Consider the following 144,179-nt stretch of genomic DNA (forward strand, 5'->3'; position numbering starts at 1 on the left):
CCAAACAACAAAGTTTCAATGATTACGTTAGCAGATAATTGGAAATGAATGCTCGTATGCTTAGTCATTTAAGTGCTTGTGTGGACAGAAACGTCAATGATCTCAAACTTCTGAGTAAACATGCCTCTATGGTTACTACTCAGGTAGAACAAGTACTTAAGGCTCAGAATGACTTGCTCAATGAGTTGAATGACAATTCTGTTAGAGTCATCACTAGAGGCGGTAGAATGACCCAGGAACCTTTGTATCCCGTGGGTCATCCTAAGAGAATTGAACAAGATTCTCAAGGAGTTAGCACTGATGCACCTAGTCATCCTAGAAACAAGAAGAAAGATGATAGGAACCTGCACGCTAGCAACCTAGATGCTGTTACACCTGAGAGTCCAAATGATGTCTCTGCCTCTAAAGCCGAGACACAATCTGGTGATGAACATGAGCCTAATGATAATATCAATAGTGATGTTCATGAAGATGCTCAACCTAGCAATGCTAATGATGTGGAGATTAAACCTGTTGATCTTGATAACCCACAACCTAAGAATAGAAGATACGATAAGAATGACTTCACTGCTAGGAAGCATGGTAAAGAAAGGGAACAATGGGTTCAGAAACCCATGCCCTTTGCTCCCAAACCATCCAAGAAAAAGGATGATGAGGATTTCGAGCGATTTGTTGAAATGATTAGACCTGTCTTTCTGCAAATGCGTTTGACAGATATGCTCAAAATGTCTCTGTATGCTAAGTACATGAAGGATATTGTGACTAATAAGAGGAGGATTCCTGAGGTTGAGATTCCCACCATGCTTGCTGACTATACCTTCAAGGGTGGAACTCCTGAGAAACGAGGTGATCCCGGTGTGCCCACTATACCTTGCTCCATTAAAGGAAACTACATTAGAACTGCTTTATGCGATCTTGGAACCGGTGTTAGTGTTATGCCTCTCTCTCTTTATCATAAACTTGAATTGGATAAGTTGACACCCACTAAAATCTCTCTACAAATGGCCGACAAATCAACTGCTTTCCCTATCGTCATTTGCGAGGATGTGCGTGTTGTGGTTGCTAACGTCACTACCTTAACAGACTTTGTTATCCTGGATATTCCCGAGGATGATGCCATGGCGGTCATCCTTGGAAGACCCTTTTTAAACACTGCAGGGGCTGTTATATATTGCAACAAAGGTAATGTCACTTTCCATGGCAATGGTAATGAGCATACGGTGCACTTTCCAAAGAAACAATATCGAGTACATTGCATCAATGCTATCGAAAAAACTTCATCGATTCTTATTGGGAGCTTTGAATGCCCTATGCCTCCTGTTAAGATAAAGTACGATTTGCTTGTTGGGGAGATACCCATCCCCATTGAGGTAACCTAGTGACTATTCGAAAATTCTCCGTTCTCTTTTGCGATTCGAAAAAGTTTGTCAAGGAGACTTGATCAACCTCACTGACGGATTTCTTTCGATGACCATGAGATGGATGAATCGAGGAGTCACAAACCTCCGTTCCAAGCTTTCACCTTCGGTTGCTTAGAAGAAAAATGATAGGTTTAGTTTAGTTTTCCCTATTTTCTGTTTTAGCGTCCCGCAGAAAAGTACCCCGAAAATGAAAGTTCTCCGAACGTCCTGAAAATCAAGTATGATTTTTTCTGTATTTTTTGGAAAATACTGAGACGAAGAGCTAGTGTGGGGGATGCACTAGTGGGCCACAAGCCCTGGAGGCGCGGGCACCCCCCTGGCCGCGCCTACCAGGCTTGTGGGGCGCACGTGCACCTCCTCCACTCATTCTAGCTACAATCTGCTTCTCCTACCTCCAGAAAAAATTGTTTCGTAGCTCAAACCCGTGTTCTTGCTCTTCTTGCTAGGATTTTCGATCTCCTTGTGCAAAGCACCATTTACCGAACTGTTTTGGGAAGATTACTCCTTGGTAAGTGACTCCTCCATTGGTCCAATTAGTTTTTGCTCTCATGCCTTATACTTCGCGTATTTTTGTTGCCTTGGTGACCCTGTTCTTAAGCTTTGCATGCTAATTTTAGCTGGTCCCAAGTAGTTTTGATGCATAATATGGCCTCTAGGCACTTGTGAGAGTAGTTGCTAAGGATTTCGTTGGGCCTTGTTCACTTTTCCTTAGAGTCACTGAAAATTTCAGAAAAGGAAGATGTTCAGGAGAAACTATCATGGTGGTTCCTCGAGCAAGAGAGGTCCCCGTCTCGCGATTAGGGAGCCCAATCCTTACCAACCAAGGAACGCACAGGTACAACCATGTGAATGGCCTTCTGATGAATTCATGATTGAGGCATGTTTCAAGGACGAGTTTGATGCACCTGTTCACAACGTCGGACTCGAAGAATTCATCTTCGATAAATGTGAACAATATGTTGCTCTCACTGCCTCTTTTGTTCGTAGATTCAAATTTTCAGTTGGCCGTGATACATTTGTACTATTTGATCTCTATGACAAATCGTATACCATGGATTTAGTGGATTTCAATAGAATTTGCAAGATACCTATTTGTGGTAGTCTCAATGATCCTCCTAAATCTTCGGATAGAGATTTTTTCTCTCGTATAACTGTTGGAGAAACTAGAGATATTACACAGGCTACCATGGGGAGCATTCATTTTCCTGCCTTGCATTATTTTGCCCTCTTCGTAGGCAGATGCATTAATGACAAGATTGAGCATTGTCACCTCTGCGCACCCGACCTTAGTATTCTTAAGAGCACAGTTACGGGTGATAGAAGTTTCAACATGGGAGCTATAATAGCAAGGAGGCTGAATAATAATGCTAATGAAGGGGATTTCTTTGGTGGGATCTATGCCACTCGCATAGAAAATTTTCTTGGAGTACCCATCCGCGAAGGAGATCCCCCGCTCCATACAACTTTCCTTGACCGCGTCGCTTTGACACGCAACCAGTTCCTTGAGAGGGATGATGAATCCCTCCTATACTGTCTAATATTTAACCGGCAACGTGTTTTCCATATTACCCTTCCTGCTCCTGCCTTCTTTGACTTTCAGGTAAAACGGAGATATTACATAACCAGAGGAGAGGCAGAGGAGTATGAGAGGGAGGCAAAGGCTGCTCGTCTCCGTGAGGCCGCTATTCAGGCAGTGGCTACAGCGCTCCCGTATAACCCCCATTATGATTTTGGGTATCGCCCGGACCATCCTTGGGAGTAGACCAACTTAGGCCAAAAGCCTAAGCTTGGGGGAGTACGTGTTTCTCACCGACTTCATATTCTTGCTTATGCTTTCACTTTGTTAGTCGGTGTTCACACTTTGCCACTGTATCATCCATGCTAGTTTATTTCTTTTTCTCATTTTTCTTTTCGTGTGTTTGTCTAGTTTGAGAAAACCCAAAAATATTTTCTTGTTCTTCTTTTGCTTGTTGGGAGATTTCCCGTGTAAATAGTTTTCTTTTTCTTTGGGTAAATGTAGAAGAACATGGTTACAATGTTTTGTGGCTCTCGCATGCATATCTGTTTATCTGTTAAAGAGCCATATTACTTTGTCTTCTCCTTTGTGTTTGCTTGCAGATTCCATCTTAGTCCAATGCACGAGCACTCTTATTATTGTTCACATCGTTCGGTCGTGCAAGTGAAAGGCAATAATGACAATATATGATGAAGTGACTGAGCCTGGAAAAGCTGGTATACACTCTATCTATTTTGTTTTTGTAAATATGGCTAGCTCATCATTCCCGATTCAGCTTTGTTGTGAGAGAAACATGTTTGCAATGACAACTTAGAGATCATAGTTTTTGATGCCATGCTTAATTAGCTAGGAGCTTATAATGGTTTGCCTTGGATGCCAACATGAATTTTGAGATGACTATGATGTAGTATGATAGGATGGTGTCCTCCTTTGATTGATTCAAGTGGCTTGACTTGGCGCATGTTCACGCATGTAGTTGAAACAAAATCAACATAGCCTCTATGATATTCATGTTCATGGTGATTTATGTCCTACTCATGCTTGCAGTCAATGTTAGTTAATCTCAATGCATTTTGATGACTGTTGTCGCTCTCTAGTTGGTCGCTTCCCAGTCTTTTGCTAGCCTTCACTTGTACTAAGCGGGAACACTGCTTGTGCATCCACTTCCATAAACCCAAAGTTGTTCCATATGAGTCCACCATACCTTCCTATATGCGGTACATACCTGCCGTTCCAAGTAAAATTGCATGTGGCACTCCCTAAGCCTTCAAGAAATAATCTGTTTTCTATGCCCGAACCGCTCATGTGGTGACAGGGGGCTATCAGTATCTTCCATGCTAGGCGTGTTATCCTCGATATGTGTTTAGTCAGTATCATTCACGCGAAAGGGGCCGGTAATTGGAATGCCCAGTTCCATTCTCAAATCGAATAGATAATTACAAACAAAACTCCCCCCTGATTGATGTTGGTATGGATTCGCCTAGTCGTGGAGTGTGATTGATTGGTGGTGGGGGAGTCGAAACTTTACTTTTCTGTTTGGGAACCGCCTATAGCATGTGTAGCGTGGAAGATGGTGAGAACTCTTGGTCATTGCGTTGACAATGAAAGCATGCCACCCAAAATTATTATCTCTGTTTTCAAAAGCTTGAGCTCTGGCACCTATGCAAATCAATGCTTCCCTCTGCGAAGGGCTGTCTATTTATGTTCCTGTTGAGTCATCCTCTTCTTATAAAAGTACCAATTAGAAAGCACCTGTGTCATTTTTATGATTTGCTTATAACTGTTATTGAGTATGACTATGACTGGATCTTCTTTGCCATGAATTACAATGTTTAGTCAGCCCTTGGTCTTTCAAGGTGCTCTGCATTTATGTTTTGCGGTCTCAGAAAGAGCTTGCGAGATACCATCTGTTCGTACTGCTTCTTGATTGTTTTGATTGAAGTGTTGACGTTTGAGACTTATTATTATTTGCTTGCTAGTTGATTATGCCATTGATATGAGTTTACCGTGAGACCTAGATGTCATTTGCTTATGTGGTTAGCTTGTGATCTTGCTGAAATTCTGGTTATGAGTTAGATATAGTCGCAACAAAAAGATCAAACAAAGTTCGTAAAAGTTTTTCTTTTGTCTCTTTCAGTTTGTCAACTGAATTGCTTGAGGACAAGCAATGTTTTAAGCTTGGGGGAGTTGATACGTGTCCATCGTATCTACTTTTCCAAACTCTTTTGCCCATGTTTTGGACTCTAATTTGCATGATTTGAATGGAACTAAGCCGGACTAACGTTGTTTTCTGTAGAATTGCCATGGTGTTGTTTTTGTGCAGAAATAAAAGTTCTCGGAATGACCTGAAAATTTACGGAGAATTTTTGTGGAATTCACGAAAAATACTGGCGCAAGAATCAGCGGAGGAAGTGGAGCGTAGAGCCCACAATCCCACCACGTGCGCCCCCTGGCCGCGCTTGGCAGGCTTGTGGGGCCCACAAAGCTCCACCGCATCCAATCTCAGCTCTATTTAGTCCCTTTCGTCTGAAAAAAATCAGGGAGAAGAGTTCATCGCGTTTTACGATACGGAGACGCCGCCACCTCCTGTTCTTCCTATGGAGGGCAGATCTGGAGTCCGTTCTAGGCTCCGGAGAGGGGAGATCGTCGTCATCGTCATTAGCAACCTTCCTTCATTGCCAATTCCATGATGCTCTTCACCGTTCGTGAGTAATCTCATCGTAGGCTTGCTGGACGGTGATGGGTTGGATGAGATCTATCATGTAATCGAGTTAGTTTTGACGGGGATTGATCCCTAGGATCCACTATGTTCTGAGATTCATGTTGCTACTACTTTGCCATGCTTAATGCTTGTCACTAGGGCCCGAGTGCCATGATTTCAGATCTGAACCTATTATGTTCTTGCCAATATATGTGTGTTCTTGATCCTATCTTGCAAGTTGTAGTCACCTACTATGTGTTATCACCCGAGAACCCCGGAGTGACAATAGCCGGAACCACTTCCGGAGATGACCATAGTATGAGGAGTTCATATATTCACCAAGTGTTAATGTGTTGGTCCGGTTCTTTATTAAAAGGAGAACCTTAATATCCCATAGTTTCCATTAGGACCCCGCTTCCACGGGAGGGATGGACAATAGATGTCATGCAAGTTCTTTTCCCTATGCACGTATGACTACATACGGAATACATGCCTACATTACAATGATGAACTGGAGCTAGTTACATATCTCTCCGTGTTATAACTGTTGCATGATGAATAGCATCCGACATAATCATCCATCACAGATCCAATGCCTACGAGTTTTTCCTACTGGTCCTTGCTACGTTACTTTGCCGCTACTGCTGTCACTGCTGCTACTGTTATTCTGTTGCTACTGCTGTTACTTTGCTGCTACTGCTGTCACTTTGCCGCTACTGGTTACCGTTGCTACTGTTGCTATCACTCTACTTTGCTACTGATACTTTGCTGCAGATACTAAATCTTTCAGGTGTGGTTGAATTGACAACTCAACTGCTAATACTTGAGAATATTCTTTGGCTTCCCCTTGAGTCGAATCAATAAATTTGGGTTGAATACTCTATCCTCGAAAACTGTTGCGGTCCCCTATACTTGTGTGTTATCAGCCTCCTGTCTAAATGGCTATGGAGGAACCCCTCTGGCGAGGGAGGTCTGTGGTTAGATATTATTCTGGTAAAATACCTTCATGGACAGCCACTCGCATTCGCCCCTAGATCTTGGGGATCACAATTCTGGCAGTCCATTGTTCAACTCATGCCAGTTCTTCGGCTAGACTCTTGTATCAAAGCGGGACAGTGCAATTCCACTTTATTTTGGCTTGACCGGTGGCTCGGCCCCAGGCCTTCGCCACTCGCTTCCAGCCTCTTTTCTGCATTTGCGCCCAACAATTCATCTGTGTAGCAGGTGCTTTACCCGACCTAGCGGGTATCTCCTTCAGGAGGTCGTTCGGCCCTGCTGAGCAGGACATGTGGGATGAGTTGGTTCAGTGTGTGGCTCTACAGTCTCCAACCCTAGATGAGGATGTAATCCACTGGCAGCTCAAGCCTAATGACGGTTCTCTACCAAATCTCTATACCAAGCGATTTTGCCAACTCCGGGACCAACCGAATTGAATATCCCGTGGGAATTCAAGTTGCTGTTGAAGATTAGAATATTCCTATGGCAAGTGGTGCGCGGCCGGGTCCCATCCGGGACGGAGGTGCTAAAATGACACGACCCGTCCGATGGGTTGTGTCCTTTGTGTAGGATTCAGAGGATTGCAACCATATATTTTTCATTTGCCCGGCCGCTACGTTCATGTGGAGCTCTTTACGGGAGGCGGTTGGGGGAAGTTGGTGCCAAGACAACCTCCCCGAGATGTTTGCCGAGGTGCTTAGTTCACATAATGCCGCTGTGAGACCGACCCTGTGGTTTACCATCGGTGCCCTCCTGTGGACTCTATGCAATATTTGTAATAAGCTTGTGATATAGCATGTTATTCATCTTCGTGCGACTGATGCAGTAATCAAATTGTGTGGCTTTCTCCAGCTATGGCGGCCGCTTAGCTGGTGCAACGACCGGGACTCCATTGACACAACTGTCGCAACATTGAGAGCTGTCGCTGCCCGCATGACCTCCCCACCAACACCACTGCCTCCTCCCCCATTGGAGCCGGATTAGCTTAGCTGTCATTAGCCTCTTCTTTGGGGATTATTGTGCTGCTCCCCCAGCAAGACTTCATGTTTTGGGTTGTACTATGGCCCTGGATATTTGCCAACTGACATGTGTTTGTGCGTGTGTGCATTGAACCTTGTGGTATCTTGCATACTTTGGTTGAGGCTTTATAATATAAAGCGAGGGAAACCCTATTTCGTCAATGCCCCCTATAAAATGGTCTATGGAAAAGCTTATCATTTACCTCTTGAGTTAGAACATAATGCTTATTGGGCAATTAAACAACTCAACTATGATTTTAAACTTGCTGGTGAAAAGAGGCTATTTGATATTAGTTCATTAGGTGAATGGAGGACACAAGCTTATGAAAATGCCAAGTTGTTTAAGGAAAAAGTTAAAAGATGGCATGACAAGAGAACCCCAAAAAGGTAATTGAGCATAGGAGACCTAGTTCTTTTGTACAATTCACTTTTCAGATTTTTTGCAAGTAAGATTCTCCAAATAGTAAGGCCCTTATGTCTTTGAGGAGGTCTATCCCTCCGGTGTTATAAGGATTAACTATTTTTGTATCAACTCGATCCCAATGGATCGAAGTCTCTATGCTTAAGTGTCATCCTTGGATCGGTATGCTGACACACACAGTACCCGAGGAATTATAATAGAGTTCAATCACACACTTTATTACATCAAGGTCCTCGAAAGAGTATTTATTATAATAAATATGGCTGAAGGCGATCTAAATAAAATAATCGCGGAAGCTTCGGAGGTAAATGAGTCCATCAACTCCACTCGCAAAACTAAGTGCAGAACAACGACCTATTGCACCTTAACCCTCGTCGGAAAACTCTGCAACATGAGGCGTTGCAGCCGTGTAGGTTAGCACATGGAATATGGTCGCAATTTCACTATAGAGTAATGATGAAAAAATATCTCTATATGCAGATTTAGCTGGTGGAGGCTATAAGTTTAATTTTGCATAAAGCTAATTTTTCCCCTACAAAAAAGGAATTAATTTTATTTACTACCAAGTTTATGCCATTATCGAGAAGGTTCCTCCAACTCAATTCCCAAAAGTCCCAAGTTATTAGTAACCCAATTCATTAGTTACATAGAGTGATGAGATCAATCAATAATCGACTTCTAGATACTCATATTTGTCCATAACCGGGGACACAACTAATCATGATTACTTTATACACTCTCGAGAGGTTTGCACACTTTTGCCCACAAGACTCGACCACCTCCATGATCGGAACATCGAGACATAGTCTTTTCTGAATGTGTTCCCCTTAACCATTGATAGGTTGGTACACCTGCTTTCACCTAGATCTGCTAGCCTAACCAAAAAGTCTCACACAAACTTACTCAACTATGCGAGATCCCATAATCTCTTGTGGCTGCACACGAAAGTTTCTAGGCATGAAATATCATATGATCCCCTTGAGCCTGGGTGGCATTCCGTAGGGTCATCACACAAATCCTCCAGGATCCCCTAGGGCAAGCACTGGATTCTCCAGGTGCCCCAACCATTCCACCCACAGTTGTGTTAATATTGCCACCTTAATGTTAACCCAAAATTATTATTTCTCTCTCAACTTAGATGAATCACACATACCAATCCCCGTCTACGAGCATGGATAGAAATATATAAACATAACAAATATTCCCGGGGTGATCAAGGGTCGTAAGTTCATACTCACAACTACATAGCAATACCATGATTTCCCAATTCTACTCATGCAAATTTGTAAGGGTGAAACTAATGCATAGTAAAAACCGGGTATAGGAAAGTATGATCAAAGTGTGAACTTGCGTGGCCGACGTTTGTTAAACTCTAAGGATTGGTAGTACTCGACTTAGCACCCCAAACAATCTAGCGTAAGCAAGCAATAACATACATAAGCATACAAGCAAAGATCCAAAAACAAAATGAGGAAAACACTTATGAAAACTCCAAAAAGAACCAAATAAAGCTTCTGTATAGAACATAATTTTAACATTAGGGAAACTTTCTTATTTTTGTTTTAACAGAAATTACACATCACAAGCTTCATTTTGCAAATAGCATCACCCAAAACGGAGTTTCGAAACTCAAGGTATGACCTAATGAAGTTCGAATACAAATCTATCCAAATTCAAATTTTAAAACTTCCAAATTTTTTTTTCATTGGGTTCTCCGAATAGGCGGTATTTTTTATGAAATCGTAGGAAATAAGAATCAACTGAATCGGGGTTGTAGAATTAAAGATACAAAGAAAAAAATTTAGATCCAATCAAAAAACGGGATTTTTTTTGGAAAACGTAAAATTTCAGGCAGACGCCACGTGGCGATCTCTAGATGGCTTGAAGCATTTGTTGCAGGTCTAAGAAGTGGATGGCCTATACTTAAAACTTTCAGCATGGGTGGCTAATAAAACTGAACCGAACAGTTGACTAGATCTAAACCGAAAAGAAAAATAACCGATCTAATCTGAACATTTTTTCAATAAAGCAAACACGCAATCGGGAGCGCTTACACAAAAGACTCGGCCTAGCAGAGAAGAGACGAGCGGGGGCGGAAGCTCCGGCGTCCGTTGGCAGATGCGGTGATGTCCAGCGGATGTGAGAAGTTGGGGGCAACCGATTTTTGTTGAAGGTGGAGGTTGGTGATGACGGAAACGAACAGCGCATCAAGGTGAACATCATGAACTCCGTTGGCGTTGCGAGGTTGGCGTCGCATCTGTGGATGAAGAGGGGATGCAAGACCTTGTAAAAACCAATCTAGAGATCTTGTTCACTGGCGTAGATCTTGTTCACGCACCTAGGTGGCTTCTTCCTCGGTATGGTGACTCCACTAAATTGTGCAAAACTTGATGATCTTGCCACGAGTAACTCTGTTCGCAGTCTCGAGAATCTTGATGGATTTCTCCTTGTAAGTCAGATCACTATCCAACTGTATTGTCTCTAGGGGCATTGTGTCTCTGAGAGGAATATTGGCCATCTGTGCATGTCACTTCTTCAACTTGGAAACATGAAACACATCATGAACTCATGATAAAGCTTCGGGTAATTCTAACTTGTAGGCAACTTCATCCATGTGTTCTAAAACTTTGCATGACCCCAGAAATCATGGTGCTAACTTACCTTCGAGTCCAAACATCATAACTCCTTGAAGTAGAGATACATGAAGATATGCTATGTCTCCTACTTCATAGGTCACCTCCCTGCGTTTAGTGTCGGCATAAATCTTCTGCCTAGACTGGTCTATCTTGAGTCTGTCGCGAATTAGCTTCACCTTCTCTTTTGAGTTTGTGATTAAATCTGGTCTGAACAGTTTACAGTCTCCAACACCATCCCACATCAATGGTGCTCTACACCTCCTTCCGTATAATGCTTCGATAGGGGCCATCTTCAAACTAGTGTCGTAGCTATTGTTGTATGAGAATTCTGCGTATGGTAAATTATCATCCCAACTGGACCCATAGTCTAGCGCGCAAGCTCTCAACATGTCCTCAGAAATTGATTGGATCTCTCTGTCTGCCCATCCGTCTGCGGATGAAAAGTTGTGTTGAACTCCATCCTGGTACCCAAAGTTTTGTGTGGCTGCTGCCAAAACTTTTAGGTAGCTGTGTTCCTCTATCTAATAGGATGGCCCTCGAAACTCCATGCACACATACGATCCTGGTCATATACATCTTTGCCAGCTTAGCACTTGTATAGGTTGTTTTCATGGGGATGAAGTGAGCTACCTTTGTCAAGCGGTCAACTATAACCCAGATGGTATCATAACCTGAGAAAGCCCTCGAAAATCCTGTAATAAAGCCCATGCCAAGTTTATCCCATTTCCAATCAGGTATTGACAAAGGTTGGAGTAATCGTGTTTGTTTCTGGTGCTCTGCCTTGACTCTCTGACGTAAGTCGCATATTGCTACATACTCTGCAATATCCTTCTTCATACATGCCACCAAAAACTTTCCTTCAAGTCCAAATACATCTTGGTGTTACCTAGATGTATCAAGTAAGGCGAGTCATGAGCCTCCTAAATAATTAACTTCCCGAACTATGGATCATTGCGTATGTAAATACGTTGTTCAAACCATAAGGTTAGGCGTTCATCCTCACGAAATTCTTCTGGTTTTCCATGGTCCATTCTTTCCTTTATCTCTACAATTCCTTTCTCCGTCTTCTTGACTTCTCATACCCTTCCCTACAGAGTGGAATGAATTTTCATAGCTACAACAAAACTTCTCGAAACTATGTCCAATCCGGGACCTGTGAGATCGTCGGCTAAGTCGTGAGGTAATCCTCGTGTTGTGAGAGTATTGACATAACTCTTATGGCTCAAAGCATCATCCACTATGTTGGTCTTCCCTAGGAGATAATGCAATCTCATGTCATAATCCTTTATGATCTCCAACCATCTCCTTTGCGTAAGGTTCAACTCCTTTTGTGTGAACATGTAGTTCAAACTCTTGTGACCCATGTAGACGTCACAACTATTTTCGATAAGGAAGTGTCTCCAGGTCTTGAGGCATGCACTAGAGCTGCTAACTCCAAATAATGCATGGCATATTTCAACTCATGAGGTCGAAGCTGACGTAACTTATATGATACAACATTTCCTTCTTGCATAAGAACACCTCCAAGTCCTTGAAGTGAAGCGTTGCAAGATACCTGGAAATCCCTGCTTATATTCGGCTAAACTAGCACTGGAGTTGTCACCAAATGTTTCTTCACCTTATGAAAAATGGCCTCACAATCCTCGGTCCAATTAGACTTGGTGTATTTCTTCAATAAATTCGGTCATGGGCTTCGCGATCTTGGAGTATTCTGAGTAAACATCCGATAATATCTTGCGAGTCCAAGGAAACTGGTTATCTCTCCGACTGAGGTGGGTGCCTTCCAATCGGTGACGGCTTCAACGGGTCTACTGCTATTCCTTCTCCTAATACAACATGTCCAAGAAATCTGACTTCCTTCAACCAAAACTCACATTTGTTGAACTTGGCATATAGCTGATGTTTCCTGAGGTTCTTGAGAACCAAGCGCACACGTTCTTGTGTTATTCTTCATTCTTCGAGTAAATCAACATGTTATCGGTGAATACCACAACAAACTTATCCAAGAACTCCATGAATACCTTATTCATCATGCTCATAAAATAGGCAGGGGCATTAGTCAAACCAAAATACATGACCATATACTCATAAAGCACATACCTTGTGGTAAAAGCTGTCTTGGGTATATGATCCTCCTAGATTTTCAGCTCGTGATATCCTGATCGAAGATCGATCTTGGAGAATACACCAGCTCCAACTAGCTGGTCAAACAAATCATTGATCATCGACAACAGATATTTGTTCTTAATCATCACCTTGTTCAAGGCACGATAATCTGCAACCATTCTCAGGGTTCCATCCTTCTTTTCCACTAAAAGTACTCATGCTCCGCAAGGTGACGAACTTGGGAGAATATAACCTTTCTCCAAAAATTCCTCAATCTGCTTCTTAATTTCCTCAGATCATTTGCGGGCATTCGGTGCGGTCTCTTAGATATTGGTCCTATGCCTAGCAACAACTCGATTAATAACTCTATGTCTCGGTCTGGTGGATGCGTGGTAATTCCAAGAGGAATAAATCGGGATAATCCTTTAAAATGGGCACTTCCTCCTAAACAACTCCAGAAAGAGAATTCATCTGTGTTCTCCTTGACATATGCCTCGGCACATACTTGATCCGTTTTCCATGTGGGGTGGTGAGAAGGATCAATTTACTAGCACAATCTACGTTTCACTTGTACTTGGATAACCAATCCATGCTTAGGATCACGTCCAAAACTTGTGATTCTAGGATGATGAGGTGCGTGCGAAAAACACGAATCCCTATGGTGAATGGCATCTGAAAACATCCCCGACAAGCCATAGTCACCGCTCGTGGGAAAATTACTAACATAGGCGACTTAAGGGCTATGGTCGACAACTTAAACTTTTACACAAATCCCCTCGATATAAATTAATGTGATGCACGAGTGTCAAAAAGAACAAGGGCTTTAAATGCATTAATCAAAAACTTACCAACAACTGTGTAAGGCTGCTCATCAATTTCATCCACATTGACGTGATTTACGTGGCCTATTGTGAAAGGTTTGAGCTTCTTTCCAGAGCTTGCATTGCCATTCCCATTCTTTGCCTCGAGACATTCGGTGGCGTAGTGTTCGGTCTTCCCGCACTTAAAACACGTGATGTGGCTTAGATCCATCTTCGCTGGTGTATTGGGGTTGGAACTCTCATGGTTTCTGTTGCCTACTTTACGATTGCCATTCCTATGACCATTATGATTGTGTCCATTGCCAATAGACTGCGAATGACCTATACTACTTCTTGAGCTTGCGTTGGTTTTCCCTCGAAGAGGGAAGGGTGATGCAGCAAAGTAGATAAGTATTTCCCTCAGATTGTTGAGAACCAAGGTATCAATCCAGTAGGAGGAACAAGCGAGGCCCCAATCTTAGCACCTACACAAACAATCAAACACTTGCACCCAACTCAACAAAGGGGTTGTCAATCCCTTCACTGTTATTGTAAGTGCATCTAGTGCCCCTTAGTGATTTCGGTGGGCTGAAGACTTATAGGTTAAGAGGCTAATATGTTTGTGAGTGTACACATGCTCTATATGTCGCTGAGGAGTTTGAGCTATTTGATGAATACCGACCCCTAAAAATGAATGTCTTCGGTTGAAGAAATTGGTTATTCTTTGAAGACTTTGTTCACGAAGAAATTGCGAAGAAATTGATATTCCTCAGGAAGATATTGAAGATGAGGAATTCAGTGTGTCCTAAAGAAACTGATGTGAAGACTTTGAAGCTTGAAGATTTACTCTTTGTGTTTCATTTTCTTCTTTCTTGAGTCATAGGAACACCGTACTATTAAAGGGGGTCGAGGTAAAACTACCGAATGAAATTCCTCATGATGCTCAACTTATACCTACACCTAACAGATCCTCCTGTGAGGAATATGAGAGACATGAGAACTTTCACAGTTAAAAGTTCCGATTGTTGCCGCGCCGTGCGCCAACTGTCCCAAATCTTATCCACCCAACGGTCATATCATTAAGGGCATTTATGTCAAATCACGTCGAGATGCTCCCAGGCTATAAATAGACACCCCCACAATCACTAGCTGGTTGGCTTCTCTGAGAGAAACCGACACATGTCATTTAGAGCAACCCAAATTCCTCAAGGTTTGTGAGTGAAAATCATCTAGTGAGGAAAAACCCCAAACCCCAAAACCAAACCCAAAACCCAAGTGATTGAGCATCAGTGAAGAATTTGTTCCTGTGTGGAACCAAGGCCTATTACCTTTGAGGACTGTGCATCCTCCAGACGGTTAGGCGTCATGGTATAGAGAATCTAGCAGTGAATTGTGGATCGCCTGGTGACCGAGTTTGTGAGGGTTTGGAAGTCTGCCCTGAAAACTTACCACGAGTGTTGGGCGAGGACTGTGTGTCCTTAGCTCAAGGAGAATACGGTAGGGACTGTGTGTCCCAGGACTGTGTCTCCTTAGGTTTAAATACCTAGCCGCTCGAAACTAGACGTACAACTGTCACAACAGTTGGAACTGGGTCATCGAACGCTCTCTTCATCGAGCTACTCGTTCTATTTCCTCACCCTTTCCATTTCATCAAATTGCATGTTGAAGACTTTCACCTGTACCGTTTGAAGAATTTGATTGAAGACTTTGATCAATTTCCTCACCTCAAATTCTTCACTTGTGTTAGTTATCACCTATTTGTTCAATACTCATAGCCTGTGCAAACCGAACTACTTTATCAACGTTGAGTACTTTGCTGTAACCTGTTCTTCACTTATGTCTTAGTACTATTTCCGCTGCACGTCATTCATTACTGAGAACTTTTCTACCTGGGAATTTCCTCAGTGATGAATTTCTAAAAATCGCCTATTCACCCCCCTCTAGTCGACTTAATGCACTTTTCAATTGGTATCAGAGCAAGGTACTCCCTTGTTCTGTGTGATTTTGGTTTAACAACCTGGAGTTTTAGTTATGTCGACCGCAGGTATGATCAAGGTGGCCGCAGGATGTCCTACCTACGAAGGAAAGGACTTCCTCTACTCGAAGACCAAGATGCAAATGCATCTCCAAGCAATTGACAACGACCTCTAGTACATTGTGGAAAATGGTGTTCCTCAAGTTTCCGCAACAATCTCTCCTCCTAATGTGAAGAAGTTCAAGCAACTTGACTCGCAAGAAAAGAACATCATCTGTGGGCACCTGAGCAAACGTCAGTATGGTAGAGTAAGTGCTTTGGGCTATGTGAAGCTTATCTAGGACAGTATGTCCAAAGTCAATGAAGGAGTCTCAACACAACGTTACTCTCGAGTTGATGTTCTTCGCAATCTCTTCAACCGCTTCAAGAGGCTTGACAATGAAAGATGTTAAGATACATTTGATCGCCTCACAGACATCTCAAATGAACTACAAGCTCTAGGAACTAGAGACATCACAGACCATGAAGTGGTGAAGAAACTGCTACGATCACTTGACCCATCTTTTGATATACTCGCGATGATTCAAGAGAGAAGAGACTACAAGATGCTTGATCCTGCTGATACTCTAGAGACACTCAATACTCATGAATTCCAACAAGAAGAAAAGAGAGAGTTGTATGGACCAAATTTCTCAAGATCTCATGCATTGAAGGCAAGAGCTGTTTCCTCATCTGAAGAAGAAGAGTCTGACTGCAGTCTTGGTGATCCTGAAGATCTTGTTCAGGAACTTGCTATGCTTGTGAGGAAATTCTAGAAGTTCACAAAGCGTGGGCAATTCGGAAAGTCTTCTAGAAGAGATATGACGAAATCAGAATCTGCATCGGAAGACTACAAGAAGAGAACTTGCCATAAATGCAAGAAATTTGGTCACTACATTGTTGATTGTCCTCGCTGGGTGAAGGAATCGAAGAAGAAGAAATACAAGGAAAAAAGTTCTGACGACGCAAAGAAAAAGAAGAAATCCTCAAAGTCTTCGTCTTCAAAGTCCTCATCACACAAGAAGACTAGCTTCAGAAAGGCTCGGGCACTTACCGGCAAGGAAATGGACTCTGAAGAAGAATCTGAGGAATGTGAGGAAGAGGAAGGTTTTGAAGTGGAGTCTGAATCTGGTGTGGCAAGTCTTGCACTAGCTACCACATTATTCAACAAGTCCATCTTCAACACTGAAGAAAATGACAACATCAACAACACCGATGACTGCAATGATGACTATGCTCCCGCCTATTGCTTCAAGGCAAAAGGTTCTAAGGTACCAAGCCACTCATCCTTATCTGATTCTACTGATCGTGAACCTAATGAAATTCAAAAACCCAGTTACTTCAAACTTGCCAACATTGCTACTAAACAAAAAAGTGCCATTGAAAAGCTTCAGAAACTGGTAGACAATAGCGATGACCTGTTGAATGATGAAATGAATCATACTCAAATCCTCACTAAAGATGTCAAAACTATTCAGTCTAGGTAAGATTGTCTTCAAGATCGTCATGTTACACTCATAGCTGATCATTATAAGCTATCCTATGATTTTCTTCAAAGGAAGCTGGATCTTGAGAAGTTGAGGATGTCATATGATGATTTTCGAATGGAAAATGGTTCATTACTTGGTCAATACATCAGTTCTGGTCAGGTTGACTTCATTCCACTATGCGTGAAATGCATCGAACGCGAAACTGCTAATGCTTCACCTGAATCATCAAATGCTTCTATCGCTACACATTCTTCAACTATTCATGTGGTATCAAATTCTTCACTTGAAGAAACCACAAATTCTACTGAAGAAAATGCAGGATTGAAGAAATTGTATGTGACAGGCGTATACAAAAGTCTCAAAGGGCATCAAACCCTTTGCTATGTGTTGAAAAAGTAGATAATGAACAGGAACCCGAGGAAAGAGGGCATCGCCTTCGAGAGGAAATTGAACGTTGATGGATCATACTGGAAACTTGAGCAGTACCCCAAAACCTCATGGGTTGTTGCAAAAGGACCTCCTGTTGATCCATCCACTCTAACAGGCTTTGCGTGTGATACATCATATTCCTCAGATGAGTCATTTGACTCTAACTATAAACTTTTCAAAAATCAAGCAGCTGAAGTATTTGCTCGATTTGTTGGAACTAACTGCAGGAATGGACCTCCTTTGAGGAAAATCTGGGTTCCCAAGAGTTATCTAGAAAGTCTTCAAGTGAATGTCATCATGACACCACCCATGAAGAATAGGAACCCCATATAAAATTACTCAGATGGACCAAAGTCTTGACGAGGATCAAATTCCTCAAATGGTCAAAACTATGCTCGAACTCGTACTAATGCTTCTGATATGCATGAAAATTACATGGGATCTGAATATGTGCATTATTCTTCAAATCATTATGTTCACAAGTCCTCAAAGAATTTATCTACTTATTCATATGAGTACCCTAACCCCCTACTGTGAAAAGAAATGCATTAGCATCAATCCTTCCATTCTCTTATGGTGCACGTAGGATGATGGACTATTTACCACCCCTTCATATGTGGGTGGTGCAGAAATCGAACTAATCACTCCTGCAGGTCAGGTCTCCCGATGAAAGTCATCATCTGAATAATTTGCTGGAGACCTGAGGAAATTGCTTGACTGGACACAAGCTAAATCATGCTGAAATGATAAATCATTTCACACTTCCTTGTTTTATCCTCAAATTTATTTTGTGATGAAAATCAAATCTGATGAAATTGATATCATATTCCTCAATCTGAAGCATATGAGATGGTATGTCGTACTAATTCTTCTGTAGGATGATCAGCCGAGCACTGAGTGGGTTCTCGACAACGGGTGTACAAATCACATGACTGGTGATAAAAGCTTACTGATGAACACCGCGCTGACACCAACAACATTGAAGCACATCACCTACGCTGACAAAGGTAGAAGCAAGGTATTGAGACTTGGCACATTGGCTATCTCTAAGGATCGGCACATGGACAAAGTCATGCTTGTCGAATCCCTTGGGTTTAACCTTATGTCTGTCTCAATGCTTTGTGATCTTGATGTGATTGTCATCTTTGGAAAACGTAGATGTGTAGTCATCATGGAATCTGACAAATCCAAAGTCTTCGAAGGATTTAGGAGAGGAGACTTGTACACTGTTAATTTCTCTACAGGTCCTCAACTAGCCATGTGTCTTCTAGCAAAAACCTCAGAAGGCTGGCTATGGCATCGATGACTTGGTCACGCAGGCATGAAGAATGTGCACACACTGGTGAAAAAGAATCACATCATTGACATCGAATCAGTCAAATTCCTCAAGAACCATCTCTGCGGTGCTTGTGAGTCTGGAAAGATTACCAGATCCAAACACCCCTCGAAGACCATCATGAGTACTACTCGTCCTTTTGAATTACTTCATATGGATCTGTAAGTGCATCTAGTGCCCCTTAGTGATTTTGGTGGATTGAAGACTTATAGGTTAAGATACTATTATGTTTGTGAGTGTACACAGGCTCTATAAGTCGCTGAGGAGTTTGAGTTATCCGATGAATATCGACCCCTAAAAATGTATATCTTCGGGTGAAGACTTTGGTCTTTTCTTGAAGACATTGATCGTGAAGAAATTGCGTAGAAATTGATATTCCTCATGAAGATATTGAAGATGGGGAATTCGGTGTGTCTTTAAGAAAACAGTCTGAAGACTTTGAAGCATGAAGATTTACTCGTTGTTTCAGTTTCTTTACTCTTGACTGATAGGAACACCGTACTCTTAAAGGGGGTTGAGGTGAAACTACGAAATGATCCTCACGATGCTCAACCCAAGCCTAAATATACCAAAGCCTCAAAGTGAGGAATATGAGAGACATGAGGACTTTCACAGTTGAAAGTTCCAACCATTGCCGCGCCACGAGCCACCTCAGTGATCTTATCCATCCAACGGTCACATTATTTAAGGGCATTTATGTCAAATCACGTCAGGATGCTCCCACGCTATAAATCGCCGCCCCCCACAACCACTAGCTGGTTGGGTGCTCCGAGAGAAACTGGCACTTGTCTCTAGAGCAACCCAAATTCCTCAGAGTCTTCGAGAGAAAATCATCAAGTGAGGATATACCCCAAAGACCAAATCCCAAACCAAAAACCAAGTGATTGAGCATCACTTAAGAAGTTGTTCTTATGTGGAACTGAAGCCTATTACCTTTGAGGACTGTGCATCATCCATACGGTTAGGCGTCATAGTCTAGCGCATCCAGCAGTCAATTGTGGATCACCGGGTGACCGAGTTTGTGAGGGTTTGGAAGTCTGCCCTAAATACTTATCACGAGTGTTGGGCGAGGACAGTGTGTCCTTAGCTCAAGGAGAATACGGTAGGGACTGTGTCTCCCGGGACTGTGTGTCCTTTTGATTTCAATACCAAGCCGCTCTGAACCAAACATACAGCTGTCACATCAGTTGGAACTGGGTCATCAACAACTATCTCCATCGAGCTATGGGTTCTACTTCTTCAACCCTTTCATTTCCTCATTGTATGTTGAAGACTTTCATCTGTACTGTTTGAAGAATTTGTCTGAAGACTTTCTTTGAATTTACTCAACCTCGAATTCTTCACTTGAGTTAATCTTCACCTGTTTATTGTGTACTTGCGAACTGTGCAAACCGAATCTCATAAACTTCATCGAGTACTCTACTGTTGTAGTTTTGCACTCATGATCCTGCGCCATTTCCGCTGCACTAATATCATAATTGAGGACTTTCCTCACAAGGAATTTCCTCAGCGATGAAATTCTAAAAATCACCTATTCACCCCCTCTAGTAGATATAACACACTTTCAATTGGTATCAGAGCGAGGTACTCCCTTGTTCTGTGTGATTTTGGTTTAACCACCTGGAGTTTTAGTTATGTCGACAGCAGGTATGATCAAGGTTACTGCAGGATGTCCTACCTTTGAAGGAAAGGACTGTCCCTACTAGAAGACCAAGATGCAGATGCATCTTCAGGCTATTGACAATGATCTCCGGTATATTGAGGAAAATGGTATTCCCTCCATCACTATTACTATCTCTTTCGCTGATGTGAAGAAGTTCAAGCAACTTGACTCACAAGCGAAGAATATCATGTGTGCCATCTGAGCAAAGGTCAGTATGGCAGAGTGGATGCTTTGGGCACAACTAAGCTTATGTGGGATAGCTTGTCCAAAGTCAATGAGGGAGTCTCAACACAGTGTGACTCTTGTGTTGATGTTCTTCGCAATCGCTTCAAGAGGCTTGACAATGACGGCTGCCAAGATACCTTTGATTGCCTCACTGACATCTCAAATAAACTGCAAGCACTCGGAGCGAGAGACATCACTGACCATGAAGTTGTGAAGAAACTGCTAAGATCTCTTGATCCATCATTTGACACACTGGTTCTGATGATTCAAGAAGGATGAGACTACAAAATGCTTGATCCTGCTGATATACGAGAGAGACTCAATATTCATGAATTCCAACAAGAAGAAAAGAGAGATCTGTATGGACCAAGCTACACAAGACCTCGTGCACTGAAGGCTACGGCCATTTCCTCATCTGAAGAAGAAGACTCAGATTGCAGCATTGGTGACCCTGAAGAACTGGGAAAGGAACTTGCTATGCTCGTGAAAAAATTCCAGAAGTTCACAAAGTGTGGTCAGTTCGGTAAATCTTCAAGAAGAGATATGAGAAAATTAGAATCTGTATCTAAGGATTACAAGAAAAGAACCTGCCACAAATGCAAGAAATTTGTTCACTACATTGCTGACTGTCCTCGCTGGGTGAAGGAATAAAGTAAGAAGAAATACAAGGATGAAAGTTTTGATGACTTGAAGAAAAAGAAGAAATCTTCAAAGTCCTCATCCTCAAAGTCCTCATCGCACAAGAAGACCATTTTCAGAAAGGCTCGGGCACTCATTAGCAAGGAAATGGATTCTGAAAAAGAATCTGAGGAATGTGATGAAGAGGAAGGTTCTAAAGAGGATTCAGAGTTTGGTGTGGCAAGTCTTGCACTAGCTACCACATTCGTCAACAAGTCAATCTTCAACCTTGAAGAAAATGACAACGCTATCTACACTAATGAAAATGTTGATGACTTTGCTCCAACCTATTGCTTCATGGCAAACGGTTCAAAGGTACCAAACCATACTTCCTCCTCTGATTTTAGTGATTGTGAACCTGATAATTATCAAAAACCCAGTTACTATAAACTTGCCAACATTGCCACTAAGAAACAAAGTGCCATTGAAAAGCTTCAAAAACTACTAGACAGAAGCGATGATTTGTTGAATGATGAAATGAATCATACTCAAGTCCTCACTGAAGATGTAAAAAGTCTTTAGTCTAGATTTGATAGTCTTCAACATTGTTATGGCACACTCTAGGGTGATCATGAGAAACTTTCCTATGAATTTCTTCAAAGGATGCTTGATCTTGAGAAGTTAAGAATGTCTCATGATGATCTTCGAATAGAACATGATTCATTGCTTGCTCAATAGATCAGTACCACTCAGGTTGAATTCGTTCCACCATGTTTGAAATGCATCGAGCGTGAAACTGCTAATTCTTCACCAGAATCATCAAATGCTTCTATTACTACAAATTCTTCAATTGTCTCTCTCGTATCAAATTATTCACTTGAAGAAACCACAAATGCCACTCACGAAAATGCAGGGTTGAAGGAATTGTATGTGACATCCATGTGCAAAAGTCTCAAAGGGCAGCAAACCCTTTGCGATGTGCTCAAAAAACAGATTCTGAACAGGAACCCGAGGAAAGAAGGAATTGCCTTTGAGAGGAAATTGAATGCTGATGGATCATACTAGAAACCTGAGCAGTACCCCAAAACCTCATGGGTTATTGCTGTTGGGGAACGTTACACGGGAAACAAAAAATTTCCTACGCACACGAAAACCTATCATGGTGATGTTCATCTACGAGAGGGAGATTTCATCCACATACCCTTGTAGATCGCTCAGCGGGAAGCGTTAAGAAACGCGGTTGATGTAGTGGTACAGCTTCGTGATTCAAATCACCGTCATCCCATGATCCATCCCACGATCCGTTCCGATCTAGCGCCGAACGGACGGCACCTCCGTGTTCAGTACACGTACAGCTCGATGACGATCTCGTCCTTCTTGATCCAGCAAGAGATACAGAGAAGTAGATGAGTTCTCCGGCAGCGTGACGGTGCGCCGGTGTTGGTGATGATCTATTCCTGCAGTGCTTCGCCCGACCTCCGCAGAAACCTAATCTAGAGGAAGAACTACGAGGTGTAGGTTTCAGTTGCACGTGGCAAAGTTATGTCTCAAACAACCCTAAACCTCTAGTATATATAGGAGGAGCCAAGGGGTGGGGCAAAGCCCTAGGGCGCCGGCCAAAGGAGGCCTTCCTTGGGTGGGCCGAAGTGGGAGGGAGGATTCCTTCTCCAATCTCACTTGGATTAGGACTCCTTCCTAATTTTCCCACCTCTTTTGGTTTTTCCACATTTTCCTCATGGGCTTTCCTTGGATGACTTTGTCACCCCATTATACCTTATTGTACATCCAATAAACCCATGTGGACCCCTTGGGGCATGGTGGGCCCAAATAGTAGGCCCCCAGAACCCATTTGTCATTCCCGGTACACTGCCAGCAATGCCCGAAAACTTTTCAGAATCCCAACGCCAACTTCCTATATACGAATCTTCGTTTCCGAACCATTCCGGAAACCCTCATGACGTCCGTGATCTCATACAGGACTCCGAACAACCTTCGGTAACCAACACATATAACTCAACTAAACTAAAACATCACCGAACCTTAAGTGTGCAGACCCTGCGGGTTCGAGAACTATGTAGACATGACCCGAGACACTCCTCGGTCAATATCCAATAGCGGGACCTGGATGCCCATATTGGATCCTACAAATTCTACGAACATCTTATCGGTTGAACATCTGTGCCAAGGATTCATATAATCCTGTATGTCATTCCCTTTGTCCTTCGGTATGTTACTTGCTCGAAATTTGATCATCGGCATCCGTATACCTATTTCAATCTCGTTACTGGCAAGTCTCTTTACTCGTTCTGTAATAAAAGATCCCGTGACTTACACTTAGTCACATTGCTTGCAAGGCTTGTTTGTGATGTTGTATTACCAAGTGGGCCCTGAGATACCTCTCCATCACACGGAGTGACAAATCCCAGTCTTGATCCATACTAACTGAACGGACACCTTCGGAGATACATGTAGAGCACCTTTATAGTCACCCAGTTACGTTGTGACGTTTGATACACACAAGGTATTCCTCCGGTGCCAGTGAGTTATATGATCTCATGGTCATAGGAATGAATACTTGACACGCAGAAAACAATAGCAACAAAATGACACGATCACATGCTATCTTTATAATTTGGGTCTTGTCCATCACATGATTATGCTAATGATGTGATCCCGTTATCAAGTGACAACACTTGCCTATGGCCAGGAAACCTTGACCATCTTTGATCAACGAACTAGTCAACTAGAGGCTCACTAGGGATAGTGTGTTGTCTATATATCCACACATGTATTTAAGTTTCCAATCAATACAATTGTAGCATGGATAATAAACGATTATTATGAACAAGGAAATATAATAATAACTAATTTTTGATCACGTCTTGCTCTGGGCTTTGATCACTTCTTGCTTGTGAGAGAGGTTTTAGTCAACGATTCTAAACCTTTCAGATCCGTGTGAGATTTACAAATCTTTATGTCATCTTAAAGATGCTGCTACTACGTGCTATTTGGAAATATTCCAAATATCTACACAACTATACGAATCCATTTTACTACTCAGAGTTATTCGGATTAGTGTCAAAGCTTGCATCGACGTAACCCTTTATGACGAACTCTTTAACCACCTGCATAATCGAGATTTTTTTAGTACATTAGTTACTAAGCATAACTTTGACCGCTGTTTAGTGATTCAATCCTGGATCACTCTCTCTACGTCTTAACAAACTTGTGGCAAGGCACACATGAGGTACGGTACACATCATGGCATACTTTAGAGTCTATGGCTAAGGCATAGGGGGCGACCTTCGTCCTTTCTCTTTCTTCTGTCGTGGTCGGGTTTTGAGTCTTACTCAAATTCACACCTTACAACACAGCCAAGAACTCCTTATTTGCTGATCTATTTTGAACTCCTTCAAAAACCTGTCAAGACATGCATTTCATCGAAAGTTCGATTTAGTGTTTTGATCTATCTCTATAGATCTTGATGCTCAATGTTGAAGTAGCTCTATCTAGTACTTCCTTTGAAAAACCCCTTTCAAACAACCCTTTATGCTTTACAGAAATTCTACATTACTTCTGATCAACAATATGTCAACTACGTATACTTATCAGAAATTCTATAGTGCTCCCACTCACTTGTTTGGCAATACAAGTTTCTCATAAACCTTGTATAAACCAAAAAGCTTTGATCATATCATCAAAGCATATATTCCAACTCCGAGATGCTTGCACCAGTCCGTAGAAGGATCACTGGAGCTTGCATACTTGTTAGTACCCTTAGGATCGACAAAACCCTCTAATTGTATCACATACAACCTTTCCTCAAGGAAATCGTCGAGGAAACAATGTTTTGCCATCCTATGTGCATTATTTCATAATTAATACAACAACTGCTAACATAATTCCAACAAACTTTTAGCATCGCTACGAGTGACAAAGTCTCATCATAGTCAACTCTTTGATCTTGTCGGAAACATCCTTGTGACAAGTTGAGCTTTTCTTAATGGTGACTTTTCACCATCATCGTCTGCCTTCTCTTTAAAGATCCATCTTTACTTTAATAGTCCTACGACCATCAAGCCGTTCTTCCAAAGTCTAGACTTTGTTTTCACACATGCATCCTCTCTCGGATTTCATGGCCTCCAGCCATTTGTCTGATCTGGGCCCACCATCGCTTCTCAAGCCATTTGTAGGAATCATGGCCTCCAACCATTTGTCAGAAACTGTTGCTCCCACTCTGTAGTAGTACGCGACCTTGTCAACCTACGAGGTTTGTAGTAACTTGATCCAAAGCTCAATGATCACCATCATTAGTTTCCACTTAAATTGGTGTAGGCGCCACATGAGCATCTTCCTGCGCCCTGCTACACACTGGTTGAAGTGACGGTTCATTAACCTCATCAAGTTCCACCACCCTCCCACTCAACTCTTTCGGGAGAAACCTTTCGTCGAGAAAGGACCCGTTTCTAGAAACAAACACTTTGCTTTCGGATCTAAGATAGGAGATGTACCCAACTGTTTTGGATATCCTATGAAGATGCATTTATCCACTTTGGGTTCGAGCTTATGAGACTGAAACTTTTTCACATAAGCGTCGCAGCCCCAAACTTTCAAGAAACGACAGCTTAGGTTTCTCCAAACCATAGTCTATACTGTGTCATCTCAACGGAAATACGCGGTGCCCTATATAAAGTACATGCGGTTGTCTCTAATGCACAATCCATAAACGGTAGTGGCAATTCGATAAGAGACATCATAGTATGCACCATATCAAATAGGGCGCGGCTATGACGTTTAGACACACCATCACACTATGGTGTTCTAGGTGGCATGAATTGTGAAACAATTTCCACATTGTCTTAACTGTGTACCAAAAATTCGCAACTTAGATATTCATCTCTATGATCATATCATAGACAGTTTATCCTATTGTCACGACAATTTTCACTTTGAAATAGCTTTGAACTTTTCAACATTTCAGACTTGTGATTCATCAATTTAATACTCCTCTATCTACTCAAATCATCAGTGAAGTAAGAACATAACGATATCCACTGCGTGCCTCAACACTCATTGGACTGTACACATAAAAATGTATTACTTCCAACAAGTTACTCTCTTGTTTCATGTGGTATGATTTACATGTCTCAAGTGATTCAAAATCAAGTGAGTCCAAACGATCCATCTGCATGGAGTTTCTTCATGGGTTTATACCAATAGGTATGGTTTGCATGTCTCAAACGTTTCAAAAATGAGTGAGTAGAAAGATCCATCAGCATGGAGCTTCTTCATGCATTTTACACCAACATGACTCAAGTGGCAGTGCCACAAGTAAGTGGTACTATCATTATTACTTTGTATCTTTTGGCACCAATATTATGAACATGTGTAACACTACGATCGAGATTCAATAAACCATTAAGGATAATTATTGAAGCAAATAGAATAACTATTATTCTCTTTAAATGAATAATCGTATTGCAATAAACACGATCCAATCATGTTCATGCTCAACAGAAACACCAAATAACAATTATTTAGGTTTAATACCAATCCCGATTATAGAGGGAGCGTGCGATGTTTTGATCACATAAACCTTGGAAACTCTTCCAACACGTATCATCACCTCGCCTTTAGCTAGTCTTCGTTTATTCCGTAGCTTTTATTTCGAGTTATTAATCACTTACCAACCGAATTGGTATATAATACCCTCTTGCTACTAGGAGTACTAGTAAAGTACACATCAATATCATGTATATCAAATATACTTCTGTCGACTTTGCCAGCCTTCTTATCTACCAATCATCTAGGGTAGCTCCGCCTCAGTGACCGTTCCCCTCATAACAGAAGTACTTAGTCTCGGGTTTGTGTTCAATCTTGAGTTTCTTCATTTGAGCAGCAACTGGTTTTCCGTTTCGTGAAGTATCCCTTCTAGCGCTTGCCCTTCTTCAAACTAGTGGTTTTACTAGCCATCAACAATTGATGCTCCTTCTTGATTTCTACTTTCGTAGTGTCAAACATTGCGAATTGCTCAAGGATCCTCGTATTTGTCCTTGATATGTTATAGTTCACCACGAAGCTCTAGCAGCTTAGTGGCAGTGACTTTCGGGAACCATCACTATCTCATCTGGAAGATTAACTCCCACTTGATCCGAGCGATTTTTGTACTCAGACAATCTGAGCACATGCTCAACAATTGAGCTTTTTTCTTTTATTTTGTAGACAAAGAATCTTGTCGGAGGTCTCATACCACTCAACAAGGGCACGAGCATGAAATCTCAAGTTCATCTCTTAGAACATCTCTTATGTTCCACGTTTCAAAACGTCTTCGGCGCCTTGCTTCTAAGCCATTAAGTATTACGCACTGAACTATCATGTAGTCATCACAAACGTGTATGTCAGATGTTCACAACATCCACAAATGACGCTCAAGGTGCAGCACACCGAGTGGTGCATTAAGGACATAAGCCTTCTGCACATCAATGAGGACAATCCTCAGTTTTACGGACTCAGTCCGCAAAGTTGCTACTATCATCTTTCAACTAAATTTTCTCTAGGAACATATATATTAAAACAGTAGAGCTATAGCACAAGCTACATCATAATTTGCAAAGACCTTTTGACTATGTTCATGATAATTGGAGTTTAATTAATCAAATTACTAATAAAATCCCACTCAAAAAGTACATCTCTCTAGTCATTTTAGTGGTACATGATCCAAATTCACTAACTCAAGTCCGATCATCACGTGAGTTGAGAATAGTTTCAAGGTAAGCATCACTATGCTAATCATATCAACTATACGATTCATGCTTGACCTTTCAATCTCATGTGTTCTGGAGCCATGTCTGCACATTCTAGGCACGTCAAGTTTAACCCGAGTGTTCCGCGTGTGCAACTGTTTTGCACCCGTTGTATGTGAACATTGAGTCTATCACACCCGATCATCACGTTGTGTCTCAAAACGACGAACTATCGCAACGGTGCACAGTCGGGGAGAACACAATTTCATCTTGAAATTTTAGTGAGACATCACCTTATAATGCTACCGTCGTTCTAAGCAAAATAAGGTGCATAAAAGGATTAACATCACATGCAATTCATAAGTGACATGATATGGCCATCATCTTGTGCTTCTTGATCTCCATCACTTAAGCACCGGCATTATCTTCTTGTCACCAGCGCCACACCATGATCTCCATCAACGTGTCGCCATCGAGGTTGTCGTTCTATCTATGCTATTACTACTAAAGCTACGACCTAGCAACATAGTAAACACATCTGCAAACACAAACATTAGTTTAAAGACAACCCTATGGCTCCTGCCGGTTGCCGTAGCATTGTCGTCCAAGTCGATATTAACTATTACAACATGATCATCTCATACATCCAATATATCACATCACGTCATTGGCAATATCATATCACAAGCATACCCTGCAAAAACAAGTTAGACGTCCTCTAATTTGTTGTTGCATGCTTTACGTGGCTGTTATGGGTATATAGTATGATCGCATCTTACTTACGCAAAAACCACAACGGAGATGTGCAAATTTCTATTTAACCTCTCTCCAAGGACCGCCTCGGTCAAAACCAATTCAACTAAAGTTGAAGAAACCGACACCCGCCAATCATCTTTATGCAACGAGGTTGCGTGTCAGTCGATGAAACCAGTCTCTCGTAAGCGTACGAGTTATGTCGGTCTGGGCCGCTTCAATCCAACAACACAACCAAATCGAGAAAAGACTAAGGAGGGCAGAAAATCGGACATCACCGTCCACAAAACCTTTTGTGTTCTACTCGAGATAACATCTACGCATGAACCTAGCTCATGATAACACTGTTGGGGAACGTTGGATGGGAAACAAAAAATTTCCTACGCACACGAAAACCTATCATGGCGATGTTCATCTACGAAAGGGAGATTTGATCCACATACCCTTGTAGATTGCTCAGCGTAAAGCGTTAAGAAACGTGGTTGATGTAGTGGTGAAGCTTCGTGATTCAAATCACCGCCATCCCACGATCCGTCCCACGAGTCGTTCCGATCTAGTGCCGAATGGAGGGCACCTCCGCGTTCAGCACACGTACATCATGATGAAGATCTCGGCCTTCTTGATCCAGCAAGAGAGACGGAGAAGTAGATGAGTTCTCCGGCAGTGTGACGACGCGCCGGTGTTGGTGATGATCTATTCCTGCAAGGCTCCACCCGAGCTCCGCAGAAATCTAATCTAGAGGAAGAACTACGAGGTGTAGGTTTGAGTTGCACGTGGCAAACTTATGTCTCAAGCAGCCCTAAACCTCTAGTATATATAGGAGGATCCAAGGGGTGGGGCAAATCCCTAGGGTGCCGGCCAAAGGAGGCCTTCCTTGGGTCGGCCGAAGTGGGAGGGAGGAGTCCTTCTCCAATCTCACTTGGATTAGGACTCCTTCCTTATTTTCCCACCTCTTTTGGTTTTTCCACTTTTTCCTCATGGGCTTTCCTTAGATGACTTTGTCGGCCCATTATACCTTATTTTACATCCAATAAACCCATGTGGACCCCTTGGGGCGTGGTGGGCCCACCTAGTGGGCCCCCGGAACCCATTCGTCGCTCCTGGTACACTGCCGACAATGCCCAAAACCTTTCCGGAATCCAAACACCAACTTCCTATATATAAATCTTCGTTTTCGGACCATTCCGGAAACCATCGTGACGTCCATGATCTCATCTTGGACTCCGAACAACCTTCGGTCACCAACACATATAACTCAACTAAACTAAAACGTCACCAAACCTTAAGTGTGCAGACCCCGCGGGTTCGAGAACTGTGTACACATGACCCAAGACACTCCTCGATCAATATCCAATAGCGGGACCTTTATGCCCATATTGGATCCTACATATTCTACGAAGATCTTATCGGTTGAACCTCTGTGCCAAGGTTTCATATAATCCCGTATGTCACTCCCTTTGTCCTTCGATATGTTACTTGCCCGAGATTTCATCGTCGGCATCCGTATACCTATTTCAATCTCGTTACCGACAAGTCTCTTTACTCGTGCCTAATACAAGTTCCCGTGACTTACACTTAGTCACATTGCTTGCAAGGCTTGTTTGTGATGTTGTATTACCGAGTGGGCCCCGAGATACCTCTCCATCACACGGAGTGACAAATCCCAGTCTTGATCCATACTAACTCAACGAACACGTTCAGAGATACCTGTAGAGCACCTTTATAGTCACCCAGTTACGTTGTGACGTTTGATACGCACAAGGTATTCCTCCGGTGCGAGTGAGTTATATGATCTCATGGTCATAGGAATGAATACTTGATACGCAGAAAACAATAGCAACAAATTGACACGATCACATGCTACGTTTATAATTTGGGTCTTGTCCATCACATGATTCTCCTAATGATGTGATCCCCTTATCAAGTGACAACACTCGCCTATGGCCAGGAAACCTTGACCATCTTTGATCAACGAACTAGTCAACTACAAGCTCACTAGGGACAATGTGTTGTCTATATATCCACACATGTATATGAGTTTCCAATCAATACAATTCTAGGATGGATAATAAAAAATTATTATGAACAAGGAAATATAATAATAACTAATTTATTATTGCCTCTAGGGCATATTTCCAATAGTTGCTGAAGGTCATCCCGCCGATCCATCCACTCTAACAGTCTTTGCATGTGAATTATCCTATTCCTCACATGAGTCATTTGACTCCAACTATAAACTGTTTAAAAATCAATATGGTGAAGTATTTTCTCGATATGTTTGAACTAACTGCAGGAATGGACCACCCCTGAGGAAAATCTGGGTCCCCAAAAGTTGCTTGGAAAAACTTCACATGAATGTCCTCATGACACTACCTGTGAAGAACAAGAAACCGAGATCAATTTCCTCAGGTGGACCAAAGTCTTCACGAGGACCAAAATCCTCAAATGGTCAATACTATGCTCATACTCGTGCTAATGCTTATGATATGCAGGGAAATTACAGGGGACATGAATATGGGCGGTATTCCTCAAATCATTATGTTCATAAGTCCTCAAAGAATTTATGTGCCTATTCATTTGAGTACTCTAACCCCCCTACTGTGAAAAGAAGTGCATTAGCTTCAATGCCCCCTTTCTCATATGGTGCTCGTAGGATGATGAACTCTTTGCCACCCCTTCAGATGTGGGTGCTGAAGAAATTGAACTAACCACTTCTGCAGGTCAGGTCTCTAGATAAAAGTCATCATCTGAAGAATTTGCTGGAGACCTGAGGAAATTGCTTGTTTGGACGCAACGTAAAATTGATGAAATGATAACATTTCACATGTCCTCAAATTTACTGTTTATTATGAAATTCTTATGTGATGAAATTTATATCATATTCTTCAAGTCTGAATCATATGAGATGGTAAGCTGTACTAATTCATCTGCAGGATGACAAAACCAAGAATATAGAGTGGGTTCTCGATAGTGGTTGCACAAATCACATGACTGGTGATAAAATCTTGTTGATAAATATGCCACTGACTCCATCACCACTGAAGCAAATCACTTATGCTGATAAAGGTAAAAGCAAGGTATTGGGACTTGGCAAAGTGGCTATCTCCAAGGACAGGCACATCGAAAAGGTCATGCTTGTCGAATCCCTTGGGTTTAACCTCACGTCATTCTCAATGCTTTGTGATCTTGATATGGTTGTTATCTTTGGAAAATACAAATGTGTAGTCATCATGGAATCTGACAAATACAAAGTCTTCGAAGGCTTTATGAGAGGAGATTTGTACATTGTTGATTTTTCCACATGTCCTCAACGAGCCACATGATTACTAGCAAAAACCTAAGAAGGTTGGTTGTGGCATCGACGTCTGGGTCATGCAGGCATGAGGATTTTCCGTACGCTGGCGAAGAAGAAGCATGCCATTGGCATCGAATCCATCAAATTCCTCAAGGACCATCTCTGCAGTGCTTGTGAATCTGGAAAAATAACCAGATCTAAACACCCCTCGAAGACTATCATGACTACTACTCGTCCGTTTGAATTGCTTCACATGGATCTGTTTGGACCTACTCATTATGCTACTCTAACCAATCCAACATCTTTATATGGCTTTGTCATCATTGATGACTATTCTCGCTATACTTGGGTACACATCATTCTGTATAAAACTGAAGTGTAGGAAGTCTTCAAACGATATTCCTCAAGGGCCTCGACGAACTTCGGCGTCAAGATCAAACACATCAGGAGTGATAATGGGACAGAATTGAAAAACACTGGTCTTGATGATTATCTTGATGAACTTGGTATTACTCACGAATTATCTGCTCCTTATACTCTTCAATAGAATGGCGTTGTTGAACGCAAGAAGTTGACTCTTGTTGAAATGGCACGGACTATGCTTGAAAATATCAGACTCCTCGTCGTTTCTGGCCTGAAGCAATCAACACTACTGGTCACATCATCAACAAGGTATAACTTCACAAATTCCTCAAGAAAACCTCATACGAACTCCTCACTGACAAGAACCCAATGTAAGTTATTTCAAAGCCTTCGATGCAAAATGCTGGATTAGAGATCCTCGCCATAGCTCAGAGTTTGCACCTAAACCACATGAGGGTTTTATGCTTGGTTATGGAAAGGACTCGCACACCTACAGAGTCTTCAACACCTATCAAAACAAGGTTGTTGAACTGTAGATGTGCGGTTCGATGAAACTAATGGCTCACAAAGAGTGCAACTTCCTCGTGTGCCAGATAAATTACCTCGTGAGGAAGCCATCAAGCTCAAGGCAACCGAAGACATCATTCCTACCGAGGAACAACCCCTTGTTGAAGAAGTCGTCCCCAACACTGAGGAAATTCAAACTGGTGCATTTGAGGAAAAAGCTACAGATCAAATTCCTCAGCCCAACCAAAGTCATCAACCAGCTCATCCGAGAATTGCAAATGAAGTAGAACTTGACAAAATCCTCGATGACATCAATGCACCAGGTCCTCTCACTTGCTCAAAAGCTTCGCATTTAGTTAACTTTTGTGTGCATTCCTCGTTTGTGTCTATCACAAAACCCTCAAAAGTTGCTGAAGCCTTCATGGAACCTGAGTGGATTCAAGCCATGCAAGATGAACTTCTTCAGTTCAAGCTAAATGACGCGTGGGAACACGTCAAACGACGAGATACTCGCAAGCACAATATCATCGGCACCAAGTGGATCTACCGAAAGAAGCGAGATGAGGATGGTTAGGTAGTGAGGAATAAGGCATGGCTTGTAGCCCAAGGCTAAACACAGGTTGAAGGAATTAACTTCGATGGAACTTCTGCACATGTTGCTAGACTTGAAGCTATTCGAATATTACTTGCTTATACAAATCATCACAATATTACTCTATATCAAATGGATGTGAAAAGTGCATTCCTCAATGTTAAGCTTGAGGAAGAAGTATATGTTGCTCAGCCCCCAGGTTGTGAAGATCCGGAGCATCCAGACAAAGTCCTCAGACTCAAAAAGGCACTCTCTGGCCTCAAGCAAGCCCCTCGGGCGTGGTATGATACATTGATGGAATTCCTCATGAAGAAAAGCTTCAAACTTGGTTCACTTCATCCTACTCTTTTCACAAAATCCTGTGACAATGAACTATTTGCGTGCCAAATACATGCCGACGACATTATTTTTGGTTCTACTAACAAATGTTACAGCGATGAATTTGCCTACATGTTGAGTGAACAATATCAAATGTCTATGATGGGGGAGCTGAAATTCTTCTTAGGTCTACAAATTCGTCAACAACGCAATGGCATCTTCATATCTCACGAGAAATACCTCAAGGACGTTGTGAGAAAATTCAACATGCATGAATGCAAAGGCGTCAAGATTCCTATGCCTACCAACGACCACCTGTGTACTAACGAAAATGGTAAAGATTTCGACTAGCAGGTATATCACTCTATGATTCCTATGCCTGCAACCATATGAAGACTGATGATCAACTAGCAGATATTTTCACAAAGTGCTTTTAACAGAGAAGGTTTTGCAAGTTGTAGTGTGAGCTAAATATCCTAGAATCTTGGAATGTCTTGTAAACTTGCACACATCCTAACACTTATGAAAAATTGATGACTTAGATGTGCAACACACAAAGTAACGATTTTCTACAACAAATGAAGAATATCACACTAAGTGTGAAGAAATCAATGAAGAATTTGGTTCTCAGGGCGCTACGACAATTGTACGCGGCGCCTGAAATCAGCATTGTTATACGGTGGGTCACGCCACCACCCAACTTTGAAATTCTTCAAATTCTTCAAAGTTGAAACTCTTCAATCTGAGACTGTGTCACAAAATCCTCAAATTTTTAAAATCTCCAAAATCTTCAGATCCTTCAAAATTTTTTGATGATCTTCATTTGAGTATATCTATATATATAATGAGCTTTCAATGTCCTCAACATCATTCATTTATCGCTCAGTCTTCAATTCGACATTTCCTCTAAGTGAATGTGATCGGACCCGATTCCCCTCTATGCTAAGCTCAACCCAGTCTATTCTCAATTCTTCATATGCGTTCTATTTGACACTTGTTCAAAATCCTCACTGAATCCTTGTCAGCTAAGGACTTTGTAACGAAATCCTCAAAATTCAATTTTTTTAATGTTACAACAGTAACCACACACACTACTCACGTTCGAATAACCACGATCTCCACTTCTTCAATCGTGGGCACCACATGTCACACGAAGATGAAGGGGCAAGGGCAGTTCGGTCCGAACAATTTTTCACCAGACCTATAAATAGCTCCTTACCCCCCTCATTCAAAATTCTTCTCTTCCTCTCGTCTTCTCCGCTCGAGCTCAAACACTAGCGTCGCCGCTAGCATCTTCTTCGCTGGTGAGGAAAAGCTTCACTACCTCGCCCTTGCTGTCGCCGGACTCATGCCGACTACAGAATATCTTCCTTCGCCGCCGCCGTAGCTGTCTTGAGTCGCCAAGTTAGTGCAGTGAAGATCTAAGCCGAAGAACTTCCTCTATTTACTGCCTCAGTTCATCCTATTCTTCGTACAGGGTAAATAAAATCCTATTTTACTGCCCCTGTTGATCTCTTAATTCTCTTTACATTCACAAAAACTGTTTTCCTCAGAAATTATCTCAGTTGTGCACTGATACGTCTCCAACGTATCTATAATTTTTGATGGTTCCATGCTATTATCTTGTCAAACTTTGGATGTTTTGCATGTCTTTTATATATTTTTTGGGACTAACTTATTAACTAAGTGACAAGTGCCAGTTCCTGTTTTTTTCCATGTTTTTTACCCCTTTTAGAGGAGATTTTGAAACGGAGTCCTAACGGAAGAAAATCCCCCAAAAATATTTTTTCCGGAACGGAAGAAGATCGGGAAGCTTGAGAGCCAAGACAGGGGAGCCTCAGGGGGTGACCTCACCCAGTGACACAAGGGGTATCGAGGCACGCATCATGTTGTTGGCATCAAGGGTAAAAAGATGGGGTTTTCACCATTGGTTTGAGATTATCCTTCTACATCATGTCATCTTACTTAAGGCGTTACTCTATTCGTCATGAACTCAATACACTAGATGCATGCTGGATAGCGTTGGATGTGTGGAGTAATAGTAGTAGATGGAGAAAGTATCGGTCTACTTGTCTCGGACATGATGCCTATATGTATGATCATTGCCTTACATATCGTCATGACTTTGCACGGTTCTATCAATTGCTCGACAGTAGCTTGTTCACCCACCATGATATTTGCTATGATGAGAGAAGCCTCTAGTGAACACTATGGCCCCCAGGGTTTACTCCACACCATATTTTCAGCCTTACACTTTTTACTTCGTTGCACTTTCCGCCTTCAAATCTCACTTTGCAAACAATCTTGAAGGGATTGACAACCCCTTTGAAGCGTTGGGTGCAAGCTTGTTTGTGTTTGCGCAGGTACTCTGGACTTGACGAGGCCATCCTTATCGATACCTTGGTTCTCAAACTGAGGGAAATACTTACTGCTCCTATGCTGCATCACCCTTTCCTCTTCAAGGGAAAACCGACGCAAACCAGAGAAGTAACAAGAAGAATTCCTAGCGCCATGGACGGACTTTTGTTGCCGCAGCATGCACATTCATGTCTAGAACACTTGATGAATTTCACTAAGTCACTAAAATTCTTCACGAGATTCCTCAATTGTCTAAATTTTCGAATCTGCACAACTCTGGAACCCAGGATCAGAATGCTTGGTCAATTTCCTCAAGTCGCTGGTCAAATTCCTCAACTTTTTTTTCAATTTCCTCAAATCTGAGAACGCATATGACCTTTCCAAATTCGTCGCATCTATACTCTATTCACAGATACAAAATGTTAGCTGGTGAATCTCTAGGTTCGCATCAACTTGACTCATTTGCGGCATTTCTCAAAGAAACCTTACCTATGTCTTCAAAATCATCAAGAATTCAAATTCCCCAACAAAAACCTCGGCTGAAGAAAATGGAAGAAGACCGGAAATAGAAAGGTGGAAAGAAGCTTGAACAGAATACAACCTTAAAAATAGCTGAAGAAATCTATGTTGATTATTGTACACCTAATGAGGAAATACATGGTAAAGAGACCATGGTGAAGTGCAAAATAAGGCTTCAAAAGATTGAGCGCCGGTGGGCAAAAGAGTGGAAAGAGTACAGATGCATAACTCCAAAATCTGCCAAGAAGTTTGGCCTCAAGCCACCCTGCAAAAGGCCGCCACAGGGAGATCAACAAGCAGTTCATCCCTCAAGTGTAGCCACTATTGAGGATTACCCTCATGCGAAAGACAAATACTTTTCGAAGTTGCAGAAAAAGGCAAAAGCTGTTGTGACGGAATTCTATGAGGACTCTGCTGATACGACTACTCTTGCCACTTCTTCAGCTGCTGAGGCCTCTGCTACTGCAATTCCTCACAAGAAGACTCTACTGAAGAAACGAGAAGCTTCAACTGCTGCGTCAAAAGAGCAATTTCCTTATAAAGTTTCAACGACTGCAAAATCCTCAACTGCAAAACAGTCTTCACCGCCTCCACAAAAGCAGCTCAGTAAGATTCAATATGAACAACCTAGTTCCTCTGTGCCATATGCTACTGGCTCTGCTTCAAAAACTTTCGCCAAGTCTCTTGAAGACTAAGATGATTGCTGGTAGAGGTACCAGACCCAGTCCTAGCAAAATCGTCAACATTCCTTCTACATCAGAAGGAAGTGAAGAATTTGATGATGAAACACTCCAAGCCATTATCAGAAACAAAAAAGAACGAGTTGCACAAGCCTGTGGCAGTTCCATTCCTCTTGCAATGGACCCGAAGGTATTGATGGACTTCATTGACCTTTGGTATGAAGATCCAAACACACCAATTGATGAGTTGAAGCTTCCCCCTGGTGTAAGCCATATGGTTGCTACTTTCATCAATGAAGCTAAATGGAAGGAACAACAAGCCAAGCAAGCCAGGGCTGCAAAAGTCAAAAATGAGATATTCCTGAAGTAGAATCTCCTCAACTTGTCACCTGAAATACTCGTTTCAACTCAGGCTGAACTCAAAACCCTCACTGACAAGTATACAAGTCTTCACGTTGATCGTAAAGGGGTCAAAGTGCAGTTTATCAAAGCTGCAACTGTTGCAGTTGATGGATATAATAGCAGAGCTTCCTCTCCAAAGCAGCAGAGAAACCCTCAGCCAAGCTATACTGCTCAACTGAATGAGGAAGATGAAACTTAGGAACCAGCTGCAGAAGAAATTCCTTAGAATATTCCAGCTAAAGAAACTGCCAGGCCTGACACTGATGAACCAGTGCCTGATGAAATTGCTCCTTCACCAAAATCCTCAAAGGTGAAGAAAATGACTCCGTCTGCATCAGACCTGAAGAAATCAAGCGGCTGAAAAAGAAGCTAAAAAGAGAAAAGCTTCAATGGCTTCAGAATCCTGAGAAGCCAAACGTCTGAAGATTATGCCTTCAGAATCTTCATCAGCCCGAGTGGATGCTACTCCTCTCAATGTAGCACCATCGTACATGATTGTTCCTTGCGGTGAGGACTATGTCATTCCCGAAGAGGATGAAGAAATGGAACACACTCGCTCTCGTGCATCCACATCGATGGATGAGGAAATACAAATTGATGATATTCCTCACATCAATACACCTACGATGACTACTGAAGAAAAGGAAGGTAATGAAGAAATTGGATGCAGCACACCTGTGATCAATGATGAGTTTTGGGATGAGACTCATCCAAACTCAACAAGGACAGCTCAAATCCCTCAAACTCCAACTACCACTGAGATTCTCACCGGCTCTGATGAAAATAGCATTCGTGAGGAATCAACACAAGAATCAGCTACATCAGCTAAAGAAAATATCAGAAACTAAAACTGCCTCCTCAAATAAGCAAGTTCCTCAAAATGAAGAAAATGCTCAAATTGAAGAAAATGCTCCTGCTCCAAATGATGAGACTGCAATTGTTGTGGTGAATCCAGAGACTGCAAATGTGGTGGCCTCTAATCCTCAAGAGCATAATCTTCAACCAAAGACTATCAGCCCTTCACCAAGAGGCCTAAGTTTCAGAAGGAAGCATTCTATGAGGAACGTCAGTACTTCGCAGGAGAGAATCCGTATGAGAAGCTTCGCATCAAACACAAGAAGTTCTGGACAAGAAATCAGCTCAACTACTATGCCTCTATGCTCTGTGGAAGAAAGAAGATATTTCTTCACACTGACATTCCTCACTGTGATATGGAGGAAATACCTTGCTTCACACCAGTCCTCCATGTTCTTCATGAAGCTGGGTTTCTCCCTTTTTGCACAGATATCAGTGATTGGAACACATACATAATTCTTCAATTATGTGCCACACTGCATATCTCAGCGACCCAAAATATATCACCACATGGGTATTGGATTGGATGACTTAGCACAAGCATTACAAAGCTGCAGCCACTGAGTTGCTCCGAGCTCTCCCAATATCAATTCCCTCAAAGGACACAGTCAAAATGTATGATGAACGAGAACTGCCGAACGAGCTCATGGAAGTCCTCATGAAGCCTTTGGCCAATGGCCAACCTCCAAGGACTCGATTTCTGGTGCAGGATTTGAGGTATGAGCCCAGAACCATGTATATGATCTTGTCCTATGCCATTGCACCTATCAAAGGGCGTGCCAATGAAGAAGATGTTGTAGGCATCTTGAAGAATATCTTGTTCAACATCATTCATGGCATCCCTATGAATCTTTATGATTCCTTCTTGAGTACTTTGGCTGACAATGCTTTGTCACCATATGAGTTGAAGAATTATGCGCCTTGGATCATGAGATTCATCAGGAACAGATCAAGCATCAACTATCAAGCTGAATTTCAGAATCACGTCGGATATCTGCCACCGATCAAAGTCATCAAGTCATCTTTTCAACCTATTGAAGGCAAAGGAAAGTCTGTGATCGATGAAGGAAATCGGCCCCTAGATGGTCAATTTCGCAAGGTTGATTCATATTCCTCATATGAGGACACTGCTACTCAAGATCCTCCAAGCCCAACTGCTCTAGCGGTGATGACTAACAGATAGCTTCATCTTAGTATTCACCAAAAACTCGATCGCAATCACAAGTGGGTGAAACGCCAGTTTGGTGCCATTGTTAAAACCCTCAATGAGACTCCAAATGCAGTGAAGAAAAATGACTATTATCTTCATGAGGTATTTGATTGCAGTTGGGCCACCTTGGCTCATGTGTAGACTCCCGATGAACTTGAGGAATTGGAATTTACTCAAGACTTTGAGTGGTCGCGGCCTCCAAAGAAAAAAATTCAAGCCTATTCCAATTCCTGACTTGGAGGACAGTTCATTTTCTTCATTTCGCACTGTAGAATCAAATGAAGAACGAGAGGACACTGCAACTGGTCCAAGAAAGAAGCCTGTCTCCAAGGATGCTCACGCCTCAACATCAACAAAGAAGTTAATTTCTTCAAAGGCGTTAGTCCTCAGTTTTGTCCCTTTTCATCACTTAATGACAAAGAGGGAGAAATCTGAGAGTTAGTCTTCAAGCGGAATACTTTATGGGCTTATAAACTTTATTAAGTTACAAACTCTTGGTTCTTCTGAAGTTTTTGATATAATGAGTTGTAACTTAAGCCCGATGGTGTTCTGACTCTTTTGAACGTTTTTCCTCGCATTCTTATTCCTCAAAGTTTATTGATGTAGGCATCCTGAAATTCGTGAGACACCATTTTTCATCATGCATATCTAATTCCTCATACTATATGTCAAATCAATGCATGAATTGCAAAATACAGGGGGGGATCTTTCTGATATAAATCAGCAATGTGCATCAACTGTTCAAAGCAAATTCCTCATAATATGCACATCTTCACGGGGAGTTTCTGTGTACCTTGATTTCAAATTCCTCAAACTCAGTACTTACATTTCATATTATTATCCCCATTGAAAACTTAACCTAATTTTCATCAACCACCAAAAAGGTGGAGATTGTAAGTGTATCTAGTGCCCCTTAGTGATATTTGTGGATTGAAGATTTATTGGTTAAGCGACTAATATGTTTGTGACTGTACACATGCTATATAAGTCGCTGAGGAGTTTGAGTTATCTGATGAATATCGACCCCTCAAAATGTATGTCTTCGGGTGAAGACTTTGGTCTTTTCTTGAAGACTTTGACTGCAAAGAAATTGCGAAGAAATTGATATTCCTCATGAAGATATTGAAGATGAAGAATTCGGTGTGTCCTGAAGAAAACAGCCTGAAGACTTTGAAGCGTGAAGATTTACTCTTTCTATTTCCTTTTGTTTACTCTTGAGTCATAGGAACACCGTACTGTTAAAGGGGGTCGAGGTAAAACTACGGAATGATTTTCCTCATGATGCTCAACCCAAGCCTAAATCTACCAAAGCCTCAAAGTGAGGAATATGAGAGACATGAGGACTTTCATAGTTGAAAGTTTTGATCGTTGCCGTGCCACAAGCCATGTCACTAATCTTATCCATCCAACGGTCACATTATTTAAGGGCATTTATGTCAAATCATGTACGGATGCTCCCAGGCTATAAATAGCCGCCCACCACAAGCACTAGCTGGTTGGCTGCTCTGAGAGAAACTGACACTTGTCATTTAGAGCAATCCAAATTCCCTAGAGTCTTCGAGAGAAAATTATCAAATGAGGAAATACCCCAAACAAAAAACCAAGTGATTGAGCATCACTGAAGAAGTTGTTCCTGTGTGGATCCGAAGCCTGTTACCTTTGAGGACTGTGCATCCTCCAGACGGTTAGGCGTCATGGTCTAGAGCATCAAGCAGCCAATTGTGGATCACCGGGTGATCGAGTTTGTGAGGGTTTGGAAGTCTGCAGTGAAGACTTACCAAGAGTGTTGGGCGAGGACTGTGTGTCCTTAGCTCAAGGAGAATACGGTAGGGACTGTGTGTCCTTTTGGTTTCAATACCAAGCCGCTTCGAAGCATACGTACAATGGTCACAACAGTTGGAACTGGGTCCCCAACAATTGTCTTCATCGAGCTATGGGTTCTATTTCTTCAACTCTTCCATTTACTCATTGCATGTTGAAGACTTTCATCTGTACTGTTTGAAGAATTTGTCTAAATACTTTCTTTGAGTTTCCTCAACCTCAAATTCTTTACTTGAGTTAATCTTCACCTGTTTACTCTGTACTTGCAAACTGTGCAAACCGAATCTCATAACTTCATCAAGTACTTTGTTGTAGTAGTTTTGCACTCTTGATCCTGCGCTATTTCCGTTGTACTAAGATTATCATTGAGGACTTTCCTCACAAGGAATTTCCTCAGTGATGAAATTCTAAAAATCTCCTATTCACCTCGCTCTAGTCGATATAACGCACTTTCAAGATCTCTTCGTACCTACTCATTATGCTACTCTAACCAGTGCAGCATCTCTATATGGCTTTGTCATTGTTGATGATTATTCTCGATATACTTGGGTGCATATCATTCTGTATAAAACTAAAGTGCAGGAAATCTTCAAATGATTTTTTTCAAGGGCCTCGACAAACTTTGGCGTCAAGATCAAACACATCAGGAGTGATAATGGGATCGAATTCAAGAATACTGGGCTTGATAATTATCTTGATGAACTTGGTATTACTCATGGATTATCTGCTCCTTATACTCCTCAACAGAATGGTGTCGTTGAGCGGAAGAATAGGACTCTGGTTGAAATGGCTCGAACCATGCTTGAAGAATATCAGACTCATCGACGCTTGTGGCCTGAAGCAATCAACACTACTTGTCAAATCATCAACATGGTATATCTTCACAAATTCCTCAAGAACACCTCATACGAACTCCTCACTAACAAGAAACCCAATGTAAGGTATTCCAAAGTATTTGGTGCAAGATGCTGGATTAGAGATCCTCACCATAGCTCAAAGTTTGCATGCTCGGTTATGGTAAGGACTCGCACACTTACACAGTCTTAAACACCTATCACAACAAGGTTGTTGAAACTGTGGATGTGCGGTTCGATGAAACTAGTGGCTCGCAAAGAGAGCAACCGCCTCCTGTGCCAGATAAACAGACTCCTGAGGAATCCATCAAGCACAAGGCTACTGAAGATATCATTCGTGTTGAGGAACCTCCTCTTGTTGAAGAAATCATCCCCAACAATGATGAAATACATGCGGGTGCTCCTAAGGAAAATGCTCCAGATCAAATTCCTCAGCTAGTTCAAAGTCATCAACCTACACATTCAAGGATTGCAAATGAAGTGGAAATTGACAAAATCATCGATGACATCGATGCGCTAGGTCCCCTCACTCGCTCAAAAGCATCACATTTAGCTAACATTTGTGGGCATTTCTCCTTTGTGTTTATCACAGATCCTTCAAAAGTTGATGAAGCCTTCATGGAACCTGAGTGGATTCAAGCCATGCAAGATGAACTTCTTCATTTCAAGCTAAATGACGTGTGGGAACTCGTCAAGCATCCTGACTCTCGGAAGCACAATATAATCGGCACAAAGTGGATCTTCCGAAACAAGCAAGATGAGTATGGTCGGGTAGTGAGGAACAAGGCATGACTTGTAGCCCAAGGCTACACACAGGTTGAAGGTGTTGGAAATATGCCCTAGAGGAAATAATAAATTCGTTATTATTATATTTCCTTGTTCATGATAATCTTTATTATCCATGCTAGAATGGTATTGATTGGAAACTCAAATACATGTGTGGATACATAGACAACACACTGTCCCTAGTGAGCCTCTAGTTGACTAGCTCGTTGATCAAAGATGGTCAAGGTTTCCTGACCATAGACAAGTGTTGTCACTTGATAAATGGGATCACATCATTGGGAGAATGATGTGATGGACAACACCCAAACTATAAAACGTAGCATATGATCGTGTAAGTTTATTGCTACTGTTTTTTTGCATGTCAATGTATCTGTTCCTATGACCATGAGATCTTGCAACTCCCAGACATTGGAGGAATACCTTGTGTGTATCAAACGTCGCAACTTAACTGGGTGACTATAAAGGTGCTCTACAGGTATCTCCAAAGGTGTCTGTTGGGTTAGCATGGATCAAGACTGGGATTTGTCACTCCGTGTGATGGAGAGGTATCTCGGGGCCCACTCGATAATACAACATCACAACAAGCCTTGCAAGAAATGTGACTAAGGAGTTAGTTACGAGATCTTGTATTACGAAATGAGTAAAGAGACTTTCCTGTAACGAGATTGAACTAGGTATGGAGATACCGGCGATCGAATCTCGGACAAGTAAGATACCGAAGGACAAAGGGAACAGCATACGGGATTAACTGAATCCTTGACATAGAGGTTCAACCGATAGATATCTTCGTAGAATATGTGGGAGGCAAAATCGAAATCCAGGTCCCGCTATTGGTTATTGACTGGAGAGTGTCTCAGATTATGTCTGCATAGTTCTCAAACCCGCAGGGTCTGCGCACTTAAGGTTCGGTGACTTTTGGGTATAGTTGAGTTATAGGTGTTGGTGACCGAAGGTTGTTCGGAGTCCCGGATGAGATCCCGGGCGTCACGAGGAGCTTCGGAATGGTCCGGAGGTAAAGATTGATATATAGGAAGTCTTGTTTTGATCACCGGAAAAGTTTCGGGCTCATCGGTAGTGTACCGGGAGTGCCGGGAGTGGTGCCGGGGACCATCTAGAGGGGTGTCACGCCCTAAGGGGCCTCATGGGCTGTGGGAAGAGATAAACCAGCCCCTGGTGGGCTGGAATAAGTTCCCACTAAGGCCCATAAGGTTTGAGAAAGAAAAAACACAAGGTGGACAGAGTTTCCAAGTGGGAAGGAGGAATCCTACTCCAAATAGGATTCGAGTGGGACTCCTCCTCTCTCCCTTGCGCAAGGGAAGATAAGGCAGCCCTAGGGCGCAGCCCTCTCCCTCCTCTCCTCCAATATATACTAAGAGTTTTGAGTGTTTTAGACACAGCAGAAAACAGCCACGTGCTGCCCTCCCTCGCTAGATCTGTTTCTCCTCTAGTTTCAGCGGTGCTTAGGCGAAGCCCTGCTAGAATAACACCACCACCACCACCACCACGCCGCCGTGCTGCTGAACTCATCTACCTCTCCGCCCCCTCTTGCTGTATCAAGAAGGTGGAGATCGTCATTGGGCTGTACGTGTGCGGAACGCGGAGGTGCCGTCCGTTCGGAACTTGATCGGGACGGATCATGGGACGGTTCGTGGGACAGATCGTGAAGACGTACCACTACATCAACTGCGCTTATTTACGCTTCCGCTTAGCGATCTACAAGGGTATGTGGATCCGATCTCCCTCTCGTAGATGATCATCACCATGATAGGTCTTCATGTGCGTAGGATTTTTTTTGTTTCCCATGCAACGTTCCCCGTGACTAAGTGTTAGTAACTCGAAATTATAGCAACGGATTAAAAGGATACTAGCAAGGGTGAGGTGACGATGTGTGTTGGAAGTAATTCTAAGGTTGATGTGATCAAACATCGCACACTCCCTCTACCGTCGGGATTGGTGTTAAACCTAAATAATTGTTATTTGTTGTTTGCGTTGAGCATGAACACGATTGGATCGTGTTTATTGCAATACGATTATTCATTTAAAGAGAATAATGGTTGTTCTATTTGCTTGAATAAATACCTTCAATGGTTTATTGAATCTCGATCATAGTGCTACACATGTTCAAAATATTGATGCCAAAAGATACAAAGTAGTAATGATAGTACCACTTACTTGTGGCAGTAGCGCTTGAGTCATGTTGGTGTAAAATGCATGAAGAAGATCCATGTTGATGGTTTTTGTACTCACTCATTTTTGAAACGTTTGAGACATGCAAACCATACCTATTGGTATAAACGCATGAAGAAACTCCATGCAGATGGATCATTTGGACTCACTTGATTTTGAATCACTTGAGACATGCAAATCATACCACATGGGAAAGATGACTGAAGGCCTCGTTTTTCCAGTGAGATGGAACAAGAAAGTAATACATTTTGTTGTGTGCAATCCAATGAGTGCTGAGGCACGCAATGGATATCGTTATGTTCTTACTTCACTGACGATTTGAGTAGATACAAGAGTATTTTCTTGATGAATCACAAGTTTGAGATATTGAAAGGTTCAAGCTATTTCAGTGTGAAGATCGTCGTGACAAGAGGATAAAAATGTCTACGATATGATCATAGAGATGAATATCTGAGTTGTGAGTTTGGTACACAGTGAAGACAATGTGGAAATTGTTTCGCAACTCATGCCACCTGGAGCACCATAGTATGATGGTGTGTCCGAACATCATAGCCGCGCCCTATTGGATATAGTGCATACTATGATGTCTCTTATCGAAATACCACTATTGTTTTTGGGTTAGGCATTAGAGACAACCGCATTCACTTTAAGTAGGGCACCACGTAATTCCATTGAGATGACACCGTATGAACTATGGTTTGGAGAAACCTAAGCTGTCGTTTCTTAAAAGTTTGGGGCCGCGACGCTTATGTGAAAAAGTTTCAGCATAATAAGCTCGAACCCAAAGCGGATAAATGAATCTTCATAGGACACCCAAAACAGTTGGGTATACCTTCTATCTCAGATCCGGAAGCAAAGTGTTTGTTTCTAGAAATGGGTCCTTTCTCGAGGAAAGGTTTCTCTCGAAAGAATTGAGTTGGAGGGTGGTGGAACTTAATGAGGTTATTGAACCGTCACTTCAACTAGTGTGTAGCTGGGCGCAGGAAGTTGTTCATGTTGCGCCTACGCCAATTGAAGTGGAAACTGATGATAGTGATCATTAAGCTTCGGATCAAGTTACTACAAACCTCGTAGGTAGACAAGGTCGCGTACTGCTATAGAGTGGTACGATAACCCTGTCTTGGAGGTCATGTTGTTGAACAACAATGAACCTACGAGCTATGTAGAAGCGATGTTAGGCCCGGATTTTGGCAAATGGCTGGAGGCTATGAAATTCGAGAGAGGATCCATGAATGAAAACAAAGTGTATACTTTGTAAGAACTACTTGATGGTCATAAGACTATTTAGTACAGATGGATCTTTAAAAGGAAGACAGACGATGATGGTGAAAATTCACCATTAAGCAAAACTCGACTTGTCGCAAAGATGTTTTCGACAAGTTCAAAGAGTTGACTATGATGAGACTTTCTCACTCATAGCGATGCTAAAAGTCTGTTGGAATTATGTTAGTAGTTGTTGCATTATTTATGAAATATTGCACATAGGATGTCAAAACATTGTTTCCTCGATGGTTTCCTTGAGGAAAGGTTGTATGTGATACAACTAGAAGCTTTTGTCAATCCCAAGGATGCAAACAAGTAAGCAAGCTCCAGCAACCCTTATGTGAACTGGGGCAAGCATCTCGGAGATGGAATATACACTTTGATGAGATGATCAAAGTTTTTGGGTTTATACAAGGTTTGTGAGAAACTTGTATTTCCAAAGAAGTGAGTGGGAGCACTATAGGGTTTCTGATAAGTGTATGTGGTAGACATATTGTTGATCGGAAATAATGTATAATTTCTGGAAAGCATAAATGGTTGTTTGAAAGGGGTTTCTCAAAGGAAAGCCTAGATTAAGCTACTTCAACATTGAGCATCAAGATCTATAGAGATAGATCAAAATGCTAAATAGAACTTTCAATGAAATGCATGCCTTGACATGTTTTTGAAGGAGTTCAAAATAGATCAGCAAAGAAGGAGTTCTTGGCTGTGTTGTAAGGTATGAATTTGAGTAAGACTCAAAGCCCGACCACGGCAGAACAAAGAGAAAGGACGAAGGTCGTCCCCTATGCCTTAGCCGTAGGCTCTAAAGTATGCCATGTTGTGTACTGCACCTGATGTGTGCCTTGCCATGAGTCTGTCAAGGGGTACAAAGAGTGATCCAGGATTGAATCACTGAACAACAGTCAAAGTTATCGTTAGTAACTAGTGGACTAAGGATTTTTTTCTCAATTATGGAGGTGATCAAAGAGTTCGTCGTAAAGAGTTACGTCGATGCAAGCTTTGACACTAATACGAATAACTATGAGTAGTAAACCGGATTCATATAATGGAGCAGTCATTTGGAATAGTTCCAAATGGTGCGTGGTAGAAGCATCTATAGTATGACAAAGAGATTTGTAAAGCACACACGGACTGAAAGGTTCAAACCCATTGACTAAAAACCTCTCTCACAAGCAAGATATGATCAAACCCCATAACTGTATGGGTATTAGGTTCATTGCAATCACATAGTGATCTGAACTAGAATATGGACTCTAGTGCAAGTGGGAGACTGTTGGAAATATGCCCTAGATGCAATAATAAATTGGTTGTTATTATATTTCCTTGTTCATGACAATCGTTTATTATCCATGCTAGAATTGTATTGATTGGAAACTCAAATACATATGTGGATACATAGACAACACAGTGTCCCTAGTGAGCCTCTAGTTGACTAGCTCGTTGATCAAAGATGGTCAAGGTTTCCTGACCATAGACAAGTGTTGTCACTAGATAATGGGATCACATCATTGGGAGAATGATGTGATGGACAAGACCCAAACTATAAAACGTAGCATATGATCGTGTCAGTTTATTGCTACTGTTTTTCTGCATGTCAATGTATCTGTTCCTATGACCATGAGATCATGCAACTCCCAGACATCGGAGGAATACCTTGTGTGTATCAAACGTCGCAACGTAAGTGGGTGAATATAATGGTGCTCTACAGGTATCTCCAAAGGTGTTTGTTTGGTTGGCATGGATCAAGACTGGGATTTGTCACTCCGTGTGACGGAGAGGTTTCTCGGGGCCCACTCGGTAATACAACTTCACAACAAGCCTTGCAAGAAATGTAACTAAGGAGTTAGTTACGAGATCTTGTATTACAGGACGAGTAAAGAAGCTTGCCGGTAATGAGATTGAACTAGGTATGGAGATACCGAGGATCGAATCTTGGGCAAGTAACATACCGAGGACAAAGGGAATAACATATGTGATTAACTGAATCCTTGACATAGAGGTTCAATCGACGGAGATCTTCATAGAATATGTGGGTGCCAATATGGACATCCAGGTCCCGCTATTGGGTATTGACTGGAGAGTGTCTCAGTTCATGTCTGCATAGTTCTCGAACCCGCAGGGTGTGCACATTTAAGGTTCGGTGACGTTTCGATATAGTTGAGTTATAGGTGTTGGTGATCGAAGGTTGTTCGGAGTCCCGGATGAGATCCCGGACATCACGAGGAGATACAATGGGTGCAAAACAGTTGCGCACGCAGAACACTTGGGTTAAGCTTGACGAGCCTAGCATGTGCAGACATGGCCTCGGAACACATGAGACCGAAAGGTCGATCATGAATCATATAAATGATATGATTAGCATGGGGATGCTTACCACTGAAACTATACTCAACTCACGTGATGATCGGACTTGAGCTAGTGTAAGTGGATCATGAACCACTCAAATGACTAGAGAGATGTACTTTATGTGTGGGAGTTTAGCGAGTAATTTGATTAAGTTAAACTCTAATTATCTTGAACATAGTCTAAGTCCACTTTGAATATATTTGTGTTGTGGATCATGGCTCATGCGACAGTCACCCTGGATTTTAATACGTTCCTAGAGAAAGCTAAGTTGAAAGATGATGGAAGCAACTTTGTAGACTGGGCTCGTAATCTTAAGCTAATCTTACAAGCTGGGAAGAAGGATTATGTCCTTAATGCTGCGCTAGGAGATGAACCACCCGCTACGGCTGATCAGGATGTTAAGAACGCTTGGTTAGCACGTAAGGAGGACTACTCAGTAGTTCAATGTGCAGTCTTGTATGGCTTAGAACCGGGACTTCAACGTCGCTTTGAGCATCTTGGAGCATTTGAGATGTTCCAAGAGTTGAAGTTTATCTTTCAGAAGAATGCTCGGATTGAGAGGTATGGGACCTCCGATAAATTCTATGCTTGCAAGATGGAGGAGAACTCGTCTGTCAGTGAAAATGTGCTCCAAATGTCTGGATACTCAAACCGTCTAGCTGAGCTGGGGATTGAACTCCCGCAAGAGGCTATCACGGACAGAATCCTTCAATCACTGCCGCCAAGCTATAAAGGCTTTGTGTTGAACTACAACATGCAAGGGATGAACAAGTCACCCGGCGAGTTGTTTGCGATGCTGAAAGTCGCAGAGTCTGAACTCCGTAAAGAACATCAAGTGTTGATGGTGAATAAGACCACTAGTTTCAAGAGAAACGGCAAAGGCAAGAAGGGTAAATCAAAGAAGATCGGCAAGCCTGTTGCCAATCCGACGAAGAAACCCAAAGCTGGACCTAAGCCTGAAACAGAGTGTTACTATTGCAAGGGTATGGGTCACTGGAAGCGCAATTGCCCCAAGTATCTGGCTGATAAGAAGGCGGCCAAAGAAAAATCAGGTATATTTGATATACATGTTATTGATGTGTACTTAACCGGCTCTCGTAGTAGTGCCTGGTATTCGATACCGGTTCTGTTGCTCATATTTGCAACTCGGAACAGGAACTGCGGAATAGACGAAGGCTGGCGAAAGATGAAGTGATGATGCGCGTAGGAAATGGTTCCAAGGTTGATGCAATCGCCGTCGGCACAGTTTCACTTCAGTTACCATCAGGATTAGTTATGAACTTGAATCATTAGGATTGTTCATATTGAATCTTGATAGCAATACACACATACATAACATTGAGACCAAAAGAGTTAGAGTTAACAATGATAGCGCCATATTTTTGTGGCACTGCCCCTTAGGTCATATTGGTGTAAAGCGCATGAAGAAACTCCATGCCGATGGACTTTTGGAGTCACTTGACTTTGATTCACTTGACACGTGCGAACCATGCCTCATGGGCAAGATGACTAAAACTCCGTTCTCCGGAACAATGGAGCGTGCAAGTGACTTGTTGGAAATCATACATACCGATGTGTGTGGTCCGATGAGCGTAGAGGAACGCGGCGGATATCGTTATTTTCTCACCTTCACTGACAATTTGAGTAGATATGGTTATGTCTACTTAATGAAGCACAAGTCTGAAATATTTGAAAAGTTCAAGCAATTTCAGAGTGAAGTTGAAAATCATCGTAACAAGAAGATCAAGTTCCTACGGTCTGTTCGTGGGGGTGAATATCTCAGTTTCGAGTTTGGTGCTCACTTAAGACAATGTGGAATTGTTTCACAGTTGACACCGCCTGGAACACCACAGCGTAATGGTGTGTCCGAACGTCGTAATCGTAGTTTATTAGAGATGGTGCGATCTATGATGTCTCTTACCGATTTGCCGTTATCATTTTGGGGTTATGAATTAGAAACAGCTGCATTCACTTTAAATAGGGCACCATCAAAATCCGTTAAGACGACACCATATGAACTGTGGTATGGCAAAAGGCCAAAGTTGTCGTTTCTTAAAGTTTGGGGATGTGATGCTTATGTCAAAAAGCTTCAGCCTGAAAAGCTGGAACCCAAAGCGGAAAAGTGCATCTTCATAGGTTACCCAAAAGAGACAGTTGGGTACACCTTCTATCTCAAATCCGAGGGCAAAGTGTTTGTTGCTAAAAATGGAGCTTTTCTCGAGAAGGAGTTTCTCTCGAGAGAATTGAGTGGGAGGAAGATAAAACTTGATGAGGTTGTCGAACCTCTCATCCCTCTGGATGGTGGCGCAGGGCAAGGGGAAACCTCTGTCATTGCGACGCCGGTTGAGGAGGAAGTTAATGATGATGATCATGAAACTCCGGTTCAAGTTTCTGTCGAACCACGCAGGTCGACGAGACCACGTGCTGCTCCAGAGTGGTACGGTAATCCCGTCTTATCAATCATGTTGTTCGACAACAATGAACCTGCAAATTATGAAGTAGCAATGGTCGGCCCAGATTCCAACAAATGGCTAGAAGCCATGAAGTCCGAGATAGGATCCACGTATGAGAAAAAAGTGTGGACTTTGGAAGTACTACCTGAGGGCCGTAAGGCTATTCAGAACAAATGGATCTTTAAGAGGAAGACGGACGCTGACGGCAATGTGACCGTTTATAAAGCTCGACTTGTGGCAAAGGGTTTTTCACAAGTTCAAGGAGTTGACTACGATGAGACATTCTCACCCGTAGCGATGCTTAAGTCCGTCAGAATCATGTTAGCAATAGCTGCATTTTTCGATTATGAAATCTGGCAGATGGATGTCAAAACGGCGTTCCTTAACGGTTTCCCTAAGGAAGAGTTGTATATGATGCAACCCGAAGGTTTTGTCGATCCTAAGAATGCTAACAAGGTGTGCAAGCTCCAGCGATCCATATATGGACTGGTGCAAGCATCTCGGAGTTGGAACAAATGCTTTGATGAGGTGATCAAAGCATTTGGGTTTATACAAGTGGTTGGAGAATCTTGTATTTACAAGAAAGTGAGTGGGAGCTCTGTGGCGTTTCTAATATTATATGTGGATGACATATTGCTGATTGGAAACAACGTAGAGTTTTTGGAGAGCATAAAGGATTACTTGAATAAAAGTTTCTCTATGAAGGACCTAGGAGAAGCTGCTTACATTCTAGGCATTAAGATCTACAGGGATAGGTCAAAACGCCTGATAGGACTTTCACAAAGCAGATACCTTGATAAAGTTTTGAAAAGGTTCAAAATGGAACAGTCCAAGAAAGGGTTCTTGCCAGTTTTACAAGGTACGAGATTGAGTAAGACTCAGTGCCCAGAAATTGATGAGGATAGAGAGCATATGAGCACCGTCCCCTATGCTTCAGCCATAGGTTCTGTCATGTATGCAATGCTGTGCACTAGACCGGACGTTAGCCTGGCCATAAGTATGGCAGGTAGGTTCCAGAGTAATCCAGGAGTGGATCACTGGACGGCGGTCAAGAATATCCTGAAGTACCTGAAAATGACTAAGGAGATGTTTCTCGTGTATGGAGGTGACGAAGAGCTCGGCGTAAAAGGTTACGTCGATGCAAGCTTCGACACAGATCCGGACGACTCTAAGTCGCAGACCGGATACGTATTTATTCTTAATGGGGGTGCGGTAAGCTGGTACAGTTCCAAGCAAAGCGTCGTAGCAGATTCTACATGTGAAGCGGAGTACATGGCTGCCTCGGAGGCAGCTAAGGAGAGTGTTTGGATGAAGCAGTTCATGACGGATCTTGGACTGGTGCCAAGTGCACTGAATCCAATAACCTTGTTCTGTGACAACACGGGTGCCATTGCCTTAGCAAAGGAACTACGGTTTCACAAGAAGTCCAGACACATCAAACGACGCTTCAACCTCATCCGCGACTACGTCGAAGGGGAGGACGTGAATATATGCAAAGTGCACACGGATCTGAATGTAGCAGACCCGCTCACTAAACCTCTTCCACGGGCAAAGCATGATCAACACCAGAACTGTATGGGTGTTAGATTTATTACAATGTAATTTGCATGATGATGTGAGGGCTAGATTATTGACTCTAGTGCAAGTGGGAGACTGTTGGAATTATGCCCTAGAGGCAATAATAATATAGTTATTATTATAATTCCTGTATCAAGATAATCGTTTATTATCCATGCTATAATCATATTGAATGAAGACTTATATACATGTGTGGATACATAGACAAAACACTGTCCCTAGCAAGCCTCTAGTTGGCTAGCCAGTTGATCAAAGATAGTCAGTGTCTTCTGATTATAAACAAGATGTTGTTGCTTGATAACTGGATCACGTCATTAGGAGAATCACTTGATGGACTAGACCCAAACTAATAGACGTAGCATGTTGATTGTGTCATTTTGTTGCTACTGTTTTCTGCGTGTCAAGTATTTGTTCCTATGACCATGAGATCATATAACTCACTGACACCGGAGGAATACTTTGTGTGTATCAAACGTCGCAACGTAACTGGGTGACTGTAAATCTGCTCTACAGGTATCTCCGAAGGTGTTCGTTGAGTTAGTATGGATCGAGACTGGGATTTGTCACTCCGTGTGACGGAGAGGTATCTCGGGGCCCACTCGGTAATACAACATCACACACAAGCCTTGCAAGCAATGTGACTTAGTGTAAGTTGCGGGATCTTGTATTACAGAACGAGTAAAGAGACTTGCCGGTAAACGAGATTGAAATAGGTATACGGATACTGACGATCGAATCTCGGGCAAGTAACATACCGAAGGACAAAGGGAATGACATACGGGATTATATGAATCCTTGGCACTGAGGTTCAAACGATAAGATCTTCGTAGAATATGTAGGACCCAATATGGGCATCCAGGTCCCGCTATTGGATATTGACCGAGGAGTCTCTCGGGTCATGTCTACATAGTTCTCGAACCCGCAGGGTATGCACACTTAAGGTTCGACGTTGTTTTATGCGTATTTGAGTTATATGGTTGGTTACCGAATGTTGTTCGGAGTCCCGGATGATATCACGGACGTCACGAGGGTTTCCGGAATGGTCCGGAAACGAAGATTGATATATAGGATGACCTCATTTGATTGCCGGAAGGTTTTCGGAGTTACTGGGAATGTACCGGGAATGACGAATTGGTTCCGGGAGTTCACCGGGGGGCAACCCACCCCGGGGAAGCCCATAGGCCTTGGGGGTGGCACACCAGCCCTTAGTGGGCTGGTGGGACAGCCCAAGAAAGCCCTATGCGCCATAGGAAGAAAATCAAAGAGAAAAAAAAGAGGAGGTGGGAAAAGGGGGAAGGACTCCTCTTTCCAAACCTAGTTGGACTCGGTTTGGAAGGGGAGGGCTGCCCCCCTTGGCTCGGCCGAAACCCTTAGGGGTCCTTGGACCCCAAGGCAAGGCTCCCCCTCTTCCCCCTATATATACGGAGGTTTTAGGGCTGATTTGAGACGACTTTTCCACGGCAGCCGACCACATACCTCCACGGTTTTTCCTCTAGATCGCGTTTCTACGGAGCTCGGGCGGAGCCCTGCTGAGATAAGATCACCACCAACCTCCGGAGCGCCGTCACGCTGCCGGAGAACTCTTCTACCTCTCCGTCTCTCTTGCTAGATCAAGAAGGCCGAGATCATCGTCGAGCTGTACGTGTGCTGAACGCGGAGGTGCCGTCCGTTCGGCACTAGATCGTGGGATTGATCGCGGGACGGTTCGCGGGGAGGATCGAGGGATGTGAGGATGTTCCACTACATCAACCGCGTTCACTAACGCTTCTGCTGTACGGTCTACAAGGGTACGTAGATCACACATCCCCTCTCGTAGATGGACATCACCATGATAGGTCTTCGTGTGCGTAAGAAAATTTTTGTTTCCCATGCGACCTTCCCCAACAGAGGATACCTCAGGTTGAGATTTCCACCATGCTTGCTAATTATACCTTCAAGGGTGGAACTTCTAAGAAACTAGGTGATCCCGGAGTGCCCACTATACCTTGCTCCATTAAAGGAAACTACGTTAGAACTGCTTTCTGCGATCTTGGAGCTGGTGTTAATGTTATGCATCTGTCTCTTTATCGTAGACTTGAACTGGATAAGTTGACACCCACTGAAATCTCTCTGCAAATGGCCGACAAATCAACTGCTTTCCCTATCGGCATTTGCGAGGATGTGCCTGTTGTCGTTGCTAACATCACTCTCTTGACAGACTTTGTTATTCTGGATATTCCCGAGGACGATGCCATGGCGGTCATCCTCGGAAGACCCTTTTTAAACACGGCATGGGCTATTATAGATTGCAACAAAGGCAATGTCACTTTCTATGTCAACGGTAATGAGCATACAATACACTTTCGAAAGAAACAATATCGAGTACATTGCATCAATGCTATCGAAAAAAAATCATCTATTCTTATTGGGAGCTTTGAATGCCCAATACCTCATGTTAAGACGAAGTATGATTTGCTTGTTGGGGAGATACACATCCCGATTGAGGTGACCTAGTGACTATTCGAAAATTCTCTGTTCTCTTTTGCGATTCGAAAAAGTTTGTCAAGGAGACTTGATCAACATCATTGACGGATTTCTTTCGATGACCATGAGATGGATGAATCGAGGAGTCACAAACCTGTGTTCCAAGCTTTCACCTTCGGTTGCTTAGAAGAAAAATGATAGATTTAGTTTAGTTTTCCCTGTTTTCTGTTTTTGTGTCCCGTAGAAAAGTACCCTGAAAATAAAAGTTCACCGAACGTCCTGAATATTAAGTATGATTTTTTTCTGGATTTTTTGAACAATACTGAGACGAAGAGCTAGTCCGGGGGCTGCACCAGTGGGCCACAAGCCCTGGAGGTGCGGGCACCCCTGGTCGCGCCTACGAGGCTTATGGGGCCCACGTGCACCCCCTCCACTCATTCTAGCTCCCATCTGCTTCTCCTACCTCCAGAAAAAATCGTTTCGCAGCTCAAACCCGTGTTCTTGCTCTTCTTGCTGGGATTTTCGATCTCCTTGTGCAAAGCACCATTCACCAAACTGTTTTGGGGAAATTACTCCTTGGAAGTGACTCCTCCATTGGTCCAATTAGTTTTTTCTCTAGTGTCTTATACTTTGCGTATTTCTGTTGCCTTGGTGACCCTATTCTTGAGCTTTGCATGCTAATTTTAGTTGGTCCCAAGTAGTTTTGATGCGTGATATGGCCTCTAGGCACTTGAGGGAGTAGTTGCTACGAGTTTAGTTGAGACTTGTTCACTTTTTCTTTGGGTCACTGAAAATTTCAGAAGAGGAAGATGTTGAGGAGAAACTATCATGGTGGCTCCTCAAGCAAGAGAGGTCTCCGTCTTGCGATTCAGGAGCCCGATCCTTACCAACCGAGGAATGCACAGGTACAACCATGTGAATGGCCTTCTGATGAATTCATGATTGAGGCAGGTTTCAAAGACGAGTTTGATACACTTGTTCACAACGTCGGACTCAAAGAATTCATCTCCGATAAATGTGAACAGTATGTTGCTCTAACTGCCTCTTTTGTTCGTAGATTCAAATTTTTAGTTGTCCATGATACATCCGTACTGTTTGATCTCTATGACAAATCGTATACCATGGATTTAGAGGATTTCAATAGAATTTGCAAGATAACTATTTGGGGTAGTCTCAATGATCCTCCTAAATCTTCGGTTAGAGATTTTTTCTCTGGTATAACTGTCGGAGAAACTAGAGATATTACACAGGCTACCATGGGGAGCATTCATTTTCCCGCCTTGTATTATTATGCCCTCTTCGTAGGCAGATGCATTAATGGCAAGATTGAGCATTGTCACCTCTGCGCACCCGACCTTAGTATCCTTAAGAGCGCAGTACCGGGTGATAGAAGTTTCAACATGGGAGCTATAATAGCAAGGAGGCTGAATAATAATGCTAATGAAGGGGATTTCTTTGGTGGGATCTATGCCACTCGCATAGCAAATTTTCTTGGATTACCCATCCGTGAAGGAGATCCCCCGCTCCATACAGCTTTCCTTGATCGCACCGCTTTGACACGCTACCAGTTCCTTGAGAGGGATGATGAATCCCTCCTATACCGTTTAATATTTAACCGGCAGCATGTTTTCCATATTACCCTTCCTGCTCCTGCCTTCCTTGACTTTCAGGTAAAACGGAGATATTACATAACCAGAGGAGAGGCAGAGGAGTATGAGAGGGAGGCAAAGGTTGCTCGTCTCCCTGAGGCAGCTATTCAGGCAGTGGCTGCAGCGCTCCCGTATAACCCCCATTATGATTTTGGGTATCGCCCGGACCATCCTTGGGAGTAGACCAACTTAGGCCAAAAGCCTAAGCTTGGGAGAATACGTGTTTCTCACCGACTTTATATTCTTGCTTACGCTTTCACTTTGATAGTCGGTGTTCACACTTTGCCACTGTATCATCCATGCTAGTTTATTTCTTTTTCTCGTTTTCTTTGCGTGTGTCTGTCTAGTTTGAGAAAACCCAAAAAGATTTTCTTGTTCTTCTTTTGCTTGTTCGGAGCTTTCCCGTGTAAAGAGTTTTCTTTTTCTTTGGGTCAAGGTAGAAGACCATGGTTACAATGTTTAGTGGCTCTCGCATGCATATCTGTTTATCTCTCAAAGAGCCATATTACTTTGTCTTCTCCTTTGTGTTTCCTTGCAGATTCCAGCTTAGTCCAATGCACGAGCACTCTTATTATTGTTCACATCATTCGATCATGCATGTGAAAGGCAATAATGACGATATATGATGAAGTGACTGAGCCTCGAAAAGCTGGTATGAACTCGATCTAATTTGTTTTTATAAATATGACTTGCTCATCGTTCCTGATTCAGCTTTGTTGTGAGAGAAACATGTTTGCAATGACAACTTAGAGATCATAGTTTCTTATGCCATGCTTAATTAGTTAGGAGCTTATAATGGTTTGTCTTGGATGCCAATATGAATTTTGAGATGACTATGATGTAGTATGATAGGATGGTATCCTCCTTTGAATGATTCAAGTGGCTTGACTTGGCACATGTTCATGCGTGTAGTTAAAACAAAATCAACATACCCTCTATGATATTCATGTTCATGGTGATTTATGTCCTACTCATGCTTGCACTCAATGTTAGTTAATCTCAATGCATTTTGATGACTGCTGTCGCTCTCTAGTTAGTCGCTTCCCAGTCTTTTGCTAGCCTTCACTTGTACTAAGCGGGAATACCGCTTGTGCATCCACTTCCCTAAACCCAAAGTTGTTCAATATGAGTCCACCATACCTACCTATATGCGGTATCTACATGCCGTTCCAAGTAAATTTGCATGTGCCACTCTCTAAATCTTCAAGAAATAATCTATTTTGCGTGCCCGAACCGCTCATGTGGTGAGAGGGGGCTATCAGTATCTTCCATGCTAGGCGTGTTATCCTCGATATGTGTTTATTCACTATCATTCACGAGAAAGAGGCCGGTAATTGAAATTCTCAGTTCCATGCTCAAATCAAAAACATAATTGCAAACAAAATTCCCCTCGGATTGATGTTGGTATGGACGGCACCCGAGGATTCGGCTAATCGTGGAGTGTGATTGATCGGTGGTGGGGGAGTCAAAACTTTACTTTTCTGTTTGGGAACCGCCTATAGCATGTGTAGAGTGGAAGATGATGAGAACTCTTAGTCATTGCATTGACAATGAAATCATGCCACCCAAAATTATTATCTCTGTTTTCAAAAGCTTGAGCTCTGGCACCTCTGCAAATCAATGCTTCCCTCCACGAAGGGCCTATCTATTTATGTTCCTGTTGAGTCATCCTCCTCTTATAAAAGCACCAATTAGAGAGCACCTCTGTCATTTTTATGCTTTGCTTTTAACTGTGTCGAGTATGACTGTGACTCGATCTTCCTTGCCATGAATTACAATGTTTAGTCAGCCCTTGGTCTTTGAAGGTGCTCTGAATTTATGTTTTGCAGTCTTAGAAAGAGCTAGCGAGATACCATCTGTTCGTACTGCTTCATGATTCTTTTGATTGAAGTGTTGACGTTTGAGAATTATTATTATTTTCTCGCTAGTTGATTATGCCATTGATATGAGTTTACCGTGAGACCTAGGTGTCATTTGCTTATGTGGTTTGCTTGTGATCTTGCTAAAATTCTGGATATGAGTTAGACATAGTTGCAACAACAAAATCAAACAGAGTTCGTAAATGTTTTTCTTTTGTCTCTTTCAGTTTGTCAACTGAATTGCTTGAGGACAACCAAGGTTTTAAGCTTGGGGGACTCGATACGTCTCCATTGTATCTACTTTTCCAAACTCTTTTCCCCTTGTTTTGGACTCTAATTTGCATGATTTGAATGGAACTAACCCGGACTAACGTTGTTTTCAGCAGAATTTCTATGGTGTTATTTTTGCACAGAAATAAAATTTCTCGGAATGACATGAAAATTTACGGAGATTTTTTGTGGAATATATGAAAAATACTGGCGCAAGAATCAGCGGAGGAAGTGGAGCGTGGAGCCCACAAGCCCACCAGGCGCAGCCCCCCTGGCTGCGCCTCGCAGCCTTGTGGGGCCCACAAAACTCCACTGCCTCCAATCTCATCTCTATTTAGCCTCTTTCGTTCAGAAAAAAATTGAGGAGAAGAGTTCATCGTGTTTTACGATACGGAGGCGCCGCCACCTCCTGTTCTTCCTCTAGAGGGCAGATCTGGAGTCCGTTCGAGGCGCCGGAGAGGGGAGAACGTCGCCATCGTCATCACGAACCTTCCTTCATCGCCAATTCCATGATGCTCTTCACCGTTCGTGAGTAATCTCATCGTAGGCTTGCTGGACGGTGATGGGTTGGATGAGATCTATCATGTAATCAAGTTAGTTTTGACGGGGATTGATCCCTAGTATCCACTATGTTGTGGGATTGATGTTGCTACTACTTTGCCATGCTTAATGCTTGGCACTAGGGCCCGAGTGCCATGATTTCAGATCTGAACCTATTATGATTTCGCCAATATATGTGTGTTCTTGATCCTATCTTGCAAGTTGTAGTCACCTACAATGTGTTATGACTCGGCAACCCCGGAGTGACAATAGCCGCAACCACTCCCGGAGATGACCATAGTATGAGGAGTTCATGTATTCACCAAGTGTTAATGCGTTGGTCCGGTTCTTTATTAAAAGGAGAACCTTAATATCCCGTAGTTTCCATTAGGACCCCGCTGCCACGGGAGGGATGGACAATAGATGTCATGCAAGTTCTTTTCCCTAAGCACGTATGATTACATATGGAATACATGCCTACATTACATTGACGAACTGGAGCTAGTTACATATCTCTTCGTGTTATAACTGTTGCATGATGAATAGCATCCTGCATAATCATCCATCACCGATCCAATGTCTACGAGTATTTCCTACTGGTCCTTGCTACATTACTTTGCTGCTACTGTTCTTACTGCTGCTACTGTTACTCTGTCGCTACTGTTGTCACTGCTGCTACTGCTACTCTGCTGCTACTGTTGTTACTTTGTTGCTACTGGTTACTGTTGCTACTGCTGCTATCATACTACCTTTCTACTAATACTTTGCTGCAGACACTAAATCTTTCAGGTGTGGTTGAATTGACAACTCAACTTCTAATACTTGAGAATATTATTTGGCTTCCCCTTGAGTCAAATCAATAAATTTGGGTTGAATACTCTACCCTCGAAAACTATTGTGATCCCCTATACTTGTGGGTTATCACGTATCACTCTCCACTTCTGAAGCTGAATACATTGCTGCTGGATCTTGTTGTGCAAAACTGCTTTGGATGAAAGAAACCCTCAAGGACTACGGCATCAACCTGAAGAATGTGACCCTCTACTACGACAACGAGAGTGCCATCAAGATCGCCTACAACCCTGTACAACACTCGAAGAACAAGCACATCCATATTCGTTATCATTTTCTTCGTGGCCATGTACTCAAGGGCAATATCATCATCGACCACGTGAAGACTGACGGCCAGCTAGCAGATATCTTCACTAAGCCCTTGGATGAGAAAAGGTTTTGCAAGTTGCGGTGTGAGCTAAATATCGTAAAATCTTCGAATGTCTTGTCAAAGGCGCACACATCCTAACACTTATGCAAAATTGATGACTTAGATGTGCAACACACGAAGTAATGTTTTTCTTCAAACAATGAAGAATAACACACAGAGTATGAAGAAATTAATGAAGAATTTGATTCTCAGGGTCCTACAACAATTGTACGCGTTGCCTGAAATCATCATTCTTATATGGTGGGTAATGCCATCACCAAAATTTTGAAATTCTACAAAAAGCTGAAATTCTTCTAAACTGAGGATTTTAACAAAGTCCTCAAGATTTTCAAAATCATCAAATCTTCAAATTCATCAGAATTATCAATGTCATCATAAATTTTTCAAAGTCATCAAGCTTTTCTGATTGTCTTAAGTGACTATACATATATTCTTCACCCCCTTTATTTTAACATCAATGCATCGCAATTTTACGTTCCGTAAATTTGGTCTTCTTTTATACGTAAAAATAGACCATAAAAAATATAACCAACGTGAAAATAAAATTGGGCAAAAAATACAATAAATTCAATTTTTCTGGTGTGGTGACCTATATTTTTGTTTTTCTTTTGTCAAATTTTACGTTGTAATTCACTATAAATGTAATTATTTGTATTTAAAATGTAATTTATTTGTAAATTGATCGTAAGATTATCTCGGGTGGAGAATAAACTATTTTGCACCCTCGGTGATGAATAGAGTTTCTTATCACCCTAGCCATTTCAGCGAGCCACATTTATTATCACATGCACAGCGTAATTTTTTAGCATGCATGATGCAAAATTACCCCACTTCTAATATAAAATTACCGAAATAACTTTTAGTGTTATATTGTCGCACCATATTTTTCCACACATGCAGAACGTAACTTTACATCAAGCATGTTGTAAAATTACTTCACATCTTTTCATACGGTGAAAGAGAAACTTCCTTCCTCAAGAGTGTAATATTACCTCAAGTCTAGTTTTTTCTTACGATTTCAAGTCATGGATGTAGAATTGGACAGGGGTGAGGAAGGAATAAGAATTGCTCACCCAGGGTGACAAATAGCACGACCCTATATATATATATATATATATATATATATAGACACACACACACACACACACACACACACACACACATACATACATACATATATTTGAGTTCTCAATGTCCTCAACAACAATCACTTATTGCTCTATTCCTCAAAGCTTCAGTTTCATCTAAGTGAATGTGACCGGACCCTACTCCGCTCTATTCTAAGCTCAATACAATCTATTCTCAATTCTTCATATGCGTTCTAATTGATTAACTCGTTCAAAGTCTTCACTGAATCCTTGTCAGCTGATGACTTTGAACAAAGTCCTCAAAATTCGAAAATTAATTTTTTTATCGTTACCACTGTAACAACACCCACTACTCATGATTGGATAATCACGATATCCACTATCTCCAGTACTTGGATCGTGGGTAGCACATGTCACGCGGAGAGGCACGGGCAGGGGAAATTCAGTCCAAGACCTCACATCGGACCGTTTTCACCTCAGCTATAAATAGCCCCTTACCCCCTCTGTTAAAAGCTTCCTCTTGCTCTCACTTCCCCCTCGCTCAAGTTCTACCCACGTGCGGCCGCTGGATTTCATCGTCGCTGGTGGGGAAGAGCTTCGCTGCCTCAACTTCGCCGTCGCTGGACTCACGCCGACACGGAACATGTTCTCCTGCTGCCACCATAGCTGTTTTTAGTCGCCAAGTTAGGGCACTGAAGATCTGGACTGACGAACTTCTACTCCTTCTTCCTCATTTCGTCGTGTTCTTCACACAGGGTAATTAAAATATAATATTACTGCCCCTGTTGATTCTTTTGATTTCTGTCAAATTGTGAAATCTGTTATTCCACAGAAATTTCTTCACACGAACACGCCCATGTCTAGAACACATGATGAATTTCGCTAAGCCACTAAATTCTTCATGAGATTCCTTGAAAGTGTGTTATATCGACTAGTGGGGGGTGAATAGGAGATTTTTAGAATTTCTTCACCGAGGAAATTCCTTTTGAGGAAATTCCTCACTGATGACTAACTTGTAGCGGAAACAACAAAGGATCAGGAGTGCAAAGTATCACTACAACAACTTTCAAGATGATGAATATGAAAAGCAATTTGCACAATATGCAGGCACAGAGAAAAACAGGTGAAGAATAACTCGCATGAAGAATTTGGGGTTGAGGAATTTCAGAGAAAGTCTTCAACAAATTCTTCAAATAGTGACAATGAAAATCTTCAACATACAATATGAGGAATTGAAAGAGTTGAAGAAATAGAACCCGTTTCACAGTGAAGACTGTGGTTGATGACCCAGTTCCAACTGCTGTGACAGTTGTACATCTGGTTTGGAGCGGCTTGGTATTGAAACCAAAAGACACACTGTCCCGGGACACACAGTCCCTACCGTATTCTCCTTGGGCTAAGAACACACAGTCCTCGCCCAATATTCGTGGTAAGTCTTCAGGGCAGACTTCCAAACCATCACAAACTTGGTCACCTGGCGATACACAATTGACGGCTGGATTGCTCTAGACCATGATGCCTAACCGTGTGGAGGATGCATAGTCCTCAAAGGTAAAAGGCTTCGGTCCCACACAGGAACAACTTCTTTAGTGAAGCTCAATCACTTGGTTTTGGTTTGTGCTTTGGTGTTTTGGGTATTTCCTCACTGATGAATTACTCTCGAAGACTCTGAGGAATTTGGGTTGCTCTTATGACAAGTGTGAGTTTCTAACAGAGCAGCCAACCAGCTAATGGTTATCGGGGGCGGCTATTTATAGCCTGGGAGCATACCGACATGATTTGACACTAATGCCCTTAAATAATATGACCGTTGGTGTGGGTAATATCAGTGATGTGGCGCGATTTGCGGTAATGGTCGGGACCCTCAACTATGAGAGTCCTCATGTCTCTCATATTCCTCACTTGAGGCTTTTGGTAGGATTGGGCTATGGTTGAGCATCATGAGGAAATTCATTCCAAAGTGTTACCTGGACCCCCTTTAACAGTACGGTGTTCCTATGACTCAAGAGTGAAGAAATAAAACAGAAACAATAAATCTTCATGCTTCAAAGTCTTCAGATTGATTTTCTACATGACACACCGAATTCCTCATCTTCGATATCTTCATGAGGAATATCAATTTCATCACAATTTCTTCGCGATTCAGTTCTTCAGCTTCAGACCAATTTCTTCAGCCGAAGATATACATTTTTAGGGGTCGATATTCATCGAATATTTCAAACTCCTCAGTGACTTATAGATCATGTGTACACTCATGAACACATTAGATACTTAACCTATAAGTCTTCAAACCACCAAAATCACTAAGGGGCACTAGATGCACTTACATTCCTCAATTGTGCTAATTTTCGAATCTGCACAACTCTGGAACCGAGGATGCTTAGTCAAATTCATCACAGCTATGTTGGTCAAATTCCTCAACTTCAGTCATTTTAAAATTACCTCAAATCTGAGAACGCATATGACCTCTCCAAATTCTTCGCACCTATACTCTGTTCACACACACGAAAATGTCAGTAGATGAATCACTAGGTTCTCATCAACTTAACTCATTTGCAGTGATATTTGAAGAAATCTTCAAGTGTCCTCAGATTCATCAAGAATTCAATTTCCTCAGCAAAAACCTCAGCTGAAGAAAATGGAAGAACAAAAGCAACAGAAAGGTGGCAAGAAGCTTGAATAAGACACTACTTTGTATATCCCTGATGACATCTATGCTGACTACTGCACACATGATGAGGAAATAAATGGCAAAGAGCCTGCCTTTAAGTGCAAGTTAAGGCTTCAGAAAATTGAGAGGAGATGGACTCCGGAGTAGAAAAACTACAGGTTTTTCACTCCAAAATATGCAAAGTAGTTTGCATTGAAGCCACCATGCACTAGTCCTCCTCTGAAACAACAACAACAACCAGCACATCCCGCAAGTATGCTAACAATTGAAGACTGACGGCCAACTAGCAGATATCTTCAGTAAGCCCTTGGATGAGAAAAGGTTTTGCAAGTTGCGGTGTGAGCTAAATATCCTAGAATCTTCGAATGTCTTGTGAAAGACGCACCCACCCTAACACTTATGCAAAATTGATGATTTAGGTGTGCTACACACGAAGTAATGTTTTTCTTCAAATAATGAAGAATAACACACAGAGTGTGAAGGAATTAATGAAGAATATGATTCTCAGGGCCCTATGACAATTGTACGCGGTGCCTGAAATCATCATTCTTATATGGTGGGTAACGCCACCACCAAAATTTGAAATTTTGCAAAAAGATGCAATGTCCTCAAGATTTTCAAAATCATCAAATCTTCAAATTCATCAGAAGTATCAATGTTATCATAAAATTTTCAAAGTCATCAAGCTTTTCTGATTGTCTTCAGTGACTATATATATATATATATATATATATATATATGTATATATATACATACATAGATACATACATACATACATATATTTGACTTCTCAATATTGTCAAGAGCATTCACTTATTGCTCTATTCCTCAAATCTTGAGTTTCATGTAAGTGAATGTGATCGGGCCCTACTCCCCTCTGTGCTAAGTTCAATCCAATAGATTCTCAATTCTTCATATGCGTTCTAATTGAAAAACTCGTTCAAAGTCTTCACTGAATCCTTGTGAGCTGATGACTTTGAACAAAGTCCTCACAAATTCGAATTTTTTTTCTTACCGTTACCACTGTAACAACACCCACTACTCACGATTGGATAATCACGATATCCACTATCTCAAGTGCTTGGATGGTGGGTAGCACGTGTCATGCGGAGAGGATCGGGCACGGGCAATTCGATCCGAACACCTCGCATCGGACCGTTATCACGTGAGTTATAAATAGCCCTTCCCCCCTCCTCTGTTAAAATCTTCATCTCGCTCTGACTTCCTCCTCGCTCAAGCTCTACCCACGCGTCGCTGCTGGATTTCCTCGTCGCCGGTGAAGAAGAGCTTCGCTGCCTCAACTTCGCCGTCGCCGGACTCACGCCGATGCGGAACATGTTCTACCATCGTCGTCGTAGCTGTTTTCAGTCGCCAAGTTAGGGCACTGAAGATCATGACTGACGAACTTCTACTCCTTCTTCCTCAGTTCTTCGTGTTCTTCACACAGGGTAATTAAAATCTAATTTTACTGCCCCTGTTGATTCTTTTGATTTCTGTCAAACTTCGAAATATATTATTCCATGGAAATTTCTTCACATGAACACACCCATGTCTAGAACACATGATGAATTCTCTAAGCCACTAAAGTCTTCACGAGATTCCTCAATTGTGCTAATTTTCGAATCTGCACAACTGGAACCCAGGATGCTTAGTCAAATTCCTCATAGCTATGTTTGTCAAATTCCTCAAACTGAGTCATTTTGAAATTACTTCAAGTCTGAGAACACATATGACCTCTCCAAATTCTTCGGACCTATACTTTGTTCATAGGTACAAAAATGTCAGCAAATGAATCACTAGGTTCTCATCAACTTAACTCATTTGCAGTGATTCTTGAAGAAAATCTTCAAGTGTCCTCAGATTCATCAAGAATTCAATTTCCTCAGCAAAAACCTCAGCTGAAGAAAATGGAAGAACAAAACCAACAGAAAGTTGGCAAGAAGCTAGAACAAGACACTACTTTGAATATCCCTGATGACATCTATGCTGACAAATGCACACCTGATGAGGAAATATATGACAAAGAGCCTGCCTTGAAGCGCAGGATAAGGCTTTAGAAAATTGAGAGGAGATGGACTGAGTAGAAAAACTAGAGGTTTGTCACTCCAAAATATGCAAAGAAGTTTGCATTGAAGCCACCATGCACTAGACCTCCTCTGAAACAACAACAATCAGCACATCCCTCAAGTATGCTAAAAATTGAAGACTAACGGTCAGCTAGCAAATATCTTCACTAAGCCCTTGGATGAAAAAAGGTTTTGCAAGTTTCGGTGTGAGCTAAATATCCAAGAATCTTCGAATGTCTTGTGAAAGACGCACACATCCTAACACTTATGCAAAATTGATGACTTAGATGTGCAACACTTGAAGTAATGTCTTCCTTCAAACAATGAAAAATAACACATAGAGTGTGAAGAAATTAATGAAGAATATGATTCTCAGGGCCCTACGACAATTGTACGCGGTGCCTGAAATCGTCATTCTTATAAGGTGGGTTACGCCACTGCCAAAATTTTGAAATTCTTCAAAAAGGTGCAAAGTCCTCAAGAATTTGAAAATCATCATTTTTAAAATCATCAAATCTTCAAACTCATCAGAATTATCAATGTCATCATAAATTTTTCAAAGTCATCAAGCTTTTCCGATTGTCTACAACGACTATACATACATATATATACATATATTTGAGTTCTCAATGTCCTCAACAACATTCACTTATTGCTCTATTTCTCGAAGCTTGAGTTTCATCTAAGTGAATGTGATTGGGCCCTACTCCCCTCTGTGCTAAGCTCAATCCAATCTATTCTCAATTCTTCATATGCATTCTAATTGAAAAACTCGTTCAAAGTCTTCACTGAATCCTTGTCAGCTCATGACTTTGAACAAAGTCCTCAAAAATTCGAAAATTATTTTTTTCTTACCCACTACTCATGATTGGATAATCACGATATCCGCTATCTCTAGTGCTTGGATCATGGGTAGCATGTGTCACGCGGAGAGGAACGGGCAGGGGCAATTCGGTTCGAACACCTCGCATCGGACCGTTTTCACCTGAGCTATAACGCCCCTTACCCCCCCTGTGTTAAAATCTTCCTCTCGCTCTCACTTCCCCCTCGCTCAAGCTCTACCCACGCGCCGCCATTGGATTTCCTCATTGCCATTGAAGAAGAGCTTCGCTGCCTCAACTTCGCCGCCGCCGGACTCACGCTGACGCGAAACATGTTCTCATGTCGCCGCCGTAGCTGTTTTCAGTCGCCAAGTTAGGGCACTTAAGATCTGGACTGGCGAACTTCTACCCCTTCTTCCTCAGTTCGTCGTGTTCTTCACATAGGGTAATTAAAATCTAATTTTACTTCCCCTGTTGATTCTTTTGATTTCTGACAAACTATGAAATCCGTTATTCCACAAAAACTTCTTCAGACGAACACACCCATGTCTAGAACACATGATGAATTTCTCTAAGACACTAAATTCTTCACGAGATTCCTCAATTCTGCTAATTTTTGAATCCGCACAACTCTGGAACTGAGGATGCTTAGTCAAGTTCATCACATCTATGTTGGTCAAATTCGTCAATTTGAGTAATTTTAAAATTACCTCAAATCTGAGAACACATATGACCTCTCCAAATTCTTCACACCTATACTCTGTTCAGAGGTACAAAAATGTCAATAGATGAATCACTAGGTTCTCATCAACTTAACTCATTTGCAGTGATTCTTGAAGAAAATCTTCATGTGTCCTCAGATTCATCAAGAATTCAATTTCCTCAGCAAAAACCTCAGCTGAAGAAAATGGAAGAACAAAAGCAACAGAAAGGTGGCAAGAAGCTAGAACAAGACACTACTTTGGATATCCCTGATGACATCTATGCTGACTACTGCACACCTGATGAAAAAATATATGGCAAAGAGCCTGCCTTGAAGCACAAGATAAAGCTTCAAAAAATTGAGAGGAGATGGACTCAGGAGTAGAAAAACTACAGGTTTGTCACTCCAAAATATGAAAGAAGTTTGCATTGAAGCCACCATGCACTAGACCTCCTCTGAAACAACAATAATTAGCACATCCCTCAAGTATGCTAACAATTGATGACTATCCTGATGAAAAAGCCAATTATTTGGGCAAACTGAAGAAAAAGGCTTCACGGACTGAATCTTCTGCAACAACTGTTGCTGCCTCCTCCTGTGCTGCTGAAGCATCGGCTACAGAACCTCCAGCCAAGAAGGCCTTGATGAAAAAGGCTGGCAACAAACCAAAATCCTCAACAGCATTGTCAAAGCATCAACATCCTCCAGCACAAACAACCATGGCTGCAAAGTCATTAGTTGCAGCAAAACCCTCAACCGCAGCAAAATCATCAGCAAGAGGGACATCAATTCCATCAAGCACTGCACCAAAATCCTCAAATGGGATTTTGAAGACAAAGGCCACTACAGGAAGGGGTACACGGCCAAGTCTAGATAAAGTCATCAATGTCCCCTCTGCATCTCATGATAGTGATGAATATGATCAAGAAACACTTGAAGCTATCATTAGAAACAAACAAGAACGAGTTTCTAAAGCTAAGGGCTCCACAATTCATGTGGCTGTTGATCCAAAAGTTATGCTGAATTTCATCGATCAGTGGTACGTCTATCCCAATACCCCAGTTGATAATTTACACCTTCCACCTGGCCTCAGTCACATGGTGATCTCATTCATAAATAAGGAAAAATGGAAAGCTCAACAAGTTGAGCAGGCTAAGAAGGCAAAGGCTCAGAAAGAAAAATACTTGCGCCAGAATATTCTGAATCTGACGCAAGACCAACTTGTTTCCTCACAAGCAGAGCTGAAAACACTCACTCACAAATGCACCAGTCTTCAAGGTGACAGCAAAAGCTTCAAGGTGAGATTCAACAAAGCAACAACAGATGTTGTTGATGCACACAACAAAGTGGTAGCTTCCTCTGCACCACCTTCAACTCATTAGGCCCAATACACTATCCAGCTGCCTCATGAACCAGAAGCTGAAGAAACTGCTGCTGAGGAAACTGCCCCTCCAAGTAACACTGGAGAAACTGGTGAAGACACTGCCAGGCCTGCACCCTCTTATGCAATGCATGAAGAAACTGCTCCTTCACTAAAGGCATCAAAGGTGAAGAAATACAACCTTCCTTTTGCATCAAAAGTGAAGAAAACTAAAGCGGCTAAAAAGGAAGCCAAGAAATGAAAAGCATCATCAACTCCAAAGTCATCAGAGGCAAAATGTGTGAAGACTTTGCCCATCGCAACAACACCAATGGACGTACCACCACTCAATTCAGCACCATCATACACACTTGTTCCATTTGGTGTTGACTATGCCATGCAAGATGAAGATGATGAAATGGAGGATAACAAGTCTGCTGCATCCACTCCAATATATGAGGAAATTCAACTTGACCAAATTCCTCACACCGCAACACGTCCTCCTCAGAAACCTGAGGAAACTGCTATAGAAAACGAGGATGATGTGGACATTGGCTGCAATACGCGAGAGATCCATGATGAATTCTGGGAACAGGCCCATCCAGACTCACCAGTGATGCCCCCAATTCCTCGCACTCCAGAATCACCATCAGTGAAAAGAATCTTGTCAAGCTCTGCCGACAAGTGCACTTCTACAAAGTCTGCATGTGCAACTGAAACAGCTGCACCAGTTGATGAGTTAACAACTGCTGAAAAGAATGTGCCTGATCAATCTGAACCAGCACAAAATGAAGATACTGCTGAGGAGCCACAAGGGACTAATCGTGAGACTGCAATTATGATGTCACAACCACGTCAGGCTGAGGCATTTCCTCCACGAAATCTTCAACCCACGCAGCACCAGCCATACTCCAAAAGGCCAAAGTTTGACAAGGGAATGTTCTATGATGAACATCATTTCTTCACTGATGAAAATCCCTACAACAAACTTCGCATCACACAGAAAGTTCTAGACGAGACCTCAACTGAACTACTATGCAGCAGTTCTGGTTGACAAGAGGAAAATCTTCCATCACACCCATATTCCTCATGCTGACATGGAAGATATTGACTGCTTCGTCCCTGTTCTGCAAGTTCTTCATGAAGCCGGTGTGCTCCCTTTCTGCACCTCTGTTTGTGACTGGAACTCTGAGCTCATCTTTTGGTTCTTTGAAACCTTGCATATGTCTGGTGAACCCACTGATACACACACTTGGGTCCTTGATTCGATGACTGAAGGCACCCACCTCAAAGCACCAGAAACTGAATTGCTTCTTACTGCCACTTCAGCTAACTGCAGACAATGCCATCTGTCTGTATGATGAAAAAGAGGTGCCAAATTACTTCATGGAAGTCCTCATGAAGCCTCTAGCACCAAATCAATCTCCAAGAACCAAATTCCTCGTCAAAAGAATTGAAGTATGTACCAAGAACTCTTTACAGAATCTTGTCATATGCAATTGCCCCTATCAAAGAACATGACTCTGAAAAAGATGTTGTGGGCATCATGAAGAATATGATCTTTCACATTGTCCATGGCAATTCCATCAACTTTGATGACTTCTTACTGAGGACTCTAGAAACAATGCTCTATCACCACATGAGCTGAAGATTTATGCGCCATGGCTTATGAATTTCATCAGGATGAGGTCAGGCATCAATTACCTTGCTGATTATCCAAACTATCTCTGCTATCTGCCTCCTCTCAAAGTCATCAAGAAGACATTTGAAGAAATAGAGGGCAAGTGCAAAGGAGTAATTGATGAAGGAACTCGCCCACTAGACGACCAATTCCGTGAGCCTGCTGCTTATTCATCATATGATGACATTGCCACACAATCTGATGAAAATGTCAAGCCACCATGCCCCACAAATCCTCGCGTGATGAATGATCGTGAGTTTCTCCTCAGTCTTCATCAGAAGGTGGATCAGAACCATAAATGGGTAAAACATCAGTTTGGTGCCATTGTCAAAACCCTCAAATCCACTCAGAATGCCTTGAAGAGAAACCGCTACTATCTTCATGAGGTATTTGACCGCACATGGGCCACTCTGTCCCATCTCAATATTCCCGAGGAACTGAAGGAAATGGAGTTTGTCCAAGATTTTGTGTCACACCCTTTTTTCACCCCAAGTTTTCTGTATTGCAAAAATCAGAGCTTGTTAAAACTTTTTCAAATAATGTTGTGAGTGCAATGTCAGCCCTTATTTGAGTGTATGCTTGCTTGTTTGATGACTCAAACCCATGAAAAACTTATTATTTTGCTCTCTTCAAAAACCCTTTTTCCTTTATATCAAGATCACCTTCATCATGTTGGGATACACTGCTAGCTCTTGAAGCCAAGTGGCACTTCCAACCAAAGTTGTTGATCTGATCCAAATATTATTTTCATTCATTAAAAACATTAATTGGTGATTTAAAATATTATTTTCCTATTTTATATCTATGTCTATTTCTAAGGCCAGTAATGATATTTCCACAAGGAAAATTACTTTCCTGCCTTAGAAAATTCTGAGTAAATTCATGGAAGCTCAAAAGGACATATATTTTCCATATAAAAGATTTTCAACCCTAATTTATATTAATATTATTTGAGTAAAACCCTGAAAACCATTTCTGTCTGTTTTAGCTTTTTGATATGTTTCCAAAGGAAATTATCTCAGTAAATTCCCATAAAATTGCAGGAGCCATCCCAAACCATATTAGGTGCTCACCTAAAATCTCACCTTGATCCAAGGTGGGGAAGTGCACTTAAAGAGCCCAAAACCCTCTCTGTCCAGAGTAGAGTTGGAACAACTCTACATTGCAAAGTTTCTCCAATGGAGCTGAAACTTTGCAGAGGTGTTTAACACCCCAAATAAGGACTCCACACCAAAGATTGGATTTGTGAGACTCTGTTTGGCCACACTTCCTTTGTAAAGGACAGTACTGGTCATTTTGAGACATTGTCAAGTTTGCAAAGCCAAACTTGTTCGATGGAGCTCAGATTTGGTGGAACCCCATGTTTTTACCCCCAAGACCAAACCTGTTAAGTTTTATTTACAATGGTGGAGTGGAAGCACCCCAAGTCACTGTCGAACACCTACTGACAGGAAGGTAAAAACCCTCCTAGCCACTGTTTTACCCAATGTCAAGGCCCCAAACTTGGTGGGTTAGAGCACCAGAACACCGTGAACACCCAGTCAATCAGCCCAACCCCAACTCCAAGCACAAGTGACAAGAACTCCAATTTGAGCTGCAGGGCAGTACTGGCAACACTAGTGTTCCTTGCTCCCTTGACCAGCTCGAGCTCCCACTAAACCTCAACGGCTAGGCACACTCCCAGAAACACTCAGGACATGGAGGACACGGCCCAATTGCCCCAGAGCGAGCCAGCATGCCGTGGCATGCCAAAACTGCGCTCTGGGCGCGCTGCAGAGAGCCACCCGCAAGGGGCCGACGCTCTGGCCGGTCCCAGCCTCCCCAGTTATGTCCAAGCACTCCCCCGACAACAATTCAGTGCAAAGCTACCCCAGGGACCCTCTCCCCCTCGCGCAAGAGCTCAGGCGACGCGTGCCCGTGCACGCCCGATGCGGCCGAGCATGCACGATCGCTGCAGCTCGTCCCCACTCGCTTTCCCTCTGCGGCCGTTGCACCAGGAGGCCCTAAACCATGTCCCGAACTCGTGGTTTCGCGGCCAGCACCTCACTGTGCTTGCACGCGTGCCACGGTGAGTCACCGGCGCGCCCGAATCGGGTCACCGTCGTTGGCCTATAAATAGGTCCCCCCGGCACTCCAGCACCCTCCAAGCAGCTTCAGCACAACCAGTAGACACTCCCTAGCTGCCCAATCGAGCTCGTAGAGCCCCGGTGCTCGAGATCGACCGAGGCCCCTCCGCCTCGGAGCTCCGGTCGATCTCCGGCTACACGTCGGCTCCTGTGCTGCCCGACCTCTCATTACACTCCCCTTGACACCAGGAACGTTTCCCCTAACTCTCCCGAGCGAATCCATACCCCTAGCCCCTAGTTCAACACCAACCCGAAACCCTTCTGCCACGAGCACCTCATCACAGGCGACCCAGACCACCTCCGGTGACATCCCGACCACGAGTAGGTAGGCGGAGGCACGAGGAACCCGTTCCCGTTCCTAGCTAGGCCTGAGGACAACGGCAGCCTCGCCGGCGTCCATCTCCACCTCTCTGGCTGGAGGTAGGAGAAGGTCCCGACAGGTGGAGCCAGCGCGCGCAGCCAGCGCGCGCAGCTGCTCACGCTGACCCCAAGGGCCCGCAGGTCAGGTTTGAACCTGGCCCGCGCGCGCCTGGTGGCCAGGCCTGCTGGCTGGGCCGACTGGATCCAACCCCCTGGCCTTTTCTTTTATTTTAATCCAGCAAACTAAATGATTTTTATAAAAAGATTTAGCTAGTAGAAAAATATAATTCTTCCACCAGTAATTTTCTAAAAATGAGTAGTATTTGATTCTGTAATAGTTGACATTTATCAAAAACAGAAACTATTTTGGTATAATAAAATGATATTAAATGCACTTGTTTGCTTCTGTTTGCTTTTAAATAAATATGCTTAGCTAATAAAACAATAGGAAACATTTTTCAAAATAATATCCTGAATTTATTCAAGCCTTGCAACATTTTTAAAAGCACTTTGTGATCTGTTTTAGTGAGAGCTAGTATTTATTTATTCCTTTCTCGACAGTAGAGTTACCGAGTGACGGAGGATCCGGAGCGGAAGTCCTCGAAGACCCCGGATACCTAGCTGACCAAGGCAAGCAGCCCTTTTGCCATGACTTAAGTATATAAAATGATGCATGCTAGAATAGCAAGTATTTTTCCGTTGCATGTGATCACGATGCCGGTTCATCATTGATGTGATGGTACCGAAGGCTTCTTCGAAGCACTTGCATTGATAGTAATGATATTCACATGGCTCCTCGGAGCACAAACATGATGAGCTGACCCTACCATCTACGAGGATCATGCTACTGTCATGTTGACTAGTAGAGTAGAATCACTGCATTGAACTTGACCCTACCCCGTGAGGGTCATGATATTATCATGTTGACAAGTAATGTTAAGGCATATTATCTCAAGCATAATGATGAGTTAAATAAAGATTTTATGAAAACCCCGTTGGGTGCCACTAATGCCCGAGGGTGATGATGAGTTGGTGATCACTTTTGGTGAAGTGATGCACCGGTGATTTTGGTGTGAGTATGGTTTCGGAAATGGATTAGATTTATGATGTGTCGACCGTCCCAACCTTACCAGTACGACCATGATACCCCTTTATGGGACGGGGCTTTGTTGATTACTCTGGTCGGTACTAGCAAAGAGCCACATTACTAGTGGTGGGAGTGATCGGTGGCACTCTCGTGATGGGGTCGTGCCAGGTAGGACGACTATGCCATTATTATGAGTTCCAGGCACACCGTTGGTCCCTGCATGGTTGTTACAGTCCAGAGTCGGTGCTCGTAAGACGTACAACATGTGGGCTGGGTACCAATCGAGTGGACCTCTTTGTCTAGTATCATCAGGGGAAAGATGATGATCCGGTACTTACCTCGGGTATATGTGATATACCGCAAGTCGTGGATGACACGGAAGTTTCCCGTTTCTCGTGGGTCCAACGTACTACCTCTGCAGAGTGTAAACTATTCGAATAGCCGTGTCCACGGTCAAGGACAGTTGGGTGGTGCTGCTTAAAATACGTCCTGAGTTTCCGCATAAACCAAGTGTGTGTGCGTGGTGTTAAAAAGGTGTTGTTATGATAATCACAATAATATGATCAAGTTTGGTGACTTGACATATAGGGTAAACCCGGATGGTTTAGCCCTCGTTAATACATTGAGGTTATGACAAGTCCGATGACTTGGCATATAGGGTGAACCCAGTGTGTTCAACCCTTGTCAGATATGTTGATATCAGTAACCTGTTCTTAAAAAGTAATTCTTTAACTTGTTGCACATACTTGATCATACCACCATATTGCATTCCACTAAAGATAACTGTTACAGTTATTCCTTACCATCTAGTTGGTTCTTTGAAGGACCACAGATGGGAGAGCTGATGTTGGCAGTGGAGACGGCTGCACGAGAGGCGCTCGTGCAACTCCGCAGCATCCTCCCTGAGATGGCTAATGAGCCTGTCACTCATCATCTACCTTTCATTAAGGAAGGAGTGGATGGGAGTTGGACACTCACCCCAGCCACGGAGGATGGGATGCCACTAAGGTTTCAGACCTACTTCAGTCTCTCGTCAAACACCCTGACACACTTCCTGGTTAAGGAATCAGTCAAGCTTCGCCAAGAGCTGCACCTAGTCAAAGGCCTACTCCACACTGAGAAGATGCAGAACCGCAAAGTAAAGAAGGCAGGCGCACCTGAAGGGAGGACAACTGTTGCCACTAGGGGTGGTGTGTTACCCATCCAGGCAGTCCCTCTTCGGAGTCGGCGCCTGACAGCGGAAGAGTACACTGAGATCTTCGCCGCCTCGCCCAAGAGACGCCGAGATGTGCGGATTCTTTCCTCCACTCCTATAAAGGAAGAGGATGTTGATGAAGATGAGGATCCTGTTGAGTCCGCCTTTGAGACCGAGCAGTCCGCCGCGTCGGTTTTAGCGTAGGCAATTCGGAGTACCCCGAGTATAGGGTATCCATGTATCCGTTTTTAATTTGCGTATGTGTGCTTGATGTAAGTCACCTATTGCCTTGGACAGCCTGTAAGTGACTACATCACCTAGTTGTCATGAATGCAATTTCCAGTTTGTCAAAAACTTTGGTTTTAAAGGCTTGGCACATGCACGTATTGGACCCCCTCTTACTAGGAGCAAATCCTTGTACTCCTGAGCAAGGTGGCATTTTGACCTGTCTGTTTCTATGACAGGATGCTGAACGCAACCCGCAACAGCACCTTCGGCAACCCCGGCGCCGGCTCCTCAGGGACGCCGCAGGGAACCGAAGGAGAAGCTCACGCTGGAGGTCACGACGAGCAGCCTAGAGACCTTCCGCCACCACCTCCTCCTGAGAACTTGACGATGGCTCAGTTCCTTCAAGCTCTTCGGGAGGAGCGTCAAGCCAGCAACGCCGCTATCCAGCAGCTGACTCAAGTCCTGGTGGACAACCCGTCGCGGAATGAGTATGGCGGTGGTCGCTCTACTCTTTCTGAGTTCATGCAGACTACGACCCCCGTATTCACGGAGTCGACTGAACCCCTGGACACCGATGACTGGATTCGCGCCATTGAAGACCTCCTTGCGCTGGTCAAGTGCACCGATGATCATGAGAAGGTCCTTTATGCTTCTCACTGTCTCGGAGGCACCGCCAGGGCATGGTCGGATGGATTCCAGATCATGCGGGCAGGGCAAGTCATCACGTCGGAGAGGTTCAAGGAAGGATTTCGCGCGTCTCACATTCCACCTGGACTGATGACCATTAAGAAGCGGGAATTCTGAGCCTTGAGGCAGGGCAGTGGAACTGTTAAGGAGTACCTGCAAAAGTTTAATCTCTTGTCGAGGTACGCGCCTGAAGATGTTAACACTGAGGCCGCTAAGGTGGAACGCTTCATGGAAGGGTTACAGCAGTCCCTGCAATACCAGCTGGTGGTTTGCGACTGCCAGACTTTCAGCGAGTTGGTTAACAAAGCGCTTATGCTGGAAGACAAGCGTCGTGCAATGGACGACACCCGCAAGCGCAAACTGATAGGCAGTGGAGGACCCGGTAACGCAAGACCAAGACCATGGCAGTCAGCACCTGCAAGACCCAACTTTCAGCAGCAACAGTACAAGTACCCGGTGTTCCGTCAGAATTATCAGCCTCAGCAGCAAGCCAAGCCAGTAGTCAAACGGCCGAACAACGGTGGAGTCAAGACCAACCCTCCGGGGCAAGTCACCTGCTTTGGGTGTGGTCAGACTGGGCACTATTCCAGGCAGTGCCCCAACAAGAATCCCGACGCACCGCGTCCCAATGCACCCAACCCCGGTCAAGGTGCACCAGGGAGGAACCAGGCCCCCCGCAACCAACAGTTCAATGGTAGGGGCTGGATCAATCACATCACTGCAGAAGAAGCACAGGAAGACCGAGACTGCATTCTGGGTACGTTCGTCGTCAACTCAACTCCAGCAACAGTGTTGTTTGATTGTGGTGCCTCGCATTCTTTTGTTACTAAAGGGTTTGCGGAAAAATGCGGTTTAAAACCCACTTTACTCCTCGGGTAGATGGCAATCCAAACCCCGGGAGCAGTATTAAGGACCAACCTAGGGTGTAGAAGGGTCGAGATAGTTATCAATGGGACGAGTTTCTTGGCAGACCTCATTGTGCTTAAATCACAAGGTGTAGAAGTAATCCTCGGTATGGATTGGTTGGCCAAGCACCAGAGTCTTTTGGACTGTGCCAACAGGGCCATCACCATGATAAGCAACCAAGGGGTCAAGGTCAAGTTCGTCTCCGGGCCAGTATCGGCTCACACACCTCGAGTCAACAGTCTCTCCGAGGTAGAGCTTGATCGAGTGCCTATAGTTTGTGAATACCCGGACGTCTTTCCTGACGAGCTACCCGGAATGCCTCCTGACCGAGACATTGAGTTCATCATTGAGCTCATGCCCGGATCAAGGCCTATTTATAAAAAGCCTTACAGGATGGGTTCCGAGGAGTTGGCAGAGCTGAAGAAGCAGCTGGATGAGCAACTCAGGAAAGGGTTCATCCGTCCGAGTGCGTCACCTTAGGGATCACCTGTTCTATTTGTTTCAAAGAAGGATGGTACCATTCAACTCTGCGTCGCCTACCGTTCCCTTAATGAAGTCACAATTAAGAACAAGTACCCGCTCCCCAAGATCAAAGACTTGTTTGACCAGTTAAACGGGGCCAGGGTATTCTCCAAGATCGATCTCCGATCGGGATACTACCAGTTGAAGATCTGACCCGAAGATATACCCAAGACTGCATTCGTGACCCGGTACGGTCTATATGAATGCACGGTCATGCCCTTCGGTTTGACAAATGCCCCAGCCTACTTCATGTACCTCATGAACAAGGTCTTCATGGAATATTTGGACAAGTTTGTCGTCGTGTTCATCGATGACATACTAATCTTCTCCAAGTCCGAAGAAGAGCATGAGCAACACCTGAGGCTAGTTCTGATGGGGAACGCCGCATGGGAAACAAAAAATTTCCTACGCGCACGAAGACCTATCATGGTGATGTCCATCTACGAGAGGGGATATTAGATCTACGTACCCTTGTAGACCGCACAGCAGAAGCGTTAGTGAACGCGGTTGATGTAGTGGAACGTCCTCACGTCCCTCGATCCGCCCCGCGAACCGTCCCGCGATCAGTCCCACGATCTAGTGCCGAACGGACGGCACCTCCGCGTTCAGCACACGTACAGCTTGACGATGATCTCGGCCTTCTTGATCCAGCAAGAGAGACGGAGAGGTAGATGAGTTCTCCGGCACCGTGACGGCGCTCCGGAGGTTGGTGGTGATCTAATCTCAGCAGGGCTCCACCCGAGCTCCGCACAAACGCGATCTAGAGGTAAAACCGTGGAGATATGTGGTCGGGCTGCCGTGGCAAAGTTGTCTCAAATCAGCCCTAAAACCTCCGTATATATAGGTGGGAGAGGGGGAGCCTTGCCTTGGGGCTCAAGGAGCCCCAAGGGGGTCGGCCGAGCCAAGGGGGGGGGAGTCCTCCCCTTCCAAACCGAATCCAACTAGGTTTGGAAGGAGGAGTCCTTCCCCTTTTTCCCACCTCCTCTTTTTTTCCTTTTCTCTTTAATTTTCTTCCTATGGCGCATAGGGACTTCTTGGGCTGTCCCACCAGCCCACTAAGGGCTGGTGCGCCACCTCCAAGCCTATGGGCTTCCCCGGGGTGGGCTGCCCCCCCCCCCCAGTGAACACCCGGAACCCATTCATCGTTCCCGGTACATTCCCGGTAACTCCGAAAACCTTCCAGTAATCAAATGAGGTCATCCTATATATCAATCTTCGTTTCCGGACCATTCCGGAAACCCTCGTGACGTCCGTGATCTCATCCGGGACTCCGAACAACATTCGGTAACCAACCATATAACTCAAATACGCATAAAACAACGTCGAACCTTAAGTGTGCAGACCCTGCGGGTTCGAGAACTATGTAGACATGACCCGAGTGACTCCTCGGTCAATATCCAATAGCAGGACCTGGATGCCCATATTGGATCCCACATATTCTACGAAGATCTTATCGTTTGAACCTCAGTGCCAAGGATTCATATAATCCCGTATGTCATTCCCTTTGTCCTTCGGTATGTTACTTGCCCGAGATTCGATCGTGAGTATCCGCGTACCTATTTCAATCTCGTTTACCGGCAAGTCTCTTTACTCGTTCCATAATACAAGATCCCGCAACTTACACTAAGTCACATTGATTGCAAGGCTTGTGTGTGATGTTGTATTACCGAGTGGGCCCCGAGATACCTCTCCGTCACACGGAGTGACAAATCCCAGTCTTGATCCATACTAACTCAACGAACACCTGCGGAGATACCTGGAGAGCATCTTTATAGTCACCCAGTTACGTTGCAACGTTTGATACAGACAAAGCATTCCTCCGGTGTCAGTGAGTTATATGATCTCATGGCCATAGGAACAAATACTTGACACGCAGAAAACAGTAGCAACAAAATGACATGATCAACATGCTACGTCTATTAGTTTGGGTCTAGTCCATCACGTGATTCTCCTAATGACGTGATCCAGTTATCAAGCAACAACACCTTGTTCATAATCAGAAGACCCTGACTATCTTTGATCAACTGGCTAGCCAACTATAGGCTTGCTAGGGACAGTGTTTTGTCTATGTATCCACACATGTATATATGTCTTCATTCAATACAATTATAGCATGGATAATAAACGATTATCTTGATACAGGAATTATAATAATAACTATATTTATTATTGCCTCTAGGGCATAATTCCAACAGTCTCCCACTTGCACTAGAGTCAATAATCTAGCCCTCACATCATCATGCGAATTACATTGTAATAAATCTAACACCCATACAGTTCTGGTGTTGATCATGCTTTGCCCGTGGAAGAGGTTTAGTCAGCGGGTCTGCTACATTCAGATCCGTGTGCACTTTGCATATATTTACGTCCTCCCCTTCGACGTAGTCGCGGATGAGGTTGGAGCGTCGCTTGATGTGTCTGGTATTCTTGTGAAACCGTGGTTCCTTTGCTAAGGCAATGGCACCCGTGTTGTCACAGAACAAGGTTATTGGATTCAGTGCACTTGGCACCACTCCAAGATCCGTCACGAACTGCTTCATCCAGAGACCCTCCTTAGCCGCCTCAGAGGCAGCCATGTACTCCGCTTCACATCTAGAATCTGCTACGACGCTTTGCTTGGAACTGCACCAGCTTACCGCACCCCCTTTAAGAATAAATACGTATCCGGTCTGCGACTTAGAGTGGTCCGGATCTGTGTCAAAGCTTGCATCGACTTAACCTTTTACAGCGAGCTCTTCGTCACCTCCATACACGAGAAACATCTCCTTAGTCCTTTTCAGGTACTTCAGGATATTCTTGACCGCCGTCCAGTGATACACTCCTGGATTACTCTGGAACCTGCCTGCCATACTTATGGCCAGGCTAACGTCCGGTCTAGTGCACAACATTGCATACATGATAGAACCTATGGCTAAAGCATAGGGGACGGTGCTCATATGCTCTCTATCCTCATCAGTTGCTGGGCACTGAGTCTTACTCAATCTCGTACCTTGTAAAACTGGCAAGAACCCTTTCTTGGACTGTTCCATTTTGAACCTCCTCAAAACTTTATCAAGGTATGTGCTTTGTGAAAGACCTATCACGCGTTTCGATCTATCCCTGTAGATCTTAATGCCTAGAATGTAAGCAGCTTCTCCTAGGTCCTTCATAGAGAAACTTTTTTTCAAGTAATCCTTTATGCTCTCCAAAAGCTGTATGTTGTTTCCAATCACCAATATGTCATCCACATATAATATTAGAAACGCCACAAAGCTCCCACTCACTTTCTTGTAAATACAAGATTCTCCAACCACTCGTATAAACCCAAATGCTTTGATCACCTCATCAAAGCGTTTGTTCCAACTTCGAGATGCTTGCACCAGTCCATAAATGGATCGCTGGAGCTTGCACACCTTGTTAGCATTCTTAGGATCGACAAAACCTTCGGGTTGCATCATATACAACTCTTCCTTAAGGAAACCGTTAAGGAACGCCGTTTTGACATCCATCTGCCAGATTTCATAATCGAAAAATGCAGCTATTGCTAACATGATTCTGACGGACTTAAGCATCGCTACGGGTGAGAATTTCTCATCGTAGTCAACTCCTTGAACTTGTGAAAAACCCTTTGCCACAAGTCGAGCTTTATAAACGGTCACATTGCCGTCAGCGTCCGTCTTCTTCTTAAAGATCCATTTGTTCTGAATAGCCTTGCGGCCCTTACGTAGTACTTCCAAAGTCCACACTTTGTTCTCATACATGGATCCTATCTCGGACTTCATGGCCTCTAGCCATTTGTTGGAATCTGGGCCCACCATTGCTTCTTCATAATTTGCAGGTTCATTGTTGTCTAACAACATGATTGACATGACGGGATTACCGTACCACTCTGGAGCAGCACGTGGTCTCGTCGACCTGCGTGGTTCGACAGGAACTTGAACCGGAGTTTCATGATCATCATCATTAACTTCCTCCTCAACCGGCATCGCAATGACACAGGTTTCCCCTTGCCCTGGGCCACCATCTAGAGGGATGAGAGGTTCGACAACCTCATCAAGTTCTATCTTCCTCCCACTCAATTCTCTCGAGAGAAACTTCTTCTCGAGAAAAGCTCCATTTTTAGCAACAAACACTTTGCCCTCGGATTTGAGATAGAAGGTGTGCCCAACTGTCTCTTTTGGGTAACCTATGAAGATGCATTTTTCCGCTTTGGGTTCCAGCTTTTCAGGCTGAAGCTTTTTGACATAAGCATCACATCCCCAAACTTTAAGAAATGACAACTTTGTCCTTTTGCCATACCACAGTTCGTATGGTGTCGTCTCAACGGATTTTGATGGTGCCCTATTTAAAGTGAATGCAGTTGTGTCTAATGCATAACCCCAAAACGATAACGGCAAATCGGTAAGAGACGTCATAGATCGCACCATCTCTAATAAAGTACGATTACGATGTTCGGACACACCATTACACTGTTGTGTTCCAGGCGGTGTCAACTGTGAAACAATTCCACATTGTCTTAAGTGAGCACCAAACTCGAAACTCAGATATTCACCCCCACGATCAGACCATAGGAACTTGATCTTCTTGTTACGATGATTTTCAACTTCACTCTGAAATTGCTTGAACTTTTCAAATGTTTCAGACTTGTGCTTCATTAAGTAGACATAACCATATCTACTCAAATCGTCAGTGAAGGTGAGAAAATAACGATATCCGCCGCGTGCTTCTATGCTCATCAGACCGCACACATCGGTATGTATGATTTCCAACAAGTCACTGGCACGCTCCATTGTTCCGGAGAACGTAGTTTTAGTCATCTTGCACATGAGGCATGGTTCGCACGTGTCAAGTGAATCAAAGTCAAGTGACTCCAAAAGTCCATCGGCATGGAGTTTCTTCATGCGCTTTACACCAATATGACCTAAGCGGCAGTGCCACAAAAATATGGCGCTATCATTGTTAACTCCAACTCTTTTGGTCTCAATGTTATGTATGTGTGTATCACTATCCAGATTCAATATGAACAATCCTCTCACATTGGGTGCATGACCATAAAAGATGTTACTCATAGAAATAGAACAACCATTATTCTGTGACTTAAAAGAGTAACCGTCTCGCAATAAACAAGATCCAGATATAATGTTCATGCTCAACGCAGGCACTAAATAACAATGATTCAAGTTCATAACTAATCCTGATGGTAACTGAAGCGAAACTGTGCCGACGGCGATTGCATCAACCTTGGAACCATTTCCTACGCGCATCGTCACTTCATCTTTCGCCAGCCTTCGTCTATTCTGCAGTTCCTGTTTCGAGTTGAAAATATGAGCAACAGAACCGGTATCGAATACCCAGGCACTACTACGAGAGCCGGTTAAGTACACATCAATAACATGTATATCAAATATACCTGATTTTTCTTTGGCCGCCTTCTTATCAGCCAGATACTTGGGGCAGTTGCGCTTCCAGTGACCCATACCCTTGCAATAGTAACACTCTGTTTCAGGCTTAGGTCCAGCTTTGGGTTTCTTCGTCGGATTGGCAACAGGCTTGCCGCCCTTCTTTGAAATACCCTTCTTGCCTTTGCCATTTCTCTTGAAACTAGTGGTCTTATTCACCATGAACACTTGATGCTCTTTACGGAGTTCGGACTCTGCGACTTTCAGCATCGCAAACAACTCGCCGGGTGACTTGTTCATCCCTTGCATGTTGTAGTTCAACACAAAGCCTTTATAGCTTGGCGGCAGTGATTGAAGGATTCTGTCAGTGATAGCCTCTTGCGGGAGTTCAATCCCCAGCTCAGCTAGACGGTTTGACTACCCACACATTTTGAGCACATGTTCACTGACAGACGAATTCTCCTCCATCTTGCAAGCATATAATTTAACGGAGGTCTCATACCTCTCGATCCGGGCGTTCTTCTAAAAGATAAACTTCAACTCCTGGAACATCTCATATGCTCCATGACGCTCAAAGCGACGTTGAAGTCCCGGTTCTAAGCCATACAAGACTGCACATTGAACTACTGAGTTGTCCTCCTTACGTGTTAACCAAGCGTTCTTAACATCCTGGTCAGCCGTAGCGGGTGGTTCATCTCCTAGCGCAGCATTAAGGACATAATCCTTCTTCCCAGCTTGTAAGATTAGCTTAAGATTACGAGCCCAGTCTACAAAGTTGCTTCCATCATGTTTCAACTTAGCTTTCTCTAGGAACGTATTAAAATTCAGGGTGACTATCGCGTGAGCCATGATCTACAACCCAAATATATTCAAAGTGGACTTAGACTATGTTCAAGATAATTAGAGTTTAACTTAATCAAATTACTTGCTAAACTCCCACTCAAAAAGTACATCTCTCTAGTCATTTGAGTGGTTCATGATCCACTTACACTAGCTCAAGTCCGATCATCACGTGAGTTGAGTATAGTTTCAGTGGTAAGCATCCCTATGCTAATCATATCATCTATATGATTCATGATCGAACTTTTGGTCTCATGTGTTCCGAGGCCATGTCTGCACATGCCAGGCTCGTCAAGCTTAACCCGAGTGTTCCGCGTGTGCAACTGTTTTGCACCCGTTGTATGTGAACGTTGAGTCTATCACACCCGATCATCACGTGGTGTCTCGAAACGACGAACTATAGCAAAGGTGCACAGTCGGGGAGATCACAATTTCGTCTTGAAATTTTAGTGAGAGATCACCTCATAATGCTACCGTCGTTCTAAGAAAAATAAGGTGCATTAAAGGATTAACATCACATGCAATTCATAAGTGACATGATATGGCCATCATCACGTGCTCCTTGATCTCCATCACCAAAGCACCGGCACGATCTTCTTGTCACCGGCGCCACACCATGATCTCCATCAACGTGTCGCCATCGGGGTTGTCGTGCTACTCATGCTATTACTACTAAAGCTACATCCTAGCAAAATAGTGAACGCATCTGCAAGCACAAACGTTAGTTTAAAGACAACCCTATGGCTCCTGCCGGTTGCCGTACCATCGACGTGCAAGTCGATATTATCTATTACAACATGATCATCTCATACATCCAATATATCACATCACATCGTTGGCCATGTCACATCACAAGCATACCCTGCAAAAACAAGTTAGACGTCCTCTAATTTTGTTGTTGCATATTTTACGTGGTGACCATGGGTATCTAGTAGGATCTCATCTTACTTACGCAAACACCACAATGGAGATATATGAATTGCTATTTAACCTTATACAAGGACCTCCTCGGTCAATTCCGATTCAACTAAAGTTGGAGAAACTGACACTTGCCAGTCATCTTTGAGCAACGGGGTTACTCGTAGCGATGAAACCAGTCTCTCGTAAGCGTACGAGTAATGTCGGTACAAGCCGCTTCAATCCAACAATACCGCGGAATCAAGAAAAGACTAAGGAGGGCAGCAAAACGCACATCACCGCCCACAAAAACTTTTGTGTTCTACTCGAGAAGACATCTACGCATGAACCTAGCTCATGATGCCACTGATGGGGAACGCCGCATCGGAAACAAAAATTTTCCTACGCGCACGAAGACCTATCATGGTGATGTCCATCTACGAGAGGGGATATTCGATCTACGTACCCTTGTAGACCGCACAGCAGACGCGTTAGTGAACGCGGTTGATGTAGTGGAACATCCTCACGTCGCTCGATCCGCCCCGCGAACCGTCCCGCGATCAGTCCCACGATCTAGTGCCGAACGGACGGCACCTCCGCGTTCAGCACACGTACAGCTCGACGATGATCTCGGCCTTCTTGATCCAGCAAGAGAGACGGAGAGGTAGATGAGTTCTCCGGCAGCGTGACGGCGCTCCGGAGGTTGGTGGTGATCTAATCTCAGCAGGGCTCCGCCCGAGCTCCGCAGAAACGCGATCTAGAGGTAAAACCGTAGTGATATGTGGTCGCGCTGCCGTGGGAAAGTTGTCTCAAATCAGCCCTAAAACCACCGTATATATAGGTGGGAGAGGGGGAGCCTTGCCTTGGGGCTCAAGGAGCCCCAAGGGGGTCGGCCGAGCCAAGGGGGGGGGGAGTCCTCCCCTTCCAAACCGAATCCAACTAGGTTTGGAAGGAGGAGTCCTTCCCCTTTTTCCCACCTCCTCTTTTTTTTATCTTTGATTTTCTTCCTATGGCACATAGGGCCTTCTTGGGCTGTCCCACCAGCCCACTAAGGGCTGGTGCGCCACCCCCAAGGCCTATGGGCTTCCCCGGGGTGGGCTGCCCCCCGGTGAACACCCGGAACCCATTCGTCATTCCCGGTACATTCCCGGTAACTCCGAAAACCTTCCGGTAATCAAATGAGGTCATCCTATATATAAATCTTCATTTCCGAAACCCTCGTGACGTCCATGATCTCATTCGGGACTCCGAACAACATTCGGTAACCAACCATATAACTCAAATACGCATAAAACAACGTCGAACCTTAAGTGTGCAAACCCTGCGGGTTCGAGAACTATGTAGACATGACCCGAGTGACTCCTCGGTCCATATCCAATAGCGGGACCTGGATGCCCATATTGGATCCCACATATTCTACGAAGATCTTATCGTTTGAACCTCAGTGCCAAGGATTCATATAATCCCGTATGTCATTCCCTTTGTCCTTCGGTATGTTACTTGCCCGAGATTCGATCGTGAGTATCCGCATACCTATTTCAATCTCGTTTACCGGCAAGTCTCTTTACTCGTTCCATAATACAAGATCCCGCAACTTACACTAAGTCACATTGCTTGCAAGGCTTGTGTGTGATGTTGTATTACCGAGTGGGCCCCGAGATACCTCTCCGTCACACAGAGTGACAAATCCCAGTCTCGATCCATACTAACTCAACGAACACCTTCGGAGATACCTGTAGAGCATCTTTATAGTCACCCAGTTACGTTGCGACGTTTGATACACACAAAGCATTCCTCCCGTGTCAGAGAGTTATATGATCTCATGGTCATTGGAACAAATACTTGACACGCAGAAAACAGTAGCAACAAAATGACACGATCAACATGCTATGTCTATTAGTTTGGGTCTAGTCCATCACGTGATTCTCCTAATGACGTTATCCAGTTATCAAGCAACAACACCTTGTTCATAATCAGAAGACCCTGACTATCTTTGATCAACTGGCTAGCCAACTAGAGGCTTGCTAGGGACAGTGTTTTGTCTATGTATCCACACATGTATATATGTATTCATTCAATTAAATTATAGCATGGATAATAAACGATTATCATGATACAGGAATTATAATAATAACTATATTTATTATTGCCTCTAGGGCATAATTCCAACAAGTTCTGAGAAATCTTCGAGAGCACCAACTTTATGCCAAATTCAGCAAGTGCCAGTTCTGGCTGAACGAAGTTGGATTTCTGGGTCATACCCTGACGGCACGCGGTTTGGCCGTAGATCAGTCCAAAATTACTACAGTGACCAACTGGGAATCACCAAAGGACGTGAAGGATGTCAGGAGTTTCCTCGGGCTCGTGGGATACTACCGCAAGTTTGTCGAAGGATTCTCCAGCATCGCTCGACCTATGACTCAGCTCTTCAAGAAAGGCCGGAAGTTCGAGTGGACACCGGCGTGTGAAGCAAGCTTCCAGGAGTTGAAGAAGAGGCTAACTACCGCCCCGGTATTGGCTACTCCGGACATCAACAAGGAATTCGTGATATATTGTGATGCCTCGGGAACCGGGCTCGGTGGAGTCCTGATGCAAGATGGCAAGGTCGTGGCGTACTTGTCCCGGCAACTGCGACCCCATGAGGAGAACTATGCCACCCATGATCTCGAGCTAGCAGCGGTAGTGCATGCTCGGAAGACGTGGCGACATTACCTCCTGGGAAAGCGATGCGAGATATATACAGACCACAAGAGTCTGAAATATATCTTCACGCAGAGGGAGCTGAATATGAGACAGCGGAGATGGCTTGAGTTAATCAAGGATTACGACCTCAGCATTCAGTACCATCCCGTCAAGGCGAACGTGGTAGCCGATGCCTTGAGCCGGAAGGTAGGCTCCTTGAACGTCACACTCAAGGAAAGGTTACCCGCCTTGTGTGAAGAGATGGAGGGCTTAGGACTTGAGATAGTCGAACCAGGGTACCTGGCCAACCTCGAAGTCAAGCCTACTTTGGCAGACAACATCAAGAAAGCCCAGAAGGGGCACAAGAGTATCGAAGGCCTCAAGAGGAAGGTGCGAGAAGGCAAAGCCCCAGGATTCTCAATTGATGAGCAAGGAGTACTGCGGTACGGGAAGCGCTTATGCGTACCCAACAAGGCCGAACTTAAGGACTTGATCCTACAAGAGGCACATGACACACCATACTCTATCCATCCAGGTGGTACCAAGATGTACCAAGACATCCGAGAACGATTCTGGTGGCATGGCATGAAGAGGGAAATTGGCTCCTATGTCGCTAAATGCGATGTATGTCAACGAGTCAAGGTTGAACACCAGCGACCCGCTGGATTACTACAACCTCTTCAAGTGCCGGAATGGAAGTGGGATATAGTCGGCATGGACTTCATCACCGGGTTGCCCCGATCGAATAAGGGACATAACTCCATTTGGGTCATAGTTGATCATTTGACCAAGGTGGCCCATTTCATCCCCGTTAACACCACTTACGATGGCAGCCAGCTGGCCAGTCTGTACATTCATCGAGTGGTGAGTCTCCATGGAGTTCCCAAAGAGATCATGTCCGACCGCAGCACGCAGTTCACCTCAAGATTCTGGAAGAAGTTTCAAGAAGCTCTCGGAACCAAACTCTCCTTCAGTACTGCTTTCCACCCGCAAACGGGCGGATAGACCGAGAGGGTAAACCAGATACTTGAGGACATGCTCCGCGCTTGTGTTTTGGTCCATGGTGCCAAGTGGGAAGACTGCCTACCCTTTGCTGAGTTCTCTTACGACAACAGCTACCAGTCCAGTCTTCAGATGGCCCCATTCGAAGCATTATATGGGCGGAAATGCCGTACCACGCTCAATTGGTCTGAAACCAGTGAAGGACTAGTTTTCGGACCAGAAGCATTGCAGGAAGAAGGGGACAAGGTTCAGCTTGTCCGAGAGAACTTGGAGGCAGCTAAGTCAAGGCAGAAGAGCTATGCGGACCCTCGCCGCAGAAACGTGGAGTTTGTTTTCGGAGACCAGGTGTACTTGCGAGTCACGCCTCTCAAGGGGACCAAGTGTTTCCACGTGAAGGGGAAGCTAGCTCCAAGGTTCATTGGACCCTTCAAGATCACGGCAAGGCGCGGGGAAGTAGCTTATCAGTTGGAGCTACCTCATGAACTTTCGGGTGTGCACAACGTGTTCCACGTGTCACAGCTCCGGAAGTGATTGCAAGTGCCGAACCGTCCCGATCTTTACAAGGACATTGATCATCAAGCTATTGACCTTCAACCGGACCTTACCTACCGCAAGAGACCGATCCGCATTTTGGATGAAGCCGAGCGTTGCACCAGAAGCCGCACCATCAAGTTTTTCAAGGTTCAGTGGAGCAACCATACCGAAGCAGAAGCCACATGGGAACGTGAAGACTATCTCCGATCAGAATTTCCCGAGCTGCTTAACACTTAGCTTAGGAATCTCGGGGACGAGATTCTTGTAAGGGGGATAGGTCTGTCACACCCTGTTTTTTACCCCAAGTTTTCTGTGTTACAACAATCAGAGCTTGTTAAAACTTTTTCAAATAATGTTGTGAGTGCAATGTCAGCCCTTATTTGAGTGTATGCTTGCTTGTTTGATGACTCAAACCCATGAAAAACTTATTATTTTGCTCTCTTCAAAAACCCTTTTTCGTTTATATCAAGATCACCTTCATCATGTTGGGATACACTACTAGCTCATGAAGCCAAGTGGCACTTCCAACCAAAGTTGATGATCTGATCCAAATATTATTTTCATTCATTAAAAACATTAATTGGTGATTTAAAATATTATTTTCCTATTTTATATCTATGTCTATTTCTAAGGCCAGTAATGATATTTCCACAAGGAAAATTACTTTCCTGCCTTAGAAAATTCTGAGTAAATTCATGGAAGCTCAGAAGGACATATATTTTCCATATAAAAGATTTTCAACCCTAATTTATATTAATATTATTTGAGTAAAACCCTGGAAGTGCACTTAAAGAGCCCAAAACCCTCTCTGTCCAGAGTAGAGTTGGAACAACTCTACATTGCAAAGTTTCTCCAATGGAGCTGAAACTTTGCAGAGGTGTTTAACACCCCAAGTAAGGACTGCACACCAAAGATGGGATTTGTGAGACTCTGTTTGGCCACACTTCCTTTGTAAAGGACAGTACTGGTCATTTTGAGACATTTTCAAGTTTGCAAAGCCAAACTTGTTCAATGGAGCTCAGATTTGGTGGAACCCCATGTTTTTACCCCAACACCAAACCTGTTAAGTTTCATTTACAGTGGTGGAGTGGAAGCACCCCAAGTCATTGTCGAACACCTACTGACAGGAAGGTAAAAACCCTCCTAGCCACTGTTTTACCCAATGTCAAGGCCCCAAACTTGGTGGGTTAGAGCACCAGAACACCCTGAACACCCAGTCAATCAGCCCCTCCCCAACTCCAAGCACAAGTGACAAGAACTCTAATTTGAGCTACAGGGCAGTACTAGCAACACTAGTGTTCCTTGCTCCCTTGACCAGCTCGAGCTCCCACTAAACCACAACGGCTAGGCACACTCCCAGCAACACTCAGGACATGGAGGACACGTCCCAAGTGCCCCAGAGCGAGCCAGCATGCCATGGCATGCCAAAACTGTGCTCTAGGCGCGCTGCAGAGAGCCACCCGCAAGGGGCCGACGCTCCGGCCGGTCCCAGCCTCCCCAGTTATGTCCACGCACTCCCCCGATAACCATTCAGTGCAAAGCTACCCCAGGGACCCTCTCCCCCTCGCGCAAGAGCTCAGGGGACGCATGCCCGTGCGCGCCCGACGCGGCCGAGCATGCAGTGTCGCTGTAGCTCGTCCCCACTCGCTTTCCCTCTGCGGCCGTTGAACCAGGAGGCCCTAAACCACGTTCCGAACCCATGGTTTCGCGGCCAGCACCTTACTGTGCTTGCACGCGTGCCACGGTGAGTCACCGGCGCGCCCGAATCGGGTCACCTTCGTTGGCCTATAAATAGGTCCCCCGGCACTCCAGCACCCTCCAAGCAGCTTCAGCACAACCAGTAGACACTCCCTAGCCGCCCAATCGAGCTCGCAGAGCCCCGGTGCTCGAGGTCGACCGAGGCCCCTCCGCCTCGGAGCTCCGGTCGATCTCCGGCTACACGTTGGCTCCTGCGCTGCCCGACCTCTCATTACACTCCCCTTAACACCAGGAACGTTTCCCCTATCTCTCCCGAGCGAATCCATACCCCTAGTCCCTAGTTCTACACCAACCCGAAACCCTTCCGCCACGAGCACCTCGTCGCCGGCGACCCAGACCACCTCCGGTGACATCCCGACCACGAGCAGGTAGGTGGAGGCACGAGGAACCCATTCCCGTTCCTAGCTAGGCCTGAGGACAACGGCAGCCTCGCCGGCGTCCATCTCCACCTCTCTGGTTGGAGGTAGGAGAAGGACCCGACAGGTGGAGCCCACCTGTCGGTGTCCTGGGGTAGCCAGCGCGCGCAGCCGCTGATGCTAACCCCAGGGGCCCGCAGGTCAGGTTTGAACCTGACCCGCGCGCGCCTGGTGGCCAGGCCTGCTGGCTGGGCCGACTGGATCCAACCCCCTGGCCTTTTCTTTTGTTTTAATCCAGCAAACTAAATGATTTTTATAAAAAGATTTAGCCAGTAGAAAAATATAATTCTTCCACCAGTAATTTTCTAAAAATGAGTAGTATTTGATTCTGTAATAGTTGACATTTATCAAAAACAGAAACTATTTTGGTATAATAAAATGATATTAAAAGCACTTGTTTGCTTCTGTTTGCTTTTAAATAAATATGCTTAGCTAATAAAACAATAGGAAACATTTTTCAAAATAATATCCTGAATTTATTCAAGCCTTGCAACATTTTAAAAAGAACTTTGTGATCTGTTTTAGTGAGAGCTAGTATTTATTTATTCCTTTCTTGACAGTAGAGTTACCAAGTGACGGAGGATCCGGAGCGGAAGACCTAGAAGACCCCGGATACCTAGCTGACCAAGGCAAGCAGCCCTTTTGCCATGACTTAAGTATATAAAATGATGCATGCTAGAATAGCAAGTATTTTTTCGTTGCATGTGATCACGATGCCGGTTCATCATTGATGTGATGGTACCGAAGGCTTCTTCGAAGCACTTGCATTGATAGTAATGATATTCACATGGCTCCTCGGAGCACAAACATGATGAGCTGACCCTACCATCTACGAGGATCATGCTATTGTCATGTTGACTAGTAGAGTAGAATCACTGCATTGAACTTGACCCTACCCCGTGAGGGTCATGATATTATCATGTTGACAAGTAATGTTAAGGCATATTATCTCAAGCATAATGATCAGTTAAATAAAGAGTTTATGAAAACCCCGTAGGGTGCCACTAATGCCCGAGGGTGATGATGAGTTGGTGATCACTTTTGGTGAAGTGATGCACCGGTGATTTTGGTGTGAGTATGGTTTCGGAAATGGATTAGATTTATGATGTGTCGATCGTCCCAACCTTACCAGTACGACCACGATACCCCTTTATTGGACGGGGCTTTGTTGATTACTCTGGTCGGTACTAGCAAAGAGCCACATTACTAGTGGCGGGAGTGATCGGTGTCACTCTCGTGATGGGGTCGTGCCAGGTAGGACGACTATGCCATTATTATGAGTTCCAGGCACACCGTTGGTCCCTGCATGGTTGTTACAGTCCAGAGTCGGTGCTCGTAAGACATACAACATGTGGGCTGGGTACCAATCGAGTGGACCTCTTTGTCTAGTATCGTTAGGGGCAAGATGATGATCGGGTACTTACCTCGGGTATATGTGATATACCGCAAGTCGTGGATGACACGGAAGTTTCCCGTTTCTCGTGGGTCCAGCGTACTACCTCTGCAGAGTGTAAACTATTCGAATAGTCGTGTCCACGGTCAAGGATAGTTGGGTGGTGTTGCTTAAACTACGTCCTGAGTTTCCGCATAAACCAAGTGTGTGTGCGTGGTGTTAAAAAGGTGTTGTTATGATAATCACAATAATATGATCAAGTTCGGTGACTTGACATATAGGGAAAACCCGGATGGTTTAGCCCTCGTTAATACATTGAGGTTATGACAAGTCCGATGACTTGGCATATAGGGTGAACCCGGTGTGTTCAACCCTTGTCAGATATGTTGATATCACTAACCTGTTCTTCAAAAGTAATTCTTTAACTTGTTGCACATACTTGATCATACCACCACATTGCATTCCACTAAAGATAACTGTTACTGTTATTCCTTACCATATATATATCATGGGCTGTTTGCGAGTACATTCAAAGTACTCATTGGCTTGCCACTAGTTATGTTATTGACCAGACATGGAAGGACCGGAGTTTGGCGATGAGTACGCCGTCGGAGACGGACCTGCGATGTAGGACGCTTCCAAGTCAGAATGCCTGTCGGTGTAGGCTTGATGGCATGGGCACCGGTTAGCCCTTACGAGTTTACGCTACTCGATGTAGCCGTTTAATTTGGCTTTAGGCCTTGCTCTTGAACCCGACCTTCTGGTTATTAGATGTAATAATTCGGTACTTGGATGTAAGACTCTATTATTCAGTATCTGTGTTCAGTGAACATTGATCCTTGGGGTCACTGGGCACGGCGAACTCGACTTGCTAGTCAGGGTCCCCACATTTTGACTGGTCCTGGCCACCCAAGAAGAAACTCAAGAAGATTCGAGTACCAGAATTGGAGGACAGTTCATTTTATTCAATCCACTCTTCTACTAATGATGAAGAAATTGGAGACACTGCTATCGGCCCAACTCCACCGAAACACCCGAAGAACTCCGGCGCTCCATCAACAAGTTGAATTTCTTCAAAGGGCGTTAGTCCTCAATTTTTGTCTCTTTTTGTCACTTGATGACAAAGGGTGAGAAATTTGAGTTAGTCTTCAAAGGGCTTACTTATGGGCTAGGATAAACTTTATTAAGTTACGAACTCTCGTTCCACTGAAGTGTTTTTGTAATGAGTTGTAACTTAAGCCAGATGGTGGTCTGATACTTTCTCGAACGTTTTTCCTCGCATGCTTATTCCTCAAGTTAATTAATTGCATGCATGCTGAAATTTGTCAGACACCATCTTTCATCATGCATTTCAAATTCCTCATACTATATGTCAATATGCATGCATAAATTACAAGATATAGGGGGAGATCTCCATGATATAAATCAACAATGTGCATTTGCAGCCCAATGCAAATTCTTCAATATGCACATCTTCACGGGGAGTTTCTCTATATCTTGCAATCAAATTCCTCAAAGTCAATACTTATAATTTATATTTATATCCCCGTTGAAAACTTAACCTGTTTGTCATCAACCACCAAAAAGGGGGAGATTGTAAGTGCATCTAGTGCCCCTTTGTGATTTTGGTGGTTTGAAGACTTATAGGTTAAGTGACTAATATGTTTTTGAGTGTACACAAGCTCTATAAGTCGCTGAGGAGTTTCAATTATTCGATAAATATCGACCCCTAAAAAGGAATGTCTTCGGGTGATCCTTGAAGACTTTGTTCGCGAAGAAATTGCGAAGAAATTGATATTCCTCAGGAAGATATTGAAGATGACGAATTCGGCGTATCCTAAAGAAAATGATCTGAAGACTTTGAAGCTTGAAAATTTACTCTTTGTGTTTCATTTTTTCTTTCTTGAGTCATAGGAACACCGTACTGATAAAGGGGATCAAGGTAAAACTACGGAATGAAATTCCTCAGGATCCTCAAATCATACCTACACCTACCAGATCCTCCAGTGAGGAATATGAGAGACATGAGGACTTTCAGAGTTAAAAGTTCCGATCGTTGCCGCATCGTGCACCTCCTGTGCCAAAGCTTATCCACCCAACGGTCATATCATTAAGTGCATTTATGTTAAATCATGTCGGGATGCTCCCAGGCTATAAATAGCCACCCCCACAACCACTAGCTGGTTGGCTTCTCCGAGAGAAACCGACACAGGTCATTTAGAGCAACCCAAATTCCTCAAGGTTTGTGAGTGAAAATCATCAAGTTTGGAAAAACCACAAACCCCAAAACCAAACCCAAAACCCAAGTGATCGAGCATCACAGAAGAATTTATTCCTGTGTGGAACCAAGGCTTGTTACCTTTGAGGATTGTGTGTTGGGGAACGTCGCATGGGAAACAAAAATTTTCCTACGCGCACGAAGACCTATCATGGTGATGTCCATCTACGAGAGGGGATGAGTGATCTACGTACCCTTGTAGATCGTACAACAGAAGCGTTAGAGAACGCGGTTGATGTAGTGGAACGTCCTCACGTCCCTCGATCCGCCCCGCGAACAATCCCGCGATCAGTCCCACGATCTAGTACCGAACGGACGGCACCTCCGCGTTCAGCACACGTACAGCTCGACGATGATCTCGGCCTTCTTGATCCAGCAAGAGAGACGGAGAGGTAGAAGAGTTCTCCGGCAGCGTGACGGCGCTCCGGAGGTTGGTGATGATCTTGTTTCAGCAGGGCTCCGCCCGAGCTCCGCAGAAACGCGATCTAGAGGAAAATCTATGGAGGTATGTGGTCGGGCAGCCGTGAGAAAATCGTCTCAAATCAGCCCTAAAACCTCCGTATATATAGGTGGGAGGGAGGGGAGGAGGCAGCCTCAAAACCTAAAGGTTTGGCCGAAATTGGAGGTGGAGGAGTCCTACTCCAATCCTACTTGGAGTAGGATTCCACCTTCCCACTTGGAAACTCTTTCCACCTTGTGTTTTTTCCTTCTCAAACCTTATGGGCCTTAGTGGGAACTTATTCCAGCCCACTAGGGGCTGGTTTATCTCTTCCCATAGCCCATGAGAACCCTTGGGGCGTGACACCCCTCCCGATGGTCCCCGGCACCCCTCCCGGCACTCCCGGTACACTACCGATGAGCCCGAAACTTTTCCGGTAATGCACGAAAACCTTCCGGTAACCAAATGAGGTCATCCTATATATCAATCTTCTTTTCCGGACCATTCCGGAAACCCTCGTGACGTCCGGGATCTCATCCGGGACTCCGAACAACATTCGGTAACCAACCATATAACTCAAATACGCATAAAACAACGTCGAACCTTAAGTGTGCAGACCCTGCGGGTTCGAGAACTATGTAGACATGACCCGAGAGACTCCTCGGTCAATATCCAATAGCGGGACCTGGATGCCCATATTGGATCCTACATATTCTACGAAGATCTTATCGTTTGAACCTCAGTGCCAAGGATTCATATAATCCCGTATGTCATTCCCTTTGTCCTTCGGTATATTACTTGCCCGAGATTCGATCATCAGTATCCGCATACCTATTTCAATCTCGTTTACCGGCAAGTCTCTTTACTCGTTCCGTAATACAAGATCCCGCAACTTACACTAAGTTACATTGCTTGCAAGGCTTGTGTGTGATGTTGTATTACCGAGTGGGCCCCGAGATACCTCTCCGTCACACGGAGTGACAAATCCCAGTCTTGATCCATACTAACTCAACTAACACCTTCGGAGATACCTGTAGAGCATCTTTATAGTCACCCAGTTACGTTGCGACGTTTGATACACACAAAGCATTCCTCCGGTGTCAGTGAGATATATGATCTCATGGTCATAGGAATAAATACTTGACACGCAGAAAACAGTAGCAACAAAATGACACGATCAACATGCTACGTCTATTAGTTTGGGTCTAGTCCATCACATGATTCTCCTAATGATGTGATCCCGTTATCAAGTGACAACACTTGCCTATGGCCAGGAAACCTTGACCATCTTTGATCAACGAGCTAGTCAACTAGAGGCTTACTAGGGACAGTGTTTTGTCTATGTATCCACACAAGTATTCTGTTTCCAATCAATACAATTATAGCATGGATAATAAACGATTATCATGAACTAAGAAATATAATAATAACTAATTTATTATTGCCTCTAGGGCATATTTCCAACAGTCTCCCACTTGCACTAGAGTCAATAATCTAGTTCACATCACCATGTGATTCCAACGAATCCAACACCCATATAGTTATGGGGTCTGATCATGTCTTGCTTGTGAGAGAGGTTTTAGTCAACGGTTCTGAAACTTTCAGATCCGTGCGTTCTTTACAAATCTTTATGTCATCTTATAGATGCTGCTACTACGTGCTATTCGGAAATGCTCCAAATATCCACTCTACTATATGAATCCGTTTCACTACTCATAGTTATTCAGATTAGTGTCAAAGCTTGCATCGACGTAACCCTTTACGACGAACTCTTTAACCACCTCCATAATCGAGAAAAATTCCTTAGTCCATTTGTTACTAAGGATAAATTTTGACCGCTGCTAGTGATTCAATCATGGATCACTCTCTGTACCCTCAACAGACTTTGAGTCAAGGCACACATCAGGTGCGGTACACAGCATGGCATACTTTAGATTCTACGGCTAAGGCATAGAAGACGACCTTCGTCTATTCTCTTTATTCTGCCGTGGTCGGGTTTTGAGTCTTACTCAAATTCACACCTCACAACGCAACCAAGAACTCCTTCTTTGCTGGTCTATTTTGAACTCTTTCAAAAAACTTGTCAAGGCATGCATCTTGTTGAAACTTCTATTAAGCGCTTTCGATCTATCTCCATAGATCTTTGATGCTCAACGTTCAAGTAGCGTAATCCAGGTACTCCTTTGAAAACTTCTTTCAAACAACCTTGTATGCTTTACAGAAATTCTACATTACTTCTGATCCACAATATGTCAACCACATATACCTATCAGAAATTCTATCACATCACATCATTGGCCATATCACATCACAATCATACCCTGCAAAAACAAGTTAGACGTCCTCTAATTTTGTTCTTGCATGTTTTACGTGGTGACCAAGGGTATCTAGTAGGATCGCATCTTACTTACGCAAACACCACAACGGAGATATATGAGTTGCTATTTAACCTCATCCAAGGACCTCCTCGGTCAAATCCGATTCAACTAAAGTTGGAGAAACCGTCACTTGCCAGTCATCTTTGAGCAAAGGGGGTTACTCGTAACGATGAAACCAGTCTCTCGTAAGCGTACGAGTAATGTCGGTCCAAGCCGCTTCAATCCAACAATACCGCGGAATCAAGAAAAGACTAAGGAGGGCAGCAAAACGCACATCACCGCCCACAAAACCTTTTGTGTTCTACTCGAGAAGACATCTACGCATGAACCTAGCTCATGATGCCACTGTTGGAGAACGTCGCATGGGAAACAAAAATTTTCCTACGCGCACGAAGACCTATCATGGTGATGTCCATCTACGAGAGGGGATGAGTGATCTACGTACCCATGTAGATCGTACAACAGAAGCGTTAGAGAACGCGGTTGATGTAGTGGAACGTCCTCACGTCCCTCGATCCGCCCCGCGAACAATCCCGCGATCAGTCCCACGATCTAGTACCGAACGGACGGCACCTCCGCGTTCAGCACACGTACAGCTCGACGATGATCTCGGCCTTCTTGATCCAGCAAGAGAGACGGAGAGGTAGAAGAGTTCTCCGGCAGCGTGACGGCGCTCCGGAGGTTGGTGATGATCTTGTTTCAGCAGGGCTCCGCCCGAGCTCCGCAGAAACGCGATCTAGAGGAAAATCTATGGAGGTATGTGGTCGGGCAGCCGTGAGAAAATCGTCTCAAATCAGCCCTAAAACCTCCGTATATATAGGTGGGAGGGAGGGGAGGAGGCAGCCTCAGAACCTAAAGGTTTGGCCGAAATTGGAGGTGGAGGAGTCCTACTCCAATCCTACTTGGAGTAGGATTCCACCTTCCCACTTGGAAACTCTTTCCACCTTGTGTTTTTTCCTTCTCAAACCTTATGGGCCTTAGTGGGAACTTATTCCAGCCCACTAGGGGCTGGTTTATCTCTTCCCATAGCCCATGAGAACCCTTGGGGCGTGACACCCCTCCCGATGGTCCCCGGCACCCCTCCCGGCACTCCCGGTACACTACCGATGAGCCCGAAACTTTTCCGGTAATGCACGAAAACCTTCCGGTAACCAAATGAGGTCATCCTATATATCAATCTTCGTTTCCGGACCATTCCGGAAACCCTCGTGACGTCCGTGATCTCATCCGGGACTCCGAACAACATTCGGTAACCAACCATATAACTCAAATACGCATAAAACAACGTCGAACCTTAAGTGTGCAGACCCTGCGGGTTCGAGAACTATGTAGACATGACCCGAGAGACTCCTCGGTCAATATCCAATAGCGGGACCTGGATGCCCATATTGGATCCTACATATTCTACGAAGATCTTATCGTTTGAACCTCAGTGCCAAGGATTCATATAATCCCGTATGTCATTCCCTTTGTCCTTCGGTATGTTACTTGCCCGAGATTCGATCGTCAGTATCCGCATACCTATTTCAATCTCGTTTACCGGCAAGTCTCTTTACTCGTTCCGTAATACAAGATCCCGCAACTTACACTAAGTTACATTGCTTGCAAGGCTTGTGTGTGATGTTGTATTACCGAGTGGGCCCCGAGATACCTCTCCGTCACACGGAGTGACAAATCCCAGTCTTGATCCATACTAACTCAACTAACACCTTCGGAGATACCTGTAGAGCATCTTTATAGTCACCCAGTTACGTTGCGACGTTTGATACACACAAAGCATTCCTCCGGTGTCAGTGAGATATATGATCTCATGGTCATAGGAATAAATACTTGACACGCAGAAAACAGTAGCAACAAAATGACACGATCAACATGCTACGTCTATTAGTTTGGGTCTAGTCCATCACATGATTCTCCTAATGATGTGATCCCGTTATCAAGTGACAACACTTGCCTATGGCCAGGAAACCTTGACCATCTTTGATCAACGAGCTAGTCAACTAGAGGCTTACTAGGGACAGTGTTTTGTCTATGTATCCACACAAGTATTGTGTTTCCAATCAATACAATTATAGCATGGATAATAAACGATTATCATGAACTAAGAAATATAATAATAACTAATTTATTATTGCCTCTAGGGCATATTTCCAACATTGTGCATCCTCCAGATGGTTAGGCGTCATGGTCTAGAGAATCCAGGAGTGAATTCAGGATCACCTCGTGACCGAGTTTGTGATGGTTTGGAAGTCTGCCCTGAAGACTTACCACGAGTGTTGGGCGAGGACTGTGTGTCCTTAGCTCAAGGAGAATACGGTAGGGACTGTGTGTCCCGGGACTGTGTGTCCTTAGGTTTAAATACCTAGCCATACGTACGACTGTCATAGCAGTTGGAAGTGGGTCATCAAACGCTGTCTTCATCAAGCTACTGGTTCTATTTCCTCAACCTTTCCATTTCATCAAATTGCATGTTGAAGACTTTCACCTGTATTGTTTGAAGAATTTGACTAAAGACTTTGATCAATTTCCTCACCTCAAATTCTTCACTTGTGTTAGTCATCACCTGTTTGTTCAATACTCATATCCTGTGCAAACCGAACTACTTTATCCACATTGAATACTTTGGTGTAACCTGTTCTTCACTTATGTCTTAGTACTATTTCCGCTGCACGTGATTCATTACTGAGGACTTTCCTAGGTGGGAATTTCCTCAGTGATGAATTTCTAAAAAATGCCTATTCACCCCCCTCTAGTCGACTTAACTCACTTTCAGTTATTTGCAAGCATGAGATCTAATAGAGATAGATATAAAAGATTGCGGAAACGAAAACTTAAAAAAAGTAAATAAATTGCAGCAAGGTATTTTTGGTATTTTTGGTGTATAGATCTGAAAGTATAATTTGGAAAATAGACCCGGGGGCCATAGGTTTCACTAGAGGCTTCTCTCATGAAAGAAAATAATACGGTGGGTAAACAAATTACTGTCGAGCAATTGATAGAGAAGAGAATAATTATGAAGATATCCAAGGCAATGACTATGCATATAGGCATCACGTCTGTGTCAAGTAGACCGAAACGATTCTACATCTACTACTATTACTCCACACATTGACCAACTCCTGCATGCATCTAGAGTACTAAGTTCATGAAGAACAGAGTAACGCATTAAGTAAGATGACATGGTGTAGAGGGATGAACTCAAGCAATATGATGAAAAACCCATCTTTTTATCCTTCATGTCAACAATACAAATACATGCCTTGCTACCCCTACTTTGTCTTTGGGTGAGGACACCGCAAGATTGAACCCAAAACTAAGCACTTCTCCCATTGCAAGAATTACCAATCTAGTTGGCCAAACCAAACTAATAACTCGAAGAGACTTGCAAAGATATGAAATCTTGCATATAATAATTCATAGGAAATTCAAATAATATTCATAGATAATCTGAACATAAACCCGCAATTCATCGGATCTCGACAAACACACCGCAAAAGAGTATTACATCGGATATATCTTCATGAAGATAATGAAGAACATGGTATTGAAGAACAAAGAGAGAGAATGCTCCCTCTGTCCCAAATAGATAATATAATACATCAATGCATCATAGATAATATAATACTCCCTCTGTCCCAAAATAAGTGTCCCAAGCTTAGTACAACTTTGTACTAGCGCTAGTACAAAATTGAGACATTTATTTTGGAACGAAGGGAGTAGCATGGAACAATCAAAAATTATAGATACGTTGGAGACGTATCAAGCATCCCCAAGCTTAATTCCTGCTTGTCCTCGAGTAGGTAAATGATAAAAACAGATTTTTTGATGTGAAATGCTACCTAACATATTTATCCATTAATATTCTTTATTGTGGCATGAATATTCAGATCCATAAGATTCAAAACAAAAGTCTAATATTGACATAAAACCAGTAATACTTCAAGCATACTACAAGGCAATTGTGTCCTTTCAAAATAACATCGCCTTAGAAAGTTATCCCTACAAAATCATATAGCCTGGCTATGCTCCATCTTCACCACACAAAGTATCTAAATCATGCACAACCCCGATGAAAGTCAAGCAATTGTTTCACACGTTTTATGTTCTCAAACCTTTTCAACTCTCACGCAATACATGAGCATGAGCCATGAGTATAGCACTATAGGTGGAATAGAATATGGTGGTGGTTGAAAAGAAATAGGAGAATAAAGTCTCACATTAACTAGGCGTATCAACATGCTATGGAGATGCCCATCAATAGATGTCAATGTGAGTGAGTAGGTATTGCCAAGCAACGAATGCACTAGAGCTATAAGTGTATGAACGCTCAAAAAGAAACTAAGTGGGTGTGCATCCAACTCGCTTGCTCACGAAGACCTAGGGCAATTTGAGGAAGCCCATCATTGGAATATACAAGCAAAATTCTATAATGAAAAGTTCCCACTAGTATATGAAAGTGACAATATAGGAGACTCTCTATCATGAAGATCATGGTGCTACTTTGAAGCACAAGTGTGGAAAAAGATAGCAGCATTGTCCCTTCTCTCTTTCTCTCATTTTTTCTGGTGGGCATCTTTGGCCTCCTTTTTTTATATTTTGTATGGGCCTCGCTGGCCTCTTTTATTTTTGTAAAGTTCGGATACTCATCCCAACTTGTGAGGGACTCATAGCTTCCATCATCCTTTTCTCTCACGGTTTAATGCTCTAATAATGCAAACCATCACACTTTTATTTACTTACAAATCAACAATAACAACTCGATACCTAAAAAAAATATGACTCTATATGCAATATGGAAGTGGTGTTGCATGTCATAAAAACGGAACGGTGGAAGTTGCATTGCAATATATCTCGGAATGGCTATGAAAGTGTCATAATAGGTAGGTATGGTGGCTGTTTTGAGGAAAATATATGGTGGCTATTTTGAGGAAGGTGAGTTTAATGCCCCGGTGAAAGTTGTGTGGTACTAGAGAGGCTAGCAATGGTGGAAGGGTGAGAGTGCGTATAATTCATGGACCCAACATTAGTCATAAAGAACTCACATACTTATTGCAAAAGTCTATTAGTTATCGAAGGAAAGTATTATACGCATGCTCCTAGGAGAAGGGTTGGTAGGAGTTAACCATCGTGTGATCCCGACTCTCACACAAAGGTTGACAATCATTAAAGAAATCATACTCTGACTTCATTACATAACGGTTCACCATACGTGCATGCTACGGGAATCACACACTTTAACACAAGTATTTCTTCCAATTCACAATTACTCACTAGCATGACTCTCATATTACCATCTTCGTATCTCAAAACTATATGCAAGGAATCAAACTTCTCATCGTATTCAATGCACTTAATATAAAAGTTTTTATTATATCCTATTGGACGCCCATTATATTAGGATTGAATTCATAACCTAAACCAATTACCATGTTGTTTTTAAGACTCTCAAAATAATATAAGTGAGGTACGAGCGTTCAATAATTTCTATAAAATTAAAACACCACCGTGCTCTAAAAAGATATAAGTGAAGCACTAGAGCAACATTGCCTAGCTCAAAAGATATAAGTGAAGCACATAGAGTATTCTAATAAATTCACGATTCAGCATGTCTCTCTCAAAATATGTTTGCAGCAAGGATGATTGGGGCAAACTAAAAAGCAAAGACTCATATCATACAAGACGCTCCAAGAAAAACACATATCATGTGGTGAATAAAAATATAGTGTCAAATAAATTTACCGATGGATTGAAGACGAAAGAGGGGATGTCGTCCGGGGCATACCCAAGCTTAGGCACTTTGGTATCCTTGAATATGGCTTGGGGTGCCTTGGCATCCCCAAGATTAGGCTCTTGCGACTCCTTATTCCATAGTCCATCAAATATTTACCCAAAACTTGAAAACTTCACAACAGAAAACTCATGGGATCCGTTAGTATAAGAAAAATAAATCACCACTTTAGGTACTGTTGTGAACTCATTTTTTATTTATAATGGTGTAATTTTTACTGTATTCCAACTTGTCCATGGTTCGTACCCCCGATACAACCCATATATACATTGAAATAAGCAAACAACACAAAGAAAAACAGAATCTGTCAAAAACAGAACAGTCTGTAGCAATCTGTATACTTCAAATACTTATATAACTCCAAATATTCTGAAAAGCTAGAAAAATCAGGTAAATTTGTATATAAATCTTTTGTAAAAAATTCAGATCAATAGCATGTTCCGTTGAATTTACAAAATTCCTGGACTGAGGGCGGAAGTTTCTGTTTTTCAGCAAAATCAAATCACAAACACCGTAGACCATCCCAAAGGTCTTACTTGGCTCAAACACTTGTTTTAATTACAATAGAGTCAATAATGTGTGCAGCACTAAAAAATCCAAAACAAAAGCATAAAAATAAAATTGGGTTGCCTCCGAACAAGCTATATTGTTTAACACCCCTAGCTAGGCATAACACAATAGATCTAGGTATTGTCATCTTTGGTATTGACAGTTTTTATGAGGGCTTCTCAAATCCAGGGGGCTCTTTCCTCTTCCCCGGGTTTGTAAGGGAAGAAACCATCTTAATATCCAAAATATCCAAACGCTTATTGCAAAGGGTAATCAAAGTATTCAAACGGTTGAGGTTTCCACTTATATGTTTAAGGGGTTCGTGATATTGTTGTAAGTCGACTAAGTGCATATGTAAGTCACTTATTTTGTCGAGAATTTGAACTCCCTCTTCTGAGAAATTAATCCCCTTTTTTGTGGAGGAACTCCCAAAATCCCCTCCAAAACTACATAAGAAGCGTTTGTATCCAATTCAATAAAATTCCCTTTCGAGGCGAAATATAAGAGTTCAATATGATGTAAAGCCAATCCAATGTAATTTCTTTTAGCAAAACCCTCGCATCTCCTTTTAGGTTGGATATACGACAATATTCCATTAGCCTATACCAGGCATCTTTCTAATTTTCCCTTTGTTTTTGTTTAAAGTATAAAACTTCAAAATCTCGTGACAAAGGGGAAGTGGTAATGGTAGTCATAAAAACAAGTAAGAGATCCGAAAGGAAAGAGGCAAACGAAAGGAGGGCGAGTAAAAAGCAAATCTTTTTGGATTTTTTGAAAATCTTTTTATAAGTGGGGGAGAGGAAAATGAGAGGCAAATAATGTAAACCTAAGAGATGAGTGTGTCATGGGTACTTGGTTGGCTTGACCTTGCTACGTATCCTCCCAGGCAACGGCGCCAGAAATCCTTCTTGCTACTTCTTGAGCTTGCATTGGTTTTCCCTTGAAGAAGAAAGGGTGATGCAGAAAAATAGATAAGTATTTCCCTGAGTTTGTTGAGAACCAAGGTATCAATCCAGTAGGAGGAACCAGCAAGGCCCCAATCTTAGCACCTACACAAACAATCAAACACTTGCACCCAACGCTACAAAGGGGTTGTCAATCCCTTCACAGTTATTTGCAAGGATGATATCTGATAGAGATAGATATAAATATTGCGGAAACGAAAAGTAAATAAATTGTGGCAAGGTATTTTTTATTTTTGGTGTATAGATCTGAAAGTATAAGATGGAAAATAGACCCGGGGATCATAGGTTTCACTAGAGGCTTCTCTCATGAAGGAAAATAATACGATGGGTGAACAAATTACTGTCGAGCAATTGATAGAAAAGTGAATAATTATGAACATATCCAAGGCAATGATTATGCATATAGGCACCATGTCTGTGTCAAGTAGACCGAAACGATTCTACATCTACTACTATTAATCCACACATCTACCGACTCATGCCTCCATCTAGAGTATTAAGTTCATGAAGAAGAGAGTAACACATTAAGTAAGATGACATGATGTAGAGGGATAAACGCAAGCAATACGATAAAAAAACCCATCTTTTTATCCTTGATGGCAACTATACAAATACGCGCCTTACTACCCCTACTTTGTCACTGGGTGAGGACACCACAAGATTGAACCAAAAAGTAAGCACTTCTCCCATTGCAAGAATTACCAATCTAGTTGGCCAAACCAAACTAATAACTCGGAGAGAGTTGCAAAGATATGAAATCATCCATATAAGAATTCAGAGGAGATTCAAATAATATCCATAGATAATCTGAACATAAACCCACAGTTCATTGGATCTCGACAAACACACCGCAAAAGAGTATTACATCGGATAGATCTTCATGAAGATCATGAAGAACATGGTATTGAAGAACAAAGAGAGAGAGAAGAAGTCATCTAGCTACTAGCTATGGATCTGTAGGTCTGTGGTGAACTACTCACGCATCATCGGAGGGGCAATGAAGTTGATGTCGTTGCCATCCATAGTCGATTCCCCCTCTGGCAGATTACCAGAAAAGGCTCCCGGATTGGATCTCACGAAAACAGAGGTTTCTGGCGGCGGAAAAGTATTTTTTGTTGTCGTTCTGGTAATAGCAGAATATTTGGGAATTTATAAGCCAAGGATTAGGGTTAGGAGGCCTGCAGGGGGGCCACAAGCCAGGGGCGCCCCCTAAGGGCGTGCCCTGCATGCTTGTTGTTGGGGATATACCCCATGGTGTAACCCGGCTTGAACTATGACCCGCCGAGGACTTGGCGACTCACCGGTGACTCAGAAGTGACCTGGCGAGCGGCTCATACATGACCCGACAGGCAACTCAGACAAACGACAAACGCCCAAGGCTCGGCGTACACTCTGGCATAATGCGACTCATAGAGAGTCCAGGAGGGCTGGCTCACACACAAGGCCCAAGAAGAGGAAAGACTCCCTCCAGAAGGAAACAAGACCCTCATTAGGATTCAAGAGGAACTAGTCCTATTCCTACTCCTAGTAGGACTCTACATGTAAACCTACCCCTTCCACCTTTATAAGGAGGGGTAAGGCACCCCAAGAGGGACAACTTAGATTGATTCGTGACAAGCCCAAGTCATGAGATATAGATAGATTCGACACCCACGAGATTAGAGGTACCGATTCTGCACCCTTGTAATCGAGGTCATCATCTTCATCAATGAAACACAAGCAGGACGTAGGCTTTTACCTCCATCGAAGGGGCTGAACCTGGGTAAACTCGCGTATCTCGATTCCGACAAACCCCTATCAAGCTGCCACATGGTTGTGATGGCCTCACACCTAAGTCCTTTCACGAGGACACATGTCGTGACAAAACCACGACATTTGGTGCCCACCATGGGACAGTTCGTATGGTGGTATTGTGTTTTTGGAGGGAACTCTCCCAGGATCAAGAAAATGGCGATTGACCGGATGAAGAATAGCCAACGAAGAAACATCTGCATGAACTCTGAGTCCATTAGATGAGATCGATCTTTATTTTAGCAGCAACACAAATTAGAATTAGCAACGTCAAACAATGATGACAGTTTCATCGCTGCAGCGGCCAGATCAAGATTTTTTTAGAGACGTTCCGTGGAAAAAATCTGGCAGGAGAAATCATAGCATGAGCGGCTGCTACATTGTTTTGTCAAGGATGACGGCTTGGGGATCCACAAGTTTTCGAAGTCGCTTCCTGATTGGAAGTGTTGCTACCACGGTCGGTTTAATGGGAAGAATCAAAGTCAAAGCAAGCGATTCCTACGTGCAATTGTTACCCTAGACATTGGAGCGTGTTAGGCTGGTTGTAATGGGAGTATCATAAGCAGTATCATGCATGCCAACTAGGTTTACTTGATGATGTGGCACATCATTAAATGAGGAAAGAGAGGATGTGGTTTCATATTATGATACCGTATCATATTAAATATTGTAGTATTTTGTGTCATGTATGACAATTAATAAGACAACCTTGATAGTAACTTATGATACTATGCATTACGAAAGTAGTATCATACACTAATATCATGTGCACGATACTATTATATGATATTCCCCATTAGGGCAGCCTTAGCTATCACCCTGGGATTGATCCTTTTTAAAATAAAAAAGAAAGGGGACCGCAGGTGGCTGGTGGAAACAATAACGAAGGGAAGAAATTGCTTTTGGTTTGACTAGATCAAGACGGAAGAATTCGCTCTCGACCGTCACCAGTTCCCCTCGCCTCCGCCTTGCCATATCGACTCCGACCCGGTTTCTATTTTGCCTCACCAATTCACCGCCACCACCCGCCAGGTCAGGTACCCAAAAGAATTACCAATTCGTCGCCGCCACCCGCGCCTCGCGCCCTCGCGCTCGCCTCCACCACTCCTGCATCCGACTCACTTCAAGCTAAGACCCGCCTAGCCTTGCTGTCACCTTGCAATTAGCCTAGCTGGTTAGCAGACTCGGCATCGAGTGTGCTGTCGCTGCAGAGCCGCCTCGCCTGCTCGCCTCTGCAGCGCTCTGAGTCGCCGCTGCGCTCGCTGCCGGCGCATCTTGGGCCGCCGCGTTCGCCTCGCATCGCTCCGCAGCCGCCCTGCGCTGTGCCCCGGCGGGCTTCACACCACAACATCACCTCGCCATGCTAGTGTCCGCCTTGCCACACAAATTCCGAGCCGGACTCGGTGTCACTAGTTGTGCCACGCTCGCTTCCGTAGCGCCTTGGGTCAATATGTTGGTCTAAGGTCCCTGCCACGATTTCGTCTAAGGTCCCTGCGTGTGGACGAAAATAAGTCTGCACCTCGTTCATGTTCATCCGACAAAATTATCACATGATATTTGTCTTATCTATTTTTCGTTATATATATATTTTATTTAAGAACAGTCACTCTGGCCTACAGTATTTTTACGTGCAGGACAATTACTCATTACAAAGGCGCCGCAATATTGCGAATACGAAGCTCGTGTCAAATCAATGCTACAGGTGACTCACAATCTGCGGCGGCTTACAATGACGCGACCAACTCTCACGTCCGTGCAAACCAAGACGGCTTACAATGACGCGGCTGACTCTCACGTTCGCACGACCAAGGCGGCTTACAACACCATGACCGATTCTCGAGCGTGTACCAACTTGCCAGACAACTCTCATATTCAACTCAACATCTCGGTGAAGTGCTCGCCTATACGAGTCGCCCTACAGACAGACGCAAATCGCCGCCCCGATGGTCCGGTTTATATCAACCCGTCGGTGCAGTGCTCGCCGCCTAATAGACGGATGGAAGACGCCGCCCTCGCGGTTCGGACGACATCAACATATCGATGCAGTGCTCTCTTATACGAGCCGGCCAATAGACGCGTGCAAGCCACCGTCCCCACGGTCTGTTATCCATGAACATATCGAAAGAAACAAGAGAGCTTATCATGAAGGAAACATCTCTGGTGAAGCTACAAATTGAGCCGACCATCATTGAGTCAGCAATTCAAAGCTCACTACATCATCTCCACCATGGATAAATCCACCGTTCAACATCAACCTTATGCCAGGTTATATCACAATCAAATATGGAGACTCTCAAGCTGCCTCCTTCAGTTGACTTAAGACTCGAGGGCTACATGGACATGTCTCGGCAGATTCAACCAGGCTGAACAATTCAAAGAACCCGGAATCATTACAGGAATGTTAAGTTGATCCCGGAGGCTGCTGCCTCATAGACGAGAAGATTTGAAAGTCGCCCAAGAAGACAAGTCGCCATGATGCGACCGCTCAAACATGGGTGCCCGACCTTATTGGCGGATGATTTAAAAACCGCCCAAGAGGATGAGACGCCGCCAATGTAGTCATTCAAACATGGGTGCTATCAGTATCAAAGAGGATAAGCCGCAACATTGCGCTTGTTCAAACATGGATACCGGTAAGCCAAAGAGGATCAAAGTTGCCACGTTGCAAGGTTCAAACATAGGCGCCTATTTATGATCTTGAGAATTAAGCCGGCTTACTTGAGGGATACTAGTCCCCAAGTCGTTTTGCATTAAGAGCGTAAGCTTCTACAGTTCTATGCTCAACTTTTCCCTGATCATAGGTCACTTGGGGGCTTCTAACTCACCGAGTTCAGCCTGAATACCCTCTTGGCTAGCGAAAAATTACCGCATTACAATAGTTATACTGGACTGTGTGTTTTGTGACTCGCCCTATAGCCCCATGTACTCTTGGTGAGTCAGTCCGATAATGGATCCTGAACTCCCTAACGTTAAAACATGAAGGTGCTTGCGAGAGCCAGCATATGGAAAATAGACAAACCATGGGTTCATAGAACCTGCTTCACCGAAGCTTGACTTGTGCGTGATCAGCCAGACTAAATGATAAAGGTTATTGCAAAAACCTCTTTGGGTACCACTAGAGCCTTGCAAGCTCGTCCTACCTGCCGTGACTCACCGAGCCGGCTACCGTGACTCACTGAGCCGGCTTAACTCTTTTGAGTACCACTAGAGCCTTACGAGCTCGTCCTAACCGCCGTGACTCACTGAGCCGGCTTAGTGAAAGTAACTTGATGCCATACTATGGTGTTGCCAACATTATTCTATCACATACATGCATCATATTGCACTGCATCATGCATCCTACATACATATCATGCCGGTCTTCAAACCGGGTCAAAACATAAATTTTTGCACGAGCAAATAAATCTTTGATAGACAATATGGCTGGATTTTCATCATGGTTTATCATAACCAATGTCAAGTGATTGGGGTTTTTAAGCTAGCTCGGAAGAATTGATTATTTTTGAAGAGACACCCTATCACATATAATGCTAGGTCATCTAATTGACTAGCTCCTAGATTTCTTCAACTTGCGCTTTGTAGTAAACTACAACACTTATGGATTTCTCAACCATATATTTGTCGAGTTACATTGCAACCACGGCCAAGGATTTCTTTCGTCACAAAGGGATCATGTGAGTGGATATGATTTTATAATGGAAGGAATAATCCCAAATCGCTGCAAGAAAGTAAACCCGGCACTTGGGGCTACATTATTCAAATCCAGATTACATCAAAGTATGAAAGTCCCAAGTCGATGCAAGCATGCACCATGACACTTGGGGCTAATGCAAATTGCTTCTTTCAAAATCATCACATCATCGACAGACCCGGCGATTTCAAGAAGATAAGTCGGCCCTTGGGGGCTATAGGTCACACTGTATTCAAGTACGAATAAAAGGAAGAACCGGCTCATCATTTTTATAATGACCCAGTCCTTAGGGGCTACACATTGCTTCTAAAGTTTACAAAATCAGATCTACAAAGTCCCTGCTCATTATTGCATAATTACCCGGTCCTTGGGGGCTACATCATATGATGTTTTATTTTTCAAAGGAGAAGAACGTGGAAGTCCCAAGTTGCCGCAAGCAATCAACCCGGGACTTGGGGGCTATACTATTCACAACAAATTTTCTAAAGTCCTAGATTGCTGCAAGCAAGACAACCCGACCCTTGGGGGCTACAACACTCAGTTGTTTCACAAATCATGAGGTACAAATTGAAGACCCGGCCCATCACACATTGATGAGCCGGCCCTTGGGGGTTACACCCGCTGAAGCTTATAAGTATAAGATGATTACAAGTCCTAGGTTGCTGCAGGCAAGACAACCCGACACTTGGGTGCTACATGGTCAAAGATATTGTTGCAAATCTCCAAGTCATCATGAACTACTAAACTTGGAGCTTGGGGCTGCAGGTAATATGGATATGTCAAAAATTGAAGAGCACTGTTCATTTCGTCATGGAGCTAAAGCATTGGAAGACCGGCTCAACATCACACAGATTTCTTTATTTCCAATAACTCGATCAAGTCAATTGGGCTTCAGTTGTTTGACGGGGTATTACCAGCAATCACGACCCACCATTATCAATCATAACCTGCCAAAGCAACATAAGCGGGTTCAACATTGTGTGGATTTCCTATTCCCCAAATTTACATCAAACCAAAGCATTGGAGGCCGACTCAACGGAATATGTATTTTATTGCGGAGGACACGTACATGCAAGATGATTGAAGACAATTCAAAGAAACCCGTATTTTTCAAGGAGCCACTTCAGTAAATCAAGTCGGCCAGTGGAGCAACCTGGTCCCTTAACATATTTATTATTTTTATTTCAGGAGCTTAGCTTGAATAAATTCAAGCTAACCTGGGGGCTAATGTTGGGGATATACCCCACGGTGTAAACCGGCTTGAAGTATGACCCGCCGAGGACTTGGCGACTCACCGATGACTCAACGGTGACCTCATGGGCAGCTCAGACATGACCCGACAGACGACTCAGACAAACGACAAAGGCCCAAGGCCCGGCGTACACTCTGGCATAAGACGACTCATAGAGAGGCGAGGAGGGCCGGCTCACACAGAAGGCCCAAGAAGAGGAAATACTCCTCGAGAAGGAAACAAGACCTGGATTAGGATTCAAGAGGAACTAGTCCTATTCCTACTCCTAGTAGGACTCTACATGTAAACCTACCCCTTCCACCTTTATAAGGAGGGGTAAGCTCCCCAAGAGGGACAAGTTAGATTGATTCATGACAAGCCTAAGTCATGAGAGGTAGACAGATTATACACCCACGAGGTTAGAGGTAGCGATTTCGAACCCTTGTAATCGAGATCTTCATCTTCATCAATGAAACACAAGGAAGACATAGGCTTTTACCTCCATCGGAGGGGCCGAACCTAGGTAAACTCGCGTCTCTCGATTCCGACCAACCCATCTCAAGCCGCCACATGGTTGCGATGGCCTCACACCTAAGTCCTTTCACGAGGATATATGCCGTGACAAAACCACGACACTTGTCGTCTCTCGGAAGGTTCTCCTGCTCCCTTCTCAATGTGTGGCAGGTTTCTTCTGGTCCAAGAAAAATCATTCCGAAGATTTTTTTTCCGTTTGGACTCCATTTAATATTCCTTATTTGCAATACTCAAAAACAAGGAAAAAAACAGAAACTCGTACTAGGCTCTAGATTAATAGGTTAGTCCAAAAAATAATATAAAATAGCATATTAATGCATATAAAACATCCAAAACCGATAATATAATAGCATGGAACAATCAAAAATTATAGATACATTGGAGACGTATCAACATCCATGGTTGTGATGGTTATGTCCTCCAAACTTATTGGGTCTTGATCTAGTTCCTCCCGATTACGGGGTGTAGTGGTGTTTCTGCTGAGCTCCATAGTTGTACTTTCCCTGTCCATACTCTCTCTTGCGGTCTTCTATCTGCTGTAGTTTGCCTTCGAGAATGGGAGCCTTGTCAACCAACTCTTGAAAGTTATTGAAGGTAGCCATGGTCAACTTAAGTCCTAGATCATCATTCAGTCCCTCTAGAAATTTATCCTATTTAGCCACATCTCTTGGAGCATATCGGGCTAACTGGCTGAACTCATCCACATACCAAGCCAACGAATGGCTTCCTTAGCGTAGGTTGTGGAATTCCCTTTTCTTCGGACTTATGGCTCCAACTACAACACGTGCAGTGCAAAAAGACTGCTGGAACTGATCCCATGTCACATTGGCCACGGGGAAGGTGGTGGTGTAGTTTTCCTAGCACGAAGCTGCTGGTCGATCGAGTTGATGCGTGAAAAATCGCACCTTCTCAGCATCAGTGCATCTTGCGGTGGTCAGCTTCCTTCCGATCTTGCGAAGCCAGTCATCTGCGACAGTCGGTTTGGTGCCGCTCGAGATTACTAGTGGGTTCAACCTCAAGAAACATGTAAGGTTATCAACTAGGGGTGGTGGCGGTGGGTTGTTGTTGTTGTTCTGCTTTTTTAGGAGCATCTGCATGAGGGCATTCTAGTTTTGGATCAACTCCGTAAGTTCCGACCGAAAGTTGGATCCGGGATCACGTCTTGCACGCATCTAATAGGTTCTGAGTGGGTGAGAAATTTAGAGTAGAATAGGGGCCTAATGAGAATATCACACTACCCATATGCAAATGAGGTAAATAAATTCCAAATCATACCATTCAATCTCAAACAAGTTTCACACAATCGAGCCTAAGATAATTATTACACTGAGTCGCACAAATGACACCAAACTAAAAAAACTAATCGAAAAACAATCAGAATTCTAATATGTAAAATGGTGGTCGTCTAGAAGTGCTGGTCGGTAGAAGACTCCATCATATGCTCATCATCATTATCGTCTTCATAATCGGCATCATTGGTGATGAGGGATGCATCATTGTCATCATTGCAAAGGTTTTCTCCAAGGTCCAGCTTCTCCTCTGCTCTTTCCAGCTTCTTCTTCAGCTTTTCATACCTTTCCAGCAGCACGCTGATTTCCTCCTGATATCCATCATGAGTTGCCTTCATTTCATCCTCCAGCTCGTTATTTTGGGTTATTAGCTTCTGGGTGTTTGTTAGGCTGTAGTACATGTGGTTCTCCATTCGGTGGATGTGCTACTCTAGATCTTGTATGCATGATTCGATCAACTCATCTTCCCTGGTGCGGATTACTTCTCCATAGCGATCCATGCGTCCGCATATCGTGTAGATGGTTTCCTCGAGATCCTGGTTGTATTCCTCAGAAAATGCATCCAAAGGTGTTTTGTGTAGCAATATTCCTACCTAAGGTCCAGGTTGGTGCATTGAAGAAGAAGTCGATATCTGATATATCTCCGTCGTATCTATAATTTTTTATTGTCTCATGCCAATATTCTACAACTTCCATATACTTCTCGCAACATTTTATAATATTTTTGGGACTAGTTTTCTTACACACAGCCCAGTGGCGGTTCCTGTTTTTTGTGTGTTTTTTGTTTCATATAAATTCCATATCAAACAAAGTCCAAACACAATAAAAATGTAGGGAGATTTTTTTGGAATATATGTAAATTATGGGAGTCAGAATCAACATAAGACGATGCCTGAGGGGCCCACAAGCTAACAGGGCGCGCTCCCTAGGGGGTGGCGCGCCATGATGGCTTGTGGCCAGCCCTTAGGTCAGTTGAGGCTCTCCTTCTTCCACAAGGAATATATTCTCGCAATAAAAGTACCGTCAAAATGTCAGCCCGGTCGGAGTTATGGATTTCCATATATTTAAGAAACAGTGAAGGGCCAGAAAACAAGAGAAAAAAATAGAACAGGGACAAAGAGATAGATCCAATCTCGGAGGGGCTCCTGCCTTGCGGGAGCCATGGCGTCCATGTACTAGAGGGGAAACCCTCCTTAATAATAGGGGGAGGCCAAGGAAGAAGAAGAAAGGAGGGGGCTCTCTCCCCCTCTCTCCCGGTGGCGCTCTGGAGCGCCACCGGGACAACCCACATGATAGCAATCTACACCAACAACTTCGTCACCGTCATCACCACTACCATCACCTTCCCTCATCTATCTACAACAGCCCACTCTCCCGCATCCCTCTGTACCTCCTACTTGAACATCGTGTTTAATGCTATATATCATTATCCAATGATGTGTGGCTATCCTATGATGTTTGAGTAGTTCCTTTTTGTCCTATATGGGTTGATTGATGATATTGATTGGTTTGAGTTGTGTTGTTTATTTTGGTGATGTCCTCAGGTGCTTTCCATGAGGCACACATGTGAAATAATCACATTGGAGGGTTTGCAATATGTTCATGATTCTCTTATAGTGGGTTGGTATGATACGGAAACACAAACCCGAGTAAGAGGATTGTTTGCAAATGGGAGTAAAGAGGACTTTATATTTGATGATATGGTTGTATTTTACCTAAATCATCTTTAGTAATTGTTGATGCTTGCTAGAGTTCCAATCATACGTTAATATGATCCAAGTAGGGAAAGTATGTTAGCTCATGCCTCTCCCTTATATAAAACCGCAACAATGATACCGGTCTTGTTATCGATTGCCTAGGACAATCTCGCAAATCCTATCATCAATTTTCCACACTCACTATATTTATCTTATTGTTCTTTTATTAAAACAATACCTACTTTTATTTTGGTTCTTTATTTCCTTGCAAAACTATCTATCACACCTACTAATTACATCTAGTTTTATTCCCGCAAAGTAGTTTCATACTTGTTCTAGGTAAAGTAAGCGTTAGCGTGCGTTGAGTCGTATATCGGTGGTCGATATAACTGGAGAGATTATTAATTCTACCTTTAGCTCCTGATTGGTTTTGATGCTCTTACTTATTGAAAAAAGCTACAAACGACCCCCCTACACTTTTGGGTTATCAAGACCTTTTTCTCGCACCGTTGCCGGGGAGGAATAGCGTAGTGGTTGATATTCTTGTGTGTGCTTGTTTGCTTTATCACTAAGTGATTTTTATTTTCTATTATTAAGTTGTTTTCTATCTTTAGATATGGGTAGGAAACACAAAATACCAAAAAAATTAGATGTACTTGCTGCTCCAAAATCGGAGGAACCACTGGCGTTTCGTACTACCGAAGAATATTACTTGGATCATCTTTGATCCCTTTGTGCTCGTGCTAAAAACACAACTAGCTTAGTTGAGGGAAAATCATTAAATGAGCATGCTCATTATGTGAGACACTGCTTATCTCAAAAACGGAAACACTTGTGGCATCAAACAAATACTTTACATTGCTACGCTTCAAATTTATGCGAAATATATGATTTCACTTGTTGTTTTGAAGGCACTGAAAACCAGCTTCCCTACTGATGTGTGTTTAATGATAATGAAATACTATCTTCTTATACCAAGGTGGCCCATTGTTATTATGATGTTGAACAAATTGAAGAATTTGTTGCTTTCAAGGGTGCTTATGAAATTTCTTATTTGATTGAAAAATGTGATGCTACTTTTACAAATCAAATTTTTTGGCCATACTCAAATATTGCTATGAAAACTATGCTTCTAATGCTTATGTTAAAGAATTTATTGAAAGAATGATAGCTGCCTTGGAACAGAATAAAATTTTGCATGGATTTATGTAAGAAGAAATTGCCGAAACTGTGAGCTCATTAGATGCAAAAGATGAGAAGGAGATTGAAGAACAAAAGGAGGAAGACCATAGTAGTTAGCTGTGGCCACCTTCTAATGAGAGTAACTCTTCAAATCATACATTTTTTAATTTCCCTTCGCACATACCAAAGGATGAATACTATGATGCTTGCTATGCTTGTGGACATGATGCGAAATATGAATTATGCTGACGGAGATGAACTTGCCATAGTTCCTTATGTTAAGCATGAAATTGTTGCTATTGCATCCACACATGATAGTCGTATTATCTTTTTGAATTCTCCCAACTACACTATATCGGAGAAGTTTGCACTTATTAAGAATTCTATTGATGGGTTGCATTTTACTATCACACATGATGATTTTGATGAATATAATATGCATGTGCTTGCTGCTCCTAATTGCAATTATTATGAAATAGGAAAAAAATCTTCACCTCTCTATGTTTCCAATATGATAAAATTGCAAGAAACTACTTATGTTGTGTATTGGCCTTTACTTTGTGTGAATGAATTGTTATTTTATGACATGTCAGTGCATAGGAAGAAAGTTAGAATTCGTTGTTGTATGCTTCATATCACTTTTTTCTCACTACTAAATTACAAATCATTGTTAATTAAAATTGGCTTTAATATACCTAGGGATCCTGGTGGATCAATTACTTGAGCACTATATACCTAGCTTAATGTCTTCAAAGAAGTGCTGCCAAGGAGACAACCTAGGAGTTTTGTAGAGTCATTTATTTATGTTGTGTGCTTTTAAAATAATTTAAAATGAAAAAAAAGTTGGCAAGTTAAAACAATTTTCAAGAACACAAGTGAAAGTGAGAAAGAGGAGCATCGTTCAAGTGGGGGACGTCCTTGAACTTTTGTTCATGCCCATGGAAACTTTGTGAATCTTGATTACACAAACTTTTCAAAAAATAATAATTACCCCCTTGTATAAATCCATTGTATTATAAAAATACGGTGCCAAGATTTATCTCTAGGATATTTAAATTGCTTGTTTGATATGTGCTGCGAAAAACAGAAACTTTGGCTGTAGTTTTTTGATTTTTCATATTTTACTAGAACATCAAAAGCTTCTAAAATTTTTATACAATACTTTATACAAATTATTTATTATGTCATTAGTTTTCAGAATTGTTTGAGTTGGAGAAATATATGTTCCATGTGCATCTTTATAGACTGTCTGTTTGTACAGATTGCTATTATAGCTGCTTTGCGTGCTTATTTTTTAATTCTTGTTGAGCCCCAATGACCTGGGCGACATAGAATTGTGATAGAATACAGTGGGTAATGTTATATTATAAGTATGCATTAATGTTATGGGAAGACATGATGGGATTTGGTGTTATGTGTACTAATTTTTCTAATAAAAGTTTTGTCAAGTTTTGTGTGGATGAAGTGTTGAAAGATCGTGGAGTTATTGATATGAGAAGAATAAGGAGATACAAGAGTTAAAGCTTGGGCATTTCCGGGGCATCCCAAGTAAATATTAAAGGAGACTCAAGTGTCTAGGCTTGGGGATGCCCCGGAAGGCATCCCATATTTCTTCTTCAACAATTATCGGTATATGCTTCAATTTTTGTTTCATTCACATGGTATGCATAAATTCTTGGAGCGTCGTGTGCCTTTTATTTTCCTTTTAGAAATGCGCCATGCTGGTATGGTAGTCCATTATAGAATGCTCTTTGCACTTCACTTATATCTTCTGATTATGGTTTTATAGAGTGCTTCCTCTGCTTCACTTGTATCATTTGTAGCTGGATGTCTATTTCTCTACATACAGAAAAACGTTATTTGTAGAATGCTCTTTCACTTCACTTATATTTATTAGAGCGTGTTATTTTGTAGAAAGAATTAAACTCTCATGCTTCACTTATACCTATTTACAGAATCAACGGGAATTGGTCATTTACATGGTTAGTCATAAAATCGTACATAAAACTTATTGATCACTGAATATGATATGTTGGATTCCTTGCAATAGTTTTGCGACATCAAGATAGTAATATGCGGGTGCACTAGTTGATGATTGTGGATAAGTAAGAATATTGACGTTAATGTTTGTGATTCCCGAAGCATGCACGCATAGTCTCTAGTTATGCGATGATGCATAATTTATCCTTGATTGAAATCCTTTGTCCTGTTATAACCGGGGATGCACGATGGTTAACTCCTACCAACCTACTCCCTAGGAGCATGCGAGTAGTACTTTGCTTCGATAGATCTAATAAAATTTTGCAATAAGTATGTGAGTTCTTTATGACTAATGTGAATCCATGGACATACGCACTCTCACCTCCACATATTTGCTAGCCTCTTCGGTACCGTGCATTCCCATTCTCACCTCGAGAATCGGTGCAACTTTCTCCAGTGTATCCAAACCCCGTGACATGATACACTTTGTTGCACATAAACCTCATTATATCTTCTTCAAAACAAGCACCATACCTGCCTATCACGGCATTTCCATAGCCATTTCGAGATATATTGCCATGCAAAATCCACCGTCACTTCATATGACTTGTACTTCCATTGTCATATTACTTTGCATGAACGTAAAATGGCTAGCATGATATTTACATGGATTGTCCATTTTTTGATATCTTTTGCTACGCTAGATCATTGCACATCCTGGTACACTTCCAGAGGCATTCATATAGAGTCATATTGTCCTATCAGTTTTTCATATCAAGTTGTAAGTAAATAAAAGTGTGATGATCATCATTATTAGAGCATTGTCCAAGCGAGGAAAGGATGATAGAGACTATGATTCCCCCACAAGTTGGGGTGAGTCTCCGGACGAAAAATGAAAAATGGGGGAGGCCAAATGAGCCCACCACAAAAAAGTGAGAAATGGGGGAGGCGAAAAAAAGAAAAAAAAAGCCCACGACGAAAAAAACAAGAAATAAATGAGAGAAAAAGAGAGAAGGGACTTTGCTACTATCCTTTACCACAATTGTGCTTCAAAATGGCACTATGTTCTTCACATGGAGAGTCTTTCATTTTGTCACTTCCATATGCTAGTGGGAATTTTTCATTATATAACTTGGCTGGTATATTCCTATGACGGGCGTCCTCAAATGACCAAGGTCTTCATGAGCAAGAAAGTTGGATGCACACCCACTTAGCTTCAGTCGAGCTTTCATACACTTATAGCTCTAGTGTATGTGTTGCATGGCAATCCCTACTCCTCACATTGATATCTATTGATGGGCATCTCCATAGCCCATTAAAACGTCGAGTTGATGCGAGAATTTCTTCTCCAGTTTTACCCCTTTGAAACCTACCACCACATTCTATTCCACCTATATGCTACATCCATTGTTCACGCTCATATATCGCGTTAGTAATAAAAAGCTGAAGCACGTTAAAAAGTACGATCCAATTGTTTGGTTTGACACCGGGGTGCTCATGATTTATACTTTATGCTAGGAAGACCAAGCATGCGAGGCTATATGATTTTGTAGGCATAACATTCTCTTACATTATTATTTTCAAAAGGACATGATTGTTTGCTAGTAAACCTGAGTATGGATGTCTTTTTGTCAAATGATAGACTATCGCTTTGAATCACTTGTATCTTAATATTCATGCCATGATTACAAATTTCTTCAAGATTATGTTAGGTACCATTCCACATAAAAAATATATCTTTTTATCATTTACCTACTCAAGGACGAGCAGGAATTAAGCATAGAGATGTTGATACGTCTCCATCGCATCTATAATTTTTTATTTTCTCATGCCAATATTCTACAACTTTCATATACTTTTCGCAACATTTTATAATATTTTCGGGGCTAACTTACTTACACAGTACTAGCGCCAGTTCCTGATTTTTTGTGTTTTTGCTTCACAGAAATTCCATCGAGTGAAGTCCATACGAGCTAAGAATTAACGGAGATTTTGTTTGGAATATATGTGAATTTTTGGAGTCAGAATCAATGCAAGAGGATACCACAGGGACCCACAAACCAACAGGGCACGCCCCCTAGGGGGTGGCGTGCCTTGATGGCTTGTGGCCAACCCTTAGTTCGGTTGATGCTCTACTTATGGTGCAAGGAAGATATTCTCGTGATAAAAATCGCCTTAAAATTTTAGCCTGATCTAAGTTACAGATCTCCGAATATTTAAGAAACGATGAAGGGCCAGAAAAGAGAAGAGAAAATAGAAGAGAGGTAGAGAGATAGATCCAATCTCGGAGGGGCTCCTGCCCTCTAGGAGAAATGGCAGACATAGACCAGAGGGGAAACCCTCCTGCCACCTAGGGAGGAGTCCAAGGAAGAAGAATAAAGGAGGGGGGGGGGCTCTCCCCCCCTCTCTCCCGATGACGTCGGAGTGCCACCGGGGCAACCGCGTAACGACGATCTACACCAGCAACTTCGCTGTCGTCATCACCACCACCATCTCCTTCCCTCATCTATCTACAGCGGTCTACTCTCCCGCATCCCGATGTACCCCCTACTTGAACATGGTGTTTAATGCTATATATTATTATCCAATGATGTGTGGCTATCCTATGATGTTTGAGTAGTTCCTTTTTATCCTATGGGTTTATTGATGATATTGATTGGTTTGAGTTACATGGTTTATTTTGGTGCTGTTGACGGGGGGATAACCTCGGGGTAGGCTCATCAAGCCTACTCCTCTATACTTTGGTATAGAGGGGAACAATAGCTTCCTCAACTGCCGACTCCTCCTAGCCGGCTACGAAGTACTTGCCGGCTAGGAGCGTGGCCGGCTACTTCCTGGCCGGCTGGCCAAGCCGCCAACCGCTGAAGGGCACCTGTCGCATCCACCCCTAGGTTGTGACGGGGGCCTTCGATTAAAGGTGAAGATACATCGGCACAGGTACGATGGATAAGCGCACACATGGCTACAGTGTCAGCGGTCTGTGGGGTCCCCGACTAGCAAGCCGAGTTCGCCGTGCCCAATTACCCCAAGGATCAATGTTCACTTAACACAGATACTGAATAATAGAGTCTTACATCCAAGTACCAAATAATTACATGAAATGACCAGAAGGTCGGGTTCAAGAGCAAGGCCTAAAGCCAAATAAAGGGATACATCGAGTAGCGGAAACTCGTAAGGGCTAAGCGGTGCCCATGCCATCAAGCCTACACCGACAGGCATTCTAACTCGGAAGCGTCCTAGATCGCAGGTCCGTCTCCGACGGCGTACTCATCGCCAAACTCCGGTCCTTCCATGTCTGGTCAATAACATAACCAGTGGAAAGCCAATGAGTACTTTAAATGTACTCACAAACAGCCCATGACATAAATGGTAATGAATAACAGTGGCAGTTATCTTGAGTGGAATGCGATGAGGTGGTATGATCATGTATATGCATCAGGTTAAAGAATTACTTGTGAATATCAGGTTACAGATATTGACATATCGTAAAGGGTTGAACACACCGGGTTCACCCTAAATGCCAAGTCATCGGACTTGTCATAATCTCAAGGTATTAATGAGGGCTAAACCATCCGGGTTTACCCTATATGCCAAGTCACCGAACTTGATCATATTATTGATTATCATGATTATAAAGGCACCTTTCTAACACCACGCACACACACTTGGTTTATGCGGAAACTCAGGACGTAGTTTAAGAAGTACCACCCAACTATCCTTGACCGTGGACACGGCTATTTGAATAGTTTACACTCTGCAGAGGTAGTACGCTGGACCCACGAGAAACGGAATACTTTCGTGTCATCCACGACTCGCGGTATATCACATATACCCGAGGTAAGTATCCGATCATCATCTTTCCCCTGACGATACTAGACAAAGAGATCCACTCGATTGGTACCCAACCCACATGTTGTACGTCTTACGAGCACCGACTCTGGACTGTAACAACCATGCAGGGACCAACGGTGTGCCTGGAACTCATAATAATGGCATAGTCGTCCTACCTGGCACGACCCCATCACGAGAGTGACACCGATCACTCCCGCCACTAGTAATGTGGCTCTTTGCTAGCACCGACCGGAGTATTCAACAAAGCCCCGTCCCATAAAGGGGTATCGTGGTCGTACTGGGTAAGGTTGGGATGGTAGACACATCATAAATCTAATCCATTTCCAAAACCATACTCACACCAAAATCACTGGTGCAACACTTCACCAAAACTGATCACCAACTCATTATCACCCTCGGGCATTAGTGGCACCCGACGGGGTTTTCATAAACTCTTTATTTAACTCAACATTATGCTCATGATAAAATGCTCTATTAATACTTGTCAACATGATAATGTCATGACCCTCACAGGGTCAAGCTCAATGCAGTGATTCTACTCTACTAGCCAACATGACAGTAGCATAATCCTCGTAGATGGTAGGATCAAGCTCATCATGTTTGTGCTCCGAGGAGCCATGTGAATATCACTACTATAATGCAAGTGCTTCGAAGAAGCCTTCGGTACTATCACATCGGTGATGAACCGGCATTGTGATCACACGCAACGGAAAGTACTTGCTATTCTAGCATGCATCATTTTATTTACTAAGTCATGGCAAAAGGGCATGCTTGCCTTGGTCAGCTAGGTACCCGGGGTCTTCGAGGTCTTCCGCTCCGGATCCTCCGTCACTCGGTAACTCTACCGTCGAGAAAGGAATAAATAAATACTAGCTTTTACTAAAACAGTTCACAAAATGCTTTTAAAAATGTTGCAAGGCTTGAATAAATTCAGGTTATTATTTTTAAAAATGTTCCCTACTGTTTTATTAGCTAAGCATATTTATTTAAAAGCAAACAAAAGCAAACAAGTGCTTTTTAATATCATTTTATTATACCAAAAAAGTTTCTGTTATTGATAAATGTCAACTATTACAGAATCAAATACTACTCATTTTTTGAAAAATACTGGTGGAAGAATTATATTTTTCTACTGGCTAAATCTTTTTATAAAAATCATTTAGTTTGCTGGATTAAAACAAAAGAAAAAGGCCACGGAAACAGATCCAACCGGCCCAGCGAGCAGGCCTGGCCACCAGGCGCGCGCGGGCCAGGTTCAAACCTGACCTACGGGCCCCTGGGGTCAGCGTCGGCGGCTGCGCGCGCTGGCTGCCCCAGGACACCGATAGGTGGGCTCCACCTGTCGGGTCCTTCTCCTACGTTTGGCCAGAGAGGTGGAGATGGACGTCGGCGAGGCTGCCGTTGTCCTCAGGCCTAGCTAGGAACGGGAACAGGTTCCTCGTGCCTCCGCCTGCCTGCTCGTTGTCGGGACGTCACCGGAGGTGGTCTGGGTCGCCGGCGACGAGGTGCTCGTGGCGGAAGGGTTTCAGGTTCGTGTTGAACTAAGGGCTAGAGGTATGGATTTGCCCGGGAGAGTTAGGGGAAACGTTCCTGGTGTCAAGGGGAGTGTAATGAGAGGTCGGGCAGCGCAGGAGCTGACGTGTAGCCGGAGATCGACCGGAGCTTCGAGGCGGAGGGGCCTCGGTCGATCTCGAGCACCGGGGCTCTGCGAGCTCGATTGGGTGGCTAGGGAGTGTCTACTGGTTGTGCTAAAGCTGCTTGGAGGGTGCTGGAGTGCCGGGGGTCTATTTATAGGCCAACGACGGTGACCCGACTCGGGCACGCCGGTGACTCACCGTGGCACGCGTGCAAGCACAGTGAGGTGCTGGCCGCGAAACCACGGGTTCGGGACGTGGTTTAGGGCCTCCTGATGCAACGGCCGTAGAGGGAAAGTGAGTGGGGACGAGCTGCAGCGACCGTGCATGCTCGGCCACGTCGGGCCCGCACGGGCACGCGTCGCCTGAGCTCTTGTGCGAGGGGGAGAGGGTCCCTGGGGTAGCTATGCACTGAGGGGCTATCGGGGGAGTGCTTGGACACAACTGGGGATGCTGGGACCGGCCGGAGCGTCGGCCCCTTGCGGGTGGCTCTCTGCAGCGCTCCCAGAGTATAGTTTTGGCATGCCACGGCATGCTGGCTTGCTCTGGGGCACTTGGGACGTGTCCTCCATGTCCTGAGTGTTGCTGGGAGTGTGCCTAGCCGCTATGGTTTAGTGGGAGCTCGAGCTGGTCAAGGGAACAAGGAACACTAGTGTAGCCAGTACTGTCCTGCAGCTTAGATTGGAGTTCCTGTCACTTGTGCTTGGAATTGGGGAGGGGCTGGTTGACTGGGTGTTCAGAGTGTTCTGGTGCTCTAACCCACCAAGTTTGGGGCCTTTACATTGGGTAAAACAGTGGCTAGGAAGGTTTTTACCTTCCTGTCAGTAGGTGTTCGACAGTGACTTGGGATGCTTCCACTCCACCACTGTAAATGAAACTTAACAGGTTTGGTCTTGGGGTAAAAACATGGGGTTCCACCAAATATGAGCTCCATTGAACAAGTTTGGCTTTGCAAACTTGAAAATGTCTCAAAGTGACCAGTTGTGTCCCTTACAAAGGAAGTGTGGTCAAACAGAGTCTCACAAATCCCAATTTTGGTGTGGAGTCCCATTTGGTGTGTTAAACACCTCTGCAAAGTTTCAGCTCCATTGGAGAAACTTTGCAATGTAGAGTTGTTCCAACTCTACTCTGGACAGAGAGGGTTTTGGGCTCTCTAAGTGCACTTACCCACCTTGGATCAAGGTGAGATTTTAGGTGAGCACCTAATATGGTTTGGGAGGGCTCTTGTAATTTTATGGGAATTTACTCAGATACTTTCCTTCGGAAACATCTCAAAAAGCTAAAACAGACAAAAATGGTTTTCAGGGTTTTACTCAAATAATATTAATATAAAATAGGGTTGAAAATCTTATGTATGGAAAATATATGTCCTTCTAAGCTTCCATGAATTTACTTAGAATTTTCTAAGGCAGGAAAGTAATTTTCCTTGTGGAATTATCATTACTGGCCTTACAAATAGACATAGATATAAAATAGGAAAATAATGTTTTAAATCACCAAATAATGTTTTTAATGAATTAAAATGATATTAGGATCAGATTACCAACTTTAGTTGGAAGTGCCACTTGGCTTCATGAGCTAGCAGTGTATCCTAACATGATGAAGGTGATCTTGATGTAAGGGAAAAAGGGTTTTTGATGAGAGCAAAATAATAAGTTTTTCATGGGTTTGAGTCATCAAACAAACAAGCATACACTCAAACAATGGCTGACATTGCACTCACAACATTATTTGAAAAAGTTTTAACAAGCTCTGATTTTTGCAACACAGAAAACTTCGGATGAAAACAGGGTGTGACAGACCTATCCCCCTTACAAGAATCTCGTCCCCGAGATTCCTAAGCTAAGCATTAAACAGCTCGGGAAATTCTGATCGGAGATAGTCTTCACGCTCCCATGTGGCTTCTGCTTCGGTATGGTTGCTCCACTAAACCTTGAAAAACTTGATGGTGCGGCTTGTGGTGCAACGCTCTGCTTCGTCCAAAATGCGGATCGGTCTCTCGCGGTAGGTAAGGTCCGATTGAAGGTCAATAGCTTGATGATCAACGTCCTTGTAAAGATCGGGACGGTTCGGCACTTTCAAACACTTCCGGACCTGTGACACGTGAAACACGTTGTGCACACTCGAAAGTTCAGGAGGTAGCTCTAACTGATAAGCTACTCCCCCGCGCCTTGTCGTGATCTTGAAGGGTCCAATGAACCTTGGAGCTAGCTTCCCCTTGACGTGGAAACTCTTGGTCCCCTTGAGAGGTGTGACTCGCAAGTACACCTGGTCTTCGGGAACAAACTCCACGTTTCTACGGCGAGGGTCCGCATAGCTCTTCTGCCTTGACTTAGCTGCCTCCAAGTTCTCTCGGACAAGCCGAACCTTGTCCCCTGCTTCCTGCAGTGCTTCTGGTCCGAAAACTAGTCCTTCACCGGCTTCGGACCAATTGAGCGGGGTGCGGCATTTCCGCCCATATAATGCTTCGGATGGGGCCATCTGAAGACTGGACTGGTAGCTGTTGTTGTAAGAGAACTCAGCAAATGGTAGGCAGTCTTCCCACTTGGCATCATGGGCCAAAACACAAGCGCGGAGCATGTCCTCAAGTATCTGATTTACCCTCTCGGTCTGTCCGCCCGTCTACGGGTGGAAAGCCGTACTGAAGGAGAGTTTGATTCCGAGAGCTTCTTGAAACTTCTTCCAGAATCTTGAGGTGAACTGCGTGCCGTGGTCGGACACAATCTCTTTGGGGACACCATGGAGACTCACCACTCGATGAATGTATAGACTGCCCAGCTGGCTGCCGTCGTAAGTGGTGTTAACGGGAATGAAATGGGCCACCTTGGTCAAATGATCAACTATGACCCAAATGGAGTTATGACCCTTATTCGACCGGGGCAACCCGGTGATGAAGTCCATGCCGACTTTATCCCACTTCCATTCTGGCACTTGAAGAGGTTGTAGCAATCCAGCGGGTCATTGGTGTTCACCCTTGACTCGCTGACATACATCGCATTTAGCGACATAGGAGCCAATTTCCCTCTTCATGCCATGCCACCAGAATCGTTCTCGGATGTCTTGGTACATCTTGGTACCACCTGGATGGATAGAGTACGGTGTGTCATGTGCCTCTTGCAGGATCAAGTCCTTAAGTTCGGCCTTATTGGGTACGCATAAGCGTTTCCCATACCACAATACTCCTTGCTCATCAATCGAGAATCTTGGGGCTTTGCCTTCTCGCACCTTCCTCTTGAGGCCTTCGATACTCTTGTGCCCCTTCTGGGCTTCCTTGATGTCGTCTGCCAGAGTAGGCTTGATTTCGAGGTTGGCCAGATACCCTGGTTCGACTATCTCAAGTCCTAAGCCCTCCATCTCTTCATACAAGGCGGGTAACCTTTCCTTGAGCGCGACGTTCAAGGAGCCTGCCTTCCGTCTCAGGGCATCGGCTACCACGTTCGCCTTGCCGGGATGGTACTGAATGCTAAGGTCGTAACACTTGATTAACTCAAGCCATCTCCGCTGTCTCATGTTCAGCTCTCTCTGGGTGAAGATATACTTCAGACTTTTGTGGTCTGTATATATCTCGCATCGCTTTCCCAGAAGGTAATGTCGCCACGTCTTCAGAGCATGTACTACAGCTGCTAGCTCGAGATCATGGGTGGCGTAGTTCTCCTCATGCGGTCGCAGTTGCCATGACAAGTATGCCACGACCCTGCCATCTTGCATCAGGACTCCACCGAGCCCGGTTCCCGAGGCATCACAATATATCACGAATTCCTTGTTGATGTTCGGAGTAGCCAATACCGGGGCGGTAGTTAGCCTCTTCTTCAACTCCTGGAAGCTTGCTTCACACGCCGGTGTCCACTCGAACTACCGGCCTTTCTTCAAGATCTGAGTCATAGGTCGAGCGATGTTGGAGAATCCTTCGACAAACTTGCGGTAGTATCCCGCGAGCCCGTGGAAACTCCTGACATCCTTCACGTCCTTAGGTGATTCCCAGTTGGTCACTGTAGAAATCTTGGACTGATCCACGGCTAACCCGTGTGCCGTCAGGGTATGACCCAGAAATCCAACTTCGTTCAGCCAGAACTAACACTTGCTGAATTTGGCGTAAAGTTGGTGCTCTCGAAGCTTTCCCAGAACTAGCCTCAGGTGTTTCTCATGCTCTTCTTCGGACTTGGAGAAGATTAGTATGTCATCGATGAACACGACGACAAACTTGTCCAAATATTCCATGAAAACCTTGTTCATGAGGTACATGAAGTAGACTGGGGCATTTGTCAAACCGAAGGGCATGACCATGCATTCATACAGACCGTACCGGGTCACGAATGCAGTCTTGGGTATATCTTCTGGTCAGATCTTCAACTGGTAGTATCCTGATCGGAGATCGATCTTGGAAAATACCTTGGCCCCGTTTAACTGGTCAAACAGGTCTTTGATCTTGGGAAGCGGGTACTTGTTCTTAATTGTTACTTCATTAAGGGAACGGTAGTCGACGCAGAGTCGAATGGTACCATCCTTCTTTGAAACAAACAGAACAGGTGATCCCCAAGTTGACGCACTCGGACGAATGAACTCTTTCCTGAGTTGCTCATCCAGTTGTTTCTTCAGCTCTGCCAACTCCTCGGAACCCATCCTATAAGACTTTTTATAAATAGGCCTCGATCCGGGCATAAGCTCAATGATGAACTCAATGTCTCGGTCTGGAGGCATTCCGGGTAGCTTGTCAGGAAAGACGTCCGGGTATTCACACACTATAGGAACTCGATCAAGCTCTACCTCGGAGAGACTGTTGACTCGAGGTGCGCGAGACGATACTGGTTCGGAGACGAACTTGACCTTGACCCCTTGGTTGCTTATCATGGTGATGGCTCTGTTGGCACAGTCCAAAAGACTCTGGTGCTTGGCCAACCAATCCATACCGAGGATTACTTCCACACCTTGTGATTTAAGCACAATGAGGTGTGCCAAGAAACTCGTCCCATTGATAACTATCTCGACCCTTCTACACCCTAGGTTGGTCCTTAATACTGCTCCTGGGGTTTGAATTGCCATCTGTCCGCGGAGTAAAGTGGGTTTTAAACCGCATTTCTCCGCAAACCCTTGAGTAACAAAAGAATGCGAAGCACCACAATCAAACAACACTGTTGCTGGAGTTGAGTTGACGAGGAACGTACCCAGAATGCAGTCCGAGTCTTCTTGTGCTTCTTCTGCAGTGACGTGATTGATCCGGCCCCTACCATTGAACTGTTGGTTGAGGGGGGCCTGGTTCCTCCCTGGTGCACCTTGACCGGGGTTGGGTGCATTGGGACGCAGTGCGTCGGGCTTCTTGTTGGGGCACTGCCTGGAATAATGCCCAGTCTGACCACACCCAAAGCAGGTGACTTGCCCCGGAGGGTTGGTCTTGACTCCACCGTTGTTCGGTGGTTTGACTACTGGCTTGACTTGCTGCTGAGGCTGATAATTCTGGCGGAACACCGGGTACTTGTACTGTTGCTGCTGAAAGTTCGGTCTTGCAGGTGCTGACTGCGACGGTCTTGGTCTTGCATTACCGGGTCCTCCACTGCCTATCAGCTTGCGCTTGCGGGTGTCGTCCATTGCACGACGCTTGTCTTCCAGCATAAGCGCTTTCTTAACCAACTCGCTGAAAGTCTGGCAGTCGCAAACCACCAGCTGGTATTGCAGGGACTGCTGTAACCCTTCCATGAAGCGTTCCACCTTAGCGTCCTCAGTGTTAACATCTTCAGGTGCGTACCTTGACAAGAGATTAAACTTCTGCAGGTACTCCTTAACAGTTCCACTGCCCTGCCTCGAGGCTCGGAATTCCCGCTTCTTAATGGTCATCAGTCCAGGCGGAATGTGAGCCGCGCGAAATCCTTCCTTGAACATCTCCCACGTGATGACTTGCCCTGCCCGCATGATCTGGAATCCATCCCACCATGCCCTAGCGGTGCCTCCGAGACAATGAGAAGCATAAAGGACCTTCTCATGGTCATCGGTGCACTTGACCAGTGCAAGGAGGTCTTCAATGGTGCGAATCTAGTCATCGACGTCCAGGGGTTCAGTCGACTCCGTGATATGGGGGGCGTAGTCCGCATGAACTCAGAAAGAGTAGAGCGACCACCGCCATACTCATTCCGCGGTGGGTTGTCCACCAGGACTTGGCTTAGCTGCTGGATAGCGGCATTGCTGGCTTGGCGCTCCTCTCGAAGAGCTTGAAGGAACTGAGCCATCGTCAAGTTCTCAGGAGGAGGTGGTGGTGGAAGGTCTCTAGGCTGCTCGTGGTGACCTCCAGCGTGAGCTTCTCCTTCGGTTCCCTGCGGCGTCCCTGAGGAGCCGGCGCTGGGGTTGCCGAAGGTGCTGTTGCAGGTTGCGTTCACCATGCTGTCATAGAAACAGACAGGTCAAAATGCCACCTTGCTCGGGAGTACAAGGATTTGCTCCTAGTAAGAGGGGGTCCAATACGTGCATGTGCCAAGTTTTTTAAAACCAAAGCTTTTGACAAACTGGAAATTGCATTCATGACAACTAGATGATGTAGTCACTTACAGACTGCCCAAGGCAATAGGTGACTTACATCAAGCACACATACGCAATTTAAAACGGATACAAGGATACCCTATACTCGGGTACTCTGATTGCCTACTCTAAAACCTACGCGGCGGACTGCTCGTGTCAAAGGCGGACTCAATAGGATCCTCATCTTCATCATCATCCTCTTCCTTTATAGGAGTGGAAGAAAGAATCCGCACGTCTCGACGTCTCTTGGGCGAGGCGGCGAAGATCTCAGTGTACTCTTCCGCTGTCAGGCGTAGACTCTGAAGAGGGACTGCCTGGATGGGTAACACACCACCCCTAGTGGCAACAGCTGCCCTCCCTTCAGGTGCGCTTGCCTTCTTTACTTTGCGCTTCTACATCTTCTCAGTGTGGAGCAGGCCTTTGACTAGGTGCAGCTCTTGGCGAAGCTTGACTGATTCCTTAACCAGGAAGTGTGTCAGGGTGTCTGACGAGAGACTGAAGTAGGTCTGAAACCTCAGTGGCATCCCATCCTCCGTGGCGGGGGTGAGTGTCCAACTCCCATCCACTCCTTCCTTAATGAAAGGTAGATGACGAGTGACAGGCTCATTAGCCATCTCAGGGAGGATGCTGCGGAGTTGCACGAGCGCCTCTCGTGCAGCCGTCTCCACTGCCAACATCAACTCTCCCATCTGTGGTCCTTCAAAGAACCAACTAGACGGGGAGTCATTAGCCTTCACTATCACGTCCACGTGATATTCCTTGGTGTCGGCGTTGACCAAGTGCTCGTGGTAGAGGAAGATGGGTGTGCGTCATACCTGGCACTTCTCGAGACAATCCACCAGAAGTAGTGGAAAGCCGGTCTCCAGAAGCGTCTCACGTACATCAGCCATCTACAAGGCATAGGAGAGAAGTCAAGAGGTTGTATGTGCAAGAGTCTTGTGCAAGGCTGGCGTCCTAACGTTCTTGGTTAACGTCCATGCTATCTAAGGCCTCCTATAGTCAGGATGGCTCTGATACCAATTCTGTGGGGTCCCCGACTAGCAAGTCTAGTTCGCCGTGCCCAGTGACCCCAAGGATCAATGTTCACTGAACACAGATACTGAATAATAGAGTCTTACATCCAAGTACCAAATTATTACATCAAATGACCAGAAGGTCGGGTTCAAGAGCAAGGCCTAAAGCCAAATAAAGGGATACATCGAGTAGCGGAAACTCGTAAGGTCTAAGCGGTGCCCATGCCATCAAGCCTACACCGACAGCCATTCTGACTCGGAAGCGTCCTAGATCGCAGGTCCGTCTCCGACGACGTACTCATCGCCGAACTCTGGTCCTTCCATGTCTGGTCAATAACATAACCAGTGGCAAGCCAATGAGTACTTTGAATGTACTCGCAAACAGCCCATGACATAAATGGTAATGAAAAACAGTGGCAGTTATCTTGAGTGGAATGCGATGAGGTGGTATGATCATGTATATGCATCAAGTTAAAGAATTACTTGTGAATATCAGGTTACAGATATTGACATATCCTAAAGGGTTGAACACACCGGGTTGACCCTAAATGCCAAGTCATTGGACTTGTCATAATCTCAAGGTATTAATGAGGGCTAAACCATCCGGGTTTACCCTATATGCCAAGTCACCGAACTTGATCATATTATTGATTATCATGATTATAATGACACCTTTCTAACACCACGCACACACACTTGGTTTATGCGGAAACTCGGGACGTAGTGTAAGCAGCACCACCCAACTGTCCTTGACCGTGGACACGGCTATTCGAATAGTTTACACTCTGCAGAGGTAGTACGCTGGACCCACGAGAAACGGAATACTTCCGTGTCATCCACGACTCGCGGTATATCACATATACCCGAGGTAAGTATCCGATCATCATCTTTCCCCTGACGATACTAGACAAAGAGATCCACTCGATTGGTACCCAGCCCACATGTGGTACGTCTTACGAGCACCGACTCTGGACTGTAACAACCATGCAGGGACCAACGGTGTGCCTGGAACTTATAATAATGGCATAGTCGTCCTACCTGGCACAACCACAATACGAGAGTGACACCGATCACTCCCGCCACTAGTAATGTGGCTCTTTGCTAGCACCGACCAGAGTAGTCAACAAAGCCCCGTCCCATAAAGGGGTATCGTGGTCGTACTGGGTAAGGTTGGGACGGTCGACACATCATAAATCTAATCCATTTCCGAAACCATACTCACACCAAAATCACTGGTGCATCACTTCACCAAAAGTGATCACCAACTCATTATCACCCTCGGGCATTAGTGGCACCCGACGGGGTTTTCATAAACTCTTTATTTAACTCAACATTATTCTCATGATAAAATGCTCTATTAATACTTGTCAACATGATAATGTCATGACCCTCACGGGGTCAAGCTCAATGAAGTGATTCTACTCTACTAGCCAACATGACAGTAGCATAATCCCCGTAGATGGTAGGATCAAGCTCATCATGTTTGTGCTCCGAGGAGCCATGTGAATATCACTACTATAATGCAAGTGCTTCGAAGAAGCCTTCGGTACCATCACATCGGTGATGAACCGGCATCGTGATCACATGCAACGGAAAGTACTTGCTATTCTAGCATGCATCATTTTATTTACTTAAGTCATGGCAAAAGGGCATGCTTGCCTTGGTCAGCTAGGTACCTGGGGTCTTCGAGGTCTTCCGCTCCGGATCCTCCGTCACTCGGTAACTCTACCGTCGAGAAAGGAATAATACTAGCTTTTACTAAAACAGTTCACAAAGTGCTTTTAAAAATGTTGCAAGGCTTGAATAAATTCAGGTTATTATTTTGAAAAATGTTCCCTACTGTTTTATTAGCTAAGCATATTTATTTAAAGGAAAACAAAAGCAAACAAGTGCTTTTCAATATCATTTTATTATACCAAAATAGTTTCTGTTATTGATAAATGTCAACTATTACAGAATCAAATACTACTCATTTTTAGAAAAATACTGGTGGAAGAATTATATTTTTCTACTGGCTAAATCTTTTTATAAAAATCATATAGTTTGCTGGATTAAAACAAAAGAAAAAGGCCAGGGAAATAGATCGAGCCGGCCCAGCCAGCAAGGCCTGGCCACCAGGCGCGCGCAGGCCAGGTTCAAACCTGACCTGCGGGCCCCTGGGGTCAGCGTCAGCGGCTGCGCGCGCTGGTTGCCCCAGGACACCTACAGGTGGGTTCCACCTGTCGGGTCCTTCTCCTACCTCTGGCCAGAGAGGTGGAGATGGACGCCGGCGAGGCTGCCGTTGTCCTCAGGCCTAGCTAGGAACGGGAACGGGTTCCTCGTGCCTCTGCCTACCTGCTCGTGGTCGGGACGTCATCGGAGGTTGTCTGGGTCGCCGGCGACGAGGTGCTCGTGGCGGAAGGGTTTCGGGTTCGTGTTGAACTAGGGGCTAGAGGTATGGATTTGCTCGGGAGAGTTAGGGGAAACGTTCCTGGTGTCAAGGGGAGTGTAATGAGAGCTCGGGCAGTGCAGGAGCCGACGTGTAGACGGAGATCGACCGGAGCTCCGAGGCGGAGGGGCCTCGGTCGATCTCGAGCACCGGGGCTCTGCGAGCTCGATTCGGTGGCTAGGGAGTGTCTACTGGTTGTGCTGAAGCTGCTTGGAGGGTGCTGGAGTGCCGGGGGGGGTCTATTTATAGGCCAACGACGGTGACCCGACTCGGGCACGCCGGTGACTCACCGTGGCACGCGTGCAAGCACAGTGAGGTGCTGGCCGCAAAGGGTTCAGGACGTGGTTTAGGGCCTCCTGATGCAACGGCCGCAGAGGGAAAGTGAGTGGCGACGAGCTTCCGCGACCATGCATGCTTGGCCGCGTCGGGCGCGCACGGGCACGCGTCGCCTGAGCTCTTGCGCGATGGGGAGAGGGTCCCTGGGGTAGCTATGCACTGAGGGGCTGTCGAGGGAGTGCTTGGACACAACTGGGGAGGCTGGGACTGGCCGGAGCGTCGGCCCCTTGCGGGTGGCTCTCTTAAGCGCGCCCAGAGCGCAGTTTTGGCATGCCACGGCATGCTGGCTCGCTCTCGGGCACTTGGGACGTGTCCTCCATGTCCTGAGTGTTGCTGGGAGTGTGCCTAGCCGCTGTGGTTTAGTGGGAGCTCGAGCTGGTCAAGGGAACAAGGAACACTAGTGTAGCCAGTACTGTCCTGCATCTTAGATTGGAGTTCTTGTCACTTGTGCTTGGAATTGGGGAGGGGCTGGTTGACTGGGTGTTCAGGGTGTTCTGGTGGTCTAACCCACCAAGCTTGGGGCCTTGACATTGGGTAAGACAGTGGCTAGGAAGGTTTTTACCTTCCTGTCAGTAGGTGTTCGACAGTGACTTGGGGTGCTTCCACTCCACCACTGTAAATGAAACTTAACAGGTTTGGTCTTGGGGTAAAAACATGGGTTCCACCAAATATGAGCTCCATTGAACAAGTTTGGCTTTGCAAACTTGAAAATGTCTCAAAGTGACCAGTACTGTCCCTTACAAAGGAAGTGTGGTCAAACAGAGTCTCACAAATCCCAATTTTGGTGTGGAGTCCTCATTTGGGGTGTTAAACACCTCTGCAAAGTTTCAGCTCCATTGGGGAAACTTTGCAATGTAGAGTTGTTCCAACTCTACTCTGGACAGAGAGGGTTTTGGGCTCTCTAAGTGCACTTACCCACCTTGGATCAAGGTGAGATTTTAGGTGAGCACCTAATATGGTTTGGGAGGGCTTCTGTAATTTTATGGGAATTTACCGAGATACTTTCCTTTGGAAACATCTCAAAAAGCTAAAACAGATAGAAATGGTTTTCAGGGTTTTACTCAAATAATATTAATATAATATAGGGTTGAAAATCTTATGTATGGAAAATATATGTCCTTCTGAGCTTCCATGAATTTACTGAGAATTTTCTAAGGCAGGAAAGTAATTTTCCTTGTGGAATTATCATTACTCGCCTTAGAAATAGACATAGATATAAAATAGGAAAATAAAGTTTTAAATCACCAAATAATGTTTTTAATGAATGAAAATGATATTAGGATCAGATTACCAACTTTAGTTGGAAGTGCCACTTGGCTTCATGAGCTAGTAGTGTATCCCAACATGATGAAGGTGATCTTGATGTAAGGGAAAAAGGGTTTTTGATGAGAGCAAAATAATAAGTTTTTCATGGGTTTGAGTCATCAAACAAACAAGCATACACTCAAACAATGGCTGACATTGCACTCACAACATTATTTGAAAAAGTTTTAACAAGCTCTGATTTTTGCAACACAGAAAACTTGGGATGAAAAACAGGGCGTGACACGGTCGTGCCGCTAACCGACGCAGGTTCCGATCCGTCAACCATGCACAGTACCCGCACGCCGGCACCCACTCCATTACGCGGTCCGGCGTGGCTACAGTGGAGACGGTCGTATCGGTGACCCACGCTGGATCCCACAAGATGACGCCAGACGTACAACACGCGTTCTGCGTGGGCGGCACGCATCAACCCCATAAGGCTGGCCGGCAGGTCCCATGGTCAGATGGGACCGTGCTGCCGGCGGGCCCCTCAAGCGACAAGACTGATCCATAGTGCCCCCCTGCCCGGCTAAAGAGGCTGCAAGCTGGGTCTCGCATTATGTACTTATATCCATTTTGTCGGTCGGTGGGTTCGTCTATAAAACCCCCGGCCGCCTCCATGAAGAGGGTCGGCCATTCTTGCACCCACACACACATACAAGGAGAGGGAGCACTCGAGACGGATGCTCCTTCTTCCTCCTCCATCGAACAGCTCAAGGAGCATACTATAAACACTGTGGTTCGTCAACAATTCCGACAGGACTAGGGGTAATATCTCCCACGGAGAGCCCCGAACCTGGGTACATCGTGTGTCCTTCTCTCTAGTTACCAATCTCGTTCCCAGAGCCTTCCAGTGTCCTTTAGGCTCCAACCGCTCTCAATAAGCCTACCCATGGCATATGTCGTAAGGAAACGACGACAGTTGGCGCCCACCATGGGGCCGTCTGCGGCATTGGTCGGAGTTACGCTCCGGGAAGGACCCTCCGCCAACTTCACCGGATGCCTCACGTCCGGACTGATCAGCACGCCCATGGAGCCTGCCCCTATGGAGGTTTCCGTGGTGTTGATCGATGGTCCAACCCGTCCTATAGGCTATGTTGAGGAGATCGCCAGCAAGCCACTTGTCAGTGACGTTGCTGCCGATGTCGCTCACCTCTGCGCTCTCTTCAGCAACCTGCGCCTCGACGAGGGGCCTCGCCACCTTGGCAAGGACATCAACATCCATGCGCTCTGCGCAAGCTTCGGCAGGCTCACCCTTGAGGATGTGCCTGCACCCGACGAGTAACCCTGCGATGTGCTCGACTGCAGTGATCCACCGTCATTTGCAAGGTGTCTTGCCCCACATGACATCTCCCTTAACTCTGAGCTCATGGAGGTGATGGTTGCTGGCGCTAGCACTAGTTCAGGTCGCAGCAAGGCCGCGACGGATGCAGACGACCCCCCTCCGGGTCCTGCCGATCCGCTCCACGCCACCCTTGCCACGCTGACCACGCCCATCGTCAAGACATCGAACACAACACAGGCCAGGCTGAGGTGGAAGAAGCTCGCAAGCAACTCCTAGCGGACGGCACCTCCCTTGCCACCGCCAAGCGTTGGATGGAGGCCACATAGCGCGAGTATAACTCCGTTTACCGTCTCACTCCGGGTGCTGATGGGCCCAGCCGGCATGGAGAGGTCCGCGGCCACGGCCGGGTCGTCGCCGACATCCTAGGCGGAAAGCTTCCCATCTACGACACTCCTGTGGCCAACACGCGGGCCGCGTAGGCGGCTCTTGCGGAGATTGGAGTTCTGGAGGGCGAGGAGCGTGCTCGCCAAGAAAAATACGTCAAGGATCTCCTTGATGCCACCAACGAGCAGTAGACTCGCTTTGGCCATAATCATGCACTCTTGGTGTCTCCGGCGCCCGATCCCGAGGCTCACCGTGACTCCAGCGGCCGTCAGCAAGCTCAACATTCTGCAGGCCCTCGCTCCTCAGGCCGGAGGGCTGAGGGAAGCCAACACCGGCGTTCCTAGCGCCAGAGCGAACCACAAGCAGTTTCTAGCCAGCATCACGAGGCGGCCGGTGACGAAGGAGATTTGGTCCTTGAAGTTCCCCCGCCAAGGCGTCGGGAAAGGGCCAACACGCCTGTGCCCCCGATCCGTCCCGAGCTCGCAGCTCGGATCGTCCCTCGCGTCCCTCACAGCAAAAATGATGCTCGTCTCGGCATCAACCTTTTGTCATAGTCGGCCCTCTTGGAGGAGGAGGGTACCATTGGTCTGGCGTGCTTCGGCCCTCGGATCCGAGGGGAGCCGTTCCCTATCGGCTTCACTCTTCCATGCGACACTCCAGAGTACAACGGCTCCGGCAAGCCGGAAGACTGGCTGATTGACTACACCCCTGCAGTCAGCATCGCGCGGAGCAACAAGCGCATAGCCGTCCGCTACGTGCCACTCATGCTGACCGGCTCGGCAAGGACTTGGCTTAACAGCCTGCCAACCGGCAGCGTCAACTCTTGGTTTGACTTTGAAGAGGCGTTCGTCCGCAACTTCACCGGCACTTACAAGCGCCTTGCCCGGCCCGGCGAGCTGGCCATGTGCATTCAGAAGCCCAAGGAACCCCTTCGTGACTACGTCACGCACTGTACGGAGTTGCGCAACTCCCGCGAAGGACTACATGAGGTACAAACTATTCAGTACTTCATGGACGGATGCCGAGACGGCACCCTTTTTAAGCACAAGCTCATGTGCTCTGAGCCGACCTCTTTGGCGGTTCTCATGGCCAAGGAAGATAAGCACGCCACTGTTGACTCCACCATGAGGATCAAGGTTAGTAGAACGGACAAGACTATTCAATAGCCGGCTACGTCTAAGCCGGTTGGTGATGACCGGGGTGGCAAGAACAACAAGCGCAAGGCGGATCAACCTGATCCGCAACCCGGAAGCAAGAAGGTGGCCAACGTGGAGGAAGAGTCGCCGGCTGCTCAAGCTGGCGCTCAGCAACAATGGACCGGCAAGAACGCCTCGCAACCCAAGCTCACCTTCGAGTAGATGCTCGACGCGCCTTGCAAAATGCATTCCGGGGCGAAGCCGGCCACCCATACACTCCAACAGTGCAGCTTCACACAGCGCCTGTCTCGGGGTGAGGGTCTGTCGGCTCTCCCGGGGGCGGCGCCTAGAGGTCCGTCTCCCGGGCCAGCTCCGGCTCGAGCTCAGCCGCCTCCCAATGATGGTCGTCTCCACAATCAGTTCCCTGAGCAGGACGGGGCCTACGTCGTCTTCACCAGCGAAGACGACGAGAAGCACAGCCAGCGTCAACACTAGCGTGAGGTGAATGCCAGGGTTTCTTCGGTTCCCCAATACATGCATTGGTCTGAAAATCCAATTACATGGATCCGGGCTGACCATACTGCGGTGATGCCGAACCTCGGCACATACACGCTCGTCCTCGACCCCACCCTCGCCTCCAAGAGACTCACGTGTCGGTTCTCACGGGTGTTGGTCGATGGCGGCAGCATCATCAACATCCTCTATCGAGACACTCTGCACAAGCTCAGGCTGAAGGAGAAGGACATGCAGCCGACCAGGACTGTCTTCTATGGCATCGTGCCGGGACAGTCTTGCTTGCCAATCGGCAAAATCCAGCTGGACGTCCTCTTCGGCGACAAGGCGCATTTCCACCGTGAGCTGGTCTGGTTCCAGGTGGTGGACCTCAACAGCCCATACCACGCACTGTTGGGCAGGCCGACATTGGCCAAATTCATGGCGATCCCCCATTACGCATATCTCAAGATGAAGATGTCGGGTCCCAAGGGCATTATCACTGTTGCCGGCGACTACAAGAAGTCACTCGAGTGATGGCGCGAGAGCAGCCGGCTAGCCAAGGCACTGGTGATTGCCGAGGAGAAGAGGCAGCTAGATCGGCTTGTGGCTCAGGCTATTGAGTAGCTGGCAATGCCCACTCCTCCATCCCAGTCGTCCAGCGAGGTCTTGTTCGAGCCGTCCAAGGATACCAAGAAAATGCCGCTCGACCCGGCCAACCCTAAGTAGTGTGTCACCATCGGCGCGAACCTCGTCCCCAAATAGGAAGGCGAGCTCGTCGACTTCCTCCGTGAGAATCGAGATATCTTTGGATGGTCCCCAGAGGACAAGCCGGGAGTCTCGAGGAAGTACGCCGAGCACAAGCTTCATGTGTGGCCGGATGCAAAGCTAGTCAAACAACCTTTGCGACGATTAGCCAAGGCAAAGCGGCGCACAATTGGAGAAGAGATCGCCCGGTTGCTCGCAACCGACTTCATCATGGAAGTTTTCCACCCGGACTGGCTGGCCAATCCAGCCCTAGTGCTGAAGAAGAACAAGACATAACACATGTGTATCGATTACACAAGCCTGAATAAGGCGTGCCCGAAAGACCCCTTCGCCCTGCCACGGATAGATCAAGTGATTAACTCCACGGCCAGCTGCGAATTGCTGTCCTTTCTGGACACTTATTCCGGCTACCACCAGATCAAGCTAGACACGGACGACCAACTCAAGACCTCCTTCATCACACGTTTTGGAGCCTACTGCTACACAACCATGATGTTCGGCCTGAAGAACGCCGGCGCCACCTTCCAGCGATGCATGCAATAATGCTTCCTACCGCAAATCGCCAGGAACATCCACGTCTACATCAATGACATCATCGTCAAGACCAAGCAACATTTCAGTCTCCTGGATGATCTGCGGGTTACCTTCGCCAATCTGCGCGAGTACAAGATATAGCGCAATCCAGAGAAGTGCGTCTTTGGAGTTCCAATTGTCAAGTCTTGGGTTTCTTCATGTCGGCTCGCGGCATTGAAGCTAACCCCGAGAAGATGAGAACCATCGAGCGCATGGCCAAGCCGGCTCGACTCCTCAACGTCCAGAAATTTACCGGCTGCCTAGCATCCCTCAGTCGGTTCCTCAGCCGGTTGGGCGAGAAGGTTCTACCACTCTACCAGCTGATGAAGAAGACAACCAAGTTCGAGTGGAATGATCAAGTGGACAGAGAGGGAGTCCATCCTTATCTACATTGCAACAACCACACGTATGGTCAGTGTGGTCTTGGTAGTGGAGCGTAAGGAGGAGGGCAGGGTGCTGCTGGTTCTACGCACTGTCTACTATCTGAGCAAGGTCTTGTCCGCCTCCAAGCAAAACTACCCCCACTATCAAAAGATGTGCTATGGCATGCAGTTTGCCGCTAAGAATTTGAAGGAATACTTCGAGGAGCATGACATCACCGTGGTGAGCACAGCTCCACTTTCACAAATCATGGGCAACCATGATGCCAAGGGCCGGATCGCCAAGTGGTCCATCATCATGGCATCAAGAGGCTGAGTTGAGCAGCGGTAAGCAATGTCACAGAGCGAGTCATCAGCATCAGGAGGCTGAGTTGAGCTGCGGTAGATCGCAGGGTTGAGGCGGCAGAAGTCTTGCAGTGTCATGCCTTGCTGCTGGTTCATGTTCGGCCTTTGGAACTGATCCATGAGCCCTTGCATAAACTGGCGTTTCATTTCGAACTGTTGGATCATCCCCGCCATATACTCAGGAGGCATGGGTGGTGCATTGTTGGCGGGGCCACGCGGGCGGCCAGCTGGTCTAACCATCCTGCTAAATATTTAACAGGGGTAGTTTAGCTTAAAGTAATTTCAAAGGCATCGCACGCATTCATGAAGTAATCAAGCATGACAAAAGGGAAATGCGATAGATACTTCATAGTAGTTGAGTTTGACATACAGACCCACACATAAGTTCGATTACAGACCATCGGTTACAAATTCGAAATTTGGTGATAACCTGGATGCATTAGACGATACCCTGGACTCACTAGGCGGCACGCAGGCACGCGGTGGAAGAGTACCCCAACGAGACGTAGCGATAAGGCTACATCAACGTCGGAGAGGACGAACAAATCCTGATAGCTGGCGGTGATAGAAGGTAGAAACACGACCCTGCGTTCCGTGGTGACTCTCGTGAGGGTACCGCATCCACTCGAGGAGCAGAGGTCCAAGTGCAGGGGTTCTACCCCCAACATCAGTCCACTAAAGACCTGATGGTAGCTCTGTCCTGCTCGGATCGCGGATGTGCATAGGGGGAACCCTTGGGTGGTGTGATGGCTCCAGTTCTGTCAACGCGTCGTAAAGGCGAGCACGCATAACGTTACACAGCCAGATCTCGAAAAGCACGATCCAGTGCCTTAGTGTACTGCACCAGAACCCGCGCGTCGTAGCGGTGCGTCACATAGGGCGCGCAGACAACGATGTAGGACCGGTCGTTGCGCTCCAGAACGCTAGCAGTGTAGGAAGTGAGATCACAGCCAGTCTCATCCCCAGGAGGAACGTGCGGGATGTATCTGAAAGCACTCTCCTACAGGTGAGGGTATGCTCCACGAAGACGGGTGATAGCGATGTAGGCCGCATCATGGACAACCATCTTAATTGACAACCCAATATCGTAGAAGACGTGACGATCGAGGGTGGAGTCGCCCATCTGATCGATGATGCGAACCTCAGCCTGGTACTGGTACTGGTTGTACTCGCGGAAGTCCTCGTACACAGTGTACTCGGGGTACGAGCCATATCCCAGCCTGGTCAGGAGGTCGACCAAAATGGCCGGGAACCCAGTCATCTCAGTGGCCTGTATCACGCGCACGTGCTGTCTTGGGGGACGCATCTGAAAATAAGATTGACACATGTCAAATGACAGTGTGTGTAATATATATTCAGAAGAACTTAGTAGATAGTCCAGCGCTCTGGGTCGATGTGACTACGAGAACCTAATGTTAGAGTTAGTAAAATATTTAACCCGAAAGAGAAGAGGGAGTAGAGCCCAGAGTATAGGAAAGGAGTAAAAGATACTAATACCACCCAATTGAGATGTGGGCCCGTAAGCCACAGCATCAGTGTTAGTAAAGTTTCTCAAACAGTAGACTCAACTTCGGCCAAGGAGTTGGAAAGGGGGCCACCTACAGGCAGTCGACTCTGATACCAATTTGTGACGGCCTCTATTTAATCGTACGCTAATCATACACGCAAATGCGTACGATCAAACTCAAGGACTCATGGGAAGATATCACAACACAACTCTAGACACAAATAGAACAATACAAGCTTCATATTACAAGCCAGGGGCCTCGAGGGCTAGAATACGGAAGCTCGATAAACACACGAGTCCGCGGAAGCAACAATATCTGAGTACAGACATAAAACATGGGGTGCTTTAGAGAAGGCTAGCACAAAAGATACAACGATCGAACGAGGCGAGGCCTCCTGCCTCGGAACCTCCTAACTACTCCTGGCTTCAGCGGCCTCCACTTAGTAGTAGGCACCATCGGGGTAGCAGTCGTCGTCGGCGGGATACTCCATCTCCTGGGCTCTATCATCTGGTCGCAGCAACGGATCAAGGCGGCAAAGGGGAGCAAAGCAACGATGAGTACTCATCCAAAGTACTCGCAAGTCTTACATCAGAACTAAGCTAAGTATGCATTGTATCAAAGAAAGGGGGGTTTATATGTGGACTGACTGCAACAATGCAAGAATAGAGAGAAGGCCTAGTCCTATCGAATACTACCATCTTCAGGGTCTTGCAGCAATAGACGGGAGTAGAGCAAGATAACACAATTAATAGTCATATTGTTG

Source organism: Hordeum vulgare, chromosome 6H (assembly GCF_904849725.1).
Source record: "Hordeum vulgare subsp. vulgare chromosome 6H, MorexV3_pseudomolecules_assembly, whole genome shotgun sequence".
Taxonomy (NCBI): Eukaryota; Viridiplantae; Streptophyta; class Magnoliopsida; order Poales; family Poaceae; genus Hordeum; species Hordeum vulgare.